This window comes from Triturus cristatus, chromosome 12 (genome assembly GCF_964204655.1).
Source record: "Triturus cristatus chromosome 12, aTriCri1.1, whole genome shotgun sequence".
NCBI classification, from domain to species: Eukaryota; Metazoa; Chordata; class Amphibia; order Caudata; family Salamandridae; genus Triturus; species Triturus cristatus.
In genome coordinates this window covers 788,855,671-788,999,849 of record NC_140595.1, presented here as the reverse complement: position 1 = coordinate 788,999,849, position 144,179 = coordinate 788,855,671, and the positions used below count along the sequence as shown (strand labels likewise).

General features: G+C 46.1%; 1 protein-coding gene across 4 annotated transcripts; it reads left to right on the top strand.

Annotated features, from left to right (window-relative positions):
• Positions 1–44,245: 44,245 nt before the first annotated feature.
• On the top strand, positions 44,246–143,518 carry TP53 (tumor protein p53). Of its 4 annotated transcripts, none has more exons than XM_085638038.1 (12): positions 44,246–44,307; positions 71,666–71,737; positions 90,772–90,906; positions 91,711–91,753; positions 95,863–96,102; positions 120,089–120,275; positions 120,437–120,549; positions 120,854–120,963; positions 121,059–121,195; positions 131,326–131,411; positions 141,161–141,261; positions 141,559–143,518. In XM_085638038.1, the coding sequence occupies exons 3-12, from the start codon at positions 90,830–90,832 to the stop codon at positions 141,647–141,649; spliced, it is 1,185 nt and encodes a 394-aa protein (XP_085494164.1). In that variant the 5' UTR covers positions 44,246–44,307; positions 71,666–71,737; positions 90,772–90,829; the 3' UTR covers positions 141,650–143,518. The 4 variants fall into 4 exon arrangements, with proteins under 4 accessions (XP_085494164.1, XP_085494163.1, XP_085494162.1 ...); XM_085638037.1 differs by having other exon boundaries at positions 44,246–44,439; XM_085638036.1 differs by lacking the exons at positions 44,246–44,307; positions 71,666–71,737 and adding an exon at positions 81,108–81,330.
• The last annotated feature ends 661 nt before the right edge of the window (positions 143,519–144,179 follow it).

Here is a 144,179-nt window from a genome sequence, read left to right as displayed (position 1 = left end):
CATGCATTCACAGCAGCCACGCAGTTGAACAATACAGCTAATAACATTGACAAAGCCAATATGTTGCATAGGAGAGACATATTGGCTTTGTAAATGCTTTTCATCTGGCGTGATGAGTTGTGGCCTGGAAGCAGAAATGCAAGCGGGCATGGGGCTGAAAGCAGCAATAGCAACCAGATCTGGCTGCCATAGCCCCCGAGGCTCAAAAAAGTAACATTGGTTGTGGGGCACAAATATATGGACAGCTCACGGGGGATGAGGGACAAGGGAGGTGGGGAAGCAAGACCATGGATGGCGGGAGGAGGTACGGGGGAGTAAACAACACCACAAACGCAGGGAAGGGGATTGGGCAAGCACTGACAGAGGGCGGGAGAGAGCAAGCAACACCAGGGACAGCAAGAGGAGGGTGGGTGGGGGATTGGGCAGGCAAGGACGTGGAGCGGGAGACACAGACTGCAAACACATGCACTCTTATGGAGTGCGGCAAGGAAAATAAAAAAAACACACCAGAAGTGCGTGGCCAGGAAGCTGTACTTGGTCTATGCTCCATGTAATGCGCAATTACAGGATGAGAAAGTGAAAGCTGGAGGCTCTGACCAATGAGCAGCAAGGAAATGAGTGTGACATTGGAGGCAACTAATGGTAAGAAATGAACGGGCTCTAAGCCTTTTAAAAAGATATTTTTCGTTTACAAGAGCTCTCATAAGCGACTGCACATGCGCTGTCTCAGGCAAGACCTAAAAACATGCCAACGCACATGGAAATAAAATAAACACAATTTCTTTATGTTGCAAGCAACACAATGGATCTCCCACCCAGAAAAAAACAAGAAACATCCAAGAATACCTGTAATTCAGGAAAGCGGTAAAGAGCTGGCTCCTGTCTGAAGGATGATCCTGCATTGTGCCCACTGAAGAAGACAAACTAGTCTTCCATTCGAGGACGGAAAGCACTAACAGATGGAAGCTCTCCAGCCCTAAAGTATACACAAGTGATGGATGGAATCCTTGAACTAATCTCAGCCACTGGTAATTACATGGGCCGTATCATGTTATATTGCACGCCATACCACATGATTTTGGACCCAGCCATATGCAATCCATCCTTGACCCAGCTCAAATGGGAACAGTGCAGCCCAAACTGTCAGGCCAGGTGCTCCCTGAACCAGAACAGAGGAATGCAGGACACATTTCGCCCTAGTTAGGGCTCTGCCAGACATAGCTCGGTTCCAGTGACACAGTGTGCACAGGATCCATGTCTGGGCATACCCATGCCACTAAGGTCAACACGCTAAAGTATACAAAAAAGTGATGGGTGGAATGCTTGAATTAATCTCAGCCACTGGTCATTACTTGGGGTCGCATTACAGTTCCATATTTATTTTGCACACCATGCCACCTCAGTGTGGCTTGCTCCAGCTTTCCAGTCCTGCCAGGTTTCCTAGTCCATGTGTGACTCTTTTTTCCTCCTGCTGCAGCAGTGTGTGTGGGGGGGGATAAAGTGGTAGACACTCCTGTGTGCAATGACTGTTTGGTAGTCCCTCTCGGGCCACCCAAAACAGTCATGCGCACTCCCGTGTTCTCCATGTAGGCTGCATTACAGCCTCCATGGAGAACATGCCCATCCCTACAGCCCTTGGTTGAGCACCGTGTCACGGCGCTTAGAGCAATCACAATGCTCCATTGGAGCATTGTGATTGGCTTAGGGGTGGGAGCCTGGCTTCCTACTTCCTGTGCCGACCTGGAGTCGGACACAGGCGAGCAGGAGAGAAGAGGCGGAACCCGACGGCAAGGTAATTCTTTTTTTAAAGCAGGCCGGGAACAAGCCCACCCTCCCTACCCCTCCCCCGCACCTGCCCCCAACTACAGCTCAATGCAAACAGTGAAAGTAAGGAGAAACAAACAATGGAACCTCTTCCCAGGACACTCCCTTCTTGTGCTGAACCCACTGCCCTGCTGAAGCTTCTGTCCCATTTGGTTCTTTGCATGAAGCTAGCATTGCTCCACTACAGCTGCGCCGGTGAAAGTCATACCTGTTACTCTCAGTATAATCCCTCACACCTCCAATAAATGAGGCCCTTGGTAGAACACAAACCAAAGACCAAAGCATCTTTTGATGACATAGCAAGTAACCTCCATCTTGGAAGATGGCTTCCTCGAAGACAACAAAAGACTTTAGGAAACGAGATAAGTCGGAGAGATCCTATACGACTCTAAGACGAGGAGTGATTTCAGAGGCGAGCGCCCCAGAGGTAGAAGTCTATCCGCAAGGGTAAACCAAAGACCAAAGCATCTTTTGATGACATAGCAAGTAACCTCCATCTTGGAAGATGGCTTCCTCAAAGACAACAAAAGACTTTAGGAAACGAGATAAGTCGGAGAGATCCTATACGACTCTAAGACGAGGAGTGATTTCAGAGGCGAGCGCCCCAGAGGTAGAAGTCTATCCGCAAGGGTAAACCAAAGACCAAAGCATCTTTTGATGACATAGCAAGTAACCTCCATCTTGGAAGATGGATTCCTCGAAGACAACAAAAGACTTTAGGAAACGAGATAAGTAGGAGAGATCCTATACAACTCTAAGACGAGGAGTGATTTCAGAGGCGAGCGCCCCAGAGGTAGAAGTCTATCCGCAAGGGTAAACCAAAGACCAAAGCATCTTTTGATGACATAGCAAGTAACCTCCATCTTGGAAGCTGGCTTCCTCAAAGACAACAAAAGACTTTAGGAAACGAGATAAGTCGGAGAGATCCTATACGACTCTAAGACGAAGAGTGATTTCAGAGGCGAGCGCCCCAGAGGTAGAAGTCTATCCACAAGGGTAAACCAAAGAGAGCCAAGAGGGGTGTTCACTGGAGATATAAGACTACAAAGGCAAGAGATGTCGGGGCAGGTCTGTGCTGCCGCTTATACACAAAGTGAATTATTTACAATCTTCTCCAAAAGGTGCAGGTAGACAGTGTGACGTCCTCCCAAATGGAGGAACATGGTTTTTTGGATTCACCTGGGATAGGACTCGAATGTTGTCCACCTTGGCATTGTGTAGCACTCCGCTCTCTGACTGGAGTAGTCCTAAATATGATGAATTCATGCAGCCCATGCAACAGTAGATAACAAATGCATGTGATGTGCAGCGGCAGAAGTACACGTTACAGGAGTGAGAATGAACTTAGCCACTGATTTCTTTAATGGGGTTCACTTTGAGTTTAGATTCTAGTAGAAAGTGTCAAGAATTCCTGTCATACAAGGGAAACACGCCCTTATGTAAACAGGAGAGCTGTTACATAACTCAAGGGAAACACGCCCTTATGTAAACAGGAGAGCTGTTACATAACTCAAGGGAAACACGCCCTTATGTAAACAGGAGAGCTGTTACATAACTCAAGGAAAACACGCCCTATAAAGGGAGGAACCGGGAGGTACAAGGCTGTCGGATATTGTGTTTACACCGACGTACCTGCTTCGTGAAGAGCAGTGTTCCGGAGTGGTGCTCCAGTAAGGCAAGAACGGAGGTAGGTCGAGTCGTTACTCCCTGGGCCGTGTCTTGCCCCATCGTCACCTGTGAAGGACCCGGAAGCTCTACCGGTCAACCATTGAGCTTCGCTTTTTGACTCGGCTGAGTCCAAGCGCAGTGGCGCTTTTGCTGGTTGGAGTCGTAACTCCCAGCCCGACCAGAGACACAGGGACTGCCAGCTGTAACGCACACCAGGAGGTGTTTGCCGCGTTACAGACTCGGAAGTCCACAGGATCGATCGAGCGGCTGCTCTCGGTTCAGTCTTCTTGCTTGTGATTGGGGTATCGGTGACGCATCACCAGGAGGTGACTCCGCGTCCCGGTGCAGTCTGAGGAAGAGGTTGAGCGGCTGCTCCCTTCAGGTAGAGACCCCGGCTGGGTGTTTCCCTGACTCCTCGATTCTCCCCAACACTCTTCGTGCCCCTCACAGCCTACCGATTGGCATTGTCGGCCATTTCATTTCTGCCCTCTGTTGGCATACGCCGGGATCGGCGTATATGCAGAGGACGGTTAGGACCATCCGTGCTGTGGGCTGGTAACGTACTTAGCCTGGAGGATTCCAGTGACTATAACTTTTGTTTGTTCTTTGTATTTTATTTGCCTTCATTAAAAGAACTAACCCTTCACAAGTGGTTGCGTCCTCATTGTCGTGTCTGTTAAACGATCCTGAGACGTTCAGGGCGTTACAAAATATCCGACCTTAATAACACTAACTGTCTCCCGGTCGATAACAGACATGGCAACACTTGATGATGTGCTGGCTGCTTTAGCGGCCATGCAAGTTGAAGTGGCTGCCTCTAGGCAAGAAACAGCCGATGTAAAAGCCAGACTGGATGCTATCCAAATGGACCCGCTCACGCCCAGCACCTCCCTCACGAACCAGACCCCTGCGGTAGTAGTGGAAATGCCGGTAGCCATCCCCTTGGCAACACCAGAGAGGTACAGTGGGGATCCTAACACAGTGCAGGTATTCCTCACACAAGTGGCGCTACATTTATCGTGCAAACCAGAGGCGTTCCCCACGAGTCAGGCTCGTGTGGCTTTCCTTATATCCTATTTGGCTGGAAACGCGGCACAATGGGCCGTACCTCTGGTGAGCAGGGACGACCCCCTCTTATGTGATTGGGGTGCTTTTCGCGAGGAATTCCTGAAGGTATTCGACAGAAGGGCTGACTCGTACACGGCGGACCGTGAAATGCTTGAGTTGAGACAGGGATCCAACGACCTGGTGCAGTATCTCAACGCGTTCCGAAGGCTGGTTGCGGAAACCAAGTGGCCTGTTGCTAAACAGACGGCGCTCTTCCATCAAGGGCTGTGCGATGAGCTCAAGGACGCCGTGGCTCATATTGACCCTCAACCCAAGACATGTGAGGGCCTTATCAACCTGGTATTACGGCTGGAACATAGGCTAAGTGAAAGAAAGGGGGATCATGGGAGAAAAGGAAAATCCCTTCCATCCTATGTGACGGTGGGAAGTCCTGAAACTTCCACCGCATCCAAGGGAGAACCCATGGACATCAGCGCAATACGAGCGAGCCTCACAGCCACGGAGAAAGAGTCACGCCGTAAACAAGGATTGTGCCTATATTGTGGCAAAAAAGGCCACTACGTACGTGAATGCCCTGCCAAACCGAAGACGTCACGTTATCGGGCCAACCGGTCGGTAACAGCCGTGGTGGACATACCGGCGGAAAACTAGAGGACTCCAAGACCAGAGAAGGGGCATCTCGGAGTCACTCATCCATCCCTTCACTTTCCAACTCGGTCACTAAGGGACAACGACACCTGTTTATCACGGTGCACGTGGGAGTGCATGACCAGTGGATACCCGTTGTGGCCATGGTGGATTCAGGGGCCACTGGCATGTTTATGGACCACAACGAGGCATGCAGGCTAGGGCTAGTGCTTCTTCCCAAAGCAGTACCCGAAGACGTCTATGCGGTAGACGGAAGGCGATTGGTGACGGGGCCCATCGGACAGCACACGGGGGTCCTTCCGATGAGATATGGGAGGAACCATTTGGAACAAATCGATTTTAACATCATCCATAGCGTCATATTGGGATTGCCGTGGCTACAGAAACACAACCCCTTTGTGGATTGGCCAACACATCGCATCGAAATGACGTCACCGTATTGCATCCTGCATTGTGGAATAAGAACGGAATCCCTTGACGCAGATGAGAGCGGGAGTCAGACGGTGACTACAGCGGCAGAAAAAGATGTGGCTCTCCCCCAGGCTTATCACAGTTTTGAGGATGTATTTGATGAGGTGAAGGCGGAAGTGCTACCACCACATAGACAGTTTGACTGCCAGATCGACCTGGTGCCAGGGGCCAGCGTTCCCAGCGGCAGGCTGTATGCCCTGACGGAGCCTGAAAACGTGCATCTCCGGGGGTACCTGGATAAACTCCTCAAGCTAGGATTCATCCGCCCGTCCAAGTCTCCGGCCGCCTCGCCACTCTTCTTCATCCCGAAGGCTAATGGGGAGCTGAGAGCCTGTGTGGACTTTAGGGCATTGAATGCGATAACCATAAAAAATCGGTACCCCTTGCCTCTCATCAGTGTACTTCTGGAACAGGTCAAGAAAGCTCGTATCTACACCAAGTTGGATTTGAAAGGGGCATACCATCTGGTGCGCATGAGGGACGGAGACGAGTGGAAGACCGCCTTTAAGACCAGGTTCGGCCTTTTTGAGTACCTCGTCATGCCGTTCGGTCTGTGCAACGCCCCGGCAGCCTTTCAGTACTTTTTGAATGAGGTATTCAGAGAGGAGTTGGATATCTACGTGGTCGTATATATCGACGACATCCTCATCTATTCGTCCAGTGTGGAGGAGCACGTACACCACGTCAAAGCTGTGCTCCAAAAGCTGAGGGAAAACATGCTGTTTTGTAAACTCAGCAAGTGTGACTTCCACGTCACATCCGTGGAATTCCTCGGAGTGATGCTGAGTCCAGAGGGACAGGAGATGGCAGAACGAAAGATCAAGGCGGTGAAAGAATGGCCGGTGCCCCAAAGCGTGAAGGACGTCCAAAGTTTCATTGGCTTCGCCAACTTTTACAGGCGGTTTATAGATGGATTTTCAGGAGTGGTGGCCCCAATCACACAGCTACTGAGGAAGTCCAAGGAGTTTGTCTGGTCCTCTGAAGCGAACAAAGCCTTTGAGGCCCTGAAAAGCGCCTTTGGTAAGGCGCCGGTGTTGGCTCACCCCGATCCGGATCTCCCCTACGTGGTGGAAGCGGACGCGTCGGATGTGGCGCTGGGGGCTATCTTGTCCCAACGCAACCACGACACAGGGGTGCTTCATCCCGTTGCGTACATGTCCCGCAAACTCAACGACGCCGAACGCAACTACCATATTGCGGAGAAGGAGCTTCTCGCAATCAAGGACGCCTTCACCGAATGGAGGCATTGGTTGATGGGGGCAAGACATGTGGTATCGGTGTACACGGACCATCGGAACCTACAGTTCATGACGGCCACTAGACACCTTTCTCCCAGGCAGCTGCGGTGGATGATCTTCTTTGCGGGGTTCAACTTCCGCATCACATATCGGCCGGGGACGGAAAACCGGAAGGCGGACGCCCTGTCCCGTCAATCTGCAGTTAAGGAACCATTGCCTGCAACCGAGCGTTCCATCATTTCCCCGAGGATGGTATTGGGGGTTATCCAACCGGATACTTTCCTGAGGGGAATAAAGAGAGGGATCAGGTCATTCGCATGGCGGAGGTGGCTCCTCAGTCACAGAGAATGGCAGCTGAAGGACGGGATACCCCTGAAGGGCAGGTGCCTATTGATACCCACGCCTAGGCTAAGGAAACAAGCATTCATCTGGTGCCATGACTCTCCATGCGCAGGTCATTTGGGCTTTGAAAAAACGGTGGCTAGCATGGGACGGCATTTCTGGTGGCCAACCATGAGAGTGGATGTCAGGAGGTGGGGACAGGAGTGTCCTACGTGTGCTACCATGAAGGCCGACCATGGCCGAACCCAAGGGCTCTTACATCCACTTCCGACCCCGGATAGACCATGGGATAGCATATCACTGGACTTCGTGGTGGGCCTACCGGTAGACCAGGGGATGACGGCAATACTGGTGGTGGTGGATTACTTGACGAAAATGGGGCACTTCATCCCCTGCAAGAGAGTCCCTACGGCCGGGGAATTGGCGTCACTACTCCTAAAGAATGTGGTACGACTGCATGGATTACCTGGGGTGATCGTGTCGGACCGGGGGTCGCAGTTTACTGCGCAATTCTGGAAGACTTGGTGCACTGCGCTGCATGTTAAGACCGCCCTGTCCACCAGCTACCACCCTCAAACGGACGGCCAAACCGAGCGCCTGAACCAAACGCTCAAACAGTATCTGCGATGTTTTGTGGACCAGGGCAGGGAAGAATGGGTCGACTTGCTATGGGTTGCAGAGATAGCCTATAACAACGCCACTCACAGCTCCACACAGTCATCTCCGTTCTATAGCAACTATGGCCAACATCCCAGGTTCTTGCCATTTCTACATCCGTTCAGAGAGGACAGGATTCCCGCCACAGCGGACAGGGTGGCACACATAAAAGACACGTTGATGCGCTCAAGGGCTGTCCTAATAGAGGCCAAGAGAAGATACAAGGCTGCGGCAGATAGGAAGAGAAGGCCCGGGCCACTGTACCGCACTGGAGACTACGTCTGGATATCCACAAGAAACATGAGGTTTCGAAAGAACAGTGTGTTCCATCCCAAGTACATGGGCCCCTATCGAATTACCAAGTGTATGGGTCCCGTGAACGTGAAGGTGTGCTTGCCCCGGTCATTGCGGATACACCCTGTCTTTCATGTATCATTGCTCAAACCAGCACCCTCCAAGCCGTCTGGGACACCTAGGCCGGTATGCGTGGAGTCGGAGGTGGAGTATGAAGTGTCGGGCATACGGGCGTCCAAATGGCGCAGGGGGAAGCTGTGGTACCTGGTTGCGTGGAAAGGCTATGGCCCGGAGGAGCATTCATGGGAACCGGCTGAAGGGGTTCATGCTCCGCGCTTGGTCTCCTTGTTCCATCGGCGTTTTCCTGCCAGCGCTGGACCCGTGGGGAGCCGCTGAGAGGGAGGATGTACTGTCAAGAATTCCTGTCATACAAGGGAAACACGCCCTTATGTAAACAGGAGAGCTGTTACATAACTCAAGGGAAACACGCCCTTATGTAAACAGGAGAGCTGTTACATAACTCAAGGAAAACACGCCCTATAAAGGGAGGAACCGGGAGGTACAAGGCTGTCGGATATTGTGTTTACACCGACGTACCTGCTTCGTGAAGAGCAGTGTTCCGGAGTGGTGCTCCAGTAAGGCAAGAACGGAGGTAGGTCGAGTCGTTACTCCCTGGGCCGTGTCTTGCCCCATCGTCACCTGTGAAGGACCCGGAAGCTCTACCGGTCAACCATTGAGCTTCGCTTTTTGACTCGGCTGAGTCCAAGCGCAGTGGCGCTTTTGCTGGTTGGAGTCGTAACTCCCAGCCCGACCAGAGACACAGGGACTGCCAGCTGTAACGCACACCAGGAGGTGTTTGCCGCGTTACAGACTCGGAAGTCCACAGGATCGATCGAGCGGCTGCTCTCGGTTCAGTCTTCTTGCTTGTGATTGGGGTATCGGTGACGCATCACCAGGAGGTGACTCCGCGTCCCGGTGCAGTCTGAGGAAGAGGTTGAGCGGCTGCTCCCTTCAGGTAGAGACCCCGGCTGGGTGTTTCCCTGACTCCTCGATTCTCCCCAACACTCTTCGTGCCCCTCACAGCCTACCGATTGGCATTGTCGGCCATTTCATTTCTGCCCTCTGTTGGCATACGCCGGGATCGGCGTATATGCAGAGGACGGTTAGGACCATCCGTGCTGTGGGCTGGTAACGTACTTAGCCTGGAGGATTCCAGTGACTATAACTTTTGTTTGTTCTTTGTATTTTATTTGCCTTCATTAAAAGAACTAACCCTTCACAAGTGGTTGCGTCCTCATTGTCGTGTCTGTTAAACGATCCTGAGACGTTCAGGGCGTTACAGAAAGGGTGCATGTCCTAATATTCAGATCAGTAGTATCAACTTGCACTTGTAGTGACCCCAGAATATCGACTTCCAACATATCATGATATCGCAAACCTGTGCGGGTCTTCTAAGTTGCAGGAGGCATTCGTTAAGGTGCTGGAGTAGGATGGGTGAGTCAGAGAAGAGACACTTTTTGAAATTAGTGGCAAGAAATGGCAGAGGTGAATATTAAAGACATAATGCGGGAAGGTGAACCTTGTGGGCTCTGCATGGACAGGAATGGAGGAAAGGGTATAGTATGAACATAGAGTGTCTCGAATTTTGTCTGACATCAATACTGTTTCTTAAATGTTGTTTCCTAAAAAAATAGCCCCATTGGATTTACTAATATAACATCTACACCAAATGAGGCGATATTTTAGTAAATAATATTTAGGACACAATATTTAAATCAGGTCATATTTCAGACTGTGATGTTCTGAAATACTACTGGAAGAAAGGTCGACCCAATGGACGTGACAGGTGCGGCCATATAAAAATAAATTCAACCTATTTTTTAATGTGCCATGAAGGACCCCATCACACTAATATGAAGCGGGTAAGCAGAAAGCTGTGTTAGGCGGTGTTGGAAACTATTGGTAGCTTTAAGAGGCAACACAAAATTGCATGTTGTGCTGTGCGAGGAGGGTGTCAGTTCAAAGCTCCTGCAAGGCAATGATTGGTCCATGTCCACTGTCTGAAGCCAAACTGAAACACGACCATTATGCGGTTAGACTGGAGATGACACTGGAGCTTGGTTTTCCAACAAGAGTGAGGGTAAAAGGAAAACCTGCCAGGCATGGACACCATCATTTAGGCCCCTTTCAACCCCTGGCACTGCCTTTGCGACCCCTGGCTGGGGATGGATATATGGATATGAACAAGGTAGCGTGAGACTGCTGAAATGCGGTGATGTTATTCGTCATGAAATAAAATGACTGAGTGACCGATACCTCTTGGAGTACCGGATGGTTGTTTTTCAGATGGAATAATCCTATTTGAATATATATATTATCTACTGGCGGTCGCCAGTAGATAGTTATAGTTAGGACCGAGTTTCCATAGGAAATCTGAACATTCTATTTTGAATAACTTTGGCGCCGGTTGACGGATCCTCGCGAAATTTTCAAAACTAATGGGGCGCTCCGCTCAGCTCCTACACTGGAAGTCTCGGGGTGATTCGTCAACCAGGGGCTGAGAAAAAAGGGGGGTCCCAAAACACGTTTCCCCCATGCATTCTCCCATAGGACCTTTAGTCGAAGGTACAGCCCGAACGGCTGAACAGAATTACTTGAAATTTGGCAAAGAGGTAGTCCTCAGGTCAGGGATGTGCCTTTTGCATATATGGTGTCAATCTGTTCAGTAGTTCCTGAGAAAATTGCAGTTAAAAGTATATATATATATATATATATATATATATATATATATATATATATATATATATATATATATATATATATATATATATATATTACCTACTGGCGGTCGCCAGTAGGTAGTTATAGTTAGGACCCCTTTTCCATAGGAAATCCGCAACATTCTATTTTGAATAACTTTGGCGCCGGTCGACGAATCCTCGCGAATTTTTCAAAATAGGTGGGGCGCTACGCTCCGCTCCTACCCTGAAAGTCTCGGGGGGATTCGTCAAGCGGGGGCTGAGATAAAAGGGGGGTCCCAAAACGCGTTTTTCCCATGCATTTTTCCATAGGACCTTTAGACAGGGCTACAGCCCGAACGGCTGAACAGAATTACTTGAAATTTGGCAGAGAGGTAGTCCTCAGGTCAAGGAAGTGCCTTTTGTAGGTTTGGTGTAAATCTGTTCGGTAGATTCTGAGAAAATAGCCTTTAAATCAATATATATATCTGAGCCAGCTTACGGTGCGCTTACGGTACGCTTACCGTACGCGTACGGTGGCGTGCGCGAGCGCGATTCTGATTGGCTCTTCGATCTTAGTAAACATTCGAATCGGCCGAAACCCGGAAGCGGCGGCCGCCATTTTCTCTCTCGCACTGAGAGTTAGATTGTAAAATAAAGTCAAAAATCATATAAAGGGGCTGTTTAGACAACTCCCACACACATAGCCATGTTGAGGGAGTCCCCAAAGACCCCCCAAGGGCAAAAATGCAATTTTTATTTTTTCGCTAATTTCGCCGATTACGCTTACCGTACGCGTACGGTAAAAAAATTGAAATAAAAAAAACACTATCCACACTCACCCCACCCCCTGTGCTTTTGGTGGCCGAAGGCCACCTAATGTACAGGGCTTATTAGAGGTGGCAAAAACTAAATATTTTAAACAAAAATTATAAAAGAAAAAATTATCCACACTCTCTCCACCCCTTGTGCAAATGGTGCCCGAAGGGCACCATTTGTGCATGGCTTATAAAAATTACGAAAAATTAAAATATTACCGTGCACGGAACGAACTGCGTTAAGTGGGCGCGCACGCCACGAATGGCGTAAAGTAACTTAGCATTTAAAAAACCGTACAAATTCACTGAAAAAACCATAGGTTTCACACACGTTATAGTTAGGAATTAGCATTTAAAAAACCTTGCAAATTCACTGAAAAAACCATAGGTTTCACACATGTTATAGTTAGCGGAAATTTTACTGATAAAAAACCAGTGAAATTCCCCCGTTATAGTTAGTGCTGGCAACTATAACTCACGCGACCGCAATCTTCTGCTGATGACATATGTGTCTTTATGAAAAAAAAATATTTGTAATATATGTATAGCTAAAAATGTATGGAAGAAGACATGGGCAAATAAGTGTCTAAATACAGTATTAGCATCAGCAGAGGATTGCGGTCGCGTGAGTTATAGTTGCCAGCACTAACTATAACGGGGGAATTTCACTGGTTTTTTATCAGTAAAATTTCCGCTAACTATAACATGTGTGAAACCTATGGTTTTTTCAGTGAATATATATATACATATATATATTATCTACTGGCGGTCGCCAGTAGATAGTTATAGTTAGGATCGTGTTTCCATAGGAAATCCGCAACATTCTATTTGGAATAACTTTGGCGCCGATTGACGAATCGTCGCAAAGTTTTCAAAATAGGTGGGGCGCTCCGCTCCGCTCCTTCCCTGAAAGTCTCGGGGGGGATTCGTCAAGCGGGGGCTGAGAAAAATGGGGGTCCCAAAACCCGTTTTCCCTATGCATTTTTCCATAGGACCTTTAGTCCAAGCTACAGCCCGAACGGCTGAACAGAATTACTTGAAATTTGGCAGAGAGGTAGTCCTCAGGTCAGGGATGTGCCTTTTGCAGGTCTGGTGTAAATCTGTTCAGTATTTCCTGAGAAAATAGCATTTAAATCAATATATATATCTATAGGCGCGCTCCGTGCGCGTACGGTAAAATGTACCGTACGCGCACGCTGCCGTGCGCGAGCGCGATTCTGATTGGTTGTTAGATCTTAGTAAACATTCGAATCGGTCGAAACCAGGAAGTGTCGGCCGCCATTTTGTCTCTCGCAGTCTGAGGGGGTGAAAAACAAAGGTGGAGAACGTGAAAAGGGGGCAGGGTGGACAGTTCCTGACCCCCTAGCCTTTGTCAGGGGGTCCCAGAAGGACCCCCAAGGGCCAAAATTTCTTTTAATTTTTTTCCGAAAAATCGCGGAGTGCACGTAGCGTGCGCGTACGGTAGAAACGGAAAAATTCCGCGAACTGCGTAACGTGGGTGCGCACGGTGAAAACCCTTAAAAAAAAAAAAAAATACATAACTTAGCATTTAAAAAAACGTACAAATTCACTGAAAAAAACATAGGTTTCACACACATTATAGTTAGGAATTAGCATTTAAAAAACCTTGCAAATTCACTTAAAAAACCATAGGTTTCACACATGTTATAGTTAGCTGGACATTTCACTTGTGGAAAACCATTGAAATTCCCCCGTTATAGTTAGTGCAGGCAACTATAACTCACACGACCGCAATCCTCTGCTGATGACGTCAGATATTACATCACTGATGACATATGTGTCTTTCTGAAAAAAAAATATTTGTAATATATGTATAGCTAAAGATTAATGGAAGAAGACATGGGTAAATAGGTGTCTAAATACAGTGATGTAATATCTGACGTCATCAGCAGAGGATTGCGGTCGCGTGAGTTATAGTTGCCTGCACTAACTATAACGGGGGAATTTCAATGGTTTTTCATGAGTGAAATGTCCAGCTAACTATAACATCTGTGAAACCTATGGTTTTTTAAGTGAATTTATATATATATATATATATATATATATATATATAGTATTTTTCGCTATTAGTGTAAAAAAATGGAGTTCAATTAGCTGAAATATAACCCTCTCTGGCAGCTGAGGTATGTAAAAAATGCTTTTAAATATATGCTGTGTGCATGTTTGCGGGTGAGAGTGTGTTTATGTGGGAGTGTCTAAGTATGTGTAAATGTGTGTGAGTGAAAGTGTAGGTCAAAGGGTGTGTAATGTCACTTCCGCTACCCCTGGCATTTTGGTGAATTGACGAGCGGTACTGGACCTGAGAACAATTTTTGGCAGCCTACGCAGCAACCCTACACACATGCCTATTCCCTGCTGATGAGAGGTAATAACCTCGAAACACGTGTCCAGGGATGGCCAACTCGACTTTGATTTTGCTTAATACTCTGGCAGAGGCGCACTCGCTGATGCTGACTTCATGGACCACAATGCTTTGGGGTAACACGCTGGTAGGACGAGCAGTGTGCGACCAATTGGATTTATGATAACAGTAACAACAGATAACAATTGGGTAATGTTCCTATTGCTTCATACTCTTTACAAAGACCATTCAACCATGTGTCTCAAATGCTTTAGGAAATAACCCTGTAGACTTCCTATCACAGTAAGTCTTGCACAGTGATAATCTGGGACCAGAAAATATGCCTCTCATCCACGAGCAAACTCAGAATCATGTCTACTGCCACAGGGTGCAGTGAACCACAGTGATCCCATCATGAAAGACAGGCCCTGCCCTGTGTCTTCTGACTGCATCAAACAGGACACCCTCTCTGTCACTTCTTCTAGTTGGAGTATAGTAGACTGATGGTGCTCATGGTCGAATTGGTAAGGCGGGCACTCGGGCAATGGCCGAAGGGACGGTATTGAAGTTTCAGCTGTGGGCTGCTTTTTTGGCAGCCTCGGGGGCCCATTTGGGCTGTTTCTGGAGGCAGATGGGCGTCCATTACCTCCCTTGTATCAACGGGCAGAGGTGTCACTCACTTTCTTTCACTGGGCAGGCACATTTATGTGTGCATACTGAGTGGGGGCAGGGGGCCTGAGCAGAAGTGGCCTCACTTGTTTGCAGGTGTTTATAGAACTTCGCCGAAGCAGTGATTTGCAAAAAGGCAATATTCAAATGTGGGCCACTTCTTTTTAGCGTGCCCGGGTTGATTTCTAATCCCAATCCAACCCTAATGGTGCCAAACAAGCATAAGTATACGAAGCAGCTGAGCTCTTGAGTTCCTTCAGTCACCTCTTATCTGGCCCATTGCAGTTAAATGACAAAGCATGATCAAATTATACAGCAAAGACTGACTGAATGATTCTGCAATGGAAAGGCAATCTATGCGGCAAAATATAGGATTAAAGTCACATTGTAAGGCAAAAGTGTCTAGCTATTATGGTATTTTAACACAGAGGTCGAATATCAGAAAGGCCAAGCCAGTCTTTCATCCCTCTAAGCTTGCTAACTTTACCGCCATTAAATTGGGTGATAGTAACACCTTTTAGCTACAGCACTTATGGCGGCAAATTTGTGTCATGATGCACTGTTTCAAAAATGATTTATTGTTACTGGTGGAATCTGATACCCACATTGATGGTATTGTAAAACAAAGGTCTATGCTAGATACACAGGGATGGAAAGAGAGTTTGATGATGGAATAAGGTATTCTTCTCACAGGAAGCGTAGTACAAGTGGCTATTTGAAAGCTGTTCAGTTATGGGATTGGGGCCCCCTGAAGGGTTGGGATCACTAGTAGCTGGAAGATAGGGTGAAACAGACATTGTACAAGTGAGCCTTTGTTTGGGAATCAGGTGCATGCTACCCCTACTCTGTCTGACATGAGGGTGTCTTTGGTCCAAACTTGCTTTGTTTACCTTTGAAAAAATGGGAGGGTGTGGGTTCACATTATAGACCTGCAAGAATATCCAATTCACAATATGGAGTACCATTAAATTATCAAGATAAGTAGATGTGTCGGAAAAACAACCTATTTTCTCAAAGCTCACCCATTGCTTATCATTGGTTGGGTTTATTGCCACTCATATTTGGTTGCTTTTTATTCATCAGCTTGTGTGGGCTTTAGTTCCTCTTCATGTGTTAGTCCCTCCCCTGGAGCATGGACGCATTACTTGCATCCTTCCGCTGCTCACTTTTGAAGCACTACTCTTTTCTTTTTGGTTAAGCACTCCACAAGAGTACATGTGTTTTCAAGCTGTCTCCCGCATGTAGCCCCATTCCGTGTCCGCCACGCTCCTGGTTGCTCTATTTCACATGTGCTTCTCCCCGCCCCCTCCGTGCTGCGTTCGCTGTTGCGTACTTCTCTTACAGTATTGCTTTCTTGCCCATGTGCTTCCCCTCAACAGCTCCATGTTACTCTCTCTAGTCTGTTTGAACCCTCCACCCTGCATGCCACCTTTCTCTTTCTCACACATGGTGCTTCCTCCTGACCTCCATATTACTTCCACACCTGCGCACTCTGTGTTGTTTCTGCTCCTATGCTGCTTCACCACCTGTATTGCTTCCTCCCTTATCTGCACTTTCCATGTTGCTTTCCCCATCTGTGTCTCCAAAAAAAGACAAAAACACGTTCACTTTTTTATTTTTTATTTTCTGATCTAATTCAGATCGGGAAATAAAAAGAAAAAAAAGGCCTGCCTTATTTTATAGGCACGGGAAAGCATGTTACATGTGCCTACAAAATGAGGCAGGTGGGTGCATTATAGCACCTTTTTTTATTTATTCTTTAGCCTTGCTGCATAGCATTGGGGATGCTGCACAGCATCTCTAAAACTCATTTTCAAATGCCAGAAGTCCCAAACATGAGACCTATTTGGCTTTGCCAATGCTTGCTTATATTGGTCACTACAAACACATATGTACCAATGCTTCAACACCTCTCTTAGTCTCATGATGCACATTACTTCTGAAACAATTCTAGGCAAATTTGGTATAATATTCTACCACGTCAGGGTATGACCTAAACCAATGGTTCTTTACACAATATTTACAAGTGCCCCCATGCTCTTCATCTGTTATGTTATGCAAATAGGTAACATTGTTTTACTGTATTTGACACCTCTCTCTCTCTCTTATTAGTGAGATAAATCTTTGTCATATACCGTATACAACTGGTAAATATCAATTCCCACATGTACCTTGATGTTATGTTCTTCATCTGTGGCACAACACATCATCCCACAAGACAATGTGGACCAGATCACCTTCAAATCCACTCTCAGCCGCAACCACTAGCAGATCTGTGCCACCAAACGCTCCACGCTCACAAACTGCATTGATGCCAGCAGCAGCAAAGAGATCCTCACCACTGTCAAAAATGTCACCTCCCAAGCAGCCGCTTTCAACAACATCACCCCCTATAGGGCCTTAGCAGCAACCTTTCACACTTTTTCTGCAGCAGCAACATAGCCACCATGTACGACAACTTCGACCCCCAACTGGACCTGACAGACCTCACAACACAACTCCCCAATTAGTCCAAAGAAACCACTATGACCACATGGCCACCCTTCCTATGGACAAAATCGCCTCCACCATGCTGTCCATCCACTCCGGGTCCCCATTGGACCCTTGACCTACCACACCGTCAGCAAAGGACTATATCCCATCAGTACAGTGGTCACACAGATCCTGAATGTCCACCTCACGTCAGCCACCTTCCCAAAAATAAAGAAAGCACGTCACACTAATACCCCTTCTCAAAAAGATGTCAGCTTGCAAAGACGCTTGTCAATTACAGAACCAGCTCCCTGCTTCTGTACCTGGCCATAGTCCTACAGAAGCATATCAACAAACTCCTCACTAACTATCTCAATGACCACCAACTTCTTGATGTCACACAATCCGGCTTCAAACCCAACCACATCATGGAAACAACCCTCATTGCCGCTAAAGACGACCTTCATATGATCCTAGGCAGAGGAGGCACGGCTGCCCTCATTCTGCTGGCTCTCTCTGCAGCATTCGGTGTGGTATCTCATCCCATCCTTATCTGAGGCCTGCATGAGATAGGAACCCAAGGTCCCGCTCTCTGCTGGACATGCTCTTCTCTGACCGGAAGAACACTGTCAGTCAGCCCGGCTCCTACTCTTATGGCACCTGCAATCTCATTTGCGGTGTACCTGCTTCACGCATATATGATCACACTAGCAAGCTTTATTCGCACCCAAGACACTGAGATCCTATTCAACTCCAACAACACCCGGCTTACACTCTCCCTCTCGGACAAGACTCCAAATGTCCAGAACAAGTTGGCCGCCTGCATGAATGCAGTTGCCAATTCCATTAAAAAAAAACAGCTGTATCAATTCTGAACAGTGAAAGGACAGAAATCATGATCTTTGGGTAGAACCCATTGGCATTGGATTCCGCCAGGCGGATGGCTGAACTGTGAATAACACCCACTTCCATAAACCTCTGGATCATCTTGGCAGCCAACTCAACATGACCACCTAAGTCACAGCAGTCACAGACCTATTTTTGCACACTTTGAAGCAGCTGAGGAAGATCCTCAAAGGGTTCCTAACCAGTACATACAAAACCCTCACACTTGCCCTCGTCACTAGCAATCTGTACTATGGACGTACCCTCTACACCGGGATCAGCAAACAACTCATCGGACAACTTCAAACCATTCAGAATTCAGCAACCAGAACCACACTCAACCTACCATGCTGCACACACATCACATTGCTTGTTAAGGAACTCTTCTGGCTCCCAATACACAAACAAGCCCATTTCAAACTCCTCACTCCCATCTTCAAAGCAATAAATAACACGGGCCCAGTCTACCTCAATAGCCGAAACTCATTTCACAAACCATCCAGACAACTCAGCTGGGCCAAGCCTCTACTTGCACATATCACACGCATATGCAGAAGAGAACCTGTGGTCGGATCTTCTCCTACATTATTCCTAAGGCCTGGAACGACGTGCCGCTAGATATCAGAGATGCTTCTGTGGTAAATAATTTAATTACCGGTACTTAATTTGATGCGGAAAATTAATAAGAATAGCTCAGTAAAATAAGAGGCAGAATCCGTGGTATTAGAGATTCGGAACGGGCTTTATTCCAATAACAATTCGAATTGTGGGCTTCATATTCCATCACCACGGAGGTTCAGGAAGTGAAGGGCAATACATTATTGACAGGTAATCATTTTTATAGAAGAGGCATTACAGTGAAACAGATGCAGGAGGCGTAACAGTTGATAACAGAGATAAAGACATACATGCGTAACTAAAATGGGTGTAACTAGGCGTAACTAAAGAACGTCATTAGGTATGATGTCACAAATGGGTGGTTCCATGAAAGAATTTCGCAATGTCAGCAAAAATACTTGGCAGAGATGCGCGCGCAGCAGCATGACGTGTGATTTGACGTGCAACTAGGGGGTGAAGGGGACTTGACATTTAGCTCTACATGTGGAGACAAAAGTCTGGGGGGTCAAGTCAACCTAATCCCAAATCATATCTAACATCCTATGTTTAAAGAACTATGTTATCCAAAAGGAAAGGTCTCTCGAACAAAATCTATTCTATACTGACTGTGAGTGCGTGTACAAGCGTCTAAGTGTCTACATGAGATGCAAGGGCAGAAATCTTCCATAGTAACAGGGCTATGAATTACTTGCATAAAGACAGAGAAGCCGGGCCCTTTGCTCGGTAGTTGGAAGAATGTTTACTTAAGTTACTAGACAGGAATGCATTGGATGAGGGGCGGAGCAGATAATCTTGAAGGTGAAATACAGTTTTTGGCAGTCAGACAGGCCGAGTCAGGCACCGTTAGCCGCGCAGGGAGTAGGACAAAGTTCATGGATACAGATGCGAGCTCAGACTGGAGCTTTCAGAGGCAGAAGCCAGGAAAAGGCTTAATGGCAGAATCAGGGCCTACTCGCCTGGACTGTAAAATGGGATAAATGAACCATATAAAGCAGGTGGCCTTTCATACTTAGGAATAGAATATCCGGCCCATTCATGGCGGATCTGAAAGAGGACATGTTGACGGTGGACGCACATGTGTTTGCGTCTTCATAACTGGAACTGGAGGGAACATACATGTACTTGTGACTTATACATGAAACCGTTGGGGTCCAAGATAGGGGACATAACTGATCATAAAAATCCATATTTCCACATTCCCTCCTTGTCCCCTACTGGCCCTTAGGAGATATCAATCTTCATCAATCCGTCGATCTGTTCATATAGCATCATTTGTTCTTCTTTCTTCTTCCGGGATGAATGAAATCTTGGTGGTGGAATACACGATGTGGCACACAGACCACAAATCGCTGGTCCACATTGTAGGCATAAGCAGCAACTGAATAGGATGAGAAGGCCAATACCTAGGAAGGATAGGACCCTCCATCCCCAGGCTGACAATACACTCCAAAACCAACCGGACCAAGTCCAGGTGCCTGGATTCTGGTGTATCTGGCTTACAATCTTATGAAGGCGAGTTATGGCTTTATATACAGATGGCGAATTTTCTGGAATGAATACGCAGCAACTTGATCCGATGACCCTACAAGCTCCGCCCCTATCAGCCAGGATGACGTCAAGGACAAGACGATTTTGAAGGACAACAATCCTCATCGCAGACTGCTCCTCTGTCAGGTTGCCTAAGGCGGAAATAGTTTCATTTACTACGGCTTCAAGAGTCCTAGTTAATCTACGTATCAGCTTACTATTGGTAACTGTACCTATATAGGGAAAGAGACCTTTATTGAAATCTGTATACTTTTCCCATGCCGTCTCAGTGTAATCGACAATTGGGAGATCTCTCCGTTCTCTATTGTGTACTAAATGAGTATTTCTGTGATAATCAGGAGGGGCTAGGAAAACAGGTGGCAAAAGGAATCCGATGTAACAGGTACCATCCCAATCTAGAGGCAAACGTATATATGCAGTCTGACCACATACGAAGTAGGAATGGCGAGAAGCTCTAAATGTAGACTTGCCTTGATCACTGAATTCTATTACAGTGGTGCATCTACTATGGCCCATATGTATGGAACCATTCTTTCTTACACACAATTCACCTTTAACTGGAAATACTGACATAGCGGGCAAAATTGGTGCAGCTTCGGATTCAACATTCAGGATCATGAGATTAAGCGTGAAATTCCCTAATCCATATACTTCATTTTCTAGATCAGTTCCTGTTCTTTTGGGAAGTCCCTCCTTGTCAGGGTAGCAGACTTTGAGTAAAACTAGGTTCAGGTTTCCCCATACCCAATTGTCTTGATAAGCTACTGAGTTTGAATCTAAGGAATTAATTAAACTAAACCATGCTCCACAGGAGCCATTGTGTGCGAACGGATATGGAAAGAGAGGCAGAATTCCCTTATAGTTCTGATAGGGAGGGAGTCGGCCACATATCCAACAATTTGTAGCATTGCTAGTCTGATGGGAATGATGTAACATACTAATAAAAGTGTTATTGCGCAGCGCAAATCTATAGGACAACTCATGCGGGGGTAATTCACTAAAAAGAATGTTCAGCAGTAACATTGTAAACATGTTTAGAAATAGGATAATATATGTGCAACAATATACTTGCAGCGATTATTAAAAGACTTAAGAAAAACAAAATTAATAACGTCACTGTGCAATGACTACGCAGTGATTTACAGTACGCATGCTTTTTCAACTGCATCTTTTGGTTTCTTTCTCTATTCAGGTCTAGGGGATACATGTCAGAGACAAATTCGACCGATTCACCTTGGAGAGGACTTAAACAATCAAATTGTCTGACTTACTAGACCGTAATTTTAGTTTGTATAGTTCCTTATCGCTTTGTTCAACCAAAGGAAGCTTTGAGTCAATCGGTGAAGACACGCGAGGTGTAACGTTTACATCAGACGGTAGTCCATGAAATTTCTTGATATGACTTGAATGTAACCATCCTTTGCGACCTTCGATCTTCACGGCTGTCCTCGTGGTGAGTAGTACAAGTTGAGGCGATTTCCACCTAGGATCCAGCTGAGTCTTCCGGTCAAAATTCCGCACTAACACCAGGTCCCCGGGAACTACGTCATGGGGTTTCACCTCGGTGTTGTCGGGAAAGGCTGCAGCTACCTGTGAACGACAAGATTGTAGTGCAGACATCAAGGAAGCCAGGTAATCTGTCAGCATATTACAGTCAACATCAGTTATTTTGCGTGGTATAGGCGTCCCCCACATATTTGGTGGTCTGCCAAAGATCACCTCATAAGGGGATAGCCCTGTTCGAGAGTGCGCTACCATTCTCATGTAAAAGAGTGCAACTGGTAAGGCTACTACCCAATCGACACCTTTCTCTCGACATATTTTGGACAATCTAATTTTCAGAGTTTGATTATGTCGTTCCACGAGACCTGCTGCCTCGGGGTGTCGGACACAGTGAAATTTCCATTGATAGCCTAACAAAAGTGAAACGTGTTTCATTAGTTCGGATGAGAACGGCTGGCCGTTATCTGAGTAGACAACACGTGGTAAACCGTACCGTGGGAAGAATTCTCGAACCAACTGTTTGGCAGTAGTCGGGGCAGTGTAATCTGAGACCGGGTAGGCTTCTGTCCAACGGGAAAGAGCACAGACAACTACAAGAACATATTTGAATCCTCGACATCGTTCCATCTGGATATAATCCATCTGGAGGACTTCAAAAGGGTGATCAGGAGGCTGAAATCCACCCTGTTCTACGGGAATGCTTTTACCTGGGTTAAACTGACAACAGATCATACAGGTACGAACTTTTTGTTTAGCTGCTGCTTGTAAATGTTTGTTGAACCAAATGTGTTGAATGCTGTCTAGCATAGCTTTTTCTCCTAGGTGCGCTGGACTATGTATTGTATTAATGATAACTTGAACCATAGAGTCAGGAAGGAACCATACAGATTTTTCCTTCGTCATCCATCCTTGATCCGTTTGGATCCCTCCTAATTCAGTCCATTTCTTTATTTCATCTGGTGTAGCATGTGTCTGTATGTCAATTACGTCAAGAGCGGGATCCTTAACCGTCATGCAATGTGTTGGTGTCGGAACTATTGTCTTTGTCATGTCAGATGTGTGAGTTTGAGCAGTCTGTTTAGCTGTTCTGTCAGCTAGATCATTGCCTTGGGAAATGATATCAGTAACTTTCGTATGAGCTTTACATTTCATAATTGATATTGCAGTGGGTAGATGTATTGCATCTAATAAGGCATGAATGAGGGGTCCGTGCTGAATGTGGGCACCGTGAGAAGTTAAATAACCTCTCTCTCGCCACAGCACGCCGAAGTCATGTACAACTCCGAATGCATAACGTGAATCAGTGTATATGTTGACTTTCTTATTTGTGGCTTGAATACAGGCTTGTGTCAGAGCGATGAGCTCTGCTGCTTGAGCTGACAAGGTATTTATGCAATATGTTTCAATGACTTCAGTGTCTGTTGTGACTGCATACGCGGCCACTAGCTCTCCTGTACTTGTTCTCATACATGAACCATCTACATACAACGTCAGGTCTGGATCTGACAATGGGACGTCTGTCAAGTCTTGTCTGGGTTTCGTCGTGATAGTAATAACTTCAATACAATCATGTGCTAGTGGGTCTGTTCCGTTTACTGGCAAAAGTGTGGCAGGATTCAATGTACTACAACGTCTGATTTCTATGTGTGGCTGAAACAATGTCAATTCATAACCGGTAAGTCTTGCTATAGTCAAGTGTTGTGTTTGCGTTCGGTTCACAAGAACCTCTACTGCGTGTGGTACTTGTACTGTCAATGGATGTCCTAACACTATGGCATCGCTTTGTCTGATTGCTAAAGCTGTCGCTGCCACTGATTTCAGGCACGCAGGCAGAGCCTGAGCTACGGGATCTAATGTACTAGAAAAATAAGCACATGGTTTGTGTGATCCTGCTTGTTCCTGTGTGAGTACTGACAAAGCAGTACCTTCGCGTTCTGTAACAAAGAGTGTAAACTGTTTATTGTAACATGGTGTTGCTAGGACAGGTGCTTGACATAAAGCTTTCTTTAAGCTTTCAAAGGCATGTGTATGTTCTGGAGTCCAAGGGAGGACAGTCGATGTGGCTGCCTCCTGTGTTGTCAACTGGATGAGTGGTTTTGCTAGGAATGCATATTGAGGGATCCACTGCCTACAGTATGAAGTGAGGCCTATGAAAGCCCGCACCTCCTTTTGTGTCTTGGGTGGTGGCATGTTAGCAATTAACTGGATGCGATCGGGTGTAAGCTGCCTTCCCTCCTTGGACAGCGAGTGCCCAAGATAAACAACTCGCTGGACACAGAATTGCAGCTTGGAAGGGGACACCTTGTGCCCCTTGTCAGCCAGAAATTTCAAAACCGTCAGTGAGGCTTTTTCACATTCAGGTTCGCTTCTAGCGGTGATCAGCAGATCATCGACATATTGATGCAGGGCAGTGTTGACTGGCATGTGGATACTGTCAAGTTCTCGTTTCAGTGCTTGGCTATAGATGCTGGGGCTTTCTGTGAATCCTTGAGGTGCGCGTGTGAATTTAAAGCTTCGTCCATTTAAACTAAATCCGAACAAGTATTGGCTTTCCGGATCTATTGGGACGCTGAAAAAGGCATTCTTGAGATCAATTACAGTAAAGAATGTTGCTTCGGAATCAATGGCTGTCAGTAATGAAGAAATGTCTGGGACTACGGGGTATTGTGGTACAATACATTTATTTAATTCGCGCAGATCAATAACCTATCGATATACTGGCGGGGCTTTTGGATCAGTTCGTTTAAGAATCGGAATTATCGGGGAATTACATACATTGGAGTCGGTTTCCACAACCACTCCTTGGGTAATAAGCTCGTCAATGATTTGCAGTAAAGCCACTACAGCATCTGGGGGTAACTTGTATTGTCGCATTCATGGTAGTACCACTCCTGTCTTTAGTGTGACTCGATATGGTGTAATGTTCATGCAACCAACATCTGTAGGGCCTTGTGCCCATAAATGTGTGGGTAAAGTCTGCAGTCGGTGATCCATGTCTCGGGACACATAGTGCCCTTTGAAATCACGTAAAAACAATCTTACTCCTTCCCGAGAACAACATATTATAGCTCCTAGAGCTTTCAATGTTTTTATACCTAACAGGTTTTCTGGACATGATTTAGTAAGCAATAAATCTGTAGTTCGTGTCAAGGGACCAATCGTAAGTGGAAGAGGCTGTGATACTTCGTTAATGATAGGTTTTCCTGAAAAACCAAGGGAAATATTCTGTGAGCCTGAGAGGGGTGCCCCTGGAACTTCACTACGTTTTATGGTTGTTCGGCTTGCCCCTGTATCAAGTAAAAATTTTCTATCTTGGCCTAATAGTTCACTGTGTACATAAGGTCCTTCTTGATCTACAGGGACCTCGATAAGGGGTAAGCCAACTTCCCTCTCTAGGCTGTTTCATGAGTATCGTTGATAATCAGGATAGTCATACTGTGCGGTCTGGTACATCTGTCGTGTCGTTGTTTGTGTGGCAGCAATAGGCTGCGGTGGTGGAGCTGGCATAGACTGTTGCGGAGCTGGCATGGACTGTGCATGCTGCGGGGCTCCTTGTTGGTTCTGATCCTGTCTAAGTGGCCGTGGTCTTTCTTTTGTAATACCTGTGGCGATATTATGTTTTAAGACTGGACAATCGTGTATATAATGACCTGGCTGTTTACAATAGTTGCATGTCCCTTTTACAGACCCTGCTGAATCACTGGACTGTGTCATACCCTTTTTATGACCGTCAGCTGGAACTGTCTGGGAAACTAGCATTTTCATTTTCGTGTCTTTCATGCGTCTTTGTTCATGTTCTTGTTCCTCTCTAATTCTATTGTGATGGTACTGTAGCATTTGTAACATTTGTGACGGAGTGTTACCTTGCCAGGTACTCTCGAATTTCAATACTCTATTCTTAACTTGGGGCAAGGAATTTTCAACTAATTTTGTCACAAACAGATGTGGATACGATTCGCTACTTGCTTTTATTCCACTATTTATACCAAAACATTTTTCGAATCGGGCATAGAAATCACTAGTGTCTTCATCTTGCTTTTGTTTACAGGCTGAGATTGCACCCCAGTCTTCCTTTTTCGTAGTTAATAAACGTGGCAGTACCTGTACTAATAAACCTGGTAGTATTTTGGTCTTTTCCCCAAGCCCTGAACCTGGACCTCGAGCTGTTTCTTCGTTTTCTAATGCTGTCCAATCTATCTTTTGGTCTCCCACCTCCCAATCCTTTTCTTTGAGTTTTTCGTAAATGCCCGCAGGCATTAATACCTTTAATATTTTCATAATGTCGGGATAGGTATACTCTCCCATGAGCAACATGTCTTTAATTTCACGGTGGAAACCCGCTGGGTCTTTGTCATGACTGGGTACCACTTTCTTCATTTCTAATAGTTCCATTTTAGATATGGGTGTGTATACAAACACACGTTTAAACTGATTGTCATCACCTTTTATCGGGTGCACTTCGCGTAAGGGATTCTGTCTATCCATATAATACGTCGTTCTTTCCTTGATGGGCAGTGAGACATGTTCGGGGCATACAAAAAGAATGTACTGCTTTCTGGATTCTAGTATTTCTCTAATTAACTCAGTACCTGAACCTCTCCATTTATTTGTGAGTAATTCAGTCAATATATCAGGTAAGGGACCAGGATCGGAGTGTTGGCTTTTATATAATATAAGGAGTTGTTGAATCATGTAGATACCAGCTAAACGCTGTTCATCTGGGGTGAGGTTCAAAAACGTGTGCGCTAGTGTATCATCACTATATTTTCCGGGACTGTCAACCCAGTGAACGGCTGACCTGGCTAATTCTTGTTCGTCCATAGAATCGAGTATATGATAACCCCTTCGTTCTCGGAGTAATTTGTCAGCGGCTTGGAACGAATGTTCGGGGGACCTTATATTTATTATAGGGGTTTGGAAATTTCTGTTATTATCTGGACGTATCGGACGTATCGGATCAGTAAAGCATCTAGTATTATTACAAGATCTTCCTCTACCTACATAGGCCATGGTTTCTAACTGTCCTGTGGGCAGTTCTAATTCTTCCTCCTCCTCGTTTTGTTCAGGCTGGTCTACCGCTAATCTTTCTTCGTGTATTCGTTCTACTTCTTTGCGGATCTTTCGGCACATAGCTACTATACTTAATAGTCTATCATGTCTCCCCTCTGATATATTCCGACTCCATGTGGTAAGAATTCGCATTTCTTCCGGATTTACCCCTGGTCGGTCTTGATTTCTGATCACACAATTTATGAGGAAACGTAACAGTTCCCCCTGTATCTCCACTTTCTGGTACTCCATGGCTCTATTAATACTTTCAGAATCTCGCCCTGACTGGACAAAGTGATATATATTTTCTAAATGTGTAGTCATTCCTGGTAGCCTCCCTAAATATATTGCAGCTCGTCGGATACGTAATGATGCCAGCAGCATTTCGTCCTCTTTGCCGGGCACAGGGTCATATCTACAATCTACTAGAAGTTCCTTAAGCATGTCGGGAGTTACTAGTTTGGGCGTACGTTGGTGGGCTAATTCTTGAAAGGAAAGTTTATTTACTCTGGGTGGCGTGGAAAAAATGTTTGTTGTACCTCCTGTAGCACCGCCTGGGGTGCTGGATGTGAAAGGATTCGTTGAACGTGATATAGCAACCATAGGTGTGGGTACAGCTGTAGAAACAGATGTGCTTGCCGGAACTTGTGTCGGAGTTTGTTGTTGCGGAGGTACAGACGGAGGGTCTTGGCGTTGAACCCCCTCGGCAGGCGGTCTATGTGGTGCAGTATTAGCATACTCGGGAGCTGCGTCGTCTAAATAAGAGGAAAGGAAAACATCTTCTGCGGTTCTGGGATGCCCTTTGGGATGTGCTTTTATCAGAAACAATGGAGGTGGCAAGTCTTTTGGTATCTCCGGAGTAGCCTTAGGTAACCCTTCGGCCAGAAGAGGATACATACCATTCATAAGGGCATTTCTTTGTCTGTCTACTTGTTCTGATTTTGCTCGGGTACCTTCTTCAATTAATAGATTTTCTCGGACTTTATTTGAATTCTCCTTACTTTTCTCTTCCTGTCTGAGTGCTTTTTCTGTACGTCTATATGATTCTTTACGCCATAATTCAATGGCATCTTTCTGTGATTGTCTAGCTTTCTTTTTCCATAATTCTTCCTCTACTTTCATGATGCAATCTGTATCCCAGGTCCCAGCTGCGGGCCACCTCTGACTTTCTGGTAATTCCTTGGTGTAGTCTACCCATAAATCAAGAAATAATATGGCGTCTAGGCCATGTTTATGATACATGAAGTACCCTGGAGTGTCCCTAGGAGGAATGGGAACAGCTTCTTCGAGTACCCCTTTTCTAGTTTTGATCTGTCTTAATTTCGAAAAGAGCGGCATATTGAGAACTGATCTGATACCTAATTTTGAACACGTTTAATACAACAAAACACAATAACGAACAGTCATTCACACCACAATATGCAGAACGTATTTAAAACATTTAACATTTAACATTTAATGAACAACAATGATGGCCATTTAGGGAACTAGTCACTAAGCATAATACTCGGCACTAACTAGGTAATTCTGAATTATATATAGGGCTCCCGGTTTTATGGTATTTATATTTTTGCCATTTCCGTCTGTATTTATCCATATTTATTTTTGGGGCATTTTATCTGTATTTATCCATATTTATTTTTCCCACAAGTAAAAGACGATGCTGCAGCTAGTATTTTTCCACATTTATGTAAATTGACAATGCACACATGCACTCGTTTGTTATTGGTCAACACAATACATTAATCTGAAAACTTTGCCATTCGCAGAATCTCCCAAATATGCCTAAAAGTGCTATCAAAAGCCATTTGTCTCAGAGCCTTGCAGTTTCTGTCATCGGCACAGAGTGCCACCTCCTCTCCCACACTGTACACCATACTGCCCCACTGAGAGAAACTCACTCTGCCTTCAACTACAACCCAATTGTGCCCCGCTATAAACACCTGGAAGCAACTCAATTCAAATTAAGCACTAGACAAGAGTAATATGCTATCTGAAAAAAGCATGCGTTTCTGTGCCCAACACTGCTTTCTAAATTTCATGTTATCATTTTTGAATTGGGAATAATATCGGGATTTTCCATACCCTAACTGACACAGATTGCACAGTGAGGGTGGCTTGCACTTTACTGTTTCCTTATTTCAAAAAAACAAAAATCACCGTATATCCTTGTGCAGCATCACAACCATTCGCACCTGTTTTTAAACCACATTCACATCTACATGTGCCCAATCACTCTACGTGCTCCCAACCCCGTGACTCATTACCCCGCTGCTATACCTCGGTTATCCAACCATGTGTCAGTAACCTCAACGCGCGCGATGCTCTCCCCACTAACAGTTTGTATTCTGATCAACTATAACAAAAAATATCATAAACACGTGCTCGCGAATCCCACTTGCCCACCTCCCCAGAAACTGACGATGCATCCAAACTACATAATTAGTAAAAACAAAATTATAAAACATGAATGCTTGTTTCATTACTCGAAAAGTGAAAACACCTAAAACAAAATATGACTAAAAATATGACAAAAACATCACAAACAGTTCAACTAGTCTTGTATCAGACACAGTCTTTAAGATGTCATATGTACACTTGTACCTGCAGAGAATTCAATCCAACGCTCCACTGTCTCCGTAGTGATATGTTAATCTTGATTGAAATAACACCTGTGAAATTCTTCAACGGGGTGCAACCCTCCTTCGGACGGAGAAATTTCTTAGCATGAAACACTGTTGAAGATGCATTTCTTCCCTTAAATTAATTCAATAGTCCGGACTGAGAAACATGAGCGTGCTGTACATGGCTGGTTTTCTGACTTCACTTATGATAAATTCCAGATTTCCTTCCTTCAACTCCAGCACATTTATTTATTTAAAGTGTTTTCTAAAGCACTAAAAACGTCGCTCTGGGGCTCGCTTTACATCTGCCACCTCCCAGAGTGTGTAGCCGCCCTCACTCTCCCATACCTGCCAGTCCTGGCCACTCTGCAAGTTAGCTTTAGGCTTTGAAATGTAAAATCTCCTACCTATCAGAGCACGTAGGGGAGGATTGTGAATATATGTCCTTACTTTATCAACCACAGCAGCTTTACCAAGCTTGCTTAAAACACAAAGAAACCACATTTCCTGATAACAAAAAGAGGGAAAACTATATCTAAAGGCTCAACAGCTCACCAATCCGTGAACTGCAGTCCCTATAATGTCTCATGCAGACACCTCTTCCTCCCCTTTCTACACAACGGTGTCCGGACTGAGACAGCTTCCCGGGTTTTTGTGCTGCCAGCCGCACCAGAGTACTTCACAGGTCTTTAAAAGACCAGTCACTTCTAAACGAGGCTTTGTTGTAAAAACTGATAACGCCAGAGGCGATACTTACTCTGTGGTGAGCAATCACCATACCATCCTGTATTGCAACTCTCTGCTGGAGCACAGCAGCGCCGCAAAATGCGCTAGTATTTTCCCGTTTTTACATATAAATACAGACAAAGGAAAACTTGTTTTCCGTCTGTATTTATATGTAAAAATCCGTTTAAACGGAAAACCGGGAGCCCTAATTATATACTAGACATACTAGATATACTGCTAAACAGTACAGATACACTGCTGAAACAGTGCAGACCGGATTTGTGTACCCAAACCCGTCTTGACCGGCACAACCTATGTGCACGTCAGAACGCCTCCCCGTCAATGGTACTCACCGGGTAGCTCGGAACTGAAGGCCTCGGAACTGAACTGAACTGGACTTGGACCGGACTGGACTCGACTCGAAACTTCGGAACTTCGGAACCTGGTGGGCCTCTGTATACCTCGGATCTTGCTCTCTCAGCTAGGCTCTGGTCGGGATACTTCGCACTTCTCACCGCCTCGTCTGGGTGTTGATCGCAGCCTCAGTTACCCCCGCTCAGCAGGAGGGAGATACAGGAAATCCTGTGGGTACGCGTTGTTGTCCGTCCAGCTGTGGCAGGAGACCGGGCCTGCAATGCACCTCCGGCGCGTGAGATGAGAAAGTGTCCCTATTCGGGCGCCATATATGTGGTAAATAATTTAATTACCGGTACTTAATTTGATGCGGAAAATTAATAAGAATAGCTCAGTAAAATAAGAGGCAGAATCCGTGGTATTAGAGATTCGGAACGGGCTTTATTCCAATAACAATTCGAATTGTGGGCTTCATATTCCATCACCACGGAGGTTCAGGAAGTGAAGGGCAATACATTATTGACAGGTAATCATTTTTATAGAAGAGGCATTACAGTGAAACAGATGCAGGAGGCGTAACAGTTGATAACAGAGATAAAGACATACATGCGTAACTAAAATGGGTGTAACTAGGCGTAACTAAAGAACGTCATTAGGTATGATGTCACAAATGGGTGGTTCCATGAAAGAATTTCGCAATGTCAGCAAAAATACTTGGCAGAGATGCGCGCGCAGCAGCATGACGTGTGATTTGACGTGCAACTAGGGGGTGAAGGGGACTTGACATTTAGCTCTACATGTGGAGACAAAAGTCTGGGGGGTCAAGTCAACCTAATCCCAAATCATATCTAACATCCTATGTTTAAAGAACTATGTTATCCAAAAGGAAAGGTCTCTCGAACAAAATCTATTCTATACTGACTGTGAGTGCGTGTACAAGCGTCTAAGTGTCTACATGAGATGCAAGGGCAGAAATCTTCCATAGTAACAGGGCTATGAATTACTTGCATAAAGACAGAGAAGCCGGGCCCTTTGCTCGGTAGTTGGAAGAATGTTTACTTAAGTTACTAGACAGGAATGCATTGGATGAGGGGCGGAGCAGATAATCTTGAAGGTGAAATACAGTTTTTGGCAGGCAGACAGGCCGAGTCAGGCACCGTTAGCCGCGCAGGGAGTAGGACAAAGTTCATGGATACAGATGTGAGCTCAGACTGGAGCTTTCAGAGGCAGAAGGCAGGAAAAGGCTTAATGGCAGAATCAGGGCCTACTCGCCTGGACTGTAAAATGGGATAAATGAACCATATAAAGCCGGTGGCCTTTCATACTTAGGAATAGAATATCCGGCCCATTCATGGCGGATCTGAAAGAGGACATGTTGACGGTGGACGCACATGTGTTTGCGTCTTCATAACTGGAACTGGAGGGAACATACATGTACTTGTGACTTATACATGAAACCGTTGGGGTCCAAGATAGGGGACATAACTGATCATAAAAATCCATATTTCCACACTTCTTCAATTCTTTAATTTTGCGAGAACCTAAAGCCCTTCCTTTTCACGTAGACCCCCCCCCCCCCAGCCCTACTCAATGCTAGAATTACACCTGTTTCATTGCCAGTACACCCACCAGGGTGATAGCCTGCTTTACAAATAATCATAACCTAATATAACTTCTTCCTTCATGCAAAACCCTCTCACCTAACAAAGTTGGGTCTAAAGTTTCAGGGTGGAAAGAAACATTATCTACAGCCCAACACTGCTTCTAATTTGCCTTGAAGTAAGCAAAAGGGTCTTTCACCAACAAACCTATACTCAGCCTTCCATTTTTTCAACACCCCCTCTTCTTTATATGAAAAAAACACAATTACACAACCCTTAAACTCCACTCCACCACACGTTGCCTCTTGTAGCAATCAAATCTAACAAAAACACTCTTTACTCTTATTCATCCCCTCTCACACACCACATACACTCTCTTCCAAAACACATAACCACCCCCTTTACCTTGAAGCTTCCACTCACCAACAATACTTTACATACAAATTCTTCTCAGAAAACAAATACATCATCACCTCTTCTCACTACTCATCAAAAATTAAACATAACACACACACCAGCACAACAAAATCTCACACACACAACACCTCATAATACTTTCTGTCACAAACTAAAAACATACACCCACTCCCACCTACCTGGCTACACAAGTAATATACACCCGAAACCAACTCCACTGCCAACCTTTCCCTCTTCCCCCACACCTAACACATATACAGCTACACAGCAACTCTCTTTTAACCACCTCTCATCCCTTGCACAATTTAGAACCTTACAATATGATTCACATGCTGCACCACCACCCCTAACTCATACACCTTCCACCCTAAACAGGCACAAACAAAATAAGCAACTTACCATTCCTCACAACTTCGCACCTCCATGTCTACTGCACAACAAGGCTACTCTACAAAAACAACATAGCTCACCAACTCACTCTCAACCACCATCTCCACCACCTACACACGCAGATCCATCAAAATGCCTTCTTCGCCTGCTTGACGAGGAGCACGATACAGAACAGCTCCACTATTGCTATCCTCATACGGCTAATACCAGCACTAGGGCACACCTGCTACAAGCCTTCAAAATACTGCTCAGTCTTCTACAAAACAAAGTCACACCATCACCAAAGCACATTCTGTAAACTGTCTACTAATAAATGATCGATCACTCTCAAAATACAAGCATCACATCTATGACCTTCTCACTGACACACAACCTGACATACTCTTCATAACTGAATCATGGTTGGGAGATGACATGGCTCCAGTGTTGCAAGAATCCGTTCCTATAGGCTATCAAATTATCACACAAAATCGTATAGGCAAAAGAGGAGGTGGCCTAGCTATTGTGTTCAGGCAAACATTACATATCACTAAAGCGGACGACATCTCCATACAAGGTTGTGAGGCCCTCTTCACCAGATGCAACCCTACAACATCTTCCTCCTGTAACTTCCTGCTCCTTTGCAGACCTCCAACTAGCAATGCAACAGTCCCAGACACACTTCTAGACACAGTTTCAAACCCGATAACACTACACTCCAATCTATGCATTCTGGGTGACCTAAACATTTGGTTTGACAGTCCCAAAATGCCCCATCCAAAAATAATCATAGCTGGCTAAGACGCACTGAACCTATATCCGATCATCCACAAACCCACACACATCCCTGAACACATCCTAGATGCCATTTTTGCCTAACCAGAACTAGTTACCTTTCAAAGGACGACTCCAGTCACATGGCCAGACCACCATTTGCTTGCTTTCCAACATAAAACAACACAATGGAACACACCTAAAACCACCGTACATGCATCCACGCATTGGCGTGGAGAACAAACTCAATTTTGAACACTTAGAAACACAACAAACAACCAGTACAGATCTAGACACAATAAATTCTGTTAAAAAATTATATGAGTGTCTACAAGAAGCTTTTGATATCTCAATACAACTAAAAACAACACAACAGAACAAAAGAAAACAAGCACCTTCGAGAAATGCAGAGCTAAAGAGATAAAATAGCAAATCAGAAAACTACAACATACCTGGTTGAAAACAAACACCAATCAAGACAAACTTCACCTACAGAAACTTAACAGATTATACAAGTCAGCAACAAACAAAAGCTAAGGAGAAATACTATTCAGACAGAATTCAAAATGTTAAATGTGCAAATAAAGAATTCTATAAATGTCTCACTGATTTTCGTAAACCAAATTGCCTAGAAGGAGCTCATCCCATTATTTAGGAATTCACAGACAAACTGGCAAATCATTACACAACCAAATCAGACACGCTGTGCTCCTATTTCAAACAAAGAAAAAACACTAGTACCATCCCTTTTCCAAAAAAAACACTGCAAGAGTATGCTAACCCCACCTCTGCTTTCCTTCCAACAAATATAACACAATGATTTACGGACCTGGTCAAAGCAAGCATACCTAATGGTAGTCCTTCTGACCCGTGTCCACCGCAAACTCTCAAGAAAATTCTTCTAACTACTTCTGCTGCCACACCCGTAAGAAGGATCATCAACAATTCCTTAACTACAGGAATATTTCCAGGAGATGTAAAAAAGTTACCCATATGCCCACTACTAAAGAAAATAAATCTGGACCCGCTTAACCCCAACAACTACATACAGATTACAAATGGACCTTTCCCGAGCAAACTGATAGAAAGAGCAGCATTTGCCCAGATGTCAAAATTCATTGAAGAGAATTCCATACTTTCAGACTTCCAAATGGGATTCCGTTCAGGAAAAGGCACAGAATCTGCCTTTGTTGCCATCTGGGATGACCTTAAGAACACAGTTGACCGGAACGGGGTTGCTGCACTACTTCGCTTGGACCTCTCAGCTGCCTTTGACACGGTTGACCATAACAGTCTAATACAAAGACTCTACAAAGCAGGTATAGAGGGAACTGCTCTCGAGTTGATCACATTCTACCTTCATAACAAAACTAATGCTATCCATACCTCCCCAATCTTTTCCAAACTGTAAATCACAAAAGCTGGGGTGCCTCAAGGCTCTATCATCTCACCCATGCTTTTCAACATCTACATGAAGTCATTACCAGCACTGATCAATCAGTTTCACCTCACGTTCTATAACTATGCAGACAACACACAAATACTCCTTAGACTGGAAAGCCCCAAAGACATTGGAAACTCACAAACTTTCAGTTCCCTCAGAGCCTTGGATCAGTGGATGACATGGATCCATCTCAAGTTGAATACTTCCAGAACAGAAATACTCACATGTGGAGATTGGAAAAATGATGACCAATCATGATGGCCTGACTATCTGGGAACACCGCCTAAAGTATCAAAGGAAGTAAGAAACCTTGCGATTACCATGGACTCTAAGCTATCAGTGAACACCCAATTAGACAAACTAGCAAGATCAAGCTTCGTTACCATAAAAACTCTGAGACCTATCTTCCTCCATCTGGGATTTCCACACAAGGTCCAGGCTACTATCGCTCTTGTTCTGTCTAAACTCGATTACGCCAATAGCCTCTACCACGGATCGTCTTTAACGACCATGAAAAGACTACAAAGGATTCAGAATTCTGCTGCAAAACTGCTCTTACATATAAAGCCAAAAACGCACATCTCCCCTGCCTTGAAGAGCCTACATTGGTTACCGGTTGTGAGAAGATCTACATTCAAGCTGCTTTGTATCACCCACAAAGCGGTACATGGAACAGGACCGCTCTTCAGCCAGAATAAAATCACCGTACACATTCAACAAAGGAACCTCCGCTCTAGATTGGCACCTCGCCTCAAAATCTCAACGTTCAAGAAAAAAAACATAGGTGGCACATCCTTCTCTGTTCAAGCAGCCAAACTATGGAACTCTGTACCCCCAAACATAAGATCCATAGATCTACTACTCAAAAGCTGGCTCTTCCCCATATAACCACCATATTCAAACATCAATATTCAGCATATCCCTGTATATATAAGCATGTATTTGGACGAAAGCTGTCTACCTACATATGTGTATTGCTTTGTATAAACGTGTATAATAATTATATTTATAAATATATATTCATTCGTTCTGCGTAACAAATGTACATATGACTTATGGTTATATTATTCTATGTTTAACATGTATATAGGTCACTGCATAAATAAGTACATTTTTAGCATAACTATTTATCTACAATTGGCTTCGCTACTGAATTATTACAAAAATAAAAAATTAATTTAAAGTACAGCAACACTTGAAAGTCTGAGTTTATTAAATACAACTTAAATCTGCATAAATGTAATTCCTTATACATATATACCTTCCATGAACTTAAGTATCTTTATATTTGTTACTTTACTTCTTTTTCACCAACTCCAATGCACTTCTCTATGTCTCACCCTATACCTCTCTCAGTATATTGTCTACCTCCACTCTCTGACTCATCCCAAACCCCATGATGTTATGTGATCCCCAAAATAACCATTTCTAGACTCTTCCCTCCTTTACTCCTCCTTGCATCATCTCATACCTCTTTTACTATACAGATCTCCCAAACAAGCCTTTCTAAACCCTTCCCTCTGATTCGTCCCCCCTTCACCTCCCCTTTACTCATCCCAAACCTCCTCCTCCTGCTATGAGCTCCAAAAAAACACTTTCTAGACCATGGGTACTTGCAAACATGTTCCCAAGGGCCACAAAGTTTGGTTTGTGATGTGACAGAGGGCCACATTGATGCCAGCAGGGTGGTGGTCTGGTGGAGGAGGGAGGGGGCGGTAAGCTGGGTATAGGAGAAGCAAAGCATATATATCTAGTGGCTGAATTGCACAATGTGAAAACAGAAAACTTGGGATTAATCCCAGCTCCCCTACTATACCAAATTGTGTGATTTTAGGCAATTGATTTATGTCACTTTCCCTTCTTTTTCTTCATTATCACTAAGGCTCCCGGTTTTCCGTTTAAACGGATTTTTACACATAAATACAGACGGAAAAGTATTTTTTTCCGTCTGTATTTCTAAATAGAAGCGGAAAAATACACCCAATCGGATTCCGAGAATTGTGCGGCAATCCGTGCTCCAGCCCAGGGTTGGCTGCCATGCCCCTCTTCCTGATTGTGGTGTGTGCCTGCCCACATTAACACCTGCTGGGCCATTAATCTCTGGCAGGCGCCTGGTTAACGCTTAAATGGTCTTTTAAAGACCTGTGAAGTACTCGAGTGCAGCTGCAATAAGCTCATGTTTGTGTGTGCCTGGGAAGCTCTCTTAGCCCGGGCTGACACACAAGGGGGGCGGGAGGGGGGTGGGGGCTGAAGCCCTTTGAGCACAATGGGCGTTGTGTGCCAGTCTCTTTTAGCAGTTCACCCAAAAGAGGGGCAGCCAGGTGTGTGCACAGTGCAAGAACGAGTGATTCACACATGATCTTGCACACACACGCAGTGCTTTGCTGCCGTGTATTTTATTAAGAGTACTCAATGTGCCCCCATGGGCAGGTGCACGTCTTGCAGCACCTCACTCAAAAATGAGGTGCCCAGGTCTGTGCCCAGCAGCCTTGAAGAGGAACGCCTACTTCACCAGGGCATTCATTTGTGCACCTTGAGGCAAAGCCTGTGCCCTACGATCGTGGCTGGTGGCTCCAGGGGCAATCTGCCGCTACCCACCTAGTAACTCCCCGGGCAGCTGCCTCGTAGTGCCTTACAGCAGCATTGCTCTGGAAGCGCTGTGATAACAGGCACACGTGTTTGCTGCCAGCATTGCACACTTTCACTGATGCCGGTAGTGAGCAGTGGTGCACACAATTACGTGTTCTATCCTAATTCAGGGTTTAAATGACATTAAAGTTACTTACATGTGCCCTCTTGGGTTCATGGGTGCAAAGGTCGAAGCTGATATGAGGGGACCCCTCTGCTTGGCTCAAGGGGCCCTTGCACTAGTGACAGGCCTCTCACCTTGTGAATGTTCAGCCTTTGTTTTCTGAATGCAGAGACAACCAATGGTGTCAAACGTGAAGGCGATGAATTGAAAGCGCCTTGCAGCACAACTGATCCGGGCCAATGTGGGAACACATGTTGTGTGAGTGCTCTGTGCCCCAGAGGGCACGTGCTTTCCACGCTCGTATGCAAGTAGCAAAGGAATTCAGAGGTGAAACTACAGTCACGTCGTGTCCTCTGCAGGCCACCGTAGTTGGCAGAGGCGCTACTAGAGCCAAATTTCGGGGGGTGGGGTGCTAATTTCAGTTCACTGAAAGTGCACAGGTGCACTTGCCTAATTCTAAACGTGTTTACATTTAATAATCATGGCTAATGACAGTGTTTTCAATATTGTAACACAGCAGCAGCTCACTAATACTGCAAGTAATCTGTGGCAAAGTTTTCAGATGACTGTATTGTGTTTACTTAATTTGGCACATATATACATTATAGCTAAACCTATAACAACCGTGTGCACTGTCTATTTAAATAAATGTGGAAAAATACTAGCTGCAATGTCTTTTTTTGCTTGCGACAAAAATAAATACAGATATATACAGATAAAATGACAAAAAAATAAATACGGATAAATACAGACGGAAATGTTAAAAAAATAAATACCATAAAACCGGGAGCCCTAATTATCACGTATAAGAGGACTGTGCCATACAAAACGTTCTACTGTGTTTTTCATATTTAACAGGAACCCAGGTCACCCTAAAAGTGCACATAGCAAGTGCCTTGACTTTTGGTTCACTATTGGTACTGCGTTTTGATTTAATGTTTCTAAATTCATATTTGAGAACTATCACTTTAAACAAATACTTCTGAATGCACTGATATCTGATATACTACGGTGAAATGGTTCTGCATATTAATGAAATACACTTTTTGAATACTGAAGAGACCTTATCATATTTTTACACTTTTGCTGCAAGATATCTTTAAAAATGAAGATGTTTCAAAAGTTAATCGGTGCAGGACAACCTAGTTACTTCCTTTCCTTAACTTTAATAGACCTAATAAAAGCTTGCCTGTTTATTTAACATCTGTTTAATGTTTATTCTGAGTCAGGTGAACAGCAGCCCAGTGCTGCTGTTGATCAGGATGTCGCATGTAAAGGTCAGGAGGGCCGCATGCCGCCCCCGGGGCCATACTTTGAGTATTCCTGTTCTAGACCCTTCCCTCTTCTGTCCCTGCACTATCCTTTTCAATCCGACTAACAGACTAACATGTCCCCCGCTGAAATTAATTTCATATTTCCCTATACTAATTCCCTACTAATCCTGTTTGGGTTCAGAGTCGCATGCTACCTGCCGAAAAGCGCCCCAACACCTCATGAGGGGTAGCAGGCGAAATATAAATGCAAACCTTTCCCTCTTCTGACCCTGCACTATCCTTTTCAATCCGACTAACAGACTAACATGTCCACCGCTGAAATTAATTTCATATTTCCCTATACTAACTCCCCAATAATCCTGTTTGGGTTCAGAGTAGCATGCTACCCACCGAAAAGCGCTCCAACACCTCATGAGGGGTAGCAGGCGAAATATAAACGCAAACCTTTCCCTTTTCTATCCCTCCACTATCCTTTTTCTTCACATGTCCACCGCTCAAATTAATTTCATATCTGCCTACACTAATATACCACTAATCTTTTTTTGAATCCGGAGTACTGTGCTACTCGCCGAAAAAGTGCTTCAATGCCTTGTCCGGGGTAGCAAGCACTATATAAATGCAATTACAATCAGCCGGCTTTTGTTCCCAACAGGTGAATTTAGTTGGTGGATTTTTAAGGACTTTGGAATGGAAGCAGAGATTGCATACTGGGCAGACGTTGGTGAAGTTAGAGAGGTTGAGTCTAGCAGGGTTGGATTGGGATTCAAAATCGGCCCGAACACGCAAAAAAAAAAGTGGCCCACATTTTTTTTTTTTTTTTTAGTGTTTTATATGGTGCGAACTAGACCCGAGACATCGGGCATCAGAGCACTCTACACGAGCACCAGTTTCGTTACAGTTGAACACATTCACTATTTTTTATTTTTTTCTGTTAGGCACGGGGAGATTAAGTGATTTGCCCAGAATCGCAGGATGTTGTGCATCGTTGCCGAGACTCGAACCTGGTTCCCCAGTTTCGAGGTCGACTGCTCTAGCCATAAAGCTACATCCTCTCCCCACATTTGTATATTGCCTTTCCTCAAAACACTGCTTCAGGGGAATTTTATTTAAAAAAAAGGGGGGGGTACAAAAAAATGCACGGATTTGTTTACACTGGTGACCAATGCCGGACTGGCCGTAGCGGGCACCGGGCAATCCCCCGGTGCGCCGCACGGGTGGGGGCCGGTTTTGGGTCCTGGGGCCGTTTTTTGTTCCAGGGCCGTTTTTGCAGCATAGCTGCAAATCGGGGGAAGGGATGGGGGGGGGGGCTTCCGAGCACTTTACCAGGGCTGGTTTTGGTTCCCAGTCCGGCCTTGCTGGTGACTGAAAACAAGTGAGGCCACTTCTGCTCAGGCCCCCTGCCCTGCTCAGTATGCATACATTAATGGGCCGGCCCAGGGAGAGAAAGGGAGTGACAACTCTGCCTGCTGCTAAACGGGAGGTAATGAGCGCCCATCTGCCTCCAGAAAGGCCACTCAGACACCCACTGGGCCGCTGGCTGTATCCGAACAACAGCGACACGGCCCAAATCTGCCCCACAGACTGCTCCAAAAAGCAGCCCACAGTTGGAACTCTGCACCGGCCCCTCGGACATTGCCCGAGTGCCTGCGTTACCAATTCCGACGCTGGAGGCTTGGGTTTGTTACGTTTGGGGTTCCAAGTCCATGATGGACTTGGGAGGTTAGTGCAAGGAACTTGTGAATAGGGAGCTTTGATGCACGCTCATGGCCTCTTGGCGCTTTAATTACTGACTACCTTCAAGTAGACGAAGCAAAACAACTGTGCCCAACAGTGACCAACCAAGTCACAGTGACAAACGAGGCTGCAGGTAGGGCTGCCGCCATTCGAAGAAAAATACCCCCCATCGGTTCCCTGTTAAGACTCTGCACTGGCTGCACATTATGCTTAAGTAGAACTTTATATGAAGTCGCCTGTAATCACTTGTAACACGCCATTTCTGTCTTGGTTTACTTTATCAGTCCGGGTTCACTAGGGCACCTGTAAGCAAACATTTTAAAGTACTTTCTACTAGCATTTGCAGTTTATAGTATGCACTGATAATGCGAAGTAAATACTGGCTTTCGGTGATTTTTGTAGAGGCGGGATATTAAAATACCGGTCATGCCAGGGGGCAAGCTTGGCTGCAGCCCCTGCTGGCCCTGGGATGCCCGGGTGCAGCCCCAAAGGACCCGAGAGAAAGGGCGGGGTCTGCTGAGCCCCGCGCCCTCTCCTTGGCCCTGGCAGTGCACTGGGGGCGGGGCCTGTTCCCTGCTGGCCTGGGATGCCCGGGTGCTGCCCCAAGGGACCCGCGAGAAAGGGCGGGGTCTGCTGGGTCCCGCCCCCTCTCCTTGGCCCTGGCAGTGCACTGGGGGCGGAGCCTGTACGCTGTCCCTCATGGGGGGGGGGGGGGGGGGCGTTGCGTGGAGGCTGCCATGAGCATGACCAGACCCAGGGCTGCCAGGGGCCTGATCATGTGCCTCGTGCCTCCCGCCTCCTCCTTCCGGCCCCGGCCGGTGCAGCCGGGGGCTGGGCAGAGAGAGTTGAAAGGGCGGAAACTGGAAAAACAAAGAAGTGTTGTGAGAGCGCACGGCCTCCCTCTGCTCATCTCACTTCTCGAAGTTCCTGCCCCCCCCCCCGTCCCTCTAGTTCCTGTCCCCCTCTCCTCAGCAGTGATTGACCCCACCCCATCGCCCTCTTCTTTGCTTATCTCACTTCTAGAAGTTCCTGACCCCCCACCCTCCATGTCCCTCTAGTGTCTGCCCCCCTTCTCTCTCCTCAGCAGTGCCCCCCCCCTCCAGTTCCTGCACCCCCTTCTCTCCTCAGCTGTGATTGTCCCCCGCCCCTTCCCATCCACCAGGCAGTGGGGAGTCCGCCTTCTCCCTGTCATCGGTCTCTGCTGCCCATCTCTCTCCCGCAGCGCCTTCTGTACTCTCACCCCACTCTGCCCCACCTCCCCTGATCGCCCTCCCCGCCCTCTCCTCTCTCCATTTCCTGCATTCTCTCTCGGAGTGCTCCCCATCGATCCAGCCTTTCACCCCACTGAGGCCTCGGACATCTCTGCTCCAGCGGTCCCCGAGCTCTCCTTATTTTCTTGTTCCCCACATTCGCCGTTCTCTCTGCTTTTCCTGTCTCATTTCTCTCGCCAGAGGTCTCTGTATTCCCCTTCTTTGCCCCCCTCTCTCTGTCGCCTCAGGAGTTCCTGACCCCCGCAGGTTTTTATTACCGTCAATTACTTCTCTCTCGCCTCAGAGTGCCTGCTCTCTCTTCTGCCCAGTTTCATTCTTCCATGATTCCTCACTTCCTGTATCTATATCTCACAAACTCACCCAGCCTTTCTCAAACTGATTTCTCCTCTATGCCCCCCATCCGTGTCTCCCCTCTGCCTTCCTTTCCCCTCCATTTCTATTCAAATATATTTCTGCCCCCCTCTCTCCTCAGCAGTGCCGAGTCTTTCCCCCGGCTCCCCTCGTGCTCTCTCTTCTGCAGTACCTTAGTCTCTTCTTTCAGCCTCTGGCGTCTCAAGAGGGGGCCAGATGGGGCCTGTGCCCCCGCTTTATTAGTCTTGGCCCTACCACCACAGAGGTTGAATGTGCCAGGAGCTGAGACAGAACAACCAGCAGATATGGCTCCTTGCCACTCACATCAATTTGTCCAACTAACTACCTTTCACTTCAAAGCAGTGTTGTTTGTATAAAATATTTACATTCGGCTTTCCGTGAACGTGTATGTTATGTTTGTTTATTTATTTATTTTATTTTAAAAGTTTTATATAGCGCTAGTTTGACCCGTAGGTATCAGAGCGCTTTACATACATACCGTATGCACACTGGCACACTAATCACCCGTGCTTGTATATATAAATATAAAAGGATATTTATACGCATGCATACAAAGTCAGATTTAAATATTTTAAGAAACATGTATACATTTATAAACGCACAATTGTATATTTATGTATCTCAAACGTTTCTCGGTAGCCCCCCCCCCCCCCAGTTTTATCTTTGGCCCTCCCTGAAGCTCACTTCTAGAGACGCCTCAACCTTCGGCTTCTTCCTCTGAAGCAATTTCACTGTCCCCCAGATTTCTATTCTCTCTCTCTCCCTTTCTCAGTTCATACTGTAAGTTCCAAACTGTTTTCCTCTGTTTTCCCTTCTCACAGGCACCCCCCCTTCATCCTTTTGCTCTCCCTACACTTCATCCTTTCTTTATATCCATGAGAATTATATTTCCTTAGGAATTAAATCCATCAGGACACTCTTTTTTTATGTTCTGGTCTTTCCTTTTACAAAGCATTGTAATTGTGTACTACAAAGTCCAGAATGCATTTGGTTGTTAAAAGAATGCCCAGGACTGGTCCATGGTGTCCCCAGTAACCTGGAGCCACTGGTAACCCTACATGATGACTGTGACGCAGAAACTAAACTAAAGCTCAAATATCGCTGCCAACTCACACTTGCTCCTGGATCTCGAGCATTATTGTGTACCAGTGAAGTGCCTAGAAGTGTTTTGACTTACTGTGTGTGCTGCACTAAGCTCCTGAATTAATATTATTAATAAATAAAACAAGTTTGGAACATCCATGACATGTAAAACACAAATAATGAAATTGATGGGGGGACTGTTGTGTTACTAGACATAATATGTTCAAATTTTCAATTTATTAAATTTTTCAAAGTGGGACATCTCTGTTGCAGTGTGTATGTGTGTGACTTATTTTGTGCAAACCTAGCTACAAAGCAAAGCAGCTCTGTACATGAAGCGGGCTCCAAAATGGGTGTGCAATAATTGTGCACTGAACTGGACTTTTGAAAACCGGGCTGGATGTCTTTGCTTCGATCGAATGGGTGGTAGGCGTGGTTTGGCTCCCAGCTGTGAGCTTGGCGGTGATGAAGGATATATTTTTAGGCCACGTGGGTGGGGCGTTGAGGCTTCATCTGACGCAGCACTATCAAATCTAGAAAAAGGGAAAATTTGCTGTGACTCATTTACCGCTCGTCTCAGTTTCGCGAGAATTCAACAAGAACTGTAGACAGAAGAAAGCTCTTCGTTAACTTGTGTTTGGTAGGTCTGAAGGAGTCATGGATTTAAGGGTTTCTTTTTTCTCAAAGAGGACAACTGGATTGTTGGAACACGACGATGGAGAATAACTTCTTCTGAGGGAGGATTGCACAGTTCCTGAAGAAGGCTACCGTGGTATGATCTGATTTTAGTGTCTCCACTCGAAGAAGGCTCTAATTGAACTTTTCCTTTTGAATATTTCTGTTACGAGCACCCCCTGTCTTGGGCTCCCGCCAAATTTTGTTTTCTTAATATTTCTAGTTCTGACCCCTGTTGTTTCCGTCAACTGCCAGCCTTGTAGATTTAAGACTGCTCCTCTTTCCGAACCCTTTGCTATTTCTTTGCCCAATCCAAATTTTTGACTTTATTTAATCCTCACCATTTTTTCCATTGTCCTTTTAAATTTCTTTGCGCCAATTCTGACGTCATAGTGGACGTGATCATGAGTAAATCTAGAGATGAGAACCTTCCGCAATGGGCGGCCCGCATTTTGTCCAATACCAGGTCCTCTTTTTACCCGCCCAAAGTTTTACGTCTACCCATTGGGCATTTGAGTGGTGGAGCGATGGGTGACGAAAGGGGTGGAGGTATGTAGGGGGTCCTATTAATTTTTTTAGTCCGTCACTTTTTACAAAGAAGAGCCAGCGTGCTTTTGCAGTGCTTTTCAGCCCCCGCCATGGCATCGGACCCCTATAGTGCCCTGTTGCACTTGCTTGGACAGAGTGATGTTCCAGGCTTCGACTGCCTATACCCCTATCTGGGTGGCTTCAGGTCAGTGACTGTTGGGTGTTCGTGGTATCGGGTGGGGAGATTTGCATTTGGAATTTGAGCATTTGTAGTAGTGCTGACAACTGGATAAAATGGCGGGGAGTTTGAAGAGCAGAGGGGGACGGTTATGACCAGCTAATGGCGTCTTCTTCATCCCCACGTGTCCAGTGAACGAATCTGAGACACACGATTGTTGCCTAAGCTTAGTTTTGTAGAACACTATAATGCCTACAGAAACGAGGAAGACCACATCTTCCCGCCTCCGAACTAAAGGATTGTTTGGTACATATGAAAGTGATATGCGCATATTTACATACCTAGAATGCATTTGTGTTTTTAGCAATGCAATTTCAGATGGAAACAACAGCTTACTCATTATTAAAGTTATTACTCATACTCGCCAACATCGGATATCCACATTGAGACAAACCGCCTACTTTGCAGTCGACATATATTAGCAGAATTGTACTATTTATCACAAGCACTTGAAAAACTATATTGTTCAGAGTAAAAATTAATTCAGACTCCTACACAAATACATTTGCTTCCCACGGGTAGGATGTTTTGAAATTGAAGGAAACCAAATCATTAGCCGTGCAAGGTCTACTGTGGCCAAAGTCTAAAGTAAGTCATTTGTTTTATTTTTTCAAATGAACAGTTTTGTAAATTTAGCAAAAGTAACTGCCGTGGAGTTTGTCTTTGACGAGCCGTTCAGTTGCATTACTTTTCAAGTGAGCGGTCCAAGAAGGGGAAGTAAGCCAATTAAAGTGTCGATCTCAGACACAGAAAGAAACAATCGCCAAGATTGTGGTCAAAAGCTCTCAGTAATTTAGCAAAACATTTTGCAAAGTGCTCATAAAAGGGGTGCACAAAGTGTGACAATGTAACTATGGGAGCACAAAGTGTGACAATGTAACTATGGGAGCACAATGTGTGACAAAGTAACTATGGGAGCACAAAGTGTGACAAAGTGTGACAATGTAACTATGGGAGCACAAAGTGTGACAATGTAACTATGGGAGCACAAAGTGTGACAAAGTGTGACAATGTAACTATGTGAGCACAATGTGTGACAATGTAACTAGCATATTCTGTTTTGCTGATCTGCGTTTTTCTCTCTTCAACTCTTGAAACTTTTTACCCTGTCTATGCCCCATGCTTTTCTACTTTTCTTTTCCTGCTCTCTCTATCGCTCCCTTTCCACTTTCACAACTGAACTTAAATGCCCAGCCTGAAAAAATATCAGTATTTTGTTTTGCAAAGTTACTTTTGTTTCCAACTGTAACGGCATCCTTGGTAAATCTCATAGTCAAGTCTTTTGCGGAAGAAGGCCCACATCCTGTCCAGTGGGGGCAGCTCCTTTTCCCCCGCGCCAAAAATTCAACACCTGATTGGATGTCTTAAAATGGGTCATGGGATCGCATGGAAGGCGTGGGGAAGGTTGTGGCATGTACACATTTTCCTCCACTCGCCTTGCCCGCATGTTGCAGTAGTGGGTGCTCTTATGCACCTGCCCTGGAGTTGGACACCTGCCCTGCGGCAGAGTGCCCGTCTAACTCTGGGGCCCCTCCCCCATGTTCAGCAGGTGGCCATTCCTCCCTCCAGGGCTTCAGGGTAGCCTGCGTTGGCTTCCAAGGGTGCATTAGCACACTGGAGAATCCAGGGCTCTGCTGAGGAAATTGTAGGTTTTGGCGCCACAATGTTAGATAAATGTGGCGGGCATCAGAGCGTACATTGGGGACATGTATAACACGCTTAATATGCCTTCCCCTGTATAACAAGCTTAATATGCCTTCCCCTGCAGCCTCTGAAAGCATCTGGACTGTACCATCTATTCTTTATTCATGATTTTAAACTCAGTTTTTCATAACAATAAAGTTACGCAGAGATTTGAGGAGTGTTTACTGGGTCTGGTTTTAAGAATCACTTTTCAAGGGATTCGCGCAGTTGTTTGTGACATTTGAAAAATAATAACGCTATGTTATAGATAACTCGACGACAACACTTTTCAGTCTTCATAAAGTAACAGCTCACAGGCGGGAGGTGCCATTACTTAGATTTTCTGACACCGGGGAGCAGCCTTGAGATGAAGCCCCACTGTTGAATATTCCATGTATCACAGAAATCCAATGTAACCCTTTGTGGAAGGGAAATGTGAGCATCGCACAAGTAGGGCAGACAGTGAAGTAGATTCTTGTACAATAAATACACAACAGCCATAGTTTTCCTCCCTAGGGGCGCGGGTTGCAAGATTTTGGTGGATAGGACACAGATGGTCATGCAAGCTCTTTCTATCGCTCTGGTGCCCAACGCAGGTCTGGGAGGGCCTGAACCAAGCAGGCAAATCTTAAATATGTGGAATAGGTTCACCGATTGCATGCCTGCATCAGACACCATATAGTTATTTGATTAAGTGCACATTCACCTAAGGGTTTCATGTCAACGATGGCCAAGCCTCATGTCGTTGGCAGGGTCTTCACAAAACTGAGGTAAGTCAATGATGTGGAGTATCTGTTTTACGATCAATCAGATGACCGGTCATTGGTATGTTTTTCACGGCACGTCACCCTAAGCTCCTACTGAATGTAGTTTCTTAGCAAGTAGTCCCAGATAGGAGAAGCTATTTGTTGCATCTTCTGTCTGCCACTTCGTCCCTTTCTGGTACTCCTGATGTCGTGTTGTGTCATGGTTCTGTGTGTGATGTCATGTGCTTCCTCAGGATTCTAGCTCTGTCAGCTGGAACCAGGCGAAGCTACACAGGGACTGAGCTGATGACCTAAAGCTCCTGCTGGCAGCTCCTGCCTTCAGCATGGGCGAGCGGGGCCCACGCCCAGGGTGCGGACCTTGATAGGTGCACAGGAGCTGTCTACAGTAGTCTCTCTCTAACATGTGTATTTGTGAAGCACACGTTCACCCGGAGGTATCTTGGCACTGAAAAACAGATGTTTATTGCTACCCAACTCAATGGTGCTCATTTTATCGACCTTAGATGGATGAAAGTCTGAGGGGACCCACCAGGATTTGAACCTGTGACCATGAGGTCGAACACAGTCCCCTACAGTTAGTACACTAAACACCGGACCCGGATAACCTGACTGTAAAGTAAAGTCTGTTAACACTGGCCCCCATATCTACATTTTGTGTGTATTTCTTCTCCTGAGCATCCCCTGTCTTTTCCAACTCACCTTCCGCCCACCCTTCTCATTATTCCAACAGACTGATGACGGGGTGCCAAATTTGGTTTCACCCGGGGTGCCACCTCTGCCTGCTGGGATACTTACTAATATATGTGTGTACCTAACTGATGTACTGATGTACATGGTGATAAATATTTCAACATACACACATGCCTTACCTGTATCCACTGATCTTCAATTGGAACAGTAATCAAATTACAAAGGGACCTTAATCTAATAGCCCTGTTGATCACAGAGTTTTCAACTGGGAGGGATGCTTGAAAGTAAATGGAAACATGGTCTCTGAAAAGGTGGGGCGAGGAGATGCAAGTTCCAAATGTATCTGGCCAACTCTGGCAGAAGATATGGGTAAAAAGTCCTAGAAGGCAAATTCTTAGAGCAACAGATGGTGGCAAAATAGATGTTAACTTTATTCTCTCATCTTTTTCTCCCACTCCTATCATTTCACCTCCCCCAGGTTTTCACTCTTCATTGACCAGCTCATCTGTAATTAAATTGTAAAAAATAAATAAATGCACGGGCACTAAGCATTTCGAACAGTCTGCCGCAGGGTGCTGCTGAGTGCCGGGGTTTCCAAATAGCAAAGCTGTCTAGTCATCATGATTCCACCTCAGGCATCTTTCTTCCACCACCCTGCACTTCCTGTCTCCTTATCTCAATTTCCCAGGTTTTTTTCATTGCTGCTTTCTCCATTTGTCAGTGTTTTTTCCAATTGTTTTCTTTTTCCTCCTTCTCCACTTCTCACTCTTGCTCTAGGTCAGAGTCTGATGATGAAAAATAAGTCCCAGTTCCTAATACACATTGGCAAAGCCAATAGGTGTCGCCTATGCAAATGCTATTGCCTTTGCCAATGTGTTTTAGCCATGTTGTACTCCAGTGTGGATGCTGTTCAGCATGGCTAAAAGTTAGTGGCGTAAAGTGTTGTAGAGTGGAGTGGTATAGAGTATTGTGTATTGGAGTTGCATAGAATGGCATGCAGTGTAGTGGCGTAGAGTAGTTGCATATTGTGCAGCGGCATAGAATTCAGCGGCGTATAATGCAGAGTCATAGAATGTAGTAGCATAAATTAATGTGTTGCATAGTAGAGTGCAGTGGTGTAGAGTATAGTTGCATAGAGTGCAGTGGTGTAAAGTAGAGTGGCATAGAGTGCAGTGGCATAGAGTGGTGCAGAGTAGAGTGGTACAAAGTAGAGTAAAGTGCCTTTGAATGCAGTGGTGTGGAGTGCTGCAAAGTACAGAGGTGAAGAGTGACGTGAGGCAGAGTAGAGTGCATTGGCATAGAATGCAGTAGTGCAAAGTAGAGTGCAGTATTGGGTAGAGTGTAGTGCTGTAGAGTGGTGTAGAGTGCAGTGACATTGAGTATAGCGGTGCAGAGTTGGGAGCAGTGGCATAGAGTGCAGTGGTTTAGAGTAGAGTGGTGCAAAGTAGAGTGGCATAGAGTAGAGAAGCGTTGACTGGTGTAGAGTGCATCAGTGTACAATGAAGTGTCGTAGAATGCAGTGGCATAGATTAGAGTGCAGTGGTGTAGAGAAGAGTGGTGTAGAGTAGCAGAGAGTGGAGTGATGCAGAGTTGAGTGACGTGATGCAGAGTGCAGTGGCATAGAATGCGGTAATTCAGAGTAGAGTGCATTTGATAGAGTACAGTAGTGCAGAGTGCAGTGTTGCAGAGGAGAGTGTCGTAGAGTGCAGTAGTGAAGAGGGGTGTAGAGCAGTGCAGAGTAGAGTGGTATGGAGTGGCATAGAGTAGAGAAGAGTGGGCTGGTGTAGTGTTGCAAGGAAAGTGGTGTAGAGTGCACTGATGTAGAGTGCAGTGGTATAGAATTCAGCTGCGTACAATGCAGTGTTAAAAGCGGTGGCATAAACTAGAGTGCAGTGGAGTAGAGTTCAGTGGTGCAGAGTAGAGTGGTATAGAGTACAGTGGCAGAGAGTGCAGTGGTGTAGAGTGGTGTGGAGTGGTGTAGAGTGGAGTGATGCAGAGTGCAGTAGTGTAGAGTGCAGTGATGCAGAGTAGAGAGGCGTAAAGTTCAGTAGCGAGTGCAGTGTTGCAGAGTAGAGTGTCGTAGAGTGCAGTGGTGTAGAGTGTTGTAGAGTACATTGGTGTAGCGTGCAGTGGCATAGAGAACAGTGGTGAAGTAGCTGCAATGGCATAGAGTGCAATGATGTAGAGTGCAGTGGCTTAGAGTAGATTGTTTCAGAGTAGAGTGAAATGGTGTGGAGTGGTGCACGGTAGAGTGCAGTGGCGTAGAGTGTAATGGCGAAGAGTAAAGTGGTGTAGCCTGCTGTGGCATGGAGTGCAGTGGTGCATAGTAGATTGCAGAGTAGAGTGGTGTACAGTTGATTGGCATAGAGTGCAGCGGTGTAGAGTGGAGTGGTACAGAGTAGAGTTTATTAGCATAGAGTGCAGTGGGCCAGAGTGCAGTATTGCAGATTGGCATAGAGTGGGGTAGCATAGACTGGAGTAATGTAGAGTGCATTGGTGTAGAGTAGAGTGGCGTAGAGTACAGTGGCAGAGAGTGCAGAGGTGTGGAGTGGTGTGGAGTGGTGTAGAGTGGAGTGATGCAGAGTGCAGTAGTGTAGAGTGCAGTGATACAGAGTAGAGTAGCGTAAAGTTCAGTAGCGAGTGCAGTGTTGCAGAGTAGTGTGTCGTAGAGTGCAGTGGTGTAGAGTGTTGTAGAGTACATTGGTGTAGCGTGCAGTGGCATAGAGAACAGTGGTGAAGTAGCTGCAATGGCTTAGAGTAGATTGTTTCAGAGTAGAGTGAAATGGTGTGGAGTGGTGCACGGTAGAGTGCAGTGGCGTAGAGTGTAATGGCGAAGAGTAAAGTGGTGTAGCCTGCTGTGGCATAGAGTGCAGTGGTGCATAGTAGATTGCAGAGTAGAGTGGTGTACAGTTGATTGGCATAGAGTGCAGCGGTGTAGAGTGGAGTGGTACAGAGTAGAGTTTATTAGCATAGAGTGCAGTGGGCCAGAGTGCAGGATTGCAGATTGGCATAGAGTGGGGTAGCATAGACTGGAGTAGTGTAGAGTGCATTGGTGTAGAGTAGAGTGCGTAGAGTACAGTGGCAGAGAGTGCAGAGGTGTGGAGTGGTGTGGAGTGGTGTAGAGTGGAGTGATGCAGAGTGCAGTGGTGTAGAGTGCAGTGATGCAGAGTAGAGTAGCGTAAAGTTCAGTAGCGAGTGCAGTGTTGCAGAGTAGAGTGTTGTAGAGTGCAGTAGTGTAGAGTGGTGTAGTGTACATTGGTGTAGCGTGCAATGGCATAGAGTGCAGTGATGTAGAGTGCAGTGGTTTAGAGTAGAGTGCAGTGGCTTAGAGTAGATTGTTTCAGAGTAGAGTGAAATTGCGTGGAGTGGTGCACGGTAGAGTGCAGTGGCGTAGAGTGTAATGGCAAAGAGTAAAGTGGTTTAGCCTGCTGTGGCATAGAGTGCAGTGGTGCAGAGTAGATTGCAGAGTAGAGTGGTGTACAGTTGATTGGCATAGAGTGCAGGGGTGTAGAGTGGAGTGGTACTGAGTAGAGTGTATTGGCATAGAGTGCAGTGGTCCAGAGTGCAGTATTGCAGAGTGGCATAGAGTGGAGTAGCATAGACTGGAGTAGTGTAGAGTGCAGTGGTGTAGAGTAGAGTGCGTAGAGTGGTGCATAGTAGATTTGAGAGGCATAGAGTGAAGTGGCATAGAGTAGATTGTTTCAGAGTAGAGTGAAGTAACGCAGGCTAGAGTGACGTAGAGTGTAATGGCGTAGAGTAAAGTGGTGAAGACTACAGTGGCATAGAGTACAGTGATGTAGAGTAGATTAGAGTGGCGTACAGTGGATTGGCGTAGAGTGGAGTGGTACAGAGTAAAGTGTATTGGCATAGAATGCAGTTTTGTGGAGTGCAGTTCTGCAGAGTGGCATTGAGTGGAGTGACATAGATCGGAGTTGTGTAGAGTGGAGTGGCCTAGACTGGAGTAGTGTAGAGTGCAGTGGCAAAGAGTGCAGTGGTGTAGGGTGCATTGGCATGGAGTAAAGTGGTGCATAGTAGAGTAGAGAGGCATAGAGTGAAGTGGCATAGAGTACAGTGCAGTTGCATGGAGTTGTGCAAAGTAGATTGCAGTGCATAGAGTGGAATTTGCATTGTGTAGTAGCACACAGCCATTACAGACAACACATGTGCATTACATTTGCACAGACAACAGTTTTACTAATAAAACTATACGGCACACAATTAATAATGTGTGGAAATTAGCATGCCTAGTGTATTGATTTGTTTTGATCATATTAAAGCATTTGTTTCCAACACACTTCAGAATTAACACAAATGTGCTTGATTTGTGCTTTCCTAATTCTGATATATTCTGAAATACTTAATTTAAATGTTGTTGTGTGTTAGAAAAAACTAATTCCTATCCCAAGTATCCAGCAAGATTGTTATATAAATACTCTCACTTTGAAGTCACAGAAAGAAAAGTAAACACCAAGCTCCCTGGAAAACAGAGCCTGCCATTTGACATCTGTCTTTGAATGCACAGCAAATGTGACAAGATAAGAACAAGATTTACAGACCTGTTTACAGAAAGGAGCACTGGTGGAAGACTACAAGGGCAGGTGGTGAGAAAAGGCTTACCTCTTTGAGAGGGATGAACTCACAGTGGACAGCCTAAAACAAATAAAGCCAGCAAATTGAAAGCTAGAAAAAGAGAGCTACAAAGCACACAGCCAATGGTAAGCAATGGGCGGAATGCCATCCAGGGGAAGCTTTCTGAATGTCTCCAAGATATCTTTAGCAAGCTGTCTGGTAGGCTTGGACCTAAAAATGAGTGCTGGTGCCCACTGCCTGCAACCCCTGGCACAAATTAATCACTGCTTGTGTGTTATGTCTCACCTCCTCTCCAGTACACTGCTTCTTTCACTTACTACATCCATGCAGCTCTCTCCACTGGTTCCTCAACCTTCCCACAGGAGTTGGTACCTGAAAAGCACTGGCACCTGAAAAGCATTCTTTTCAGTTTCTGAATGGTCTGCTGGTGGTGTTTGAATTCCTCTGTAGTCATCCTCGGTGTGATCACCCAACACTGTCTTTGCCCCCAACATCTGTGCCAACATGACGTCAGCAGGATGTCTGCTTAATACTTATGTGCTTCCCTACTGTTGATTTCACTGCCCCTGTGTACTCGAGAAAATTTACGAGGACTCCCCAACTCTGACGAAAAGGGGGGCTTATTTGAGAACAGGGGACGTTGCCTCGTAAATTCTAGCCTGCTTCACCATTTGGGTCCAAAGATTTTTTTGTGTGTGTAGTTTTATACAGCACAAACTTGGCCCAGAGCGCTTTTTGTATGAGCAACAGGTTACATCACACTTGTCCGATTTATTTTCCACTCTCAGCCAGATATCTCTTTCTCTCTCTCATTGTGGCGGATTGTTGAATGTAATTTACCAGCACAATTGAATAGGAGTCTGTGTCCGTTCATCCAAATACAGGGAATTTACAGGCGGAGCTACATTGATATATATATATATATATATATATATAGAGAGAGAGAGAGAGAGAGAGAGAGAGAGAGATATATGTATATATATATTCACTGAAAAAACCATAGGTTTCACACATGTTATAGTTAGTGGAAATTTTACTGATAAAAAAACCAATGAAATTCCCCCGTTATAGTTAGTGCAGGCAATTATAACTCACGCGACCGCAATCCTCTGCTGATGCTAATACTGTATTTAGACACTTATTTGCCCATGTCTTCTTCCATACATTTTTAGCTATACATATATTACAAATATTTTTTTTTCATAAAGACACATATGTCATCAGCAGAAGATTGCGGTCGCGTGAGCTATAGTTGCCTGCACTAACTATAACGGGGGAATTTCATTGGTTTTTTATCAGTAAAATTTCCACTAACTATAACATGTGTGAAACCTATGGTTTTTTCAGTGAATTTGCAAGGTTTTTTAAATGCTAATTCCTAACTATAACGTGTGTGAAACCTATGGTTTTTTCAGTGAATTTGTACGGTTTTTTAAATGCTAAGTTACTTTACCCCATTCGTGGCGTGCGCGCCCACTTAACGCAGTTCGTTCCGTGCGCGCACGGTGCGCTTCGCGCACCGTGCGCGCACAGTGAGCACGCGGTGCGCTTCGCGCACCGCGCGCCCACTTTACGCAGTTAGTGCCGTGCACGCACGGTGGGCATGCGGTGCGCTACGCGCACCGCGTGCCCACGTTACGCTAGATGGGCCATGTACGCACGATGCGCTTCGCGCACCGTGCGCACATGGAGGACATATGATGCACTTCGTTTTGAAAGGTAATATTTTAATTTTTCGTATGTGTTATAAGCCATGCACAAATGGTGCTCTTCGGGCACCATTTGCACACGGGGTGGAGAGAGTGTGGATAATTTTTTTTTTTATTATTTTTTTTGTTAATATTTTAGTTTATGTCAACTCTGATAAGCCATGCACAATTGGTGCCCTTCGGGCACCAATTGCACACGGGGTGGGGAGAGTGTGGCACTAACTGCGTAAAGTGGGCATATGATGCACTTCGTTTTGAAAGGTAATATTTTAATTTTTCGTATGTGTTATAAGCCATGCACAAATGGTGCCCTTCGAGCACCATTTGCACACGTGGTGGAGAGAGTGTGGATAATTTATTTTTTTATTATTATTTTTTTTAATATTTTAGTTTATGTCAACTCTGATAAGCCATGCAGAATTGGTGCCCTTCGGGCACCAATTGCACACGGGGTGGGGAGAGTGTGGATAATTTTTTTTTTTTTATAATTTTTTACCGTACGCGTACGGTAAGCGTAATCGGCAAAATTAGCGAAAAAATAAAAATTCAGTTTTTGGCCTTGGGGGATCTTTGGGGACTCCCTCAACATGGCTATGTGTGTGGGAGCTGTCTAAACAGCCCCTTTACATGTTTTTGTGCTTTATATTTTAAACATCACTCTCAGTGCGAGAGAGAAAATGGCGGCCGCCGCTTCCTGGTTTCGGCCGATTCGAATGTTTACTAAGATCTAAGAGCCAATCAGAATCGCGCTCGCGCACGCCACCGTACGCGTACGGTAAGCGTACCGTAAGCGCACCGTAAGCTGGCTCAGATATATATATTGATTTAAAGGCTATTTTCTCAGAATCTACTGAACAGATTTACACCAAACCTACAAAAGGCACTTCCTTGACCTGAGGACTACCTCTCTGCCAAATTTCTAGTAATTCTGTTCAGCCGTTCGGGCTGTAGCCCTGTCTAAAGGTCCTATGGAAAAATGCATGGGAAAAACGCGTTTTGGGACCCCCTTTTATCTCAGCCCCCGCTTGACGAATCCCCCCAAGACTTTTAGGGTAGGAGCGGAGCGTAGCGCCCCACCCATTTTGAAACATTCGCGAGGATTCGTCGACCGGCGCCAAAGTTATTCAAAATAGAATGTTGCGGATTTCCTATGGAAACGTGGTCCTAACTATAACTACCTACTGGCGACCGCCAGTAGGTAATATATATATATATATATATATATATATATATATATATATATATATATATATATATATATATATATTCACTGAAAAAACCATGGGTTTCACACACGTTATAGTTAGGAATTAGCATTTAAAAAACCATAGAAATTCAGTGAAAAAACCATAGGTTTCACACATGTTATAGTTAGCTGGACATTTTACTCGTAAAAAACCATTGAAATTGCCCCGTTATAGTTAGTTCAGCTAACTATAACTCGCGCGCCCGCAATGCACTGCTGATGACGTCACATATTACATCACTCATGACATGGTCAGTGACATCACTCATGACATCACTGATGACATCTCAAATGACATCACTGATGACATCATCCTTGTGATAGAGTGGCAGACCTCCTCTCACCCTAATATAACCTTTGATACACACATTCAAAAATAGAGACTAAAATTTTCAAAACAATGGACATACCAATACCAGTTACAACAACCTCTTCAGTAATTCTAAGATTCACATACACATCCACTCATTCACCAACAGTCCTATACAGTCACTCATACATGTACTCACTCATCATATGTACTCATACACCTATACATCCTGTTACACAATGCCACTCATCCATAGAGTTACTCACACACATAGTCACTCATGCTAATAAAGAATCAAACATACATTTACTTGCATATACAGTTATACACACACCACCACACTTACTTCTACTTATTCATACAGGAACTCTTCCAATGTCTCACTCTCACATATACTCACTTATTTACACCAATAGTCACATATACTAGTTTAAAACATATGTAGTTACTCATAAAGACACTATTGAGACAGCCATTCACTCACTAACACACCCATACACACACTCATCCACCCATACAGTCCTGCACACATGCTGTCTTCAACACATACAAACAGTGAGTGACTCATTCATGCACCTATGCACTACATAATACCCCCCACCGAACCATGCAGACACTCAGACTGATACTCAAAAAACCAACTAATAACCTATATAGACACCCATGTAGCTACTCACCAACCCATGCAGCCACTTATACACAAAGTGAGAGACTGATACAGATATTTACATATTTAAACATTACTCACTAAGCCATGTATTCACTATGATACACTTAATCAGTCAGTTACACAATCAATTTTTCAAAAACAAATCATCCATTTAGACACTTATATACCCATTTATTCTTCCATCGACCTTGAGATATACATATATAAAACATATTTAATTTTCAGAAAAACACACATTCACTGGATAATGTCATCAGTGATGTCATCAGTGATGTCATTTGAGATGTCATCAGTGATGTCATGAGTGATGTCACTGACCATGTCATGAGTGATGTAATATGTGACGTCATCAGCAGTGCATTGCGGGCGCGCGAGTTATAGTTAACTGAACTAACTATAACGGGGCAATTTCAATGGTTTTTTACGAGTAAAATGTCCAGCTAACTATAACATGTGTGAAACCTATGGTTTTTTCACTGAATTTCTAAGGTTTTTTAAATGCTAATTCCTAACTATAACGTGTGTGAAACCCATGGTTTTTTCAGTGAATTTGCAAGGTTTTTTAAATGCTAATCCCTAACTATTTCGTTTTTGAAACCTATGTTTTTTTCTGAGAATTTGTATGGTTTTTTATATGCTAAGTTATGTATTTTTAATTAAAGATATTTTTTTTAATTTAAATAAAATTACTTTATATTCATTTATATATTATCTGTATTTTTTTATAAATTATTTTTTTAAATAATTCAATTTGGATATTTTTTTTTATAATTTTTTTAATTATTTAATGTCCTCTTTTTTTTTTTTTTTATAAATTCTTGGGGTGCGCGCTCTGAGCGCGCACCTAGTACTATTTCGTAAGTTTTTTATGAATTCCGGCGTACGTTATTTACGTACGCAAATATACTTATTGGTGCGCGCTGGGAGCGCGCACCCAGTACGTATGCGTACGTACGTACGCATGCGTCCTACGCCCTCGACGCGGTTTACTTCCGCATACGCTAAAATTACGCGCAATAACGGTCGCGTATACGCGTGTTAAACGTATGCGCGCTAGGTACGCGTATATGACGTATGCACCTGCGCGTTTACGCGTTCGTGCATACGTCATCACGGGGTGCGCGCACGGAGCTTGCGCAGTGCGCGCACCTCGGGTTTATACATAATAAAACAACATTTCTTATTGGTTATCATTACTTTCAGTTTCTAATTGTTTCAATACCACACCCAATCCCCTCATGGCAAGTCATGTGATCAAGAATCATCACTTATGATTGGTTTGAAGTACTTTCTGTTCCAGATTCTTCCCAAACCACACCTACTCCCCTCATTATTAGTTCTGATTCCTTTGGAGAAGGAGCTATTCTGTTGTTGAGAGACAATGGCTGAACAGCAACCTACTTCAGACAGTGACCAGGACACTCTTGAGAGGCAGAGGAACAGGAAGCAGAAAGACAGCTTTGTATGGCAGTTTGTTTCTTTTCCAGAGAATGAGAAAAAGGTAAATGCACCGAAAGTTACATGTGTACTTTGTAAAAAAGTCTTATCTCGTGGGAATCCTAACAAGAAATATTCTTTTAGCATTCACACTATGTTGAGACATGTTTACAAAATGCATCCAGCATCTTATCGTCGAGCTTCTGGAGAAAACCCTCCACCTGCTCAGCCGACGACATCAGCAGCAGCTCAGCCGAGCACATCTTCGGCAGCTCAGGGGAGCACTTCAGCTGCGATGGTGCCTTCACCTGTTTCTTTACCTCTTGTTGGTCCACCTTGTTTGGCGAGGTTGTCTACACGGTGCACTGATTGCGGTTCTCTTATTTCTGTGGGGGAGACCAGTCTTGATCTCCTTCAGAGAAAATTTGATGCGCATTCATGCACTAGGCCATAGATGTTTTTTCTTTTTTTGCGTTTTTCTCTTCCTGTTTCCCTCCATTAACTCAAGGGCTCTTTTAAGAGCCACTTATAAACTTAACCAAACAAATTTTTTTTTTTTTTTTTTTTTTTTTTTTTTGAGAGACTCCCCCTTTTTCCTACTAATGCAACTGTGAAATCACCAGAGCAAAACACAACAAATCTCTGCCTGTAATTCCTATTTGCACACAGAGTCATGTTTTCACATTAGTCACAAAACGAAAAATCTTTGCCAATTTGAATGCACACTTACTGCTCTTTTTTGTTGGCAAGTGAAAATCACTTTTACAGACTGACACATTATGAATCCACTTTTCAGATTTTTTTAAATGCACATGTCCAGACTGCTTTTTCAGACCACAAACCATGTGTATGCTGGGTGACTGCCTACACTCCAGCAAGGGCAACCAGCCTTAGTGATGCTGAATGTATTTGCATTACAGACTGAAACCTCAAAACCCCACAGCAGATTATCAGAGCCAGGACCTCTGTTCTCTACACCTCTCTCCACTCAGCAGAACCAGATAATGGCAAACTTTCCCTCTCTTTTTCCACACATATACATGTTAATTTCAAAACTCACTGCTTCCCCCTTTTTTTCAAATGTAATCACACATTTCTATTGGTTGAAAACCAACCCTTTTCCAAAAGTACCCTTCCCCCTACTTGACTTCTGCCTAGTTCCCTTCCCCCAACTTGACTTCTGCCTGCTACCATAGCAACAGCTCATGGAACACTGCTGTGTGGAGTTAGGTCAGAAGTTCGCCACACAATGTTTCAATTCCACAGAGCAAGAGTGCTTGACTTTTCAAACCTTACAGCAAATCCATAGTACTGTTCTTTGGTAACACATTTTTCTGAACCAATACAAAACATGCTTCTATTATTTTACACATACAGCCTAGTTTTTAGTGTAGAATGGTATGAAACAGCCAATCAGTTCTTTTTTTTTTAATAAAAAATATGTATGCCTCCATTTCCAAACTGTCTTTCATTTCTTTTTACCATTCTACTGAATTACACCTCCTGAGTGCATCCAGATCTCCTTTGAAGATGTTCACAGTGTGGATTGTAGGACACAGCTATGTCTTCTGGAGTGAAAAATTTGCAGAGAAAAGAGGTATGGTGAGAGACCTTGCTTTGCCAAATGTAGACATCAAATGGATTGGTCAGAGAGGGTTAAAGTGGCACCAATTAATGCCTTTGGTGAAAACCTTTCAACATCTCCCACAGCCTAACCTTATTATTGTGCACTGTGGTGGTAATGACCTAGGCACTTTAACTGGGGTAGGTTTGGAAATGCTTATTAAGGACACCTTTGTGCAATTGATGTAGCTTTTTCCACAAACTGCCTTTGTATATTCTAACATATGCCAAAGGCAAAAGTGGAACTGGTCCAACCAATTTTGTCCGCAGATTGACAAAGCAAGGAAGCACGTCAACAAATCTATTTCTGCTTTCCTCAGAGACTATGGTATGGGTTCCATTTACCACAACAACTTGCGTTACGACATGCAAGACATTTATAGAGGAGATGGTGTGCACTTCACTGATGAAGGCAACAGAGTCTTCCTCTTGAACCTCAGACTCTGCATCGGTACTTACTTGTAGGTACCAAAAAACAAACAATAAACACAAGGGCTCTTTTTAGAGCCACCTTATATCTAAACACTTAAATGCGATTTTTTTTAAATTTCTTTTATTATTTTTTTTTTCCGGGTGCGCGCAGGGTGCGCGCACTCGGCGATATTTTTTTACAAAATATTATTCTTTTTTTTTGCCCTACAAGGTCCTACTTTGACCCCCTTACAATGCCTACTGGGTCTATTTCTACCCACTCTGCCCCCTTTTCAAGTTCTCCCCCTTTGTTTATCACCCCCTCTTTATGCGATAGACAAAATGGCGGCCGCCGCTTCCTGACTTCCACCGATTCGAATGTTTACTAAGATCTAACAACCAATCAGAATTGCGCTCGCGCACGGCAAGGTGCGCGCACCCAGCGCGCACTCTGCGCGCTTACAGATATATATATTGATTTAAAGGCTATTTTCTCATAATCTACTGAACAGATTTACACCAAACCTACAAAAGGCACTTCCTTGACCTGGGGACTACCTCTCTGCCAAATTTCTAGTAATTCTGTTCAGCCGTTCGGGCTGTAGCTCGTTCTAAAGGTCCTATGGAAAAATGCATGGGAAAAACGCGTTTTGGGACCCCCCTTTTATCTCAGCCCCCGCTTGACGAATCCCCCCGAGACTTTCAGGGTAGGAGCGGAGCGTAGCGCCCCACCTATTTTGAGAAATTCGCGAGGATTCATCGACCGGCGCCAAAGTTATTCAAAATAGAATGTTGCGGATTTCCTATGGAAAAGGGGTCCTAACTATAACTACCTACTGGCGACCGCCAGTAGGTAATATATATATATATAGAGAGAGAGAGAGAGAGAGTGATATAGATATATATGTATATATATATTTTGCAGTTTTATATAGCGTTAACTCGATCCGGAGGTGTCAAAGCGCTTTACATGAGCACCAGTTGCATTACAGACGGACACATTCATTTTTAGGCATGAGGAGATGAAGTGATTTACCCAGGATCTGAGGATGTTCGAGCCCTCTCTTTCATCCTATTGGCTGGTCAGGCTTGGGAGAGCCCTGCTCGGCCGCTTATTGTGCTGGACGCTCCCCTCTGGGAGCTCAGACAGCTTTGCAAACTCATGGGGTGCCTCTTTGCCTTCCTGCCGACCTCTGACCTTTCATACCTCATACAAATTCCCTTTTGTGTCAGTTCAAAGTCCTCCACTTCAGGTGCAGTCTGTGTTCTTTCTTTCATTCGAAAAAATAATTGTTTCCACTTTTCCAAAGGTGTTCTTTCTGCTCCCTTAATTGTCCGACACAGCCATGATTTTACTCCTGCATTCAAGGTTGGTGTAATGAGAAGGAACATTGCGGGCGAGTTCCATGCACTCCTTTTTAACAAGTATAGCCGCACAAAGCGGTAGATGTGTGTCTGAAACAGGGTGTGGAACACGCTTTTACACAACTCTTTTTTTAGGAGGAACCTGACTTCTTTTTTGAAGTCAGGCTTATCTTTTTCATTTAAAAATCAAAACATTGCTTCATTGCTTCAGTCTTCCCCCTAAAAATGAGCGGTCGCCTCAGTTGAATTCAGACAGGGCACAGTAGATAAAGGTTTCCCTATGATCACATGGACAGTGCGCTCTCCTGTCCGCGCGCGTAGCCTCAGTTGAATTCAGACAGGGCACAGTAGATAAAGGTTTCCCTATGATCACATGGACAGTGCGCTCTCCTGTCCGCGCGTAGCCTCAGTTGAATTCAGACAGGGCACAGTAGATAAAGGTTTCCCTATGATCACATGGACAGTGCGCTCTCCTGTCCGCGCGCGTAGCCTCAGTTGAATTCAGACAGCGCACAGTAGATAAAGGTTTCCCTATGATCACATGGACAGTGCGCTCTCCTGTCCGCGCACGTAGCCTCAGTTGAATTCAGACAGGGCACAGTAGATAAAGGTTTCCCTATGATCACATGGACAGTGCGCTCTCCTGTCCGCGCGCGTAGCCTCAGTTGAATTCAGACAGGGAACAGTAGATAAAGGTTTCCCTATGATCACATGGACAGTGCGCTCTCCTGTCCGCGCGCGTAGCCTCAGTTGAATTCAGACAGGGCACAGTAGATAAAGGTTTCCCTATGATCACATGGACAGTGCGCTCTCCTATCCGCGCACGTAGCCTCAGTTGAATTCAGACAGGGCACAGTAGATAAAGGTTTCCCTATGATCACATGGACAGTGCGCTCTCCTGTCCGGGCACGTAGCCTCAGTTGAATTCAGACAGGGCACAGTAGTTAAAGGTTTCCCTATGATCACATGGACAGTGCGCTCTCCTGTCCGCGCGCGTCTCCTGCACCCCTCTGTGGTTAGATTTTACCCCAGAATTGGTCATAATCAATGGTTATGCAGATTGTAACTGAGAGATGCTCATGGTCCCAGGATATCCCATTCTCAAGGTGTGGTCTCTTTTAGTGTGATGCTGGCGGTCTAAGGTCGATGTCTCAATGATGTTCACCAGAAGTGGCCCACCCTGCTTGGGACCCCGCGGTGTGCTGTAATAATGCGTGAAGAGCAAAACAAAACATTCAACTCGAGACAAAATCACAAACTTTGTTGATCAGTGAAACACATATTTTTCTTCTGTCCACTAAATTTGATATAGAGTGGGGCTGGAGATGGGGGATGAGTGTGCAGACGTTTAATCATTTATAAGTTTATATAGTGCTGGCAAGACTCAGGGGCATCAGAGCGCTTTACCGTCATAGATACGTTCGAGTTGGAGACAATAGATTACTTTCCTGATATTAAGGCTGGAATTCTCTCAGAACTGGTCAAAAGGTTTCACCTGGCGTACACCTAGCGTTCTGTCTAGCGCCTCAAGAATCTGACGTACGGACTGGAGGTGACGGATACCGGGGTGCGAAGGGCACCGCCAAGTACTAATAGAAAAGGCGTGGGAGAATGACTGCTGGTGGTGACCACCACAAAGGCCACAGGTCAATCTCAGCATTTGACTCAACACTGCTCCGTCTTGTAACTTCCCTTGCAATGCCTTAGGCTTACTGAGTACGTATCTGGGAGGGGGGAGGGAAGGGTTAGGGCACAGCAGCAGAGAAGGTATTTATTTTGCTAAAAGAAGGCTGGATAATCCAAATGAAGGTCATTTGAGGTCAAGGCCATGACTCTATGGCCTTGGAGAGCACTTTACCACACTCTTGCTGGGCTGATAGTGACTATGGAACTGTATCTGGGGATAAATGTGTTCTGGGACTGTATGTGGAATTCACGCAGGGGAGATGGTATGCTCTTCGTCCAATGACTGCCAGTTCCTTGGCCTCTTGTCACTTTTAGGTGTCTTTTGATCAGACTTCGGAAGCAGATTTTGTGGTTTTGCCAATGATGGGGCCTACAGAGGGTCAGATTTTTCCACTTGCTTTTAATCCATGCAAATCAAAGAAGTAGGGCGTGTTATGGATTACGAAGGTGTGTTTGTTTCCTGTGCTTAGGATGAAGACTGTCGTCTACGTTGAAGATTTCCCCACTGGCATGGGCTTTGAACTGGGGTTGAGCGGAGTAGGCGTGCCAGGCCGTGCAAAAAGACTCTAACCCCTATGAATGTGTGCAGTGGATTTTGTGTTTCAGGTACAGAGTATGTGCCAGGGCCTCCATCCTTGGTGTTAATGCTTTCTGCTGGTGGTGTTAATGCTTTCTGCTGGTGGTTTTAATGCTTTCTGCTGGTGGTGTTAATGCTTTCTGCTGGTGGTGTTAATGCTTTCTGCTGGTTCTGGGTTTGCCCTTTGGAAGGAGCTTGAAAGATGGGGTCATATTTTCAGACCATCAACTAACCAGTGTGCATGTGTGTTTGGTGGGTCTTGGTTACAGTGGGAATCAGTGCCTTCCTGTCTTTAGTATGAGGCCAGTTGTCTGCTGGTTGTGGCTTTTGGGTGGGTTGATCCTGTAGCTCTTCTTACCCATATGAGTGCGTTCAGTGGGGCTTATGCTTCAAATGTGGCTTGTGTGCCAGACAGTTTTTATGTGAGTTGCTGCCTATTGGCATTGGTTTCTCCTAAATATATGGTGTTACAGAGGAATTGTGCTGTGCGTCCTTCCACTTACCAGTGTGAATGTTTTTGTGTGTCTTTGTTTAGGCTATTGGAATGGCAAGTGTCTTCTTGTCCTTTTGTTCACGCACTTTTTTGCCGATTAAAGATTTTCCCAAGGGCCCAGGACCCAAAGAAGGAGGCGTGCTGAGTGGGCCTTGCAACATGCCTGTGTGTGTTTGATGGGATTTGATGTCCAGCTAGGGTTTGTCTGCCGGTATCTTGTTGTTTTTAGGGCGGATCCATTTGAAAACATCATCTGAAACAACAAAACTATAGTCTCAAAAGCACCTGCCGCTAGAATATCTAACAAAATTAAATATCTCACAAAAAAGATCTTGATCTTGGCTTATATAAAAATTTTAACTACACATAAACTCACATCCCCTTACTTTAGGACTGGGTTAATTTGCTCATCTTGTTCAAGCAAATTTGGAGACGAAGAATTGCAAAAAAGAAAAAACAAGGCAGCGGCCCTTATTCTATGCACCTACAAACTGGCATGATGCTCCCATATCCTTCAGGACTGCCCCAACTCCAAGTTTGGGAAGAATATAAGACTCTCTGTAGTGAAAACACCAGAGTCACCAGTTTCAACAACTCCTTAACTCCTGAACATCCTGGGTGGAAGGTGCCAGCCCTCCAACCTGTACCCCTGCTCCCCTCTAACTGCTTGGGTTTAAAACAACACATTCCAAAGAACACCCAAGGCATCATACAGAACACCTTTAGAGAATTCCATAAACAAGATGGAAAACAGAATACAAACAGCTAAATAGATAGCACGTTGTGAAAGAGAACATGTTAACCCCACTACACTCACCTCTTCAAAGAACTCTAATCCATTATGTAGTAAAACTGTACAATCAAGCTGCCTCTCTTATCACATATTTGCTGTGTCTTTGACCCTGTACATCTCTCCGCTGCCTTTCGGCTTGATTCGCACTGTACAAATACCAGATACATCTAGATATAATGTCTTTTGTCTGATGGTTTTGGGTTTTCCAGTAGCGGGTTCTTCATGGTGTCTGCGGATTTTGACCTCTATTCAGATCGTCTGAAAGGTGTCATATTCTGATTGTATCGCTATCTCACATAGATGTATTTGTCACACATCCTACTTTGGAGCTCTTAAATAGAAACTAAACCAGATAAACATAAATGCTTGATAATCTTTCTGATGGAAACATTAATTTAAGGACCCTTTGAGACTTACCTTATGTGGCTCTTGATCCTGCACAGGGGGTTTCTCGTGTTTTCAGTGCTGGATCTGGAGACCAGCTCTGGTTGATCAACACTTCAAGGTTCAGAAGATGGAAGTGGAGGCTTTCCCAATGGTCGTTGACACCACCTAGGTTCACAGGAATCTGTGTATCGTTGACGTAGGAATGAACGTAGAAGGTCTACCTACGGATGAGCTTAAGGGGTCTAGATACTGAAGAAGCAGGAAAAGATTGGTGGACCTTATGGAGCACTGTAAAATAATTTGGCAGGTTGAGACTTGGAGGAGCGCAAGCAAACACTAGCGACATAAATCCAAATAATTTGATGTTTTATTTCAGATGCCTATAGTAATGTTACATCTAGCTCATGCCAGTTTTACTTCAGGTGCCACAGCTAAGATACAGCTCCCTTTCAGAGAGGCTGGAGGCAACATTTACAGATCTAAGACATCAAAGTGTTTAAAACTTGGGAGTGAAATGAGATTCATTTCAGAGAGATTTGGGGTAATTATGCACTGATATTAAGGTAAACTCTATGTATTCCAATGACTTGCAGAGTGTATCTCTTTCAATCCAATTTGGAGGTAATTCATTATACACGTAATGCGGCCAATGCCCTGTGATGGCATAAGGACGAAAGATCAGCCACATCACTTCCTGTGATGTCACTAAAGACAGAGTCCCCCATGTCATTTCCCGTGAGGCCTTTGAATATGTTAACCAGGAGTCACATCACAGACATTGAATCTGTGATCTCTCTGTGCAGCTGCCACCACATGGCCCCTCTTACCTCAGAGGTTTCACGAATACCATGTAGCAAATTAGATTCTCTTCTTTGCCTGCAAAGTGTTATTTTCATGGATTTACTTCTCTGGTGTAAAGCTAGACTGCACTCACCAGGCACGAATAACAAAGCTATCTGGCTGTGTAACTGTTCAACTTACTTGTCCAGTTCGGTTGATTTACAAAGAAAATGTACGTTTTGTGCTTGCAAAACTTGAAATCCCCCTCACTGGTCAATTTACTGTCATGTAACATTATACAGTCGTCACTATCATGGTGTAATATCACGTGACAGCAAATTTGCTCCAGTAGGTGTGAATGGGAGTTCCAGCACGGGATATCTTTGAGTGCTTTTTGCACATACAGACGCTTATGAGTATTCACAAACGTTTTCTCAGCACCTCTTTACCCTGGAAACAGTCAGATATTTACTCCTATCAAGGGCAGGAGTAAATCTATTTCCTGTTTAAGAATGGGTAAGAAACTCTGCCATAACTGGTGATGGTTAGGCCTGGGCTAAAATACCGTTCCGCTCGCGGAAATTGCGATAATTTGACATTTTCGCGTTCCGCGGAGAGCGCGAAAATTTCAAAATTTCCGCAATCCGCATCTTACCGGAATTTTTTTTCTTGCTCGCGCTGTAAAAAAATACATTCTCACGTGCGCGCGCTCGCCTTACCTGAATCCCCGCATTCGCCGACAAGTTTTCCCGATCCGGTCGTGTTCTCCACGAGATGTTGGATTGTTGGTAGCCATTTGCGCTGTCTCGCGACAGTTCGCGCCCGCATTAACGTCATTTGTTGCGCGATCACGTCATTCGTCACGCGATCACGTCTTTCTTCTCGCGATCATGCACCGCGAGAGTATGAGATGATTGAGATCTCGCGCCTGTGAGCAACCGCATGGGTAAGTTGGCGAGCCGCGATCACGCAAAAAATACCGCGAACGGGCGGGAAAAAACTTCTGCGTCTTTGCGATATTTCCGCGTGTTTGCGGAGATTTTTAACATTTTTGCGATAATTTGCGAATGTGAATTTAGCAAATTCCGCACACCCCTAGTGATGGTGCAGGGAAGAGAATTCTCCATGGGAGAAAAATATTTTCCCTGGAGAGAAAACAAAAGTTTGCAAGTGCAAATGCACTTTTGAGAAGGATTTACATATGCGTTATTGCACATCACAGGGATACATTGATGTAAGTGACATCGTGGCGAGAACAGTCACAATTTCCCAGTGCTGCCACTGGAATTCTTTGAGAATTCAAAAAAACTGGGAAAGCGACTCCAGATGTAGGTATGAACCTAGAGGTCTAGATGTATGCATTTTTCTGAGACTTGCAGTTTCTGTCAAACATCCCTGGTCATCACGTCACTGATTTACTCTGTAGGTTTTCTCCCTTCACTTCAGTGAACTGGTATGTGTCGAAAGACGACTTGTGTCGATAATGTCTTCCAATGGGACTGCACATACTGCACTGAAACATCACACCCCTTCCCACTGCCATCGAGATTTTAACTCTGATGGCCCAATATGACTGGTGTGTCCTTTGAAGTGAAATAACACAAGTGCATCTTTTATTCACTTTCACACTGACTTGTGCCTTCTCTAACTAACAAGAGCAATGCTCAGTTTCACCTGCCGATTTCACTACTTTCAGTGGTTGTATGGCGGACCACCGTGGCCAAAATATAGACTGCCACTATAAAGTTAAAGTAAGTGTACAGAAATAAGTATAGACTTTATATTCTTAACTCGCTTTACATACCTTGAAGAGCTGTACATCATCATGATATATATAAATGAACATGTACATGAGGAGATGAGAATAGTATATGTATACTTACTTTCACAATATTGCAGTAGTCAACATTTTGGCGACAATATATTTTCCGGTCGATATTAAAATCTCGATATTCTAGTAGGAAACCTTTCCAAAGGGTGCCTTGGCCTTTCGAAGAATTAAAAGTGCAGTGTGTGTGTCTTCAATGGGCGCTGTTATTGGCAATAGTTGTTCTTATGAACGGTGCCCTTGGCAGTGCCTTGTGTGATTAGCAATGTTGCTCGTTGATAATGTCACGGAAATTGATCATCAATGTATGGATAACTAGGGCCACATCACAGGCTTTGTGACCAGAAAACCCAATGCCGCGGTGTACAAAAGGCACATTGTGTGATGTGAATATCTGTGAAAGGGGAAGGTGCAGGTGGCTTGAAAGAGGTGTCCCCATTCTCTTTAGGATCGGTCTCCTCAAAGGAGGCGGTGATGGAAAAGGGAAAGCAGCCCATGAGGGGCAGCTCCCACTTTGTGAATGAGGGGGCTGGCATGGGGGGGACAGCACTAGGCCTGGGCGGTAAATTCCGTTCCGCTCGCGGAATTTGCAGAATTTGGGTAATTTTGCGTTCCGCGGAGAACGCAGAATTGCCAAAAATTCTGCGATCAGTGGCTTCGCAGACTCTTTTGCTTGTTCGTGCTTTCAAAATGCGTGTTCGCGAGATATTTCCCCCCGAGCACGCAAACAGTGTTTGCGAACAGGAAAAAAGCATCACGAACGGGTGGAACAAGCAATTCCGTATGTTCGCGGAACTATGCGTGCTTGCAGAGATTTTTTACCGTTTTGCGGAGCTTTGCGGAGCGCGACTAGGCAAATTCCACCCACCCCGAGAGAGCACATAGAGTGGTCCATGGGAAAGGGGCTGCAATAAAAGAATACATTTTACAAATGTGAGCGCGGGGATGGAGGTCTGCTTCCAGGACTCCCAAACTGCTTCCCACCCTACTAATATTTATGAGGCTGGAGGTTTGAAAATATTTGCAAACTGTCCCTTTGCGGTATGGGACTTTGCACAGCACCCACACCACAAAGGGAGAGACTGGTTTCTGCACAAAGCAGACACCGCACTGGGACCAACCTCCTTTCTACATCCACCCCCTAATGCTGCGCTGCTCCTTCGTTTTTACATTTCTACATTTGGGTGTTTTCTCCATTAGCATTTTTCAATTAACTTAATGGTTTATCTTAACACCACTGTAGTATTTTTTAATGAATTGTACTGGTTTATTCTGTTCAACTGTCTTACACATAACTGATAGTCTGGGGATGGAAAGTGTTGAGTGGCATCCTCGCACATTGCAGCATTCCACATCCTTTTACTAATCCCTTGTGCGTAGAATGTCCTGGTCACAAGGAAGTTGATGGTGGTCCAGACAAGACAGCCAAAACCTACTACCAGAGAAACACTTTCTTATAGGAACTGCCCCAGGCGATGGGGTCCAGACTTTCTCTGCTCCAGAGCAACTCACTTGGAAAGTTGGGGCCCAAACTGTCCCTGGCTGAAAGAAAGTAGATTGTGGTGTTGGGGGCTCAGCTCCCTCTCACTCAGAGGAACTGCCATGAGTTGTGGGGTGCCAACTGTCTCAAGCTGATTTCAGGGTTTTGGATCCACAGTCTCTGTGGTTAAGGGGAACCCCTCCCGATTCAGACTCACTCAAGTGGGGAGAGGAGTTGGCCTAACGGCTAGGGCGCTCGACCTCGGACCTGGGGAACTGGGTTCGAGTCTCGGTAATGACGCTGAACATCCTGTGATTCTGGGCAAATCACTTAATCTCCCCGTGCCTAACAAAGAATGAGTGTGTGTCCTAATGTAACGTAACTGGTGCTATGTAAAGCGCTCTGATACCTGATTGGATTCGGTCAAGTTTGTGCTATATAAAACTCTGCAAAAAAAATATATATATATACCTCTAGGCAGTCACATATTTACTAACTTGGTCTTGAGAACCAAACATAAAGCAAACATGATTTACTGTAGCACAGAAACAAAGAACACCTATAACGTATAGGGTCGGACAGTAACAGAAAACAGGCACTGGCATCAAAATAAAAGTGACCTCATTAGTTAATTTGATAGGTAAAAAAGTGGTCCATGGAGTTTTGTACTTGAAAAGACTCGTTGAATGAGTATTTTGCAAGGTATGGGAAATTGCATGCATTTGTGTTTACTGCAGTCAATGTTTGTTTGAGTATTGGAGGAATGTACACTAAAACCCAGCCCAGCAGACTATAAAATATGCCCACAAACGGCCAAAAAAGTGCCCCACACACTGACCTTTCAGCCCAGCCTCTCGGGCACTGCCTGACTGTCCTATAGGTCAGTCCGGCCCTGATAACTTACCATGAAGATGCCATGAACATATAGCGCCTTGGTAATAGGGTTGAGATGACTGGCGCTGCTAGACAATAACGCCACCGTTTGTCCCCAATTACAAAAGGCAGCCTTCTACACCACCATGAGTCTTCTCCGTAGATGGGAACGGCAACAAACACGGAATACACAAGGGCTTGCCATTACTTGCATAGCGCTGTACTGCCGTTAGTATGACCTCGCAGCGCTGTCCAATGTGAGTAACCTTCACGCCCAGGTCTTTTGCATTTAGTCAAAGACCAACGCCTGTTTGAGTGGGATCCTCTGTATAGTGGGTTCTGTTAATGTTTTGTGTATGTGTTTGGTTGGAGTGTGGTTAGGTGCATGCACTGAAGACTTTGACAGATTCATGTATGTGCCATCTGAAGGACTTTCATGTACAAGCCTCGAGACAGTACAGTACCTACTTGTACTGGCTTGAGGCTTGTCCATGAGGTAACTGAGACAGTATATTTTTAAATAACTTTCACATTATACGAATAACATAAAAACTAAAATCCTTGCGTTCAGGTTATGAGGAAGCGGCCTAAATTAACCGTTAACACCCAGTCTGAAATTAGATCCAACCTATTAGCCTGCATTTTTAAGAGACTACTAAAAAGGCATCTTTAATGTCTTGAAAATTAATGTTTCTGCTTGTTGTCTGCTATTCCTGCATTTCTGTAACTTTTTCTGGTGCCTTGTAAAGCACACCTATTCCTCCGAGGTGGAGTCCTGCTGAACATGATTAAATAAATAAATATTTAAAGAACCATATGTGTGGGCTATAACATTCTTCTAAGTGCAGTCCTCCAATGACCTCCTCTTGCTTATTTACAGGGTTACAATGACATCTGATTGAGAAAATGGGTGCTTCTTTGGGCGTAGTGTACTCTTTGAGAAAAAAAAGTTGGTAAATAAATCTGTAACTCAAACAATATATTTTACCACTTTTAGTGGCACAGAATTACAAATTGTCTTCTCTAAAAATAAAAAAATAAAAAGCTAGCTTGGAGTTCCCCAGCAAGATCTTATCTCTCATCTCCTTTTCAACCACAGCTATTTTGTTATTCCTGTTTTGATAAATTTCGGTTCTCAGATTTGTGTTCTCTTTTTGAGGCTGTTGCACTGCAGGACAGAAGACACCCCTTTGGCGGTAGAACTCAAGCTGGCGTCCACTGGGTTTTTCAGGTACAGTTCATTATGTGCCACAATACACATGCATGTGGGTTTGTCTTATTACTATAGGCAAAAGGACAGAGCTATTCCGCAAACAATCGGCATATCCAGAATGCCCTTTTGAGGGTTTCTAGTTGGGTTTTAGACACTAGAAGGCCCCTTTGTTTAAAGGTGTCCAGTTTGGTTTTAGCTTCCAGAGTGTCGCTATGAGTATTTCTGGTTGGGTTTTATTCACCTGTAGGTGCGTTTGATTGAAGATGTCTGGTTAGGTTTTAGATTCCAGAATGTCCCTCTGAGGATTTCGGGTTGGGTTTAAGACACCAGAAGGCGCCTTTGTCTAAAAGTGTGCCAATATGGTTTTAGATTCTAGAATGTTTCATTGCAGAATTCTGGTTTGGGTTTCAGACATCAGAAGGCACATTTGTTTGAAGATGTCTGGTTCTGTTTTATATTCTAGAATGCTCTTTTGTATGAGGGAGTCTAGTTGGGCTTAAATGCAGTGGTTAATTTGTAAAAAAACATAAGTGCTGGGGCGAGCTGCCGATTTCGGAGATGGGGAACCAGGTTCGAATCTCGGCTTAGGCTCAACATCCTGTGATTCTGGGCAAATCACTTAATATCTCCGTAAATTAATGTGTCCTTAACTGGTGCTCATAAAAAGCATCAAGTGTTGATTAAGTACCAGTGCTGAGCACGGGAAAACACCGGCTCAAATTAAGCACTGATTATATCCCAGAATGTTCTTCTCTTTGAAGCTAAAAGGATGGGTTCCAGAAGAGAAGAAGCAAGAACTAAAGAGAAATATTTCAGTATTTCCTTACTTGAGAGGGCTGTACCCGCACTAAATAAGGAACCACTGACCTATTTCTCTGGAGTGGTTGCTGGAAACCTTTGGAGGGGAATCAGACACAGTGAACAGTGGGATCCTGTAGCCACACAAACAGAAGAGGCGCGGAAATTCACCAGTTATGGTGTGCAACGAACAGAGTACCTCAACAATCAACTCCTGCCTTACGTGGGGACAAACGTTGCATCATAGGAAAACGTGTTCCTTCGTAACTTAACATTCGACAAGTTGTTGGCCCCGATGAAGTGACATCGGTATCCAAATATACTTGACACATTACCGTAAGTTACGCCCGCCCGGTGTGTTCCATCGCTACCAGGGGTTGAGCTCACATTCGAGACTTTGAGGGTTTAGCATGGCAAGGGTTGGATTATTCCTTTAAGAATCCAATAGAAAGAAATGCAGACGTCAAACACAGCTGTTGTTGTGATTGTAAACAAATCCTATTGAGCCATGGAATCTTCTTGCAGACCTGTCTCATGACTCATGACTCTTGATCCATTCAGGAAGCAATCGATGCTAGGAATGAATGCGTGCCCAGATGCCAGGGAGGGTTGTTTGTCATTCATCTTACATTTCTGGTGCTTGTGTACTTACTCTGAGCTTGTCTGAACTCTTATGCCCAAAACATATTTTTGACTGTATCATATTATTGCATTGCACTGGACTGAGCTCAATCCACCTTCCCCCAGAGGGAAAACTGTCTCTCTGTCTGTACCTTCAGAGCAGGCCATTGTGTTATTTGTTTAGAAAACAAGGAACTAAGGACAGGTATACAAAGGCATTTTGCAGCTGCAAACCTTGCGATTCACATAATCACTGAGTTTTCACAAAATGCCCCTTACAAATGTACAAAACCCATGTTACGAGTCAGAAATGTTTTTCGGAAGATAGATTTTACAACCCATATGGAGGTACAATTTGGAATTTGCAATTAAGTTTGCTATGTATCAATTATTTGTGACCTCAATTCCCACTGTGACCCCTAGCACTTAGGGAACCATGTTGGTAGCCTCAGGATGTAGTAGGCAGTGGTCCAGGAGATTACTGCCTGCTCCCCCTTGTGCTTTTTTTCAAACAGAAATGTAACATCGGCTGATTTAAAAGAAAAAAAAACGTTTTCCTTTTGGAAATACAAACATAGGGTTGGTGTTCCTCTCAAGCCACCATCCCTGTGTTTTTAGCAAAACACAGGGAGGCCACGAATTTTAACATTCCTACTTGCTATATATTAAGCAGATTGTTCTATAACCTCCTTCGAATGGTAATTTAGGGCCACATAGGTTGCTTCCCAAAATCGGTTCACAAAAAGTGCACAATTTGCAACCACTTTTTGCAAAGGGGTTCTAAGTACACCTGGCTCTCAGTTTGTATTCACAGGAACGAAGACACAGTGTGAGGTAAACGTAATCGCACATCTGATGGATTTAACTCCGGGTACCATATTCGCTTATGACATCAGCAGATCTCACATCTGGACAGCTGTACCACAGGTCCATGCAGGAGGCCAGGGACTCACCTGGGTCCAGGGCAATTTGCGTGGTACTAAACATACAAATGATGAGCGTCTGTCACATATCTGCACTGGACACTCACCGGCATCACATTGGGAACACGTGTCAGCGCAATGCTCATATGTGAGGGAGCGTTTTCCAGAAATAGGGGCAGGAGAAGGAGGAACTCTACTATGTGCCTATTTAACAACTCCAGGTGTTAATGCCTTTTAATGGAACAACTGAATATAAAACTCTAAAGATGTACAACATATTAGCTTTCAAAAGGATACAGACCTCTTCTTCAGAGGGGAAGCAAAAATAGCCTTTTAAGGGTTAAAGAAGAGGACCTGGAAAAAAGTTTATTCCCTCAAAGAAGACGAGTATGCTTTTGGGACATAAGGTGTGGGGCGCACAAAATGAACATGTCATTACCAGACATACATTCTTCGAAAAAACTCAGAGAGGCCAACTACGAAAAAAAGACACAATTCCTTTCATAATCCTTATAGGTAAAAAATTTTTAAAAACAAGCTAGAAAAACTGTGAGTGAAGGCATTGGTATTCCTTTGTAAACTAGTAACACAACTAACCCTGGGCATAGGACTACGCTACGCTCGCGTAGTTTGCTCAACTACGCGCTACGCGAATTGCACGTAGCACAGTGCAAAAACGCGTAGTGTAGCGGGCATTTTTAGCTTGCTTGCGGCCCTCAACATCAAGTTGGCGACCGCGAACGAGCGAAATAACATCCCGGTGAGACTTTTTCCTCGTTCGCGACCAGCAACATCAAGTTGCCGATCGCGAGCGTGGAAAATAAACCTCCCGGCAGGATTCTCAACGCGGGGAGGTTAGGTTTCTCATTGTGAGTGGTCGCGTATGCTCACAACCGCTCACGATGAGAAACTACCAGTCCGCGTTGAGAAAGCTGCCGCTCGAGTACAAATCTACTCGAGCGTCAGAAAACGACCGCTTGCACTGTGCAAGATGCTGTTTGCAATGATTGCACACTGCGGACAAACATCCGGCACTATGCAATCAGTGCGAAAAAAAGCATTTTGCACAGTGCACTACGCAGTTCGCGTAGCTACGCGTAGTGCGAAGTGCACTTCGCGTAGCTATGTGTAGCGGTACTACGCGAACTACGCCCAGGGTTAAACACAACGTTTCACTTTGACATTAACTCTTAAGATTTTGGAATCTTGAGTTATGCTTGACAGCATTTGAGAGCCTGATAGACACTGAGGTTAGAAATGGGCCACAATCCATTGAGGCGGTGGGAAGTGATGGGTCTCCCAAACCAAAGCCTTTTCATGAAAATGAGGGGGCACCACATGGAACACAGTGATGAGGGCTTACGTTTCAGGTATTGACCTCCTGCTACCTTCATTATTGCAATCACTTCTGCACATTGCTTGAGTGAGTTTCAAGTTTTGTCAATTCAGCCTATTTACTACCTATTTCCCTGAAACGCAGGTAATTGGGAACCATGCATCCTTTCTTCCCAAAGTGGTGCCACATTTTCAAGTCGGGACAGTCCATTACACTTGCCGTGCTCTCCAATGCGTGCTTTTCCCACCGTATCATCTACAGCTCTTGACACAAAATAAACTGATCTCACTTAAATGCCATGTTGTATGCACTTCTTGGACACAGAGGCGTTCCTTGTGATGCTGGTGTAATTTCATATAGCAGCCAGCAAGGTCCCTTACCTCAGCCTACAACAGGGGGAGAGATTTCAAAAGACATTGAAATGTCCTTACAGTGTGTGGTCCTTTATGAGCACCCGATGGCTTTCTTGGAGGGCTGAGCTTGTGGCACCTTATTGACTGCTCCTTTTCTCATTATTTTGCTGTTGTCTGCTATTCAGTCAGAATCTAGTGGTACTCCATAGGCCTCCCTCCAGGAAAACTATGAGAGAAGTTACTCTGCTCCTCTGTACGGGGTGAGGTTTTAGCTGGTTCTCTCACGGAAACCTGCACAGCAGCATTTCTAGATCACTTTGATACTTATCAGCAATCCACATATCTTTCTTCAGAGGGTTTGCGATGCTACTGATCTTCCCGTTGGTTCGGGCCACCAAGACATTATCCTCCTCTGATAGATTCCCAGAGATTCTAAATAGCATTGAAAGCCCTTAGAACGCCTCATAATCTGTTTTCATCTCCTGGGCATCCCTTGGGTAGTCAACACATTTTCACTTTTGGCAGTCACTGTCTAAACCAAGTTCTGGCCATCAGTTTAACTTCCAGGACTGGCAGTAGCCCCATTAACACAAGTTTTCAATTCGACCATCTCCAACATCATGGATAACATTGCTCCACTCCAACAAAAAAATGCTTCAACAAAAATATCCAAACCGTGGTATAACGACAACTTAAACATGGAAACCCGCAACCTTAGGGCAGCTGAACGTTCCTGGCGATCCAATCCCTCCTCGGACCAACTACAAATCAAGAGTGCTAAGGCTGACTATTTCAGATACCAATTGGATCAAGCTGCAAACCGCCCCAAGAAACGTTTCGAATTGATCAAACAGCAATCAGTCGTCGGTCCTAACCACGCGGATCCTGGTGGCAAGCCACCTTCATGCGACAAATTTGCCGCTTTCTTTACGGTGAAATCAAGACTCCTCTCCACTGACCTCACCTCTAAGAAGGCTCTATCACCTTCTTCCAGTCCCGCCTCACCCATTGACCCCATTGAAAAGCACAATTCTACCACCCCGAACACCAAGAACAATGCGTCATGGGGCACCTTTACCCCATTTAGTGAAAATGACATCCGTCGAGCATGCCGGCCGCTGCTGTCCAACTTGTACAAGTGCCCTGCGGCCACCTGGGAGACACACGTTTATTTTTCATTGCAATCTCCTTTTATTTATCTTTGTTCTTTAGCATGCTTATGCTATTAATTTCTGGCTTTTGTTCGGAACTTCGGTAACACCTTCTAAACCGGTGGACTTCCATTAATGGTTGTTTTCTGTTGTCAAAACCGTGCTTTTCTTCCCTTTATAGAATCCCGGTGGGTTTTGACTCCGTATGAAGTGATAGCTGAAATTATGGCCCGCTTCGCCACCTTATTTCTCTTTTTCCCTTTAATTCTTTTGATTCATTGCTTTTCATTGGTTCCTGTGCTTGTCACTTTCTTTTCCTCCATTTCTATTGGCTGTAGCACACTGTTTCCTCATATTGTTCCTCTCCTTTGCTTCACTTATCTGTTTGCCACTGCCAAAGTACTGATTCAATCAGCTTTTTGGGCTCTTTTTTTAGGTTTTCCCTGCACAGCGCTTGTGCTGTGCTTGTTTAACTAACCTCCTGTCAGAGTGCAGGGACGGAGGAGAGCTGAGGCGCAGCGTAGGCGTAAGACCGACTAAGAGACGAGAACTACACTTCCCAGACTCCTCGGGTGAGTCGCGCGGGGCCTTTATAAGCTCCGCCTACCGGTAACACGGGGCTTGTCACTTTGAGTACTTCCGGGTCTCAGACGGAGATCCCTTTGACTGGCCTCGTTGCTACGGAGCGAGAAGTTCGGCATTCTGTACGGACCTCTCCACTTCCCGGATTCTTCGCGGGCGTTCGGCCCGTGTTCACAACTGCCGCCCTTCCAGAGCGCGGCAAGGAGCTGTATACCCTCGAGCCCCTCTGTGGTGAGCGCTGCTCCCATTCCCGGCGTAAAGGGCGGAAGCGAGGTTCACACTCGCCTACCTAGTGGAAACGCGCTCTACGCGTTACTGGGTTCTAGGATTTATTCTCTACCGGAGGACAAACAGCTACTCCCCCTTTTTTCATCGCGGTGACGACCGCTCACTCCCCAGCTTACCGCGAGAGCGCGGTTCTCTGTTCCCTTCCTCTCTACCCTCTCGGGAACGTGCTTCCCTACCGAGCCGACTCCCCAAGGACACCCGGGATACGCCGGTAGATGGGCATACCGAGATTCTTTACCAAGACTTCCTGGTGAGGTAACCAAGGAAGATTCCGTATTCCTTCACTGCATCGGAAACTCTCGCAGATAAGTACTACTAACATTTCCTACCGTTTAGTACTGAACTAAGACGTGTGTTTCTTAAACCTGCAGACCACAAGGAAAAGCTAACTGGCCAAAGTAAGTGTATAGCAGGGAGGGGAGTTAAGAGAAGGGGGGTTAGGTGCAGAGCGCGCGTCTGATGTGTTATGTGCTTCTGTCCCACCTGCAGGGCTTCTTGGGGTGGACCTTACCAGAGATTGAGTATCTAGCAAGGACCTCCCGTGCCTGAGCCTGCCAGCAGTAGATTATTTCGTTTTGGTTCTTTTCTCCCTTTTTACCCTTCCCCCTAGAAGGGTGACATACATGTGGTGTTTTATGAGCACGCAGGGGTGTCACCCCTGTGGGGAGAGGGTCTCTTAGCAACGCATCGTTCCTGCTGTACTCTGTTGACCGGTGAGTCAAGACTCTTCCCTCGCGACACCTCCCCTGCACAGCGCATTAACATAATCATTCTCCCCCTGGCTGCACACATTTTAAGCGTGCATATCGGTTCAGTTCTTTTTCCTTTCATTTATTATTACAGGAGGCTTGGAACGCATTGTGCTCCAAGCCTTGGTTTCAGCCCTGAGCCCCGCTCTCCCGAAAGCCTCAAAGTTTAATTTTCATTTTGCACATTCAGTGGCACAGACCGTGGCTTTCACGTTTGCTACAGGTAAGATGGCACTTCAATCTCCACAAATATTCAAATTAAGCTCACTAATAAACTAACTTGGATGATGTTGAGAAAATGTCCTCCACACTCGTCTGATACGCAGTTTTAGTGTTTTCTCTGCAGCGCTGTTTCTATTATTAGCATTTATTATTACACAATGCTTGTAAAGCATCGTGCTCCAAGCCTCGCTTTCAGCCCTGAGCCCCGCCATCTGCAAAGCCTCAAAGTTTATTTTTCATTTTGCACGTTCAGTAGCACAGACCATGGCTTTCATGTTCACTACAGGTAAGATGTCCTTTGCAGTTTAGCACTACTTTTTCTACTGCTTGCATTGCAATTGTGCTATTCTTTTAAACATGTTTATGTGAATGGATGAGGCATGGAGTAGAGCATGGGTCAGGAAACTTCGTACATTTACAGCTATGTCCCTGTGCGCTGTTAGAAATCATGAAAATATCAATTATTTAAATGGACTGCGGTGTTTCATCCTTCCATGTGGACGGGCAGGTGTGAAAAGAAGGCACAATAGCAGGTTTTGTTGCAGAGACTTCTTCAGGGTTGGATTGGGATTCAAACTTGTACCGGGCACGCTAAAAAAAAAGTGGCCCATATTTGTTAATGTTAATGTTAAGGAGAATTTATTGAGCGCACTGACACCATAGGTTTCCTTTGCATATTGTCTTTCCTCAAAAAAACACTGCTTCGGCAAAATTTCATTAAAAAAGGGGGATACAAAAAAGTGCACGGATTCGTTTACACTGGTGACTGAAAACAAGTGAGGCCACTTCTGCTCAGGCCCCCTGCCCCGCTAGGTATGCATGCATTAATGGGCCGGCCCAGCGAGAGAAAGAGAGTGACACCTCTGCCTATTGATAAACGTGAGGTAATGAGCACCCATCTGCCTCCAGAAAGGCCACTCAGACACTCACTGGGCCACTGGCTGTATCTGAATAACAGCGACACCGACCAAATCTGCTACCCAGACCGCTCCAAAAAGCAGCCAACAGTTAGAACTCGGCACCGGCCCCTCGGGCATTGCCCGAGTGCCTGCGTTACCAATCCGACGCTGGCCTTCTCCATACCTGCCAACTCACACGGTGCCACTGTGACACACTATATCGGCTCCCATCACATGATCTACCAAAAAGGAGCCGATATCACACGGTACTAGGGAAAACAAGCTGAAAACCATTGTAAATAGTGGTTTTCCAGCTCGTTTTCCGGGGCTTTGAACTGCTGAAGTCCATTAAGGGGTGCCAAAAAACCCAGGACGTTGGCACCAGCCTCAGCAAGCTTTTTTGGGGGGAGGAGGGGGCTTGGGGGTGTGGTTCAAAAGTTCCCCGTAGGTACTTCTGGCATGAGGCCCTTCAAGGGCCGCTCCCTCCTCACACGGTGAGATTGTTCATCAATTTGGCAGGTATGCTTCTCGATTACATATTAGTCACGTAGGGTAATGAGTCCTGTTCCATCATTTTCCTCTGCTTGCCATAGTATGCAGCATATGAAAGTTGAGAACCCTGAGCTACAGGCTTTTGTTAAGCAGACTACATGAATGTCTTTTATTAATTTTGTTCACTCTGTTATTTTAAGGGTCGTGTTTACGTGAATTAACCTTTCGTTAAGCAGGCTGCCTTGTTGCATTCGCCTGGATTATTCAGTGTACTTGTAGAGGCATACAAGTTAGCAAGACTTTATTAATCAGATAAAATCATGTTTTAGATCTCACTACTACAGATGGAGAGAGTTAGACCGCAGGGCCCCGTTATCTACAAGCACCCCCCCCATCTACAAGCAGCCCCGCTCATGAAAGCACATTAGGCTTTCCATTAGTTAATTGCATCACTGCCTTCTGAATGGATCGACGCTTTGTGGTAGTGTAAAGCGATCACCGCCTGTGTGTTCTTGCTGATTACCCATTATGTAGCCGCCCCCCGCTTCCCTGAACAAACAGCATGAAGTGGGCATGATGAAACTGATCTGTGGTTGATTCGGGTGAGTTAGGGCGGGAGTGAAGGTGTTTGGGTTGAGGGCCAGACAGTGCTGTATTTAGCACGGGGGGGGGGGCTGCGGCCTCATTTTATTCAGCAGCGAGGGCGCCACTTATCTGTCCACCTAGGCACTATCCGAGCAAGGGCCAGCTCGGAGTGCACGGATTTAAAGCATTTTAAATGTGCTGCCCCACCACACCCCGTTTGGTATATGTTTTGGACTTGTCTTTCTTCTGACCAAAGGTTGAAAGAAACTATAGTCTTTCTACAGTTTCTCGTATAGGCGACCGTGTCTGTTTCATGCCTGAGTTTTTGTCTCTTTTCTGTGTCTATGCTACGTTTTTTCCGCTCCCATCCGCCATCGAGGTCATGGGCAAAACAAACCCAATAGTTGAAGAGACACGTCGGATAAGGCTCACCGAGGCAGATTACTGTCAGTGCCGAGCCCTGCCCTCATTAAACATGGCGGCTGGATCACGTGACAGCGAGGGCGGTACACCGAGCTGGGGATTCCCCAACGCATGGTTAACGCTGCAGCAGAGGTAGAGCCGGTCGGGGTTCAGAAGAGCGGCGGCTGACGAGGAGCTGGGCAGTCATAGGTATGGAGGGGGAAGAGGGATGCATGCAGTGACTCATCTTTCAGCCTCAGTGTGGAACAGGCGTGCATGCAAATGATTGACTCACACTTCTGCCTGAATTACTCATGCATTTATCAAGATTTGTGTGCCAAAACCCACCCTTTTAACCAAGACCGTCCGTCTTCCAGCCCCTCTAAAATGGTTTTCATTGCATGGTATCCGAGACCTCCTGAAGTCCCTTTACTGAAATATACCCCCTGAAAAACAACGACTATACTTCCACATATAGACAACCCCTCTACTTTCTCCGCACTTATCATACTTACCGCAGTCTTTCCCAGTCCTTTAGTACTCTCACCCCCTCATGCTTTCGAGTCCATCACTCTTCTTTAACTTACATATCTCCTATTTTCCCGACAAGTCCCCATCGCAAAATATACTCCACTTGTGTCCTATCAGACATCTTGGCTCTGCCGATAAATGTCCTATTCCCAGGACGCTTGGGTTTGCCCAGGCTCTAGCTATCCCTTTATTGTAGTTCTTCCCTTTGTCAACCTCACCGGGCGCCTACTTTCATTCCCACTTTAGCTACATGTTGCCTCCCACATATCTAGACATAGCATCGTGCGCCCCAAGTTAACTCCACTCCCCCCCCCCCCCCCCTTCTCCTCCTGGCCCCCTCCGCCACCTCCTCCTTGTCTTCCCTCCGTCATCTCCTCCTGCCCCGCACAACCCCCCGTTATGCCCCCGCCAGGTCTTCTTGCTCCCTCTCCCGGGTGATCAAAGTCACTATTTCTGTTGTTCAGAACCCCATCGTTTCAGTATAGTTGGTCCTGGAGGGGGCGGTGCCCGCTGACAGGCCATTGTTGTTGTTTTGGTCCTTGCTCTGCGGTGGGTTCAGGCCCATGCTTCTGTTTCTAAAAATGCTTTTGTTTTTGGTTGGTGGAACGGGGCGCATGCGCAGAACAAGTAGAAGCTGTTGCGGCTTCCGTGTTGCTGGAAGCAACTTAGTGTCCTGGGAAACCCCACCCCGTCTTTCGTCACGTGACCCTTTCGCGCCCTTTTGGGGGCCATGGCAACACACAGCCCTCTAGTCTTTCACCCTTCGCCTTGTTTACATTCAACATGGCGACGGTGTTTTGCACATTCTGTACAGGACCGCAACGAAGTCCGGTGTCGTTCTTCAAACTATAACACACATTGACGTTATGGTGTTGAACTTAATATTTACTGACACCTTGAAACTGGTTCAGTATTTTAGATGTTATAGGAAATGCCACAGCAGCGATCAGAACCACTGGCTTAAGACACTGTGCCAGTCTATCTAAGCCGGATGCTACTGCCCGTTCAGTCATATTGTCAGTGGTATTTATATACCGCTACTACCCCGAACAGTTGTTTAAGCGCTTTTGCAGGGAGTAACATGTCACTCCGGAACCCGGTATTAAAGGTTTTTTAGTAATACATATATGTTTTGGACATCGTTTGTATCTTGGTTTGTTGAGTGGTTCTTGTTATCAGCATCTCAATCAATCAAGAAATTTGTAAAGCGCGCTACTCACCCGGAGGGTCTCAAGGCGCTAGGGGTAGGGGGGGGGGGGGGGGGGTCTGCTACTGCTCGAACAGCCAGGTCTTGAGTTGCTTCCTGAAGGAGAGGTGGTCTTGGGTCAGACAGAGGTGGATGGGGAGGGAGTTCCAAGTCTTGGCTGCCAGGTAGGAGAAGGATCTTCCTCCCATGGCGGCTCTTCGAATGTGTGGAACGGCGGCGAGGGCGTGGCTGGATGATCGTAGCTGGCAGGTGGGAGTGTAGGTCAGGCGGTTGTTGAGGTACCTGGGGCCCAGGTCGTGGAGGGCCTTGTGTGCGTGGGTGAGGAGTCAGAACGTGATTCTCTTGCTGATGGGGAGCCAGTGTAGGTCTCTCAGGTGTCCGGAGATGTGGCTGTGTCGGGGGATGTCCAGGATGAGTCGTGCGGAGGCGTTCTGGATGCGTTGGAGTCTTTTCTGTAGTTTGGCTGTGGTTCCGGTGTAGAGGGTGTTACCGTAGTCCAGTCGGCTGGTGACGAGTGCCTGGGTGACCGTCTTCCTGGTTTCGGTGGGTATCCATCTGAAGATCTTTCGGAGCATGTGTAGGATGTTGAAACATGATGAGGAGACGCCGTTGACTTGTCTGGTCATCGAGAGGGAGGAGTCCAGGATGAAGCCCAGGTTGCATGCGTGGTCCGTTGGTTTGGGTGCGCTGCCCAGGGCAGGGGGCCACCAGGAGTTGTCCCAGGCAGAAGGCGATGATCCAAGGATGAGGACTTCCGTTTTGTCTGAGTTCAGTTTCAGGTGGCTGTTCATCATCCACTCGGCTACGTCTTTCATCCCTTCGTGTAGGTTGGTTCTGGCGGTGGCTTGGTCGTTGGTGAGGGAGAGGATCAGCTGGGTGTTGACGGCGTAGGAGATGATGTTGAGGTTGTGTTGGCGTGCGATGGCTGCGAGGGGGCTCATGTAGATGTTGAAGAGGGTGGGGCTGAGTGAAGATCCTTGTGGTACGCCGCAGATGACTTCGGTGGCCTTGGCTCTGAAGGGGGGGAGGCGGACTCTCTGGGTTCTTACGGCAAGGAACGAGATGATCCACTCTAGAGCTTTCTCTTGGATTCCGATGTTGCTGAGGCGCTGTACTAGGGTGCGGTGGCAGACAGTATCGAACGCTGCGGAGAGGTCCAGGAGGATGAGGGCCGCTGTTTCCCCGTTATCGAGTAGGGCTCGGATGTCGTCAGTGGCTGCGATGAGGGCGGTCTCGGTGCTGTGGTTGGCTCGGAAGCCAGACTGCGAGTGGTCGAGGGATCCGTTCGTCTCGAGGAAGGCGGCAAGCTGTTTGTTGACGGTCTTCTCGATGACTTTGGCAGGAAACGGGAGGAGCGAGATGGGGCGGTAGTTCTTGAGGTCGGTGGGGTCTGCTGATGGTTTCTTCAGGAGGGCGCTGAGTTCGGCATGCTTCCAGCTCTCCGGGAAGGTGGCGGTGTTGAAGGAGCAGTTGATGATGTCCCGGAGTTGGGGTGCGATGACGGAGTCGGCCTTGTTGAAGACGTGGTGGGGGCATGGGTCGGTTGGTGATCCGGAGTGGATGGTGTTCATCGTGTGGATGGTGTCTTCGGTGCTGACCGGGGTCCAGGTGCGGAGGGTGGTGGTGGGGGGTGTTGGTTCGGTGGTTGGGTGCGTGGTCTGTGCGCCGAAGCTGTCGTGTATGTCGGCGATCTTGCGGTGAACGAACGAGGCGAGTGAGTCGCAGAGGTCTTGTGAGGGAGTGATGTCGTTGTTTCCGGCGCTGGGGTTGGAGAGCTCTTTAACGATGCTGAAGAGTTCCTTGCTGTTGTGTGCGTTGTTGTCTAGTCGTTCCTTGAATGCTGTCCTTTTGGTGGTGTGGATCAGCTGGTGGTGTTTGCGGTAGGCGTGCTTGAGGGCGGTCATGTTGTCTGTACTCTGTTTTTTTTGCCAGGCTTTCTCGAGGGTACGGCAGTTCTTCTTGGAGTTCTTGAGGTCGTTGTTGAACCAGGAGGCTTTCTTGCTGTTGGGCCTGTTGGGATGGTTCTTCAGGGGTGCGAGGTAGTCGGCGCAGTCGGTGATCCACTGTGCGAGGTTGTTGGCTGGGGTCCGTTGAGCTGGCGGGAGGGTTCTGGCTCAGTGATGTGGAGAGCTGGTCGGTGGTGATCTTGTTCCAGCTCCTGCAGGGAACCTGTTGCTGTGGTGGTGAGTCGTGGTTCTTCTGAAGCTGAAGCGGACGCAGCTGTGGTCTGTCCAGTGGAGTCCGGTGGAGTGGCTGAAGGAGATGTGCTTGCTGGAGGAGAAGACTGGGTCAAGCGTGTGTCCGGCGTAGTGGGTGGGGGTGTTCACTAGTTGCTTGAGTCCGAGGTTGTCCAGCAGGGTGGTGGTGTTGTCGCTGTTGTTCTCCAGGTGGAAGTTGAAGTCCCCTAGGAGGATGTAGTCAGCGGAGGGGAGGGCGTGTGGGCTGATGAAGTCTGCGATGTCTTTGCTGAATTGTGTGCGGGGTCCTGGGGGTCTGTAGATGAGGGTGCCTCTGAGTGTGGTCTTGGGGTCGGTGTGTATCTGGAAGTGAAGATGTTCGGCGGCTGTGAGGGTGTCGTCGGAGTTGGTCGTGATGCGGATGGTGTTCTTGTGGACGATGGCGATGCCTCCTCCTGTCTGGTTAACGCGGTCCCTCCGGGTGATCTTGTATCCGTCCGGGATGGCGATGGCGATGTCTGGCGCTGATGAGGCGTTCATCCATGTTTCCGTGAGGAAGGCAACGTCTGGGGATGTGGTGTCGAGTAGGTTCCAGAGTTCCACGGCGTGCCTGTGGACGGAGCGGGTGTTGAGCAGGATGCACTTGAGGTGGTTGCTGCTGGTGCTTGGCTTGGCGGGTGCGGTACGGGTCCGGATGCAGGAGAACTTGCAGGAGTGGCAGGCGAAGGGTCCGTGGGTGCGTCTTGGGGTGGCTCGGCAGCAGCCGGGGGTCCGGCCGGTGTTTAGTGCGATGAGGGTGGCGGCGCCGTAGGTCCGTCGTGGGTTCTGGCGGGGGGCAGGGGTTCTGGCGCTGGGCGCAGACGGGCTTGCCTTAGGCGCGCCTGTGGCGCGCCCTCCATATGAGAGGGAGGGAGGAGCAGGCGGGAGCGGGGCGGCCAATGGGGTGCGAGGGGGCGGGCCGCCGGGACGCAGCGGCGGGAAAACGGGTGACGAGGGGAGGAAAGGAGGCGAAAAACGAGGGATACAGAAGAAAAATGGGGGCAAAAACCAGGGCACAAATGGCAAAAGGACACAGGCACTCAGGCTTCAGAAGGCAAGAGGGATCGCAGGCACTCAGGATACAGAAGGCAACGGGGATCACAGGCAATCGGGATACAGCCTGTATTGGGCTGTTACGAATCTTTTGGAATTCGTCGAATGACAGGACTGCTACTTAAATAACAAGTATTGCAAAGCCAGTAAGTTTGGCTGTGGCAGTAGGTGTAGGTTTAATTTATAAATAGTTGCAAGCTTATGCCACAACAGTGAACAGTAGTAAAAAGAGACATGCTGCTGAACGTGGTGGCCACGCGTGCATTTTTTTTTTTTTTTAACAATGAACAGTTTTAATACTATGGTGCAGGACTTCCTAGAAAGTGTTACACCTAGGTAAAATAACCTGTAATGCACATCACAGGAAAACTCGATTTTGTAGTGGCACAAAGAAAGGTACTATTGGCTTTGAATTGCTGTAATTGGAAGACCTAGCTAAACGGACAATATTGTATTAAAGAAGGGATAAAGAAAATAAAGCATTGGCAAAGTACAATATTGGACCACCCACTTTGGCAATGAATTGGACTTTTTTTGGCAGCTGTGCAATTGGGAGCAGACAAAATGCAGCCAGACAGTGCACGAGAGCCAATTGAGTGGAAGGTACCATAATGTGAACTGAGTCTGGCAAGCACAGATTTCAAATGGCTTCTTCAGATCTAAAGTGCCTTTCTGAAGTGCAGTGATGAGCTAGTACCAGATAAGCACACATCATTCTTCTTACAGGCGTTTCTCTGCTTTGGTCTCCTCCTGACCTCTAAAGCCTTGTGCACCCTGTTGTCCAACCCATAGCTGCCAAGGTTTCAGATTGCTATGTGTGACATTTTCATAATCCCAGCTTAATTATGAGTGACAGTTCAATGACTGAACGACATTTTCTTGCGAGCAAAATCAAGCTTTAAGATGATGGAAACATATAAATATCAGAAATGACACCAAATTGAGCAATAGCAGCTTCTGTAGTAGCAAAATGATGAAGTCGAAGTCTGCCTTGAGTCACAGCTGCTGAATTGAGGAGCTGCACTCTGTTGCAGAACTGGTGCCACTGTGATGCAGATATGGCTTAAGCACCACCTGCTCAGCTCTCTCCCGGTCTCAAAGCAGTGTTCTTAGACACATGTTGAGGAAGTGGCCCAGGCTGGGTCTCACGTCTGAGGCAGGAAAACATTGGACCTGGTCTGCACAGCCTAGTGGGACATCTGTGTTGCTGGACGGGTCAGCAGAAACAGATGCTGCCTTAGGCATCCTTTGCCGACTGGCTCCTCCTTCGTAATTAACGGATGCTGCTTAGAGCATCACACCAGTGGCTCACATGGGACCCGGGCCAAATCCAAACTGGTTGTGCGGTCCTAAGACAAGTATCTCTCTCACTGGTGCTTGTCTGGTGTTGCCAGGCGGGCCAGCAGAAAAAACAAATTAAAACAGATTGCCAACATTTGGCCCCCTGCCTGCAGTCAATCAGGAGGGCATCAGGACTCCACATATGGTTGGTACATTTTCTTTGCAGCAGACCCACTAACCCGCTGCGCTACTCTGAGTCAAAACTGCCACCAGACAAATCTCGACTCTGTTCCGCAGGAGCCTTAATCGCCACGTTATCTTGGCACTTTTATTATTGCCTGAAAACATCTGGACAAACACAAAGCTACAGCATGTGCTTATCACCACACAGCACTCCTGAGGTGAGTGCCCGGTGCTGGTGCACCTTCTTAAAGCCGGCCCTGCATGTATGAATTCTGTTTATCCCTTTTAATCGAGGTAATTTTAGCTTTACCAGGCACATAACGGCACACTTAATTTACTGGCATGCACAAAATAACGTCTTGTCACTCAAAACGCCACCCAGTATATTTCACGCTTAGGCACTCAGCAAACACAAATGTAACCCATATTATGCTCATTTAGAACATAGTAGCTGTGTTGTGACAGTGTACATTGTTCTGCAAATTGAGCCTGCCACATAACAATGTGATTAATTCTAATGTGGTATTGTTTGTCCGGAAACCTATGTTGACATGATTTGTGAGACAAGGATCACCGTTTAGGCTTTAATTAGAGAGCTGTTGTCATTTTCGATCTTAAACCCGAACCAATATGACTGCTCTGTGTGTCCGGATTATATCACTCCAGACATTTTCACGTTTACGTGCTGCAGCACATCACAGGTCTGAAGCAGGATGGGGGCGATGATTGGTCTTTGCTGTCTGCATTGGCCTGGCAACTGTGATGTGGCGTTTAAGACCAAGAGGCCCTGTCGGGAAGACCCCTTTGCTAAGCCCTGCCTTATGCAAGAACCCCTATCTCCAAGTCAGTGCCGTGTGCTTGTCTGTCTATGCCGATAGAGCCAGCAAAACCACTATGTCCTTAAGAACGCTGCCACTTCTCTCCATTAACCTGGGAGGGGAGAAGCTATACATCCTGGACCAGCGGTTGCGGGTGCAGAGCAAGGCTCGGAAAGATGAACCGTCTCCACAGTATACCCAGACCCCTTCACTACCAAAGGCAAGCTTGCCATTTCCCCCAAAACAATAGGTCACAGATAATTCCTGGGGGTTAATATCGCTCTCATGCCATGAATACTCTATAGGGCTTCTTACACTTCAAATTGATCCCACAACTTGAAACCTCATTGGTGTGGCTGTAAGGAGGATCAATCCAATAAAGATGACCGACCCTCCACTGCACCCTATAGCAATTCATCTCCCTCCCCCGTACATAGTGATCTCCTTACCAGAGTACGGTACCATACAACCTCCCTCACAAACATCACGTCACTCAAGGGCAGCGAGTATCACAAGAACACGACTCGTAGATGTGAACATTTTGACACAGCCCGATCTCTCCCCACCACAAACACAGGGCTCAAATCAGTCAGAAAAGCATTCAAACTTTAACCTACCCTATTCCAAGACACAAGGCTTCACAAGCAGACATTTGCTGCTTCCAGTGCTTTAAATGTGGAAAAATAAGTGCAGCTACTCATTAAATTGAGCCAGCGGCGTGGCTAGTGGGCTGGGGGCGGTGCGAAACATGGTGATAGACATTTCTATTGAGTATTCATTTTGCCCTTAAATTTCTGTTGATAGTAGTTTCAAACTTCCCATATCTGCAGATTAACATCTGGATATGCTAATAGAGGGTGGTGTGAAGACCTGCTGGGAATAGGCCCTAAATCATAATAGGAGCTTTTAAATGAATGCAAACCATCAGCAGCACTGTTCAGGCTACCATTCAGTGTACCTCAGAACAAGAGACTTTTGAATAGCAGCATTAACGAGTTCTACACCAGTTGCAGGACATATCACAACATGTGAGTAATGTATCAATATAAACAAAACATGTTCACTCATTACACATAACGAAGGCCAAACACAATATGTTAATCTTTCCTAGTTTTGCAATATTTGCAGCTTCTTACTATCATACTGTTCTTACGTGGTTGCATTTGGCTAAAATCCATATATTCTAGAGTGCACACACACATTCACACATTCCCACAGAAACAAGCAGACATTCACACAGAAACAAACAGACATTCCCACAGAAACAAGCAGACATTCAAACACACAAGCATTCCATGCATTTCTTTGAAACGACATCCTGAGAGTGTCCTGATTCTCTTCCTGTCTGAGCTGGCATTCTCTCTCACACTAAAATATACACCCAAGCAGTCAAGTACACACACACAAGCAGACAGATACTCGCACAAAAAAGTTCACTTGGGATTATTCCTGCGTTACTTCACAGCAAGGATAGTATTAATGTGATTGACAGGCCCTGCTCTATCAAACACAGCAGGACGGTGACATTTTCAACACCGGGGCATCCCTTGCATAACGCAAATCAGCCGCTACTGAATGGTTCAGCAGTGATTCCGGTAAGAGCTAGGGAGGCGCTTTGGCTGTCAGAATACCCTACAGATCTGCTCCGCTCTGATACCCTCAAGCTGAGCAGCACTAGCATTAGTGACCTTCCCTTTCATGAGTACCGGTACTCTCCTTGGCAGTGGAAAAGTGCCGGTACTAGGAGCGGTAAAAATAAGAAGCGCCGGTACTCAGTACCTGTGAGTACCGGCCCATTTAAAGCACTGGCTGCTTCCCATAACCACACCACCCAGTTCAACTCTGCTTTCAGTCTTTACTCTTCCTGACCATAACTGCTAGAGTCTAAATCAGCGCCTCAACCTCCTGCCTCTCACAAGTTAACTAAACTGTCTCCGGCAGCAGGACGTGACTTATGGGTCGCGGCACCTAATCGGGGTTGTATCACACAACCTGACAGGACTGTCATCATGTCTCAGTAGAAGCCATTAGGCACTACTGACGCGGCGTCATCTGCGAGTCGCGGCGGGAATACAATCTCCGAATTTAACTTCAGGGCGATACTGTAGCAGCAGCGCGCAAGACCCCAGCCTGCGATTCATGTGATTTCAGAGTCTTTTCCGTACGGGCAAGTATAGTGCACCCGAAACAACTTTACAGTATGTTATTTTGTGGGAAGTGGGAGCATTGTATATCTTTGAACTTTGTCTTTTTTGGGAAATTTATTTTCCCATAAGCCTTGTCTTCATCCATGTGGTGCTGCATGCTTCTTTGATTTCCAATGCACTCTTTTGCTCTAACTTCCCCATCCCTTTTCTTCCAGCACTTCTGATACAACTAGTTGCTTCGGTGGCTCAGCTGGACCCCCACCTGAATCTGGCATGGTCGAATCTGAAGCCGCCATGGATTCGCTGCCGCTGCCTATGAGTCAAGAGACCTTTTCGGAGCTTTGGGGATCGTGAGTATTGAAGAATATATTCATCTGATTCTCCCTTTAACCTGTTGCGGAGAGCATTTCTGGTTGGTAGGAGTCTCAGAATGTATAGTCAGTTTTGTTTTTGATACACTGCCCTTTCTTCTTTCTGGGTTTCAGGACCCTCTAACCGTAATGTCCCTTATTTCGAGCCAGCTCAGCCCAAGCATGTTTATCGTCCACATACTAACATCTGACAACTTGTGTTTTAAATGTTTACCTGGTTAGCGAGCAGTAGGTTTGCACGTGCCGTTTAGGCATTTATTTCCATCTGCCAAACGGCTCCTGTGCCGCACAACTGTTGCTAGCTTTAAGCTGTCCCACCACACCAATATGTCACTGACGACTCTGACAGACAGTCAGTACACATGGGCTCAGGCCCTCAAAGAAGACCCTCTCAAAAATGGATAAAGTAATGCTATTGGGAAGGGAACGGACTGCGGCCCCAGGCAACTAGAAGGCTTATTGACTTTATCACTTGCCTGCGTCTGCTCTAAACTGCATGTGGAGGTTGAATTCTGGAAAGGCCCTCAATTACATTAACTTAGCTAACAATTAAATTGGGGGTTTACAGAAACAAAATACTAAATATATCGTTTATTTTGTATTGTCCATTTCAAGAAACTGAACCTGTGCGTTATTGGTAGAGGCATTTAAAGCAAAACATCATTATATATATATATATATATATATATGTGTGTGTGTATATGTTTTTTTTTAATGGTGTGGGTGTTGTCGTTTACCTTTGCAGTTAGGTCTGCTTTGATTAATGCTTGTTTTCTTTCCCAGGCTTCCCGAAACTCTCCTGCAAACTACTGATGACTCTTTCTGGGTAAGTGACAAATGAGGGGTGCTTGGGGAAGGATCTTGTGTGAACCCGGTGCTTAGTTGTCTTTCTGCATATTGTATCCATTTAACTTTATATGTAGCTCTTAAAAATGAATGTACGTGCTGGCAATGAAAAAATATACATCACCATGTTGAGTACATAATGGTTTGATGATATTTAGTGTTGGTTATCATGGCATGGAGTCAAACAATTGTACATCATTTGTTCTCAAACTTACATAATACGTTTTGTGTAGGGCAGACTCCATACACCGGAGTGCACCACCCCTACCGAGGCGTGTTGAGTGTAATGAGAGGCAGAACTCCAGGATGTATAGACGTAGTATTCCATGGTCTAATGCCTACAGCCCTCTGCTACTGGCCAGCTGTGATCACGACCGTGAATGAATCAAATGCTGTTGAAATCCATGATCAACGCTCGCAGGACACGTGAAGAGCTTGAACATACATACGTTTAAGTAACACACGCACGTGAATACGCTCGCGTCCATCTACACCACCTACACTGTGCCTCTCCTTTTCCTGCCACCACCTCTCCACTTCGGAATCTGTCGCCTTTTCCAAAGTGTTTCTGACTTTGTCCTGTTTTCCGTATATTCTTTTCTCTCTCGTCTATTTTCTTATTGGGCAGATTCCCGTCCGTTCCACTGACTCTTCCCACTCCCTCCCCGTCCTCCACTCTTGCCCTTCCATGACCATCCGACTTGCAAAGTTCCCGCTTCCCTTGCTCCATCGTTGCTGCTCTGACGTCCAAGTTCCTCCTCTAACCAGGCCTGCAGCATTTTCTTTTCACTGAGTTCATTATTTTTTTTTTTGTTTGTTTTGACTGGATATAATGTATCGATAAATACAGAGCAAAGGACATTAAAAAAGCCAACAGAACCCTTGTTGATAAAAAAAAAAGTGTGCAATCTCAAATACAGACTTTTTTCATTTGTTTCCTAAGATGTAAACCAGAAGACTACATGGCAGTTAAAGTTTTGTCCCTTTTTGATACAATTGAATAGTTTTGAAGACGATCAAAGTATAGATTAATAGATCTTAGTTATAAAAAGGTTTGCCTTAAAAGTGGGGGTACCTGGAGCGATTTGTAAGCTTACGAGCAATCTGAAAATGGTTCTGCTTTGGTTCTTGGTGGCCAGTGCGAGCGGTCAGGAGGTAGATAAGTTGATGGCACAATCGAAAACGTTCCCGACAAGGCTTTGCCTCTCGTTGGAAAGGACATGAGGGATTGGAGAAGGGATTGGGATATAACCCATGTTGCCTATACTTGTTCACGGCTTATTTTGCCAGTGGAGACTAGGTGTTTTGGCAGAAGTTCAACACCACTGTTAAATGTATGTGTGCTCGTTGAAGCTTGGTCATGCCATATGTGTGTGTGCTCGTTGAAGCTTGGTCATCCCATATGTGTGTGTGTGCTCGTTGAAGCTTGGTCATCCCATATGTGTGTGTGTGTGCTCGTTGAAGCTTGGTCATCCCATATGTGTGTGTGCGCTTGTTGAAGCCTGGTCATCCCATATGTGTGTGTGTGGCCGTTGAAGCCTGGTCATCCCATATGTGTGTGTGCTCGTTGAAGCTTGGTCATACCATATGTGTGTGTGCTCGTTGAAGCTTGGTCATACCATATGTATGTGTGCTTGTTGAAGCCTGGTCATACCACAGTACTCCAGGTGCCATTGTTCATTATTGTAGTCTCAGTAGTGGAACTTTTAAACACGTACTAATAATCTGTCCACTTCTCTAGAGGAGCCGGATCTGATGCAAATTGTCTTAATCCCTATATTTTCCTGCATTTGGGGAAACTAGTGGACATATGATGTTACGTTCAGTCTTGTGTACATATTTTAACTTATGATATTGTAACGTTTTTTGTTTATAGGTAACCGTAGACCATACATGAGCCAAACTGGATTTAGTTTCTACAGCACTCAACACAAATTAATTTGAAACTTTTTATTTATGATCTCTATACTCGGGGACTATGGAAGTACTTGCTGCATTTATTTTGCTTTACTTATTTTTACCGAGTGCTACTTTGTCCCTTCTCTGAAGTAAGCCTTTTGCGATGCTTTATTGTAAGGGGTGGATCTTTGAATTTCACTCCTGGTGACCACGGGTAGTACTAAATATAATTTTTTCACTCCAGGAGAAAGGTTAACGGTGGAAGGGGGGTGCACGTCGTCTGCGTGTGGACCTTGATCTTGTTCTACAGAGCACCCTGCTATTTCATACCCGGGACGTCCGCGCTGCTCTTCCCCTCCATCCAACCCTGCAGCACCTTCTTCTTATCTGTTACGGGGTTGAGCGTCTGCTCTGCAGAAGTACCCCAATACTGAGACGCATCACCCCTAGTTAATCTAGTAACGAGATAAACTAAGGTCTTTCTCTGCACTGCTTGTCCAAAGCGTCCATCATTGTCCAACAAGTACTGCGGGTCCAGGGCATCGCGGAGAGAAGTTCTTCTTCTCCCTCTTCTGCCTTTTTCAGTTCGTCAGCGGGCGCTGCGCAAGGTATCCTTTTGCTAACTGGGCTGCTGTATTTTGGAAGCAAGAATTATCTATATAGTGGCCATTTAAAAAATAAATGCCCACCAGGCTTAAATTACTGTCAAGGGTTTATTTAAGCAGAGTAAGATGATATCTGGATTATTGTTACTTATCAGGGATACATGATTACATTTTATATTTGTGTCGGATTGCATGCATGACTGGTTAACACCCAGCGCGCTGAATGCAAGAAAAATACTGTTCAATTTAATGCCCTTGATGATATTGGAAAAAACAATTGTAGGATGACATTTCCCACAAAGCTGTGGCTAACACATTCCCTTGCCGTAAACACTGCGTTTCCCTTTCAGGTATTTCTAAGTCCTCTGACGTGAGTAAAGTGTACCTGTTTTTCAGAATTGTTTAATACGATAAAAGTATCTGATCAACACGATAATCGCGCCGACACATTCACATCCATGTTCGTTATCCTATGTGTCAAATTGATTATATTATCTTGTTATTTTCAAACATGTCTACGACTTAATCATTGTTTTCTATTGTGGAAAGCAACATAATAACTATTCCCTCTAGTGTTTTCATTGTATTGAAGTCTTTTCAAAAAGATCTCCAACTAAATTTGATAAAATCCCCAGAATTGGAGATTAGAGATTTTAGACTAAACATTTTAAAATATACATCCCGTTTCTTAGATCTATTTGAGTGCATTGTTCGTTAACGACAAAGGGTTTGGATTTCCACTGCTTGTTTCCCTGAAATCCTTTTATGTGATTATTACCAGGAAACACTTCCCATGCAGTATTGCTCAGTGGGTTGTGTATGGATTACAGTCCAACTTGATTTCTCATTCTGGTTGGACCATTAAATAAGTCCTCAGTGCCAGGGCTTTACAAACGTGACCCCTGAGACTAGGACCGCCCTAGAGAATGTATTCCCCCCCCCCCCTTAGAGATCACCATTTATTAGAACTCTTAGGGTTCCTCTGGTGAACCCCTGTGGCATTGATGGGACTTTTCCCCTTAAAGGCTTTCTTTTGTGAGTGTTCATTTAACCCGTTTGAGAGGAAGAGCGGGGGCTGTCCATGCGGGCGCCTGTGGATGGAACACGATTAAAGTCCCCCTGTCTGTGACGCGAGACTTGTGCTGCTTCACCACAGTATGCTGCACTCCTGTGAGTTCTGCGACCTAGTTTATTTTTTTACAGTCCTTCCTGATAAGAGAGGGCTTTGTTTTTGTTCTTCAGTGGCTGCCCCTCCTCTTTTCTTGAATACCTCCCTCCTTGACTTGGTTACCTCCCTCTGTTCCCGCCCTCTTTTCCTTCGCTACCTCCTTTCCTTTCCTCCTGTCGGTCTTGCTGTCTTTGCATTTTCCTGTCTACCACCTAGCATCATTAAGCCATCTCATGCGACCACTACCTGAAGTTAGTCCTGTGTAATGGAATCCATTTGAGACTACGCTTTCCACGCCTGTCTGATTGGTCACTGAATGTGGCGCTGCGTGCTCTGATTGGCTGCAGTTATGAAGTTACAGTTCAGAATTTGCGCCTCGCGAGCCCGCACCCATTCTTTGTTCACCGTCTTTTGCAGCAACAAGATTTTGACTACACTCTTGGCATGGACCCGCACAACCAGTTGCAGCAGGAGGACGTCACTAGCACTCTCAACAACGATGTCCTTCGAGCCTACGAGGTCGCACTGCCTGAAGCCCTACCACATGAATCCCCAGCCGCCACCTCTGCCGTCCCCTCGACTGAAGACTACCCCGGCACCTACAACTTCAGCCTGGGCTTCCAGCAGTCTGGCACTGCTAAGTCAGTAACTTGCACGGTGAGTGAGCACGGCTAGAGCGCTCGCTGTCTAGTAGTTTGTTGGCTTGTGTACGCTGCCAGTAGTTATTTAAATGTTATATACCGTAGTTACTCCGGCCATATAGCTCTGTAAGCGGTTGTGCATGCTTTTGCTTTGCTGGTGGGTAACTGCGCCAACAGTCGCTGGTGGACAGTTGCCTCCGTCACACTGGTTGGTGCAGTGTAACTGCACTGCTGATGGCTTTGCTTTTTGAGTTCTGAAGTTATTATTTTGGGAGTTCCTGGAGTTGCTAGCGAGTGATCGCTGAGAAGGCCTAGCGGCGAAGTGAAGCTCCTTTTTAGGACATGTATGAAAAATTAGTAGCATAATGTAACTTTTGGTGTCTGTTTCATGCTCTCCCACCCACATACACATATGTGGAGTAGGGTTTAGATTTTTCTTGCAGTGGATTTGCAAATGTTTTCAGTGTGTCTTGGTGGTTGTGAGGTAGTTTAGCATCACAGAGAACCCCAAAGTCTTCCCAGTCAATTTTCGTAAAATGAATATTTTATATACCAGATCACATCACTCAAGACCTTTTGGTATATGATTTTGTGTGGTAATAAAGTACTCCTTGCATAAAATTCTGGAAGATCAACATGGAGTCAGTTTTGCTGAGATTAGAACAAGCAGTTGATATGTTACACGTCTGCAGCGGGTGCTCGTTGACTGAGCTATTTTATTAACTTTTGAGCCTGGGTCTTGCAGTTTTGGCGTATCTCTGTAGCATTCGCCTCGACCCACTGAGATGTTTCCCCTTTCTCTATTGTTTTCTGATGTGGGTGCACACATGGGCATTAGGACATGCAGGGGCATGCTCAGTATCCTATTTCTGCCTCTCGCCCCCTCCATTGCTAGGCATCTGCACCTCTGGGGCAGGCCCAGGCATGTCCTTGGAGAGTGGGTGGTGGTTTCCCTCTTTTCCCTCCTTCCTTCTACCTCTTCTGTCTGGGCTCATCGCATCACTGAACTTGAATCCAGCCAGAGGTGAATTCTTTTTGTACTTTAAATTGTCATTTATTTTTGGGGTGGTCGTTTCTGCCTACCCATGCTGTCAGAAGTTGATGACCCCTACTTTAGGGTAGCTGGTGAGGGATGCATAGGTTTGTTCCTGGATGGAAGGAGGATTTGGGGTGCTGAGAGAGGTGCGTATGTTTCCAGAATTTTACAAAGTACTTAAAATATTTTTGGGTGGAGAACTCTTACTTTTGTCGTTCATTTATGCCCAACCAAATCTTACTAGTCCACATGGGATATTATCTTTGATATACCACTTTTCGTGCCCAAAACAAGGATTGTGTAAAATTGCTGGTGCCTGCTTTTTCTGGGGGTCCACAGACTCTGTGGAGGTGGTGGTTTGTGTGTGGCACAGCAGTCGTAGGACTGGAGATGTAAAGTTGGTGAGGAGTGCATGGCTGGTGCAGTTTGTCCCATCAAGGCGTGAAGTAGTAGTGGGAATGTAGTGTGTTGGGGAACTATTTAAAGGGATGCTTTGATAGTTTGAGAGGAGAGTTTGTGTATGTGTGTATATGTATAGGTATATATATATATATATATATATATATATATATATATATATATACATACATATACACTCTGTTCTGCTTCGGTGCAATAGTTATGAAATCTGCAGAATACAATGGTAAACCATAATAGAAAGGTAAGTAAAAGACTTACCTCTACATAGCCTCTAATCCTCCCCATCTTATATTAGCCTCTCTTTTTAGAATCTTCAGGTTTGTTTTTTAATTACTCCGGGACGGGGAAATTATCAGTGCGCACCAGTTAAGTGTGTTTTTTAGTCCCGCCATTTTCACCGGCCCCCTTTGTTGAGACTGCCTGTCCAGGCTTGAATATGTGATGTATTTCAGGACTGTTGTGTGAATGACCAAAGAAAGAGAAACGCAGTACTGGCAGGATGAAAAACGAAAAATGGGTGAATAAGTATTTTCTTTTAAGTTGCATCTCTGTAAATTATTATTTATAACGCGGAGTTGTGGATTTGTTCCGTTGTCTTTATTTCGTTGTATTTTTTATATATTTTTTAGCTAAACAGGAGCAAATTGTAACCGCTGTTTTTTTCCCAGCAGGATCTATTTGTGTGCTTTTTAGCTTGCTTGAACAGTGGCAGTTTTAACATAATTCATAATTACCTTAATATTTTCGCGTTATATATTTTTCGGTGGGAGATGGGACAAAGGAATTAATTTTATTTCACCCCTGCTTCGCAAATATACAAGGGATGCGATTTGTATATTTAGTTAAGAAAATGTGGCATTTTGGTTATGCGGTGACTTGCTCTTCTCTTAAATTTTGGGACAGTCTGACTGAAGGATTTTGCTGAAAATAAAAAGTCAAGCGGCTTCGGGCTGCTGCGGTCGTGTTCCGTGAAGCACCCGGTGTATTCAGTGTTGTGTATACTTTTGTACTCTAAGCTTTGAATTAAGCTGCTTTTTAATTTTTAGCGTTTGGTAGTTGAGAGGGGTTTCTTTTCAGAGTACCTGTGAGGAATGACCGGCCACAAAAGTTTGCGAGTTTGATATTTTTTACCATGACACAAAAAACACGTTTTTATTTTTGCGGTGGAATTTTTGTCATCGTTGTAGGTGGGGGTGATGTTCATGGGAGTGGCGGAGAGGCCCCTCTAAGTTTTCAGCCAACTTGCTAAAAGTGACTGAGCCGAATGAATGGTTATCTGGTACCTAAATAACATTTCCGTACCCCAACGACGCAATGCTGGAGACGTGTAGATTGCACACAAACCTGCAGGGAGTGCTCCGTGCCGCAGTGTTCCAGTTTTGTGTCAGCCTACAACAGATTGTTTATTTCTGAAGTGCGTTTTTTATGCTCGGTGGTGCGCCCCTACCACATGCAGGGGGTGTCTTCCTTTCTGCATTAATGTAGGGGTCGCGTGAGGGAAGTTTAGTTAGCGTAGGTGAAAGCGAGGCCCCTGCGTCAAGGACCATGGGCTCAGCCCCCCCTGCCTGCTGCTGTGCAAGTGGAAATCAGCAGACGTCCGAGGCAACAGGCAGTGGCCATGGAAAGCAGGCTCTTGAACCCAGTGCCAGGCAGTGCTGGCCGCCTGCAGCTCTGTTCCTGTGCAGTGCCAGGCAGTGTTGGCAGCTTGCAGCTCTGTTCCTGTGCCGTGGCAGGCAGTGCTGGCCGCCTGAAGCTCTGTTCCTGTGCCGTGGCAGGCAGTGCTGGCCGCCTGCAGCTCTGTTCCTGTGCCGTGCCAGGCAGTGCTGGCCGCCTGCAGCTCTGTTCCTGTGCAGTGCCAGCCGCCTGCAGCTCTGTTCCTGTGCAGTGCCACACTCCTCTCTGCCTCCACGGGTACTTCACTGCTTTTACTTGCTCCGAGAGTTTACATGCATCAAGTGTGCCTTCGTGTTGGTCTGCTGCCGAGGTAGTTTTTGCACAGCCAGGCGGCGCTTCGCCTGTCCCTGTGAATGCTTGTCAGAGCTCCGTGGGATCTCTTAAACCTCCTTGTTATGCTAATGTATATAGTTGCTTTCACTGAGGTGTTGACACTTCCCAAATAGTTCTGTTTGATTGCTATTACCCTTAACTTGGGTATTTCCTAAGGAAATATTTGTTTACGTCACATTTATGCAACATGCAATTTACTGAAATTATAACCCCAGAGCTTTGTCTATGGTATTTAATATTAGGGAAGCGGATATCTGCACAATGACGGATTTGTGTAATGTTTGATTGGGAAAGTTGATGTCAAAATCCCAGCTTCCTTGCTTGATCAGATTGTGTGATTTTAGGCAAATCACTTTACTAGCTTGCAAATTTCAGTACCATCTCATTTGAGAGCACTTTGAAGTCATTCAGCTGAGGGCGAGTAGTAACCAGATTTATTCGACCATATAAATGCCGTATAATAAAAGGATCCTACCTATTCAGTCATATACGGGCATTCCAAATTGACTTGTCTCCTTGTTAAACTAATGGCGTCATCAGGAAGGCATGATGGGCTTCGTGAATGTTTCATGTTTAAAAATGATTACCTTTAATAAATGTCATTTCGTTCATTAATATGATTTAATGTACTCGGCGATGGGCAGGGAACCCAAAACCGCCCAGGTGGTTTCGATTCTAGCTACAGATTGCAAAAAGTGAACATGGTGAGCAAGCCTGACATTCTCAAGGTCATTAATAGGGAAAAAAGGGTCTCTTCCCAGGAAGTGAAGGGGAAAAAGGATACCGCAGAGCATTTTCAGCGCAGTCTTCTAAAAGTTATATATGTCAGTAGGACAGTTGTGTGCCCAGTATCAAACTCGAGGAACAAATTGGGATTATATATTGTGTGCGAGCATTGGCTGCAGTGTGATCCAAGGGGCGTGGGGAACTCCCACAATTCCTATTTCCAGAGAAGTGTCACCAGTGTTTCTCAAATAATCGCGGTGCGACCACCTTCGGAATGGTTTTACGCAGATATTCTGGTTTTGTCTCAACATGTCAGGTGAAACTGGTGTTGTTGGTCATTCGATAGCTTCTAGTTACTGGTTGTAATAAATTATATCCCTCGCATTAAGTTTTCATTTTATCCCGTTTGTTTGGTAAGTGCAATATACATGTTGCCTCAATCCTGTAGGTACCCCGCTTGCTCGCATAGTGACTTGTAATACGTCTCATTTGCACACACCACTCAGAAAAGTGTTCTCGCAAACATTGTGCGGCCACACACACCAAGAAAACTAAAGGAAGGGCACATTGAATGGGAGTTTTTTTTCTTTCTGATTCTGAGGTTACGGGTACGAATTAAAGGAGAATGTTTCCTAATGAGGCTTCAGCAGTTACAGAGGTGTACGTTTGTACTACTGTGCACTTAATTCCATATGAATGATATAGGGTAACTTTTAGCATTCAAATCTAACCAACATTCAAGAATGATTCCACACATTTATTGGTTGAAAAGGTGCTTAACTGTAGTTCATGAAGATTCATTTGTTCACAAAACTCTAAGTAAATATGGATAAACAGATAAAATTATCAAACATTTAATATCGGTACATCCAGATGGAAGTGTGAAAAAATAGAATACCATGAAACCCAGAGCCCCATTTGTATACTTAATCACTCAGCCTATCTCCCTTCCTACAAATAGGCAATTCTGCTACTATCGTCTCTTTTTGTTTTCTTAACGTCTGGTTAAACTTTTTTTTTTTCCTGAGCAAGAATTGAAGGTGCTATATTTTTCATAATTTTTTTTCATTTGTATTCTGTTTACAGTGCCCCTCGCTGAAGGCACCCTACAGTTTGCTGACTATACAATAAGACTCGTTCTGAGATGAGAATGTTTTTTTTTTTTTTTTGGACAGGATGAGGTGGGCTAACTATTAGTAAATTGTTTGTCAATTTTCTGACGGCGTTTCGTTTCCTAGCCAGGTGTGTGTGCTAAATTTTGTTGTTCAAACAATTGCTGCTCTTCGGCAAGAAAATCACTCCCATTTGTGTTCGTTCCTGCTAATTGCTCCCTTGTAACTGGTGACCCTGCTTGTGTTTTTAGGAGAAGATAGGAAGTAAAGTAAATTTGTTGCACCCTTTCGTCCAAACTTGGTAAGGTTTTTATTTTTATTTTGTAATTTTTTTAATGTTTGGCACAGATGCCCTTCAAGTTGCTTTTTGGATTAATCTTGTGTCAAAGTTTTTCCTAGAGAATGTTGTTAAATATGGTAGAAGCTAATGGACCCTTTGTATAATTTTCCTAAAATCTAATAATTAGCGGCGGATTGTGCTAAATCTGATACAGAGGTCTATTTGACATATTTTATTTTTTTGCTAATGAGGGTGCTCGTTTTGGTTTCCTTTTCCCTCGTGATCTCTTGTTGTGATGAGTTGCGGTATTTACATTTTTACTGTGGCTTCTCTAAGATGAAATTAGTCAGATGTACATGCATGGAAGTGCCAAATGTAAAAAAAAAATAATATATATATAATCCTACCATTACTATTGTGACAAAATGATACCTTTTTTGACCGCCTCAACAGAGAGGCAGAAAGACTGCCCGGCTTTGGTATGGTGTTTTGCTTTGCCTTTAAAGACTTTTCAAACATTGTAGGAGTTTGCTTGAGCACCCAGCGTTGCTGTGAGCTTGACGCTAATTTTTTAGTGCCTTTCCATAAACTTGCATCATAATTTCTCATTGAGCTATTTTGCATTTTTAGGATTGAACCTAATAAGTTATGCAACAGTATAGATTTTTTTTTTCTTCATTTCAATCTTCGTTCCAGTCAAGTGTCCAAAAGACGTGTTGAATCTCTTGAGAATGTGGTATCTAAGTCGGGGGATGTAGGTTGAAACAACGCAGCGCGTCCTGCATTGCTTTGATAGATGCGTTGCATCCAGATCAAGAAGCGTGCTATGGGTTTAAGCCCACTTCATAGCAGGAGAGCAGTGAGTGCATCCCAAATGTCTTCCTTAACTGCCCCTCAATCTGAAAGGGGAAGCCCCATGGACCCCCCTTTAGCTCCCCCATTGAAAACTAAGTTCTCGCCCAAATCCAGGCATTCCTACCTTCCGCACCGCCAGCATCTCTACTCAAAAGGCATAAAAGTGTTTGAATGCTAATCGCAGAAGTTTTGCACGCATCATTGGATCTCGTCTGGTTGTTTGCCGTAGTGACGGCAAATTTTATTTCATTTCCTAAAACATTTACATTATGTTTTTGATAATATCCAGCAAGCCCCTGACTTGCAATTCTTTGGGGGACATTTCACTGTATGGTGCTTCTGAGACATTCTATTTCACTTACTGTAGCTCACTTTATGCGCTCTACACACAATCTGCTCTTAATGCTAATTCTCAGTTGTGATTCGCGCTTTCCAATCTGTTTCAGTCATTTGCCATTCCTTTGCTTTCATTATGAACTGGAATTGCAGTTATTACTCGTTTTGTAATGCGCTCGACAGTTATTTTGATACTTTAGTGTTTGCCTTTTTATTTTAGTGTTTTCCTTTTGTGCACTGTAACGGAGTTAGATGTTAATTCACTGAAAAAAGAAAAAAAAAGCATAATTTTCTGTGACCACCAAATAAAATGTATCTGGTGTGCAATTAAATGAATCCATACTCTTCTTCTTGTACCCTGGGTGGTGGCATGGCGATTACAAAGTCTGTTGCATGAAGCTGTAGGCAGACGTAACGTCTTAAAGTTAAATAGACATTGCAGATTTCTTCTACAATGGGCATCTCCAACGAGTAGCTCGTGAGCTTCAGTAGCTCCCCAGCTACTTTTAGGTAGCTCCCCTATGTGCAGCCCAGCCTGCTAAATTAGAAGTTATTGCTTGGATGAATTAACATGTATATGTACTCCGGAATTGAAAAGTGCGCAATCAAGATGAAAAGGTATGTATTCCGAGCTCATAAGATGAGGATTGGAGAAAAAAGATCAAATTTCCAAATTCTGTTTTATTCCAAGTTGATAAACTTTCTTGCATTGCTTCTGGCAACCCTAACTGAGGCAATCACCGCAAGCAGAGTCTTGCATACATACGGTGGCCTCTAATGTAATATCTATTCAGCACTAATAACGTTGGTCGCTAGGCAAGATTCTTATTAAACATGAGTAGCTCTTGGTATAGAAAAGGTTGGAGACCCCTGCTCGAGCAAGCGTCACGCGATTAGAGGTGGCACCCTGGAATCTAGAATTTGGCACAATTTTGCAGGTGTGTCCTCATGATCCGGGACGTTCAGGGCTGACTGGAAAGTTGTTGGATGACTGATTATGTTCCACCTCTTTTCCTGCCCGGATTGCATGCATAGACGCAAGGTATGGTAACCTCGGCCAATACAAGACCTCACCGCAGGCAGCCTTCTCTTTTTATAGCCCGAATTTCCTGCTAGGAGGCATCATCGGGTACTTGGATCTACCTGTCAAGCAGAGGTCTTCAAACTTTCTTGGTCTGAGCCCCCAAAGCAAAATGTTTAGAAATTGGACACCGCCATCCAAACTTTATTGCAAGTATTTGGGAAGCGGGAGGGGCAGAGCGGAGCACTGGTGTAGAGCTCATAAGATCAATTCATCGATAGTTTTGTCTGCAGCTCCTAATGCACATTAAATGTGAGGCTTGGTAATAGGGTAAAATTCAGCAAACCAAAACCGATATTTAAAAAAAAAAAAAAACGGTGCTCCCCATAGTTTGTGTTGAGCCTCTTGCACGCCTGGGCCCCAATGCAACAGCACCTGCTGCTCGAATGATAGCTGTGGCTCTAAGTAGCAGTCTATTTCCTATGCGTCTGTCACCCCTTCCCCACTATGCCTGGCCATCACTCCAATCTTGAAACAGCCTGGTCGTGTTTTTTTTGGGGGTGGGGGCGAGGTTAAGCAGCGTGAACTCAGCCCAAGGGCACTGGAACAGCTTACACAATAACTAGTTACATTACACTAGGTCAGATACATTTTTTCGGCACGAGGAGATTTTGTGATTTGCCTAGAATCACAGAATGTTGAGCTGACACCAGGGCTTGAAACTGGATGGTGGCTCTTGCCACAATGCCTCCCTTTTAGAATAACAAGCATTGGCATAGCCAATAGAGCTTGCCTTTGGGACCTTATAATTGTTTAGCCAGAGATATTGACTTTGCCAATGTCTTTAAGCTATGCCGTAGAGAAGTGTGACTGCTGTGCAGCATACATTTTAGGCTTGAGCTCCTGGAAAAAAAATAGTTGCTTTATCTGCCAACAATAGGAGCACTTACGAAGCAAATGTTGCTTCTTAGCAATATATATTAATAAAAACAAAAAACATTCCGAAGCATGCCTGTCCGTATTATCTGAATGCATTTCTGCTATGTGGTTTAGTGTAGAAAATCCCTTCTAAGCATGCAGGTGAAAATAAAGAAGGAATTTTGGGCTGTAATTTTTAGATATCTTCATATAAATGCAAGTTTAGATTGTTTTTTGTTACATTCATTATTAGTTCATTTATATATAATTTGAAATGAGAAATTTATATGAATATTAAAAAAAATAGAAATCCTCCAGAGAATAATTCCAGCATGGTCTTTTGTAGAATAGGAAGTAACCATCCTGATCCAGACTACAGCAAAAATAACATGAATGCAAACACATTGAATGCAAAATCTGAGGCTGTTCTGTAGGTCTCGCTTATCGTTCAGTACATATTTTAGTTCTTTTATCTAGCACGTCGCTATGAACAAACACCTCCTTAAGTAAATCGCAGCAGAAACTACAGACGGCAAGTATAACTTTTTTTATGTATCTTTTTATTGACACTTCGATAAAGAACAAATACAAAACACTGTTGTGCACGGACACGACGTTATCTCAGGTACAGTCTAGAACGTGGTAAACTGTGTGGCTGTTAAGAGTCTGTCTCTGAATTATTTAAATATTTTAGGGAAAGTTTCAAAAAGATTATTTTGACGATTCATAGGAGTTTCATCAAAGCACTCATTTTTGGAGACCGGCCCTTAACTTGAGTTATCATACTCGCACCCTGAGCAAGAGAGAGAGAGGCAGAATGGGGAAAAAGACAGAAAAATAGAAAACTAAGAAGAAAGGAAAAAATGAAAAAAAGTGGCAAGAGTGAGAAATAGAGACAGGAAGTGTAGGATGGTGGAAGAAAGTGGCATGGGGTGGAATCCAAACTAAGCAGCCTTTGAGTCCTAAACCCTCATTACAAAATGCATGAGTTTGAACAGGGGTTCGAAATTACGAGTTGGTGTGACAACGATCAAACTGTAGATTTCTCCTCAAATTCTGGTAGGTCAAACCTGCCGAAATTGATGGGGGTGGGTGTGAAGGAACCCCCCCCCCCCCCCCCCAAAAAAATGCGATATTTAGGTGTGTTAAAAACCTATTCAGGGTGTTGGGCCTCTTTCATGTTAAAAACTCAGAACAGGAGGTATGTCCCATGCATGGTAAATACCTCACCGTGGGATAATGTTATTTAGCATGTGTGGTTAAATACTGGTCACTGTTCTGACCATCTTGTGATGAGGGCCTTAGTATTCAGCAACCTCGGCGTTAAGCAGTCTTTAAAGAAATTAAGTATAGCCAAACCTGTGTAAAACCTGGAATGGGGTGGTGGGGTTTCACCGGTGTTCGTTTACAGTTAGGCAACCTCCTGTTTCACCTCCAGCAACAGCCCTCCGTACCCTTCACTTAGAACAATGGAAAATCTGCCATATTTCCTGACTTTGGTTTTACCTCGGTTTGAATTTTCTCAAATTCTAGTGGCATGGAACCGGGCCTGCAGTATGAACCAGCAGATGGTACGGTTGTGTATCTAATAATTGGTGCACAACACGCATGTAGAATCTGGTGTTTACGGTTTATTGGCCTTACTTCACACTAGATTCTACCCACAAAATCTTTTAACACGTTACTTTAAAAATGGCAATTTGATATGTATCCCCTACCTTATCGTCGCCACACTAAACAAAAGCTAATGGTCTGGCAAATTAATATTTCCCCACACAGAAAAATGTATTATGAGTTTTCAGGTACACATTTACCCCCAACAAGTAAAGTTGCTCCATTCGGAATGTCTGGCTGCTTCGACTGGACCAGAATAAAACTTTGCATTGTTTTGACTGCTAGTAGAACAAGCATTGGCATAGCCAATAGGTCTCGCTTTTGGGACCTTATAAGTGTTTAGCCATGCAACAGTTGCATAACTAAATACTTGTAAGGTCCCAAAAGCGAGACCTATTGGCTATGCCAATGCTTGTTTCTGTTTATTACTGCTCTGTAGTAATGGCGGCGCACGGGTGCCACCATTGCTACATAGAAGTAATAAACAGGAAACAAAAACTGGCTCACGGAGAACACCAAAGCGGCCGCGAAAGTGAGGCCCGCGCACATGCACTGTAGCTCTAGGCAACAGTGGTAGCACTTTTTTGAGCCCTCACAAAAAGTCTCGCCAGACCAGCGCATGCGCTGGGTCAGGCGAGACCTAAAAACAGCAACAACACGTCTGGAATGAAAGGGACATGGGTCTAAGTGGGTTTAATGCCAACTTCTATGGTGGTTTTACAGAGATATATGTAGGCAAATCTGGTATCAATTAACACCAGGAACGGGCAAATAAGCATCTGAAAGAAACACGTTAGTTAGATTCCTCACCTTAGAATATCCCCAGGCGTCAGACTGGATCCGGAAGATTTTTCGTCAGCAATACCCCTTGCGCGTCGCTAGCCGTCGTCTGCGGGTCCGTCGTCTGCGTCGTGCGCCGGAATGACGTCGTCGGAGTACTTAGACGCCGCCCTCGCGCGCTGACGTCAGTTCTTCTTTTTTCCGCGCCAGTAAGTGCAGATCCGGGAGAGCTACCCCTTTAGTCACTTTTTGACTAACTTTTTCGATCCCTTTTTGATCTTGTCTCGACTCCGGTGCCGGTAGGATGCCTGGTTTAAAAAGCCTGTGCTGACTGTAGCCGCTTGATGTCTGTTACGGACCATCACCGCCGGTGCCTGTACTGCTTGGGCCTCGACCACGACGCGGAGTCGTGTTCGGACTGCAAGGCCCTGACCTCGAAGGCTAGACGGGAGCGGTCCCGAAAGCTTCTCGAGATTCGCCACTCGGCTCCGCGCCCCTCTCGATCCCGGTCTAGGAGGAGGTCCAAGGATCGGTCGCGGAGCCGCAGCCGACGTCATCATCGGTCGTCGGGATCCAAGTCTTCGGGTAAGTCGAAGCACTCCAAGAAGTCCAAGAGGCGACACCGCTCTTCGGACTCCCCTCGCCGGTCGGGCGACTCGGCCGAGGGTCAGGGTGGTTCCAACCCCGCGGCTCCGGCGGAGCCGCAGGCGCTGCGCAAGTCCCCATACCCACCGGTCCCTGGGACTGACGCGACGCCGGCGGAAGTCAGTGCCTTCCTCTCGGCCATGAGGAACCTGGCTCCGCCGTCGACGCCCGCTGGCGCGCCTTCGGGCTCCGCGGACCAGACTGGGCAACCTTGCCTGCCGGCGGCTCCGTCGACGGCTCCGGCCTCGACGCCGCAAGCGCCCGAGGGACCCGTTCCCGAGTCCCCGCCGACGCCGGTCGACCTCGTCACGCCTCCGCCGGCGTCGACACCGGTACCACCTCCGACGCCGGCTCCGCTCGGCGTCTATCCCCAGTTCAGCCCCGCTCCGGGCCCGGCGCCGTTACGGCGTCGATGGACGCCGCGTTCGGCGCCGCTAGAGACACATTTTGTCTATCGCCCGGCTCCGATCCTTCCTCCTGTATACCAGGAATCGGATGATGGGGGCGAATGGGAGGGATCCGAGGATCCTATGGCCGTTCAGGCTCAGCTGTCACAGGACTGGGCAGATGAACTGGGTGAGGCCAGTGGTCTGGATACCTCTCCAGACACTGGATTCATCTCTCCTCCGACTGTGGCTTCGGAGGAGGGTGCTGCTTTCTCTGTGGTGCTGCGCAAGGCGGCCGCAGCCCTTGGGTTTGAGCTACCTGCCGTGGCTGTGAGGACTAATGTCCTCACTGAGGTGCTTCAGTCTGCAGCAAGCTCCACTGAGCCTCTGCTGCAATTCAATGAGGCCCTCATTGACGTTCTGCAGGGCACCTGGTCCAAGCCCTCCACAGTTCCTCCTGTGGACAGGAACGTCGCCAGGCGCCACCGCCCTGCTCCGGGCAACCCCAGTTTTCTGTCCCAACACCCTACCCCCGAGAGCCTGGTTATCCAGGCCTCTACCTCCCAATCCTCCTTCCCGACCGCCCCGCCAGACCGGGATTCCAAGAGACTGGAACAGTTTGGTAAAAAGCTGTTCTCCTCCCTTAGTTTGGGCCTGCGGTCTTTGAACACCGCCTGTCTCTTGGACCGTTATTCCCACTCTCTGTGGGATACGGTGGAGGACGTGCTACCCCTGTGCCCGGAGGAGGTCCAGACACGACTTACCCAGGCTCTGGCCGATGGGAGGGATGCAGCGCGGCATGCTATCCGCTGTGGGCTTGACACTACGGACTCGCTGGGTAGGGCGATTTCTACCACGGTGGCGCTTAGACGTCACGCCTGGCTGCGGTCCACGTCCTTTTCGGGTGATGTCCAGAGCACTCTCATGGACATGCCCTTTGATGGCACTCGCCTTTTTGGTGAGAAAGCGGACAGTGCGCTGAATCGCTTTAAGGACTCCCGGGCTACGGCCAAGTCCTTGGGCCTCTCGGCCCCGCGGTCGCAAACTTCCGCTTTTCGCCCCTTTCGTGGCCAAGGAAGGGGTGCCTCCTCACGTACGCCTAGCCACCAGCCGCAGAACCAACCTGCGCGCGGACGTGGTTTCCGCCGAGGTGGTTCTGGAGGACGACTAGGTCAGTCCACATCCACCCCGGCAGCATCCGCCTCAAAGCCTTCCTAGTCCGAGCTTTCAGGCCCATTCCACGCCAGTGGGCGGCAGATTTTGCCATCACCTGCTCCACTGGCGGTCCATCACATCGGACAGGTGGGTGCTGCAAATCGTCCGAAGGGGCTACTCCCTCCCCTTCGAGACGACCCCTCCAGCCATGCCACCGCAGCACCACCGTATCTCGGGGGATCATTTGAATCTTCTCCACGAGGAAGTTTCGGCCCTCTTGGCCAAGGGGGCCGTCGAGCGCGTTCCGAGCCCAGAAGTAGGTCGTGGTTGTCATTCCCACTACTTTCTGGTTCCCAAGAAGGGCAAGGGGGGCCTACGCCCTATCTTGGACCTCCGGAACGTCAATGCCTTCCTCCGGAAGGAAAGGTTCAAGATGTTGACTTTGGCTCAGGTTCTAGCTGCCCTAGACCCTGGAGACTGGATGGTAGCGTTGGACTTGCAGGACGCATATTTCCACATCCCCGTCCTGCCGGCGTTACCGGTGGGCCCAGAGCACTTTCAGTTTACCGTGCTCCCCTTCTGCCTCACCAGTGCCCCTCGGGTGTTCACGAAAGTGATGGCGGTGGTCGCAGCTCATCTGCGCAGATCAGGGGTTCCAGTCTTCCCCCTATCTCGACGACTGGTTGTTGAAGGCGGGCTCGCCCCAGACAGTCGTCTCCCACCTCCAGACTACGGCGGATCTCCTGCATTTGCTGGGATTTTCCATCAACGTGCCGAAGTCACACCTGAGTCCCTCTCAGAAGCTCCTCTTCATCGGAGCGGTTCTCGATTCGGCGCAGTTCCGGGTCTATCCGCCGGAACAACGGGTCCGGGATATTCAGGCCCTGATTCCCATCTTTCGGCCTCTATCCTGGGTTTCGGTCAGGCTAGTGTTGCGGCTTCTGGGGCTGATGGCCTCCTGCATCCTACTAGTGCATCACGCCAGGTGGCGCATGCGGGCTCTGCAGTGGGACCTGAAGTTTCAGTGGGCCCAGCATCACGGCAACCTGTCCGACCATGTCTTGATCTCGGAGGGCACTGCACAGCAGTTGCCATGGTGGCTCACGGACCGCGATTGGGTCATGGGCAGAAGCCTCTCCCTTCCCCAATCGGAGCATGTCGTAGTGACGGATGCGTCCCTCCTGGGATGGGGTGGCCATATGGGAGAGGCGGAGATCAGAGGCCTCTGGTCTCCGGCGGAGTCTCGCCTCCACATCAACCTGTTGGAGTTGAGAGCGATCCGACTTGCACTGAAAGCCTTCCTTCCCTCTGTCAGGGGAAGTGTCGTGCAGGTGTTCACGGACAACACCACCGCCATGTGGTATTGCAACAAACAGGGCGGGGTGGGGTCGTGGACCCTTTGTCAGGAGGCTCTGCGCCTCTGGACGTGGCTGGAACACCAGGGCGTCACCCTAGTGGTTCAACATCTGGCGGGCTCTCTGAACGCCAGAGCAGACGAACTCAGCCGCCGGTGCATGATGGATCACGAATGGCGTCTGAACTCCGAAGTGGCGCAAGGTCTCTTTCAGCAGTGGGGAGAGCCTTGGTTAGATCTATTCGCCACCGAAGAGAACGCGCAATGTCAGCAGTTCTGCGCGTTGGAATTTCCAAGGCAGCACTCGCTCGGCGACGCTTTTAGTCACGAGTGGAGTTGCGGTCTATTGTACGCCTTTCCGCCTATACCACTTCTGCCCAGAGTGCTGAAGAAGATCAGGCGCGACCGGGCCCAAGTCATCTTGGTGGCTCCGGATTGGGCACGAAGGTACTGGTATCCCGAGCTACTCAGTATGTTGACCGATCCTCCGATACGTCTGCCCCTTCGGGAGGATCTTCTGTCGCAGCAGCAGGGGACGGTCCTCCACCCGAACCTGTCCAGCCTCCACCTCCATGCGTGGAGATTGAGCGGTGGCAGTTGATGCCGTTTGACTTGCCTCCTGAAGTCTGTGATATCATTCTGGCAGCCAGGCGTCCCTCCACAAAGACGGTATACGCCTGCCGGTGGAACAAATTTGTGGCATGGTGCACAGCAAAGGCTGTGGATCCCCTTTCCGCCCCTCTTTCTGAGGTTCTCCTCTTTCTGCTTTCTTTGGCCCGGCAGGGCTCTGCCCTGGGCACCCTGAAAGGTTATATTGCTGCCATCTCTGCCTTCTTGCGGCTTCCTGATCAGCCTTCTCTTTTCAAGTCCCCTGTTGTTACACGCTTTCTAAAGGGCATTACTCACACGTTCCCTCCTGTCCCTTTTGTAATGCCTCAGTGGGACTTGAATGTTGTTCTCACATTTCTAATGTGCGCTCCCTTTGAGCCTCTTCATAATTGTCCTCTTCGTCTGCTGACGCTTAAGACTGCTTTTCTGGTAGCCATCACCTCGGCTAGACGGGTGAGTGAGCTCCAGGCTTTATCTTCAAAGCCTCCTTTTCTCTCTGTTCATCCGGACAAGGTTGTCCTCCGGCCTCGTCCCTCCTTTCTTCCGAAAGTGGTGACTCCATTTCATCTTGGGCAGTCTGTCACCTTGCCCACCTTCTTTCCGCATCCTTCCAAAGAGGAAGAGAGGCTCCACCGTCTGGACCCAAAACGTGCGCTCTCCTTTTATTTGGACCGCACAAAGCAGTTCCGGGTGGATGACCAACTTTTCGTTGGATACGTGGGTGCTAAGAAGGGGAAAGCTGTGCACAAACGGACCATCTCTCGGTGGGTCGTTTTGTGCATCAAAATTTGTTATTCCTTGGCAAAAAAGGACCCTCCTGTTGGGCTGCGCGCCCGTTCTACTCGGGCCACGGTGGCTACTACTGCTTTGGGACGAGGTGTCCCTTTGCAGGACATCTGTCAGGCGGCAACATGGGCCTCACTACACACGTTTGCCAGGCATTATTGCCTTGACAGCAAAGTCCGGAGGGATGGCTTCTTTGGCCGTTCTGTCCTCCAGGACTTACGGTGTGATCTTGGTTCGCAGACCCACCACCGGGGTTGGTATTGCTTGGGTATCTATTCTAAGGTGAGGAATCTAACTAACGTGTTTCTTTCAGATGAACAAGTTACTTACCTTCGGTAACGATGTATCTGTAAGAAACGTTAGTTAGTTAGATTCCTCACCGACCCACCCATCCTCCCCGTTCTGCGAACTGACATCTAGGGTTAAGGTTACCCTTTTCAGGCCCCAAGATTTTATTTTTGGCACCAGTGTCGGTCTTTGCATGGCTCTGCGTTCCTGGCGCGGAAAGCTATGTACAAGAACTGACGTCAGCGCGCGAGGGCGGCGTCTAAGTACTCCGACGTCATTCCGGCGCACGACGCCGACGACGGACGCGGAGCCGCAGACGACGCCTAGCGACGCGCAAGGGGTATTGCTGACGAAAAATCTTCCGGATCCAGTCTGACGCCTGGGGATATTCTAAGGTGAGGAATCTAACTAACTAATGTTTCTTACAGATAAATCGTTACCGAAGGTAAGTAACTTGTTCATTAACGCACCTTTTCAATGAGCATTACACAACATTTCCATAAAGTGAGCACATTTAAGTGTACCTTTAATTTGAGGATTAATGCCGCTAGGGGCCTTAAACTATTTATGAAAATGTTACATTTTCAAAAATAAGTAAATGGTACATACAAATTAGTTGTCACTCATTTGAAGGGATAGGTAGAAAAGTCAACACTGCAGCTTTTTATGGTTCTGTAACAAGCACCTTAGGCAAGATGGACGCAAGAACATGAAGAGGGGTGCCAAGTTAATTAAATGGAAGTCACATTGAAATGCGCCTTCTAATTGAGCACTGACTATGAGGTGGTTTGCCTCCCAGCAACTAAAGCCTGTCTAAAAGTTAAAGAAAACGAACAATACATAAAACTCTGAACGTGTGCGAGGTTATAACCAGGGCAGTCTCCAGTAGGCAAACCAGTCGGCCAGGCATCATTAGCAACCGCTGGGAAGATGCACTGAAACCAGACGCGCTCAGGCCAGCGCCGTGTCGAGGTCATAATGGCCAGACTTCAATTTAAAATTGGTCAACGACGACATGCGCTCTTGTAATTGTGGACATATGATATGTGAAAAAAACTGGACTTTAACTTTGTTAAATGAGCATGGCTCGCAAGGGCTACAAGTTTGTTGTATTAAGAAGTCACACGTGTGATAACTGACAGACGTCCGCAGCACCACAGCAAACTAGTATATATTAATCGGCTTTAAGGAGAACACAACCTGAAACAAGTCCCAGAGTCACTTAATGGACACTGACACGTGACTTGGGAAACCTAGGATCTCTAGATTACAATGCTAATGCCGATTGATGTTGGAGTGTGGCATTTGATTTCAGAAAGATGTTAAGAAAAAGCCCGGGAGTGGTCCGCACACACGCTGTAAGGAATGCAGCTGATGCAGCTACCATCGAAACCTGATCCAGAATAGATGGCACCCTGCGCGCTCCCACGACCACTAGGCCATGGGAGTGCAAGTTTTAAGGAGAGGCGGGACAAGCATCCGTCTTTGGACATTTGCGTGATTTCAGTTATTGAAAGCCACATGCACAGGCCAATGGGATGTGTGGGAGGAGGCGCACCCACAGGCGAAGGCTCTTGGAAGTCTGAAGTGATTCCAAGAGCCCTCTCCTAGAACAGCGCTTGCGCGCTGAGCTCTAGGCGTGACCAAAAATGAGCCCAGTGGGTTGCACCCCCCCCTCTTTTTTGCAGCAAAGGTGCTCTCCGCTCTAAAACTACCAGTGGGTTCCTCAGAAACCTGGACCCCAGTGCTGCTGCACCTGCTTTGCTAAACCTTGCAAGATGGGCTCTTTCTTCTGCCCTTTGTTAAAAACGTGTGCTCCCATCTTGCACCTGCCCCCTCGCTATCGTCTCTGACATCCCAACTAAGGTCTCTCCATCTGCTTCAGTTTTCGTCTCCGTGGGCCCGTACTCCAATCGCCATGGCAACACTGGCACAGCAAGTGTGAACTTGCCCCCTCGTTCAAGGAAAGCGATTAAAACCGTCATTATTGAGGTTCAGTCGGGGCCACTGAAATTTATGGTATTTTGCTGCCCCATGGTTTTTTGCACAAGTATAGATTTGCTGTATTTGCCACATAATTAATCATTTGCTGCATATAATCTAGATTTCACCCAGAAATGTGTTCTTAGCTCAAACGGATCAAAAGTTTTAAAAAACAGCGACTTATGTTGGTACACAGTAAAAGGCCCTTTGCAAAGGCTGGATGGTCACCTTTCTGTTGCTTATTGCTATATTAGTGTCAAACCGGTATTATTGAGGTGAAACCTATACCAGTGCCCAGACAGTGTTAACAAATGTAAAAATGCCATCATAATGAAGTAATACTATCTTGAAATGTGCTGTATTATGCCACATAATTTGGTTTTTCTTCCCTCATAATTTAGTCAACCATGCCACATGATTTGGTCCTCCCGTGCCACATAATTCCTGTGATCCTGGGTTTTGGTTGCCCTTCAATCCGTTAAACCCTGTGCAGCTGGTTAAGTAGTAAACAATAAAGGCTGTGTGGGAGCTAGTATTTGCCTTTACTGTTGGGGTCACTTGGAGCTCGACCGTGACAAGTATTTATTATTCCTGAGAGGTAATCTAAGGATGTTATCAGTTGAGTTCTGGAGTATGTTATTTTAATGTACACATTTAAAAATGCTTTTAGCGATAGTCTGCTTCTTACTAAAATATATGATAATTTACATATGCATAGTGCTTTTTACCACAGGCTGGGACATCACAGCACTATATAAGTCTGTATTCCCCACTACGCCAACCATGATTCAATCCTGTGACTCTCTGGTCATGCACAGACATCTGCAGTGATTGCTTTAGCTAACTTTGGTTTCTAAATGTAAAAAAGTAAATTTTCCACAGATTAGTTTAACTTGGATTGAGTTTTTGAAAAACTTTTTTGTTTTAAAAAAAATAATAAAATGTGTATTTACAGATAATTTTTTTCTTTTTAGCCACATCTTTGACACCCCCCAGGCAATGCAGATGATCTGCATGTTTATTAGTAAGTGTGTTGGTTGTATAAGGATAAGTTGGTAGGCAGTGGGGTCTAGCATTTTTCAGTGACAAGGAGACTGTGCTGTAAACCTGCATGGAACGGATATGGCGGGGACTTCAAGCCCCCTGGGACAACCGCAGGTGGGATTTTCAAAACCCACTCTTCCGTTCATGTCGGGGATTTGTAAGTGTGGAGTAATGCTAGGTTGCCATGGAGTAGCTTGAAAACCTTTCTGTATGCTCACTTACAAAAGTGTTGGTATTTAACCCCCACATGTGAGTGGGTAGTAATTTTAACACCCTTGAGAGGGTAAGTGGAATTCGACCTCCACAGAAAGAGCAGGGTTGGGGTATTTGGATGCCTTCTTGCTAGCGGGTCATTCGTTTTTTAGCGCTTCTACTATGAGCCCCCATTGGAGCAGGGGTGGGTATTTGATCCTTTACCCTATGGTGGATAGAGTTTAATGCATTTAAAAATTCTGTGGGATTGGTATACCCCATGGAACTGGTTTGGTGGCTTTCTGCTTCTGAGCGGAGCCTACTTTTGTAAGCCTACGTACAATGTCCGGTTGTATTAAAGCATCGGGAGCTTAGGGGGCTCATGGACAGCTTAAGACTCTGGAGCATCTGCTCTGTGAGAGGGCTTCAGAGGGACACTGATTGTGGGGTTCGGGGCATGAACTACTTGTGGTTTTTGTGAGACTTGGGCAGATCAAATTTAGAGTTTGATGCACAAGGAGACGCTTTGGGAGGAACTTTGAGCCCAGCGTGCAAGATCCTTTACTGCTCTGTAGGACTTCATCTTTGATTTTCCTAGATCTATCAGAGTTTACAGGCAGACATCCCACACAGCTAGAAGCGTTGAGTGCCTCTGAGAAGTACTGTGCCATTTGTGGTCGGTTATTTTTCATACTGTACAATGCAACAAAGCAGTAAAATACTGAACCTGCACCGAGACCGGCTGAATGTATAGATAACTGGTTGTTAAGGCAATTGCGACCCTTGACCCTGCTCTCAGGCAGGTCGCTCCCCACAACAGCAACACCTGTTGTGACTGCCCCCCAGCTCGCTGCTGCTGCTGCCTGACGCGAGTTCGAGGCCCTCCTCCACCCGCAGGCTACCACCTGCACCGCATCTCTGGTGGCCAGTGGTTGGCCTTAGGTTTGCTCTGCATCTGTATTTGTATTGTTTTGGCTGTTTTTGTCACTTGTTGCTTTAATTTCCTTTTCTCCCTCCTGTTATTTTCTGTGCCCCGTTTTTCCCACCACTGTGTCCCTGCGGCCCCGCCCCCCCTGCTCACCCATTTGCCGCCCCGCTCCCGCCTCCCAGCTGCCCCTCCCTCCCACGTCCCCTTATATGGCAGCTGCTGTGCGGCCGTGCCTAAGGCAAGCCCATCTGTGCCCGTCCGCACCTGGACCGCGCCCAGCTCCAATACCCCTGGCCCCCGCGAACACCACAACGCCCGTCTCCACTACGATGCCAGCACCCTCCACGCACTCAACACCAGAAGATCACACACCTGCGTCCTGGCCGCCCCGAAGCGCACCCAAGGACTCTTCTCCTGCCAGAACTACAGCTTCACCAGCATCCGACCCGCCAATCCACCCACCAGGACAAGATGCAACCACCTCATATGCATACTCCTGAACACCCGCTCCGCACGCAAACACGCCGTTGAACTCTGGGACCTGCTCGACACATCCTCCCTGGATGTCGCCTTCCTGACAGAGACCTGGATGCATGACTCCTTGGCTCCCGACATCGTCATAGCCATCCCGGATGGCTACAAGATCACCCACAGAGACCGCACCAACGGAGTAGGAGGGGGAATCGCCGTCCACCCTCAAGGTCTCGACCAACTCCGACGACACCCTCCGCACTGCCGAACACCTGCACTTCCAGGTCCACACTGATCCAACACCACCCTCAGAGGAACTCTGATCTACAGACCCCAAGCCTCAGTTCAGCGATTCCATCGCCGACTTCATCAGCACGCACGCCCTCTCCTCCACGGACTACATCCTCCTCGGAGACCTGAGCTTCCACCTCGAGAACAACGACTACACCAACTCTACCACCCTGATCGACAACCTCGCCAACCTTAGACAGCTTGTCACAACGTCCACCCACTCCGCCGGCCACACGCTGGAACCCATCTTCTCCGCAAGCTCCCACGTCTCCTTCCGCCCCACCACCGGACTCCACTGGACCGACCAGCGCTGCATCCACTTCACCTTCTGGAAACCTACCACGCACCACTGCAACCAACAGATCCCCCGCCGCAGCTGGGGCAAAATCACCGAAGACCAGCTAAACACTGCCCTCGCCCTAAGCCCATCCACAGACCCCACCGACCCAGACGCCGCCACCAGCAACCTCCGGCGTTGGATCGTTGACTGCGCCAACACCCTCACTTCGATCAAGAAACCCTCCAACAGGCGCACCTACAAGAGTGCCAGCTGGTTCTCCGCAGACCTCCAGACTTCCAAACAAACCTGCCGAAAACTAGAGAAGAAATGGCGCCACGAACAGACACCGGAGACCCACGCAGCCCACAAAAACGCCATGCGCCAACACAGTCGCTTCATCAGATCCGCCAAAAACATCTCCTTCAAGGACCGCCTCGACAACGCACACAACAGCAAAGAGCTCTTCAACATCGTGAAGGCACTCTCCAACCCCAGCTCCAACACCAACGACATCCCACCATCGCAAGACCTGTGCAACTCCCTTGCCGCCTTCTTTCATCGCAAGATCGCAGACATCCATGACCGCTTCGACAACCAGACCACCATGACTGCCAACGACACCTCAAGCCCCTCGGCCACCAACCACAGCGACCCCCTGCTTCCCTGGACGAACCTCAACAACGACACCATCAAAATCATGAACACTATCCACTCCGGCTCCCCGTCAGACCCGTGCCCACACCACATCTTCAACAAAGCCATTGCCGACATCACACCCATTCTCCGCAAGGCCATCAACATCTCCTTCGAGACCGCGACCTTCCCGGAGGAATGGAAACACGCCGACATCAATGCCTTGCTCAAGAAACCTAAGGCAGATCCGAGGGACCTCAAGAACTTCCAGCCCATCTCCCTGCTCCCGTTCCCGGCGAAGGTCATCGAGAAAACAGTCAACAAACAGCTGGCCCGCTACCTTAAAGAGAACAACTTCCTGGACCCATCCCAGTCCGGGTTCCGCAGCAACTACAGTACCAAAACGGCCCTTATCGCCGCCACCGACATCAGGGCCCTGCTTGACAACAGCAAGACCGCGGCCCTCATCCTCCTGGACCTATCATCCGCCTTCAACACTGTCTGCCACCGCACCCTACGCTCACGCCTCCACGACGCTGGAATCCGAGACAAAGCACTGGACTGGACCACAGAGCGTCCGCCTTCCCCCTTTCTGATCCGAAGCCTCCAAGATAATCTGCGGCGTACCCCAAGGATCATCCTTCAGCCCGACATTGTTCAACATCTACATGGCCCCACTCGCCCACGTCGCCAGACTACACGACCTCAACATCATCTCCTACGCCGACGACACACAGCTGTTCCTCTCCCTCACCAAGGACCCACTCACCACCAAACCCAACCTCCACAAAGGAATGAAAGTCGTCGCCGAATGGATGAATAACAGCCGTCTGAAGCAGAACTCGGACAAGAGGGAGGTCTTCCTCCTCGGCTCCACCTCCTCAGCCTGGGACAACTCCTGGTGGCCGACCACCCTGGGAGCAGCACCAACACCCACCGACCACGCAGGCAACGTGGGGTTTATCCTCGACTTAACACTCTCCATGACCAAGCAAGTCTATGCCATGTCATCCTCCTGCTTCAACACCCTCCGCATGCTCCGCAAGATCTACAGTTGGATCCCCACCGAAACAAGACCGCTCACACAGGCCCTCGTCGCCAGCAGGCTGGACTACAGAAAAGCCCTCTACGCGGGAGCCCCGGCCAAACTGCTGAAACGACTGCAACGCATACAGAACGCCTGATCCTCAACATCCCTCGACACAGCCACATCACACCCCACTTGAAAGACCCGCACTGGCTGCCCATCAACAAGAGGATCACTTTCAAGCTCCTCACCCATGCACACAAAGCACTCCACGACACTGGACCAGCAAACCTCAACAGACTTCTCACCTTCTACACCCCGAACCGCCAGCTCTGCTCCGCTGACCGCGCCCTAGCTACCGTCCCTCGCATCTGAAGAGCGACCTCCGGCGGCAGATCGTTCTCCTACCTCGCCGCCAAGAACTGGAACACCCTTCCCATCCACCTACGGCAGACCCAAGACCTACTAACCTTCAGGAGAGTACTCCAGACCTGGCTATTCGAGCAGTACCCCCCCCCCCCCCCTTCCCAATTGATTGATTGCTACAGTCAGCTGCATACCAAACAGTCATTTGCCAGGCAGTTTTGTACAGTCTTTTGGTTTCACCCACCATATTTTCTCATTCAAACTAACTTGTTACTGACTGCACACCTCGAGAAAACAATATGATTCCAGTGTGAGATGGAAATGTGCACTATACTTTTGCACCAATTCTCAATAGCAAGCCGCTGGTAAGCACGCTGGAACAAAAAGGATTTTTGGCAGTACAATCCAGATTTCTTGTGTTGGCTAATTTAGGAAACTGTGTCTCCCTTTCTCCTCTAGTACTCGCCAGACTTGAACAAACTCTTCTGCCAGCTTGCCAAGACTTGCCCTGTTAAGATGACTGTCTCCGCCCCTCCACCCCCAGGCGCCGTGGTGCGGGCCACTGCTGTCTACAAGAAGTCCCAGCACATAGCCGAAGTGGTGAAACGCTGCCCTCACCATGAACGAAGTGGCGATCCTAGTGATGGTAAGTGGATCGAAGTAGATGGCCGGTAATACTCTTCCCACCCACGTCCTTTCCTGACTTGATCTTTTACTGTACACCCCTGCGCTTCCTTCTTCCAGGATCCACCACCTGGTGTACTTTAAATGCCCTATGCCCTGAGCAGCTATCTCATGTTTCCCCAGGTAATGCACCCTCCAATCACCTGATCCGTGTGGAAGGGAATTACAAGGCAGAATATATGGAGAATGTGGCAACCCGTCGCCACAGCGTGTTGGTGCCATATGAGACTCCGCAGGTAAGTGGTTTTTCCAAATGCACCGGCTACGGGGTGAAATATTTTACTCCGCAGTTTGTGGTCTGTCTTGAGTGCATAGTGTTTCTAGAATGGGCCACCTAATTTGCTATTTGTATTTAGTGTTTGATTTTTACCAGGATTTCTTGGTCTCATGTTCTGCAAGGTGGTACTTTTGTATACATTTACAAACCTGTTTTTCTGAACTGCCTATGGAATACAGCCACGGCGCTTATTGACATTATTCCCAGGCTGCTTCATGCATGATGTGCAACATATGTTGATTTGTGACTATTTTTACCTCCAGGTCGGGTCCGACTGTACCACAGTGCTGTACAATTATATGTGCAATAGCTCTTGCATGGGGGGCATGAACCGCCGACCGATCCTGACCATCGTTACACTGGAGACCAATGAGTAAGTGTCCCATTTTTTTGCAGTAACTTGAGGGTGCTGTCTAGTATTCAACTTTCGTAGGGAAGACTCCTTTTCACACCCTTCTTTCTTCACAGTGGTCAGCTGTTGGGCCGATGCTGCTTTGAGGTGCGGGTGTGCGCTTGCCCTGGCCGAGACCGCAAGACGGAGGAGGAGAACTTTCACAATAAGAAGAAGCCATCGAAGATTTCAGTCAACACTGGGACCAAGCGTAGTATGTGAAGGGCTTTGGGGGTTCAAAGAAGCATGCTTTTAGACATGCAAAACTTCCCCAATTGGGAGGTATCTAGATGAAGACCATATGTGCCTGGACTGAGTGATAAGTGAAGGTTGTGGGGTTTCCTGTTTCAGCACAGCAGATTCTCCATGGAAAGTCTAGCCCTTCTTTTATCTTGGCTCTTATTGTTACGGTCTGTAAACATAACTATTATTTTTTCTTTCAGTCTTTCTTCTTTCTATCAGTCTCTCAGCTTTTCTGCTGCCACCTCTTCGATTGGTCTTTGTCTTGCTCTTTCTCCCCTGCTTTCATCTTGTTCCTCTCTCCTTTCGTGTCTCTACTCCTATCCCTCTATTCCTTCCCCTCTTTCTCTCTTCCATCCCCATTTGTTCACTTCCATTCCTCCTTTCTCTAGTTCCCCTCTTCCACCCTTCTGCTCTCTCAGCTAGTATTCCTCTTTTTAGTAGTTTGAGGTGATTGTGGGATCAGAATGTCAATTCTTTGCCCTAGTACAGAGCAGGTGACCTCGCCCTCTCCCCCCGCCCTCCCATCCAGAAGCCAGGTTGCAGGTAAAGCCCCCTAGGAAATTTTTATCGAAGCACAAGAGGGGAAAAAGGTACAGAATACCTTCTGGGTGCTAATTTGTTTCGTAGGACTCTTTTACGGTCTTTTCTTGTTTATCTTCACTAGACTGGATTAGCAAAGTTGGATCAGCACCTTCAGGCTTAACATTGCTGAACTCTAGTAGCTGACAAATCGCGAACAAGCCAGTCCGGAGTAGCCAGGGCTGCAGTGAAGTATCGAGACATACTGGAAAGCGAGCAATGGAGTCAGGAGTATAGAAAGAACCAAAGCAGAGGAAAGACCTGCTAAAAGAGGTAGGTCATAAAGGGGCCATATTAGATTTGGATACCCCCTCACTTTTTGTGGCCTCAACCGCCTTGACGGTATGGTTGATTTTCTATGATAAGTTTTACAGAACGACAGCCTGACCATATTTGCCATTTTGCCTGGACAGGAAGTGCCACCTCCACAAACTGCTTCTGCAGGTACAGTTTTCTCAACGTGTTCCTCCATCGCCATGTGCATATGTAGAATGACCAGTCCTTCCATTACTTGACGGTCCTGATTCCTTGGGTGCCCATTTATTTTGAATAAAGTTTAACCATGGCAATGACTTACTGCCCAGGGAAGAACGAAGCAAGCTTGAGGGCCACCGTACTGAGTCAGCAGCTACTTTCAATGGAAAACATCAGGAGCCATGCCATTATACAGGTTCGGTGTAGGGAAGTCCCTAAGACAGGACTGTCCCTTTGTAGTGCCAGAAAATTGAGATCTTCACCAGATTAGCAGGATAACCACTGACTGGGTAAAGTATGTTCGAGGCATATAAGCTGTAGATCATATGCTTTAGCATAGATCGCCATCTGGTGTTAGGTCTGGATGTTTGCACTTTGTTTTTGTTCGAAGAAGTCTTCTAGTCACGAGGTAGGTGACTCCTCCTTTCTGCGTTAGTGCGCATGGGCATCGACTCCATCCTTGGATTTCTTTTTTCCGCCATCGGGTCCGGATGTGTATTGTTGCGCTCCTGTTCAGTACCGTTTTCGGGCCCCTTCGACGCACAGTCCACTGCCCTCAACTGTACTGTTATCAATTGCAGTTCTTCATTCAACGCGCATCGTCTCACTTCGAGGCCATCGGGCCTACCCGTGCCTACCGCGCTAGCAGTCGATGGAACGGACTCCATTCAAGCTATGTCCCGGGTGTCGTGCTAAATTTCCACGCACCAACTTGCATGAAGTTTGCAACCTCTGCTTGTCCCCAGAACACGACGAGAAGGACTGCGACCCGTGTTGATCATTCTGATAGAAAAAGACACTTCGTGATAGTCTGGCTCGGCGCCACGAAACGCAACATCAGAGCGACTCTATTCCGGTCATCTTCGGAGAAGATTCTGGTATCCAACAGCCAGCTCAAGAGCCAAAGGAAGAAGAGCAGATCTCCGTGTCTGAGGCCGACTCCGACATGGAAGAAGAGGAAGACCTCACTGCGGGTCAGCGTATCGTGAGTACAGGTGTCCCTGCCCCAACCCCCCCCCCCCCCCTGTGTCCATTCCACATAAGACAAAGGCTCCAGTCCCTCCTTCGCCCATGGGTTCAGGTCGGCACCGACAAAACGTTTCCGATGCTCCGGCCCGGCTCCGAAGCAAAAAGAGAAGCCTTCTGGCTCGGGCTTGAGCTAGCGCCGCTCCGATGCCGAACCAACACCTTCGGCAACAAAACATAAGACCAAGCATCTGTCGGTCAACATACCTTCGGGACTGAAGATTCCACCTTCGACGCCGAAAGAATTTGAGCTGAAATTCTGAAAGGCCAAAGACTCTGAGCCAAAACCCTCCAAGCCCAAACACTCCGTGCTGAAACCATTGATGCCCAAAGACTCTGAGCCGAAACCTTTGACGCCGAAATCTCCACGGAAAGGGAAACAAAGAGCCTCCAGCTAATGAGCGAACTTTCGACCAGAAACAGAAAAAGCTGGTTATAAACCCTAAAACAGGACATATTCAGGCAACCATTCCAAACAAGCATTGGCATAGCCAATAGGTCTTGCCTTTGGGACTTTATAGACATTTAGTCAGAGCTTTTGGCTTTGCCAATATCTTTAAGCTATGTTGTAGAGTAGAGTGGCTGCTGTGTAGCATGTTGAAAAGTTATTTTTAAAAAGTGTTATAAGTATTTTTGTTACCTTGTATATAACCAAGACGACATTCTGTACAACCGAACGACCCGATTAAACAAGACACTTAAAAGGCAATCCGCCCCCATTTACAAAGGCAGCCTAGTGCTGCTCACAGAGGATCTGGACACGTGCTCAATCAATATTAGTTGAACTCACTCACAAATGCTCTGCCTATGCAAATACTCTGGGCATGACACACAAATCTTCTGTGCCGAAGGAATGACTGATGGCCTCACCCTCTTGCCTTCTGGCTAAAAGAAGCGGCCTTTCTGCCCATGCCATGTTGTTCATGTTATTATGTTGGTAACAGTATGCACGTGGTCACCGATCTGAATTAGAAAGTTGATTTAAAAACAGCCTGGATCTGTCCACGATGTTTGTGTGTGTGTCTGTGCATATGAGGCCCAGTGAAGCTTGCGTAACCCTTGCCATATACCTTCTGTGCCAGCCTGGTTCATGTTCTTGTGGGTTCAGGGTTATAAGACGCAAGCATGCGGCTCTTTGGGTGCTCTGAAACCGAATGCCCGGTAAGCGGCAATGTCTGGACTGGGAATTCTAACCATAGTTAGCGAGGAATCAACATGAACAAAAACCGCAGAACACCCCGAATCTGCTTTTTAAGAGTACCGTCGGGGGTGCGAGGTGTCCACGTTGCTGCTGACCCCTCTACCGCTTGGAGTTTCTCTTTCTCTGAAATTGATTTTCTGAAGGGCAACTGTGAGTCTTTTATTTGACTCCAAGTCTAATTGGAGCACATTGATTTTGGTGCCATCGTCACAAAAAAAGCACTGTACATCAAGCAGTGAAGAGTGGACACGGGTCTGCAGTACAGGAGCGGGTAGTAGGGGCTGAGGGCTAATATAACTTGTTACGAAGCGCCAAAGAAAGGACGCAGCTTTATTTTGATAGACTGCGTGGTATCTCGCTTTACAAGAGCATTTACCTGTGTTTGTGTTGCGCACATATAACCTGCGTCTCAATTGTTGCTGTTCACTTTTGCAGCACCCTTCATCTCTCATGAGAGTGGTGCATTACATGGGGACCGCAGCGAACAAAAACAAGCAAAAGCACGGCGCTTTGTGTATAACCTAACCCTCCAGGAATGCAGCTGCCACCGTGCACGCCGCTGCTCACTTCTGAGAGCAAAACGCCATGGGAGTGACACATTGGAAAGGAGGTGGGACATGCACCTGCCTTTGGCCATTTGTGTGCTTTCATTATTGAAAGACACACGCTAAGGCCAATCCAATGTGTGGGAGGAGTCCGACCCACACGGAGAAGTTCAGAGTGCTTACAGGAAGCCTCCCATAGCGCAGCGCAATTGCGCTGCTCTAGGCTCGACCTAAAAAACAGAAAGCTGACTTGCCAGAGCACTATCATATCCCTCTTAAGAAGAAGAATGTGGACACTAACCCGTCTCCTCCTTATATTCCACCACCTTATCCTAGGCGTCATGCCTTGTTTTCAGAGCGCTGCATGGACTAGGACCAATTCCACTTCAGAATCTCTTCTCTTGGTATCAAGCTGCCCGACCTCTGAGATCTTCGTCGGCGTTCCTGGTGAGGATTCCCAGGATTACTAGAGTAAGGATAGGTGGCCGTGCTTTTAGTTACACGGCCGCCACATTATGGAATTCCCTACCTCTAGCACTAAGGAGTAGTCAAGATCTGCTCTCCTTTAAAAGGGATCTTAAGACCTACCTGTTCCCAAGAGCAATGTAATTACATCCTTCCTGATGGCTTGATAAGGTCTCAGCGCCAGGATACCCTTTTGGGTGACAGCTGCGCTTAATAAGAAATCAATACATGCATACATATCCTAACTTGCTTGTTACACCATTAAATTCACCACCAAGGCCAAATTACACCTGACCCACAGGATGAAGGGGATGGGGATGAGGATCAGGACCCTGACGCTTGGGAAGATTTTCACACAGATCCAAATACAGATAATGACCCTGATTTGTAGCCCTCCAGACTTTCCCAACCTGATGACATTGGCTATCTCGATCTCCTTAACAGGGCTGCTCATTATCACGGGGTAGATCTTCATAAAGAGCCTTTAGAAGAGCATTTCCTCTTTGAGACACTTTGTTCCTCACAAAGAACTACTCATACCTTGCCAATGCTGAAAGGCATGTTACAACACACAGACAAGGTCTTTAGGATCCTGTGAAGGCAAGAATAATCGCACCTTGAGTGGATAAAAAATACAAATCGGCTCATACCGATCCTATTTATAATAAAAGTCAGCTGCCTTTAGCCCTCTTTCGTGCGTTGGAGACTACAAGAGAGTCCAACTCTCAAGCCACAGGAGAGACCCCTCCTTCTGACAAGGAGTCCAAGCTTATTGATGCCTCAGGCAAAAGAGTGTCTTCACAGGCAGCAAACAACTGGCGCATTGCCAACGCCCAGGCGCTGCTAGCTCATATGACAGGGCTCATTACGATGAGCTAGAAAAACTCATGGAACACTTGCCTGACCAATATAAATCTAAAGCTAATGACCTTATTCAGGAAGGTGAACTCATTACCAACACCTCCATTAAATGTGCACTAGACGCAGCAGACACAGCATCTCCTGCAAGTAACACAAGTATACTGTTACGCAGACATGCTTGGCTCAATCTCTGGATTTAAGCCAGAGGTGCAAACCTCCATACTTAACCGACCCTTCGACAAAGAGCATCTTTTCGGCCCAGCTGTTGATACCTTGCTGGAAAAGATGAAAAAAGACACTGAGGTCGCAAAGTCCATGGGGGCTCTACAGTTACCTGCCAGTAGAGGTTCTTTTCGCTGCTCAGTTTACAGGGGTGGCTGAAAAACTGTGTCCACTGAGAATGCCTCCTCCTCTTACAAGGGCAACAACCTATTCCCCCTTGTCCAGAGGTTATTCTAGAGGAGGGTTTAGAGGAAACAATGGTAGGGGAAGAGGTAGAGGTAATTCCACACTCACTTCCCCTGCAAACAAACAGTGGTTTCCCTCCGCTACCCCCGATCATTCCACTCCTGTCGGGGGACGTCTCTCCCAATTCTTACCTGTATGGAATTCAGTCACATCAGACAAGTGGGTGCTTCAAATTATCCAAAAGGTTACTGCCTGGATCGTACAAGCACTCCCCCAAATATTCTTCCAAGAGCCCATGCAATGTCACCGGAACATCTTACTCTCTTAAAGCAAGAGGTTCTATCTCTGTTAGAAAAACATGCTATAGAGCCTGTCCCATTAATATATCAAGGGACCGGAATATACTCCCTGTATTTCTTAATTCCCAAAAAGGACGGCTCTCTCAGGCCCATACTAGACCTTGGACAGCTGAATCTGTACATACAGTTGGACCACTTCCACATGGTCGCACTCCAACAGGTGCTCCCACTACTTCAGCAAAGCGACTTTCTATCCACACTAGACTTAAAGGACGCCTATTTCCATATTCCCATTCATCCTGCTCACAGAAAAGATCTCAGGTTTGTGGTGGACGGACAACATTACCAGTTCAAAGTTCTCCCATTCGAAGTAACTTCAGCAACCAGAGTTTTCACCAAGTGCCTGGCAGTAGTCGCAGCTCATCTAAGAAGACCGCATGTTCATGTCTTCCCTTACCTAGATGACTGACTGATAAAAGCCAGATCACACTCAAAGGACAGTCCAACTGCTTCACAACTTGGGGTTCACTGTAAACCTCACCAAATCCCACCTCCAACCATCCCAAACACAAGTGTTTCTAGGAGCCACAATAGACACTCGCAAAGCTCTAGCGTACTCTAACCCAGTCAGGATTCGCAACATGCAAGCTCTAATATCAGTTTCAGCCTCAACACTCATTACCAGCCCGAGTGTTCATGCAACTGATCGGAAAGAAGGCTTCTTGCAATTTGATTGTTCCCTATGCAAGACTTCAAATGCTTCCTCTACAGGAATGCTTTGCACATCGGTGGAACCAGGCTCAAGGTCCGTTATCAGATCGGGTGTTGATAGATGGCTGTACTCACTCTCTGCAGTGGTGGAACATAGAAAACCTTTCCAAGGGGCGCCATTTCTCGATCCTGTTCCACAGATAGTGCTAACAGGAGACTCATCCCTCACTGGTTGGGGAGCACATCTGGGAAAACATACCATTCAGGGCATGCGGATTCTGCAACAGAAACCACTCCACATAAACCATCTCGAACTGCTTGCAATTTTTCTAACATTGAAAGCTTTTCAACTTCATCTAGTAGGCAAAGCTGTCCCGGTTCGCACAGACATGACAGCGATGTACTACATACAAACGCAGGGAGGGGGGGGGCGCACGCTCGCTAGCTCTCACAGCTAGCACAGAGCATCTGGAGATGGGCCATACCTCATATATCTCCTTGCAGAACATCTTCCAGGAGTTGACCACCAAGTTGCAGATCTGCTCAGTCGTCAACGACAGCAGATACACGAATGGGAACTTCACCCTCCAGTTCTCCTCCCATTCTTCCAAATGTGGGGCTTCCCAGAGATGGATCTGTTTGCCACCCACCTAAACGCAAAATGCCCAAACTTCGTGTCCAGGCATCCAAACTCATTGTGAAAAGGCAATACACTATGGATGAATTGGTCAGGGATATTTGCTTATGCTTTTCCACCTCTCCCACTCATTCCATTAGTGGTTCGGAAACTCAAACAGCACTCCCTGACGCTTATCCTAGCTGCTCCCACATGGGCCTGACAACCCTGGTTCACAATTCGGGTGGAGCTATCGATAGTTTCCCACCAAAAACTACACCTCTCCCCCAAATTTCTTACTCCGAACCATGGAGCTATAAAACATCCAGATCTCAGTCAGCTCAGTCTTGCAATTTGGCACCTGAAATCCTAGAGTTTGGCTACCTTAATCTTCCCCCAGACTGTATGAATGTTATCAAAGAGGCTAGACGCCCTACCACAAGAGCATGCTATGCAGCAAAGTGGAGGAGGTTTGTCGTTTATTGTAACAGCAATCAGATCGATCAACTAGATGCTTCAATACAAGACATCATTTGTTATCTATTGCACCTACAACGTTCTAATTTAGCGTACACATCAATACGCTTACATCTTGCTGCAATAGCTTCATATCTGCAAAATAGACAGCTCTTGTCGTTTTTTTTAGTGCCCGCCATTAAAGCTTTTATGGAAGCACTTAAGACTCATTCCCCCCAGATTTCCACCTTCTCCAGTGTGGAATCTCAACATAGTCCTTACAAGACTCATGGGTCCACCACTTAAGCCGTTGTACAAATGTGAAATACAATTTCTCACCTGAAAGGTAGCCTTCCTTATAGCCATCACTTCTTTAAGAAGTGTCGGTGAGCTTCAGGCACTAACCATAGAGGAACCATTTTTGCAAATGCATCAAAGAAAAGTGGTTCTTAGAACTAACCCCAAATTCTTACCTAAAGTCATCTCTGCCTTTCATATCAACCAATCTGTTGAGTTACCTGTGTTCTTCCCTCAACCAGATTCAGTGGTGGAACGTGCCCTTCACACATTTGATGATAAGAGAGCATTACTTTACTACATAGAAAGAACAAAACCTTTTAGGAAAACCAAACAACTCTTTGTTGCTTTTGCTCCACCACATAAAGGCAATCCCATATCAAAATCAGGCATTGCAAGGTGGATAGTTAAGTGCATTCAAATATGCTACATCAAAGCTAAACGCACACTAACAATTCCCCCTAGAGCGCTCTCTACACGCAAACTTGGGGCTTCTATGGCATTCTTAGGAAACATACCCATAGATGACGTCTGAAAAGCTGCAACATGGTCTACACCACACACATTCATAAAACATGATTGTGTGGATGTGTTAGCAAAACAACAAGCTAGTGTGGGCCAGGCAGTTTTACGAACAGCTACAGGTTAGCCACCGCTTCGGAAATACCTGCTTTATAGTCTATGCTAAAGCATATGATCTACAGCTCATATGCCTTGAATGGAAAATGCTACTTACCCAGTATGTATCTGTTGTTGGCATATAGAGCTTGTAGAGTCATATGCCCCCCCCCCCCCCCAAGCCTCCCCGGGTACCTTTACCTGTTGCAGTGATATCTTACTTAGATACAATTTACATGGTCATCTCCCTTTTATTACTTTACTAACTCCATCATCAACCTTTATGGCAAAACAATCCAAGGATGGAGTCGATGCCCAGGCGCACTATCACCGAAAGGAGTCATCATCTACCTCGTGACTACAAGACTTCTTCGAACAAAAAGTGCAAACATCCAGACCCAACACCAGATGGCGATCTATGCTAAAGCATATGACTCTACAGCTCTATATGCCAAGAAGAGTTGCATACTGGGTAAGTAGCATTATCCTTCCTTTTAATTTGGGTACATGTTCATTTTTTATCTGCCAGTCAGCATTGATATAGTTTTTCTTGGCTTGTGTTGGACAGTCTGTGACTGATATTCTTAAAGAAGCAGCGCTACTCTGATGTATACTAGGTTGAATTGACACAGTTTCACTATTTCCTCTGCTCTTCTGTTTTTCTTTCTTTGCTCTTTTCTTCTCAGTTTCATGGTTGTCGCTGAAGAGACTTGTTCTCATTGGTTTCAGTTTACCCATGGTCCGTCCCAAGTTCCTTTTCTAGACAGGTGAATGTGGTACAAGTTTAACCCTGTGCTCCCATATGTGGGTCAAATTGTTGCTCCTTTGTCGCATGCACAACCTTTAGAAGAGTGTGCAAAGTAGGGGGGCTGGTTCGATTCCGGATTCATCGGGTCCCTGCCCTTTCTGAGAACATTATCCCGGGTTCTAGAAAAAGAGTAACTCTTCCTCCTGCAGAAGCAGTGTGATGCACCGGGACTGCAAGTTGGCTGCACAATGTGAGATCCTGTAGCCACACAAACCACAGACCCTCTTCATCTGTTTGAGTCACTGGGTATGTGATGCACTCACTCGCCCAAAAAAATGAGTTTAAGTTAAGCGGTTCTGGATTTCTTGGTCACTCTCCTTTCTTTAACTTCAGGTGACGTGTAAATAAATGCTTGCCCATTTATTTAACATCTTTCTGAATGTTGGTCCTCAGTCAAGTAAACACCAGCCCAGTGCTGCTTTTGACCAGAGGCCTCATGTAATGGTCAGGATGGCCACATGTAGCCCTCTGGCTGTACTTGGAGTTTCACTGTGCTAAATGAACACAAACAATACCCTGACACCGGAAGGCATAAGGACGCAACCACTGTTGTACTGAGCGTTTCTCTTGTAAACAATGACCTAGTGGAAGCTTGACTGAGATTCTTGAGCTCTTAAGACCCCCTCTCTGAATTAGTTGTCCTAATTTAACCCAGTAGCATCTCCCACAGTTAGTATCTAGCTTTAGCAAGCCGGCTTTTGAGGCCTGTACTTTAATTTGGTTTCTTTGCTCCACAGCCATCAAGGATACAACTTTGACTGAAACCGATGCAGAACATCCCAAGAGGAAGGCTTCTGAGGAGGATGAGATCTACACATTGCAGGTTTGGGTCTTGAAGTTTGTATATGTTGAGATTTTGAGTGATCTGAGGGAGAAGCCTTTAGTTAGTTAACATGTCTGCTGACAGTATCTGAAGAGTATTTGCTGTAATTTACTCTTGCATACAATAAGATGCATACAGTAAGATCCTGCAAACAGTACCTTCTGTAGACTGGAGTCTTGAAGTGTGTCGCAGGATGTCTGAGAACAAACAAACTGATCTGGTGAGGGAGGATCCGATTTAATGTTCACGCGGTAAAACCATTTAAAAACTATTTTTACAGGCGCGTGTATTTTTCCCTTTTGACTTTGTTGAAACAAGCCAGGGTTAAAAGAGGTATTATTGTAACTTGAACCTGTATTAAATTTGTATACTTTGCCTTTTTCTGCTATCTGGTGGTTGGGCTGTCGAAAGTATATTGTTGCTTTGAGTGATTACCATTCATAGTGACTTTGACCCAGAGTTTATTATGCTCCATGGTGTATCCGCCGTCTTCACATTCTGCGTTAACCCCATCTGGTTTATAAAACGGATGCACGGCTTTTCAAGACCCGTCGAGATTCAAGGTAATTCAGTAATTCCTTGGTTTCAGAGCAAATTGGTAGGGCCATCAAAAGACATGGACATGTTCTATTCATGATTCTTTTTCTTGTTCGCTCATAGTTTTGGATCAAACATATATTACGTTCTCACAGCCAGTGTCGTTTAGTAGACTTGCACTCGATGTGTTAGTTGTCTGTCCATCTAGACCATGAGTGGTCAGGCCTGCACGCCTTTCTGGCCAAAACCTTGAAACCCCCAAAAGAAAAACGCTTTTTTTAGGTCTCGGGACCATCCGGTCGGCAGACCGGAAGTCCGGAGATTTAATGTCTTTGAGAAGAGGGGCTTGCACCCGCCCCTCTTCTCTCCTGTTCTCCATTGGCTGGCCTCTTAAATGCTGGCCAGCCACTGGAGAAGAGGTCCAGTCACTCCGATTATGCCCCGTCCTTTTCGGATCGGGGGGCGTGTTTTTTGCGAGAAGTCTCAGGGAGGAGACGGCAGCAAAACACGCCCCCAAATCCGAAAAGGACACTCCCTTTCTCCGAGGCATTTTTGCTGTGCCTCGGAGAAAGGCGGTGGTGTGCTTGCCTCTCCCGCTTTCATCAGACGCCGTCACACTTGTTTCTCTTTAAGAGACATCCCTCGTAGAGATTTCCGAGAGACAGCCAACCATATTTTCTCTAACAGCAGCAGCACCTCTCGCCCCCCCCCCCCCCCCCCCCCTCGTAGGGTCTGACGTCCCTCTTGTCTCCCAGAGAGACAGTGTCAGCTCCTCTCTCGCTCACGCCATAGGTGAATTCTAGACACCTCAAGTGCTCATAGAAGCCCACGTGACAAGGTTGCGAGTTCTCGCTAGAAGCTTATCTGAATATTTGTGTGAGCGCAAAGGACATACTAGCTCTATTGTACAGCGCTCGCGGACCGCGCTTTATAAAAATGCACTAAATAAATAAAATAAATTTTTTAAAAAACGCCGTGCGAATGGGGAAGAACCGCCCCGTGGCTCCCGCCAAACAATCACTGCCCGGGTCCAACTCCTGCCCAACAACAAGTCCGGCAGAGATTTGCGGGCAGGACAAGCCGTGCGTAGGGCAAGTACCGCCCCTTGGCTCCGGCCAACCAATCACTACCCGGACCGCGAGGTCCAACTTCAGAGTAAGACATCCCTCGTAGAGATTTCCGAGACAGCCAACCATATTTTCTCTAACAGCAGCAGCACCTCTCGCCGCCCCCCCCCCCCCCCTCGTAGGGTCTGACGTCCCTCTTGTCTCCCAGAGAGACATTGTCAGCTCCTCTCTCGCTCACGCCATAGGTGAATTCTAGACACCTCAAGTGCTCATAGAAGCCCACGTGACAAGGTTGCGAGTTCTCGCTATAAGCTTATCTGAATATTTGTGTGAGCGCAAAGGACATACTAGCTCTATTGTACAGCGCTCGCGGACCGCGCTTTATAAAAATGCACTAAATAAATAAAATAAATTTTTTAAAAAACGCCGTGCGAATGGGGAAGAACCGCCCCGTGGCTCCCGCCAAACAATCACTGCCCGGGTCCAACTCCTGCCCAACAACAAGTCCGGCAGAGATTTGCGGGGAGGACAAGCCGTGCGTAGGGCAAGTACCGCCCCTTGGCTCCGGCCAACCAATCACTACCCGGACCGCGAGGTCCAACTTCAGAGTATAAACTAGAACATCATTCTATCCAGACAGTAACAGAAGGGAGGAGCCGCTGACACTGCGAGGCCGGCACCAACCGAGGAGCTCCCAGTGCTGCACTGATACCGCCCCGGCCCAGCTGACATGACCCTCCTGCGCTGCCTCCCGCTTCTCTGCTGCCTTGGGCTCCTGCAGGGAGCAGAGCCCCGGGGGCCCAAGGGTGAGTGTCAGGAGGGCACTGGAGGAGCCCTAAGGTGGGAGGGAGACCACAGGGGAGTGTAAGGGGCCCTGGTGGGGCCCCGGGTGAAGCTGCACAGATGCTGCTCCACCCCGCCGACATGACCCTGAAATAAAAGTGAATTTATTTTAACACAGTTTAATTAAGTAGGATAATTAAAGAGCGTCGTTGACTAATAGTGGAAGGCAAGTATAATCCAGGAATTAACCAATAGTGGAAAAAATCCAAACAGTATTTGCATGATAATTCACTTAACATATTGGTGAAATTTATTCACAATGCTGGGAGGACACGGGAAACAAGTTCAGGATGTGCGGGGTGGGGGGGGGGAGGATGTGCGGGGGGGAGGGGGTTGTCAATACGCAGTTTTGCCACAAAGTCGATACCTCCCGCTTGCACTGCATTTGGGGAACCGGTCAGAGCTAGCACCTCTAACATGTAACACACTTTCACCTCCCAGGGACCCAAGAGCCTCTTGGTCCACCGAAGGTCAACGCAAGACAGATTATCAAGATATTCACATGCAATAGATTCATAACCAATCTATCTACACAGAGGTGACTTGCAAAGTTTGTAGTTATCATTCAGATCTGACGTACAATTGCCTCTCAGGTTATGTCATGTTTGGACAGTAATGAATTGGGTGAACCGATTTAAGGCTCATGGCTGTTGTCCACTTGCATTGAAACATCTGCCAACCATGCATAATCGATCTGTTGGACAGATTACAAGCATTAGCAGAGCAAATAGGTCCAGGTGGGGTGATGGTATTTTTGTTTTAACTGCAAGAATCTGGCACACAAATAAATAGTAAGAAACATCCTGCTGCCTAAATGTGATAATATGCTTGCAACAACATTTTAGATTTAAGAAAAAATAGCCATCAGATAGAATATTAATTGAGAAGTATAGGTGGTTCCCACCAGGTAGTGTAGTGGTATACAATATCTTTCTAGTTTTAACACACACAGGAAAACATTTGCAAACAGAAAACGCAGTATTGGTTTTCAATTAGTGTTTTCTAATGACACAGTTTAAACATTACTTGACAACTTAAAAGCATAAAACGGATAAAAGATGCATGGGCCCACCAGCTGTTGCAGTAAGATGAGGCAAAATGCATCACTTACACTGCCAGAAAACCAAGCATTTACAATGCAATGGTCTCGGCATTGGTAAAGTTAGAGCTATTGGCATTGCTCATGACATTATTTTTGTTTGTTTTTGTTTTTAAAATATATAAAGAAACGGCATTGTCATGAGCAATGCCAATAGCTCTAACTTTAACATTGCCGAGACCGTTGCATTGTAAATGCTTGTTTTTTTTATGCTATGGTGCCTGCACTGGATTCAAATTGTAAATACGTTTGAGTCTGTCGTCATAAGAGTTGAGCTTTGGCACCAGCTAGGAAGTCGCGGACGGTAAGTAAGCCAGATGCACAAATGCATCAATTTGGATTTTGATGGAAAACTTGGCCCAGAACCTCATAACAGTACCCCACTGAAGTGCAGATTTTTACATCGAATTTCCAGTCCTGTCCGGTTCAGTATGCGCAAAAATACGAAGTTTTCGAGGCAGCGTTGGCTTATTTTATTTTCCAGCTCCAGTCCATGCTCTACAGTGCGCTGAAGATTCTGCGCCAGACCCTGCAGCTTTATAGACTGAGGAAGGTTACCGAGGAAGAAAGCTTGCAAGGGGGAGGGACACTGGCTACGACTCTGACTTTATCATTGACTGGTCCTGAATTTTTGAGTCCCATTCCTAGATAAAAAATCACATTGATTGCTTTGTCATGTTGATTTGTATAGCGCACTAATCATCCAAGAGGGCATCCAGGTGCTGAAGCGGGTGTGTCGTAGTTGTGGGGTCCCCAAGGTGCTTGGAGGCAGCGGATGACTGCCTGAAGTAGTGTAAATAATGCTTGTGATGACACCCACCTTTTCCAGGCTACCTTTTTAAAACTTGGTGAAATTGAACTGCCTCGATGTAATGGGCCTACAAATGTTGTGGTATGTTTTAGATAACCATGGATAGATGAAATTGATAATAGAAGCTTTTGTACTGTATGAAATGGCACAGATCTAAAAAGGGGACTGGCAGGTATATTCTCCAGCTAGTGATGCAAAACAAACAGATGTTATTTGTAGGTTGCACAATTTTGCCTTCAATGTAATTTGACATTTAGAGACATTGTAGGTGCTAGATTGTTATGCCAGCTTAGTGGTTAGTGATTTCAGAGGGTGGGCTAATGCAGCTGTTTAACTCCCTCAACAGGTTTGCTGCAGAAGCGTTTACAAAATTAATGGAGTGATGTAACTTTGCGCTGCTTTATTAAAGTGCTAAAATTGAAAGAGTGCGCAAAGAGACTCTCAAAAACGAAAGAATTATCATTTTAATGAACTGCTGTATTCAAAGTAAGTTTACTTTTACTGATTTGGAGAATATTTAAAGAACTAAAAAATGGTGACTGGTCAAATTGAGAGAGGCTGTCTGATCAGCTGAAACGCTTTAAAAAAAAAAAAAAAACAGAACTGCTAATATGCTGTAATGAACAGTGCAGCTTGATATATCTATCCTTGGACTTTCTGTTGCTAGGTGCAATTAAATGGATGGACGATTACCTGTCCTGTGGTCGGCTTTCTTTCAATGGGAGGCTAGTGTTTGTTCTGATATCTATCTATCCAGTGTGATGATTGTCCACACCCTCCGCTGATTGAACCTGTAATTTCAGGCAGAATGTTTTGAAGCCTTTTGATTCGAACATAATGACTTTTTAAGGGGTACTCCTTAAGTCTCTGCTCTCGCCTGTCTTGGGAAATCTACCATTGGCCCTTCTTCTGGGGAGGGGGGAGTTTGGAGTCGCTCATACATAGATGACACTCTATTTGGTAAGTTGTAGGCCGGCTGCCAAATTAGTATTCTGCTATAGTAGGCTATCTTCAGGCTGTTAAAGACTTGCTGACAGCGTTAAATTAATTCAAAACACTGCTGCCAAGTGAGGCACTGCAGACTGGGTGTTGTAATTTGGCTTTCGTTAATAGAATGCATTTAAAATCTCTCCTTTTTAAAGAACTATTGGCTAAAAAGCTAGGTGCCCCACATGTCACGTAGCTATGTTGTATCCAAGGTCGTTCTTTTCTGGCGAATGGTGAATCTAAGAAAAGATCAGTTAAATTGATCTCTTATTCCATGTTTGGGGGAACGCCTTGGTCCTAAGAAGGTTAAGAGCTTTGGTTTTTGAGGACATCGCAAACCTCTGCTGAAAGGACATGGGCGCTGGAGATTATTTTCATAGGCTACTTAGTTACTGTTCTCCATTGCTCATAAACCAATTGTAAACGTGCTTGCAGGCAACTCCTCTTTTGATTGCTGTGATGCCATGTAAACTGGTTGATGACGAGTACCTCATGTAGGTAGCTGGCTCTGTATATGGTATCCCCACTAGGTGGGAATACCGTGCACAGAGTCCAGGTGTTCCCCCAAAAGTGTGCAGGGTTCAGTGTAAACCCCAAAGTGCTCCATTAGTGGTAGTGTGAGCGAGCAGCCTTAGGCCTCACTCAAAGGAGTGGAAGACTTTTATTGCACAACATTGACCAATAATGGACACACGAATCGAAGGAGATCCACACCAATTTTAGAAAAATATACTTTGTTTTTTATTTTAAGACCAAGATCTTTTCAATTGGGTAAGTACGTTTTGTAAATAAAGTACTTTTTCACTTCGAAAAATCGACACTTAGAAACTTTTCAGAACAGTTCTATGTTATCCTATGTGGAAATAATATCGCGGTTAAACTGGTAAGTAACACACTTACAATTCCGGTCTTCCGGACCAAAGATCTGCAAGGGTCAGGTGAGTACCAAAGTTGAGGCACAGTGGCAGCCAGGTGCAGAGGTCAAAATCTGAGTTCGGCCCAATGCGTTTTAATGGAGACTGAGGATGTCTGAAGCCACACTGCTTGCAGGTGAGTGTATCGGTTGCAGGGGCCAAGCTCTGGGGTTTAAGACCAGCAGAAGGGGGGCTATTTTGTTGTCGGGCATCCAATGCTGTTGAATGGAGATTCTTCGTTTGGCAAACATGTTGCAGGCATTGTACCAGAGGTTGCAGGAGGGAGACCAACTACAGAAGAGGTAGGAGCTCGTAGGGGCACCGTCGTTTTAGCTCATCAAGGCCCAGGTGCTTTGGGTGCAGGAGTGCCTTTCGACGTTGGAGTCTTCCTACTGGAGCCAGTTGCGGTCAGGGGGAGACTCTGGATTCACACTGCAGGTACCGCCGTTGAGATCAGGAGAGATCAGCCAACGCTGAACTTGAGGCCACGATCGCTGGGGAGACTGACCTGCGCATGTGACCGACTCAAACTCTGGCTGTGGGTGTCGGTAGCAGAGTGATCAGGAGACGCGGATCCCGGGTCCTTTTGAGGTACCTCCTTCTGGACAGGTCCACTGTCCACAGAAGACCGAAGTCTTTTCGAAGGCAGCAGTCCTCCCAGGGTTTCAGAAGCCACTGGCTGCAAGACAGGTCGCAAGTTCGCAGAAGCTGAAGACAGGCCGGCAGGGCTGGGGCCATGCAGTCCCCGTCTTCACTCTTCTCTGCAAGGATGTCTTCTTTCTTCTTAGGTCATCGCAGATCTCGTTTCTAGGTGTGAGAGAGCCGCCTAAATACTAAATTTAGTGGTGTTTTATAGGATAGTAGCAGGTAGGGACAGCAGGCATACCTGGGGTGACTTCACCCTATATTATGCTACCTTCCTGTGGGAGGAGGTGAGGGGTCTCCCCATCTTCAAGGTGTGGAGGACTGAAAGTTGTGCTTCACCTCGCCTCCCCCTCCTTAGGGGTGAAGTTGGCAGAAGTGGGCACACCTCCTATTATTCTAAGTTGTCAAGCCCAAAGTGGGGGTGTAAACCGAGAGCTGCCATCTACTGCTATCAGCAGAGGCTGGAGATCTGCATTACAAGGGCGGCAGGTCTTTGAAGCTCCCCCCTCCCCACTTCGAGCACTGGCCCACCATAGGGGAAGAGGTGTGACACCTCTGCCCAGGATGTGCATTGTTTCTGGTCCGAGAGAGCAGGGGCCCTCCACCCGGGGTCCTGAACCATGCCTTGTGGTGGCTGGCTGCCTCCAGCTGGTCAGAGACCATTCCAGGGTTGGTAGGTTTTCAGGGGGCACCTCTGAGGTGTCCTCTGAGAACATGGTACATTAATTCTCACACTGGCATCAGTGTGGATTTATTGAGACTAGTAGTTTGGTACTGAACACTCCTGTGTTCAGTGAAGTCGTTGTGGTGCTGTGAAACTAGAGTTGTCGAGTTTCCAGCCCATGTACACTCTATGGCTTCACTGGCACCTACAATATTAAGGAATGGACCCTAATATTGTATGGGCATATCTGTCCTCGCTGGGGGTATAGTGCACCCTGCCCTAGGGCTGTGAGCCCTGCTAGAGGGGTGACTCGCCTATTCCTAGCGCCAAGATACCCGCAGGGTGATAGCCGCGCTTTATAAATAACATCTACAATACAATTCCTTCAGGCAGTGCTGGCTGGCATGGCACCCATGTAGGGTGCTATCTCGACTTTGTTGATTTCTCCCTCACTGGGGCATTCAAGCTGCAAGGGCAGTGGCGTGGTCCCAGTGAGTATCTTGCTAGAATGGAGTTGCAGTAACTAACACATTTTGGTAACCCTTTAACTAGGACCTCTGCAATTCCTTAAACCACTATGTAGCTTGCTCTCTTATGAAAGGAAGGTTAGTTTTTATTGTGGCGGTGGGGTGCATGGATTTTAACACCAGGGTAATAGGATTCCGATTTTTGAGAATAGTGCCATATATAGTCCTGTCAATGTGATTACTCATGGGATTGAAAAGAGGAGCCCTTTAAATTCTCATCAGCCAGACAGCGTGATTCTCCTTAGCGCAGGCTTTGGGGTACTTTCTGAGAGAAACGTGAAAATATGCTGGGCTGAACACCTGCAACAAATTGCTCTAGATCAGCGGTTCTTAAACATTTTGATTTCTGTGGCTCCCACACTGAATCAATACTTGAATCCGGCCCACCTATTTCTCGCCCCCTCATTATTGGAAGCCGGGGTCCCTCGATTTCTATGTTTTGAAACTCAAAACAATACACAAATGCAGAAACAAGCATATGCCAAAGAAAAGCTCTAATATTAAAATTTTTGTTTATTTCACAATCAAATCAAGAAAGTTGACACATTTTCAATTTTGATCCTTTATTTGTATAAACGTTAGTAATTTTAATGTATTAAATTATTATTTAACTTTGTAAAATGGTTACAGACCCCCAGGGCTCTCGGACCACAGCTTGAGCACCAATGCTGTGGACTTTATTAGGGACTGACCAAAAGTCTGCAGATGGTGCAATGTGTCTATATTTGGTGTATCATTTCATAATTTGTTTCTTGCTTCTTTTTTCCCCTTCTTTATAAAAAGATGCTGGGATGCCACAGCAAAAGTCACACGTTGGGCCTCGTAAATGATAGTTCAGGCAGTGTAAATGCAGCTATCTAAGCACTGCCGCCTTGGAATAATAAAGTTGGGGAGTAGATGGGTAGTTGCCATCTTGTTTGTAAGTAACATTTGTGAAATGTTTGACATCTTGGGTTTTGTTACAGTTGTCCTGTTTAGATCAGTTATTGGAATTGGAGTTCATGTAAACTTCAGAAATTGTTCTTGTGCAGTTAGGCTTGACAGTATAGCCCTTAAGCTGAAACACTTGATTAAATAGAATCACTGTAATTCTAGGGATTCGTTATTGCGAGCTCCCACTCCTTGACTCTATCGGCGTTATCTTAGTGGTTTCGTAATCGAAGGGATCATGCAGTCTTCTCAGTTCTTCGCTTAGACCGTCCAGTTCTTTCTCTATATAGATTTACTAGGCTTACTTAACATGGCCTTAATTTGGTTGAAAGAGTTGACGAGTTGATAAGCAGTCTTGATCAAAATAAGTTCTTACAGACTAAGAGGCCTTGGTTGGAATAAGTGTTCTGTAGTTTTGGTATTCTTAATTTGACTTTGTGGTCTCATTGCAATTGGTGGTTTGGGTCAGTTGGAGTAATTTAGCTCTTTAGAATCCGTGGTTTTGGTTGGAATATGTGGTTGGAGTGATCTCTTTAGAATTAGACGTTTGTATTTGGAATACTAGAAATAGTGTTTTTTTTTTTTAAGGTTTTTAAAAAAATATTCCTTTAAATGAGTCATTTTGGTGACAGGTAGCTTACATAGAATAAAGGGTGTTTACCTGAGTAATAGAGGTAGAGGGTTTACTCGGATATCTTGATCAAAGTGTTCTTCTGCACCAACAGATCCGCGGCCGTGAGCGATACGAGTGGTTGAAGAATCTCAATGATGCGTTGGAGTTGAAGGACATGATTCCGCAGAGTGACCAGGAGAAGATCAAACAGAAGTGAGTTTTCCATGGAAGACACTGTGCAGCAGACAATAACATAACGTGTATTTGTAAAGCGCACGTTCACCCAGAAGAGTATCTTGGCGCCAACACTAGATGTTGAGCTGCACATAACCAACACAGGGTATCTGCAGTGGTTGCCCTCTCATCGGTCTCCTCTGATCACTTGTTATGTCTTCTTGACTCATCCCTCTCGTTTCCAGTATCTCTGCCTTTGTTCCACCCTTCTTGCATTTTCATTTTTCTAACTTACATAATGTAACTTTTGAATTATTTTCCTTTTGTTTTGCACAGGTTCCAGAAACCTCGAAAGGAGCGTGAGAACCCTGCCCCCAAAAATGGCAAAAAGCTGCTAGTTAAAGATGAGACTCAGGACTCTGACTAAAGCTCTCTGACCTAGAACTACAAAGGTCGCAGTGCTCTGTCTTCCTTCGCTAGTGCTTGTCTGCTGTCCCTAATTCCTGAGGATTTCTCCCCAGGCATGTCCCTTAAAGCCTGCTGCCCTTCAAGGGGTGTATCCCTCTCCCAGGTGGGGTGGACCAGGCCCACTTCTATTCTTTCACAGGATTGAGTATAGCCATATGGCCGAAGCTAAAATTCACTGCCATTTATAACCCTTTTCTTTCTGAAAATAACTTTTATACATTTTTTAAAATAAACATTGCCAGAAAACCTGTCTCGGTGACTGTTTTATGTTGTAATGGTCTCAAGTCATTTTGGGAACCTAGGGTTTTCAATTCCTGAACTTGGTTAGCAGACCCCTGTAGACGTCAATCAGGCCTACCGCTTAATGACTCATTCTGAAGCACCAGTCTCTTGTAGCGACCCATGCCCTGTGTCAGCCCGCCTTCTCATGGGTGTTCCCAAAACATATAGGTTTTCTCAAAAGAAGAAAATAGTTGCTTTGACCCCATATTTCTTCAGAGGCCTGTTCAGGAGGGTCCTTTTCTTTCATTAGAGATTAAATTTGTCACATCACAGCTTGTGGTTACCACCCTAGTATTCTTTGGACTCCCTTCAGAGACTTTCCAACTACCACCCCTTGACCTGCTTGTGTCTGTGAAATCAGTCAAAAAAGGGACCTTGTATTTGCCAATCGTCCTGTGATTATTTGGCATCATTAGATTCAACATTTGAGTTATTGAAGATGAGATGAACGTAAAAGATCTCTGCCATTTACCGTCTCTCTCTACGGGGCTCCATCGCTCGTGTGGAAGGCCAGTAGGCCTGTGCCTGTGGCTGTCTGCTCTGCTCGCGAGTGAGGTATGGCTGCCAGGCCCAGCTTCTTAAACATGAACAGTTAACTCTAAACACCATCTGAGATTCCTTGAGAGGATCCCCTCACAAGACCTGCGTGTTCCCTCCCTATAGCCTTGCCCAAAGTCTGGTTGCTGAAAGCTGTGCTTTAATTTTACCAAATGTCTGCCGCTGAGTTTGCGGTGGGTACAGGGATGGCCTAAAAGTAGATTTTAGTGTTCGATGTGAGAGGACGCCAGGATTGCCATGGGAAAACACACTTTAAACAGTCCTCTTTAAAATGCATACAATTGGTAGGTTTAACCCCAGGTCCCTATACTGCCTTTTGTTAGGATGGGCCCAGGGGTCATTCCCACACCTAGCTTGTGGCAGTCAATGTGGCATCTCCAGGCACCCACTTTAGAACACTTTTGGACCTGTGGAAGATCAGAAAACTACTGAACCTGCTGTCTGCATCCTGAGAAGAGACCTGGAGGACTTGACCTGCTCTCGTTTGTATGCAGGACAAAGAAATGAACTCCAAGGATCATAAGGTTGACAATGTTAAACCTGCAATGTCACAACAAGCTTAAAGAGGCTTTTCCTGCAACTGCTCAGCCGACCAGTGGCAACTGGAGCTGGACTGGACTCTCCTGTTGGCCTCTGCCTTCTACCCTTTGAGTCTCAAGTGCCACCCCGATGTCTTGGAGGGAGGGGGTGGGGGGGCAACGAGGGCCTTTAGAAATGTATTCCTGTGGTGGATTTGGACTTGAAAGACTAAATTCAGAAGGTAAAATCTTTGACCAGGAAGAACTTGGTTAGTGTATTCAACCCACACTCCCATTGGGGTCGGGGTCAAATTATGCCTCGGTCCCAACTATTAACTTCCATTGGGACTTTGGGCTTCTTGGTGCTATTTCTGCTAAAGACTTTTAAGGTTCCTATATCCAGTGCCACTTATTGGATTTTTGTCATTTTAGTGTCATTTTGTTTAATAAATGTTAATCTATTTTTCTAATTTGTTGTGGCATGTTTTGTTTTGTTGTTCAACTTACTGTTTTAGTACTGACTAAATACTTCAGACACTGTCTCCAAGTTAAGCCTACTTGTTCTGTGCCACAGCTTGCTGGGAGTTGAGCTCTGGTTTATTCAGGGACTTTAGTGGTTCACCCCGACGAAGATTGTGATTGTTACTTGAGGTGGGTACTTACTTTACTCAAGTAATAACCACATTTCATATATGTAGCAGTTTACAGCAGAGTTTTGTTTACAGTGCTCTGCTGTCGATATGAAATATGTTCACTTGTGCTTGCCTGGTATCCCAACCTTGCCCACCTAGATCTGCACCACATATGATGCTGGGCTATAGAGCACTTGCGTGATTGGCTCCGAGGTCACAGTTGTGCCATGGGAGCTCAAAAGTGTGGTGGTCCGTTTTTGATAAGGTAAATGTTGCTGGCATTGGAAGTCATGCTCCCAGCTAGGTTTTGATTCTGTGTAATTTTACTTTCCATGCCATCATTTGTTACAAAGCTGGCTCTTCTGGTCCAATCTTGTTTAAGTTTAACTTAGCATAAATTTAAACTTAAACTTGAACAATCTTGTGGCCTTGTGCTAACCTTGTACGCTGATGATACTCAAAATGTCCGATCAGTCTTGAAAAATGGTACTGATGTTTC

Excerpts from the sequence above, each read along its gene's own strand:
- TP53 (XM_085638038.1), top strand. The coding sequence starts at position 90,830 with ATGGTCGAATCTGAAGCCGCCATGGATTCGCTGCCGCTGCCTATGAGT. Across the intron at positions 121,196-131,325 it reads CAACACTGGGACCAAGCGTA|CCATCAAGGATACAACTTTG; the intron begins GTATGTGAAGGG and ends TTTGCTCCACAG. Across the intron at positions 141,262-141,558 it reads CAGGAGAAGATCAAACAGAA|GTTCCAGAAACCTCGAAAGG; the intron begins GTGAGTTTTCCA and ends TGTTTTGCACAG.